General features: G+C 39.0%; 1 protein-coding gene across 1 annotated transcript; it reads left to right on the top strand.

The window, feature by feature from the left end:
• Positions 1 to 4360: 4360 nt before the first annotated feature.
• Prdm6 (PR/SET domain 6) lies at positions 4361 to 109224 on the top strand. Its single transcript, XM_048811842.1, has 7 exons — positions 4361 to 4631; positions 13409 to 13716; positions 70409 to 70536; positions 74074 to 74198; positions 85011 to 85353; positions 94952 to 95128; positions 101812 to 109224. Exons 1-7 carry the CDS (start codon positions 4586 to 4588, stop codon positions 101924 to 101926), a joined length of 1242 nt encoding a protein of 413 aa, XP_048667799.1. The 5' UTR covers positions 4361 to 4585; the 3' UTR covers positions 101927 to 109224.
• The last annotated feature ends 8002 nt before the right edge of the window (positions 109225 to 117226 follow it).

Raw genomic sequence — 117226 nt, 5'->3', positions numbered from 1 at the left:
GTATAAGAGACAGCCCCCATCCCTGCCATCCATTTCCCAGGAAAATAAATCTCTAGGAGGAGGCAGGGAGAGTGGATCTCAGGAAACCCTTCTGAATAAATGTCTATATTAATGAATTATTAACTCAGCCACCCGTGACCTTAAACCTAGAAACAGGAGCACCCAGGGCAGAGAAGAGGGCTGCTGAATCCTTTATTGGAGTCCTGTCAAAGGCAACAACCATTTGTTCCCCTCCCCCATCAGGAAAAATAATTTATATAAAAGGCAAACTTTTTAATTGTATGTCAAACGAAATCAGATAGAGGATCTCCCGGACAGGTCTTCTTGTTTTTCTACCCCCTCCTGCCACTCTTTCCCTGCTCTGTCTTTTGGCTCCATTCTTCCCCTCCCAGCCAAGTGTACAATAGGCTTTCTAAGGATAATTTTCGGGGGGAAAATGCTCGAGAAAATGATGAATTTGGGTAGTTAATTTATCGATCCCGACTCCTCTTCCCACTTGTTTTATTTTAGAGGTCATTAATCAATGAAGAAAAACACCATCGTGTCCCCCGTTTGCATTTAATACACTCACGCTCCTTATTTATTCCTCTGGAACAAATTCCCAGCAAATATTCACCCATCGATTTGGGAGCATGGATTTTTATCAAGGTTTGATCGCTTCCTAAGTGGTCGAAGTGATTTGTTTCCGCCGTCTTGTAAGTAATGAAGAGGAGGGGAGCGAATTTGAGGGGTGCATGTTTCGCGGTCTGCGGACTCAGTTTCTACCCAACCGCCGCCAGACGTGCAGGGGTGACCAGGTGGGCCCAAGGGTCAGCTGCGTGAGGAGGAAACGACCTCGGCAAAGAGCGTAACGCCGCGGGGCTCTCAGTGGTTTTGCTCAAGGCACTGCTCACAGGGGTGAGCTCCCAGTGCCGGGACTGCGCTGACTTCTGCCTCAGCCAGCCCCATGCCAGGGATGTCCAGACTCCCGAAACACTCCCCCGCGACCCCAGACCTTTTCGTTTGTTCCCAAGCCCTCCGAATCCGAATTCTGCCTGCTTCCTTCATTAAAGGTCCCGATGACACTGGAACCTCGGCTTAGGTCGTCTTGCTGGTCTGGTGTGCCTGGGGCCGCTGGCGCTGGGGAGAGCCGGGACAAGCATAGTGATAGGAATTTGACAGGTCAGATACTCCATGTATAGGCATAGTGACAGGGAACCTTCGCTAATTTCTCTGCCTGTCCCCAGGCCCCAAGCAAGTCAAACACTTCCTATGGTACACTCCCTCTGTCATCATTTTGGATGGAGTGGCTAGAGATTTGAGGAGGGTGACCGACCGAAATGCACTTGGCACCCTCAGTGACTCGGATTTGAATCTGCCTCCATCACTCATTAGTGGCGTGACTTCAGGCAACCTACCTGGCCTTTCTGAACCTCCTTGGTCCCCATCTGTAATAGGAGGTAATGACAATGCCAGCCTCGCATGGCTGCCAAACGGACTAAATGCACGTTAAACGCCTATGGCGCTGGCACGTTCAAAGTTCTCAGTAACCGGTCAGCTAATCTTACTACGATGAGAAAATACACCACACCACCACCAACAACTTCCTAGAATGTGGTCATAAGGCCTCCGAAGCAGTTGTAGTAACTAGCATCTCAAAATCCTGAGACTTTTTAGAGGACGAGGGGAAGGATTCTTTGGGACTTTAAGTCCTGCAGTCAAGAGCTTGGAAATAGCCAATTTGGGGAATAAACAAGAAAGGGCCACTGCCTCTGCATTGGGACTTCCATCTTCAGAGCTTCCTGCCTTTCCCACGGAACAGAGAAACGTCCTGGTTTCTCAACAATGAACTGAGAGAATGTGAGAACAAGAGTTTTCTCCTTCCCTGGCCCAGAAGCCACTCTTCAAGCCAATTAATTTAAAGTGGGCCTGGAACTTCATCATCTTCTCCCGAAGGAGTTGTCCAAAGTCTATGAAGACTGCCTGGTTAGCCTGGGGGTCCACAGCATGGTGGCTTTTCCCTTGTGGTGTTTGCCTTAGACTTGGGTGCTATCAATCTATCCAGGGATGACAGATGACCATGTCATAAGGATGCTAGTCAAAACATTTTCGGTCCAACTCTGTTCCAATCAGCATCGAGGTATCCTGTGTGAGACCCGGACAAAGTCTGAACAGCTCATTTCCCAGGCTCGAACAAAATGAGTGGTGGGAAGAGAAAAAGAAACAAGCAGAAATTAGGAAAGAATGGCTATTAATTGTTCAGAGTGACGAGTGCTAAATAAATTTGGTTGTTTGAGTAAAGATAAATGCCATATTTTCTCTTTGAGGTGTGGACTGAACTCTGGCTAAGGGAAAGGGCCTAGGTGGGTCAATTTCATACAGCCCATCGGTGCCCCCTACCACAGCTGCCAGGGGACGCTGGGGAAGTCTAATTCTTGAATGCTAGACCGCCCATCGAAGGGTGATTGGAGTTTAAAGCTCTGGGAGAGGGCACGTGGGAGTAGAGCTGTGCTCCTACCCTGCACCTCCAAGCCAGGTTTTGGGGAGAGAAACCTATCCTTGACCTGGGCAGCTCCCCCAGGAAGCTGAAGGCAAACAGCTTCGCCCTTGTCCAGGAACAGTTGTACCACCAGACTTGGCTCTGGACACTTGGCTCTAGCTACCAGCAAGAAGAGGGGGACAGCCCTCCAGGAAGACAACCCGAGAGCGAGTTGGCTGAGCGCTAGGGTGTGCAGACTCCATTGTAGACGCCTCCCAGCCCTACGGGCAGGCTGGAGTCCCGCCATGACAATCTGCTCTTTAGAGACCCTCGATCCTATGCCTTCCACAACGCCAAGCTGGCTCCTCAGCTGCAGTCTGAGGGTTTCCCTCCAGCGCAACCTACCCGCAACTTTTCTCCCTGGAGGATTTATGTCAGAGGCTGCTTGGCGGGCAAGTCGACTCTGGCACCCAGCGGCACTCCAGGAAAAACCCAGCCGGGATAAAGTGCGAACTCGATCCGGTTTTGGGTCTACTCGCCCGGCGGCGCGCGCTTGTTCCGGAGCGGACACCGAGCGTCTGCAGAGATGCATTCTGGTTTCTGCATTCCCATTGCTTTCAGGATCAAGGCACTGCTCCGGCACCTACAAAACTCATATGGACAGAAAGAGACAACAGGCGAGCTGGAGACGTCACACCAAAAAAAGTGGGGGGTGGGAGGGCAGAGGAGGCATTTGTGCGAGAGAGGCGCACGGGCTGTAAGTGGGTCCAGCCGAGTTAGAACTTCCTTCTTCCCTCTCCCCTCCCCTTCGTTCTGGCCTGCCTCCCGCCTCCTCCCCCACCCCACTTTCCTTCTCTCTCTCTCTCTCTCTCTCTCTCTCTCTCTCTCTCATTCTTCAGCTTCTTCCATTCTAGTATTCTGCCTTAACAAATTTTACTGCTTTGGCCTTCTTAAACTCTGATCTCTGACCTATCAACTGACTTCCAGAACTTTCCTACTCTGGCTTTGAAACTATTTCCAGGCAGTAAGTCAGGGCAATTGTAGGTCTGACCTACTTTGTTTCTTTTCTCCCTGGGATCATGTCTTGCCCTGTTTTCTAGTGTCAGAGACATTTGATTCATATTTTTGCTTTCTTTTTAGTTGTTTAAGGCAGAGGGTAAACATTGTCACTGTTACTCCATAATATGTGGAAATGGAAGTCCTGCAGTTGTCATTTTGCTTTTCCTTCAATTTTAGAGGTAATATGGATAGGTTTTGCTGACATATATGGGGCCTGGTGGCCTTTGCCTCTTAGAAACTAAGTCTTATCTTTCTTGTTATCTTGCTAAGAGGCTTGTGTTGATGACTTAGGAGGTCATATGTTGTTGGGGAACATAGTGTTCGACTGTCTTTTTTTTAGTAGAGGAAGTAATGCCCTAAGCAGAGATGTTACAGATTTTGCCTGATGCATTGCATTAGTTCCTGGAATATGCAACAACTTGGCCACTGATTTTTCTCCCGCTGCTTGTGGTTTTAAGGAGTGTTCTTCAGCTGATTATTTTACCACCTACTCCATTCTTGAGTCATGAACCCATAGGCTTGAATTCTATTCTGAGGACCAAACATGGCAACATGCTGAGTTGGTTAGTTTGTTGCCTGGAAAAATATTAGGCAAAATTGATACTTTGATTAGAGAGAGAAAGAGGCAGATTTCATATGTTCACTTCCAAATATTAGAAAATAATTATTCTGGCTTATTCTAAAGACATGGCTGGAAGTAGATCTGTCATGTGACAGAGAAAGAACCTTTGTCCATAAATAGTAACCTTTGGAGTAGGTGAGCATCTTAAGACCATATGTAAGTAGGGTGACCATTTGTCATGTTTGTGGAGGAGACTCCTGTTTTACACTTATTGNGCCGCGCTGGCGGGTCTCTCGGCTCTGCCGGTGGCTCAGCTGCCGGTGTTCGCGCCTCTAGCCGCCGCCACCGTGGCCACGGAGCCGCTGCCCCCAAAAGACTTGTGCCTAGGCGCTATCTCGGGCTCAGGGCTCACCAAGTGCGGCGGCAGCAGCGGGGATAGCCGGGGCGTCCCGCGCTTCCGCTGCAGCGCCGAGGAGCTGGACTATTACCTGTACGGCCAGCAGCGCATGGAGATCATCCCACTCAACCAGCACACCAGCGACCCCAACAACCGTACGTAGTCGCAACCTTCGCGCTTTCTCTTGTGACGCCAGTTGGAGAGGCGGATCCGAATAGGGTGAAACCGGGTATGGGGTGCTGGTCCAAGATGCGGTCGGGCGCCTCCCAGATCACTGTAGCAAAAGTTTTCTGGCATTGTAGAAGGAAGAAAATGAAATGGGATGATCGGGTGGCACCTTGGTGTTATCTCTTTCCCCTTAATTCATCCCTTGCTTCACAGCCCCAAGTTATTAGGACCAGAGCTGCCTTCGAACCAGGCCATACAGACCCCCGCCCTCCTGTCGGACTGTGCTCTAGGTCGGGCTGGTACTGGTATCGCACTACGGGGAGTGCCCAGGATTGGTCCAGCCTAGCCTTAACCTGGACGAGGGAGGGACTCTCAGCTTTTCTGAGGAACGTGGAAGTAGGCGTTTGTTTTTATCTTTACACCTCATCTCTGGAGTTAACAGCATAAGCTCATTTTCGGGCCTCGGGTTGTCCGGAATCCTTCAGGAGCTGTTGGCTGGCGTGGCCTCACTCGAGTAGAGGTTCTGGATGACAATGGGTCTCTCCTTACAGACAGGCATTATTCATAGGTCTACTGTTTATTTAGAAAAGGAGGAAAAGAAAAATGCCTGATAATTTCCGACTTCAGGAAAGGGTCGTTCCCTGAGAATCCCGCACTCTTTGAGCACCCTTGATCCTGAAACGTTGGTTCATTTACTTATTAAAGTTAAGAGTGACAGTAATTTAAGAAAAGAAGGTTACTGTCTTTACAGAAAATTGTGAATGCCTATCTAAACGCCAAGACTCTTCTTGCTCGGTTTCTATATTTACATTTTCAAATGCTTATGGCAAGTACAGTTCCATTTTGAGGTTTTGAAGCAAAACTCTTAATGAAAATCATGAATATGTAATTGCTTTATATCCATTTCTTCTTAGTAATTTCAGAAGTTATGGTGTATGTATGCCTAAAGCTTTGGGATTAGTGTTATACTTCCAGAGACCTTTGGAAATAACATTAAAGCAGACTAAGAAAATCACACTGAAAGCAAGACAGGTTTTGAAGGATCAGCATGCATTTCAGCTATTTTCTTCATCTGGCTTCTGTATGCGGAAAGTTGATCATAAGTATTTACGTTTATTCTATTTTGAAGAAGTTTCTTCTTGAAGAATATCTATCACTTCACAAACTTCTTAATTTGTTATAAAGGCAAAATAACTTGAGTTACAGCAATTTAAAGGAATCCCAAAGTAGTTGGTTGGATGGGAAAACATTGGATGTTAGCATAGTGATTGGGGTGTATTAATCTTTTCATAATGGTGGGAGATAATTGCTGTGATAACCAGAGATAATAATTACTACCCCCACCCCACCCCATTAACAACAATAAAAGCAGTTGTATTTACTTTTTTCCTTTCTACAATCTGAGGGTAAAGTACTGGTTTAAAATAGGAGTTTTAATCCTAATTTTGTATGCAGTTAAGAAAACTCATGTTTCAAAATTTCAGTTAACATTTTATAAAATTATATTCTTGTAATGGATTTTTAAAAAATATTTATTTCTGAATGAATTTCTTACTTGCGTTGTTTTCAAAGCAGTTCTTTTAAAATGTGGGGAAAATAATAAATGCTTCAGAAAAGGCGTTTCTTACTGCTCTGTGGATTATAGCCATTGTAGGTTGGGCATGCCTCATGAAGCTTGCACAGTTTTCTGAATTTAACAGTGCTGGAAAAGACAACAGCAGCACACCCCAAAGCCCTGACTGTGTGTCAGACTCCCTAAATTGTTTACAAATGCAGTCTTGAGATTTATTATATTTTCACTACAGGAAATGTAGACTAGTCAGAGAAAGAATTAGGATAGATTACTAATTAATATATGGATATTGAACCAGTTTATTGCCTAGGTATCTTTTTTTCTGATTGGAGGAAATGAGTTATGATTTTATTTAAATTATTCCTGTTGTGTTCATCTTCTGGCATCTCCTTTTGAGTCAGTTGGACTGTTTCAATATTTAGAGTGCAGGGCAAGGGGTGGGGGAAGAAGTTAGAATGTCCTCTTAAAGTTATACCCAAAGTTGGTCACTAATTAAAGGGACATTGAGAAAGAAAATAAAAAGCTAAGGTAGCTCTGGGTAATGCTGGAAGACCAGGCCTCCCGTTCTAGGAACTTCTCAAGAGAAACAAGCTTAGGCACTCATGAAAATATGGAATGTGTTTTACAAAGATGAAAAGTGATTGAGCTTAACCTAACTAGGGGCTTAAAACAAATTACAAATGCAAAAACTGAGACACTTTCCCCTCTTGGTTTAGGAAGTTGATGTGCAGATCACTTGAAAGACTGAAAATAAAAGCTTCTCATTCCCCTGTTGTGTGGGTGGGGTGTGGTGAGAGGCAGGGTGGAGGCAGAAGAGAAGCACCTATTAATTTATCATGTGTAGATTGTCTAGTGTTCCTTTTAGTTTCTTGCCATTTCCCTCTAACAGAAATCTGTGAAATGACCACTCAACCTTGCTTCATTTTGTCACTTTGTATTTTAAAGAGTATCCAGTACATTTTCTCTTTTTCTTACTAGGCAAAGAAAGGGGTTTCCTTATTTCTCCCTTCCCTTTAGAAGAATAACTTTTGCCTGGCATCAGCAATATATAATATTCTCTGTAAAAAAAAAAAAAAAAAAGAACCCAGTAACACTTGTTTCACCCTGAAACTTTAGTGTCCATCTATGGCAAATGCCATAGTGAAGGAGCTTGTAGATCTTTCACACAAAAAGATTTTAAAACGGCTCAAACTGCAAGTTAGCCCAAGCGAGCTCCTCCGGTATATTTCTGTTATCTAACTCCGTGCATCAGTTTACTGTGATTGAACATGCTTTCCACTGAAGCTCTGAATGCTCAGCAGCTACTGCTGCTTCTCCTAAAAGTCAAGTGCTGCATCGTGTAGTACGCAGGGGAAGGGGTGGGGGCGAGGCTCTGGGGCTTTTCTTAACGTCTTGTATTACTGCCCCCATTAGCTTCTGAGTTGCTTGAAGCTGTTTCCGTCAGGCTTCCAGCACAGCGGTCGCTTCTTGGGCTCTGGGAATTGGTATGTTGTGTGTGACCTTGTCGCTACTCTTGGAAGGGAGCGAGACGCCGTCACTGGGCTTGCCTGGCGTTTGTACGGAGGACCTTAGGTCGTCTTTCCGCACAGCCCAATTAGTTTTTTAATACGCTTTGGTAAGAATTTCCTTCCTAGTATCAGACAGGGAGGCGGGAAATAAGACACCTTTTGGATTTCTAGACGTAGAGTTGAGCCACCCTTAATCTTTCCTAGTTGGGGGTCTCTATCCACTCCGATTTGCTGGAACCCTCCTGCGCAAGGTATAGAATGAATCAACAGAGCCGGTGTGGGCACCAGTGTAGGAACAGGATTGGAGGCCCCACTGTTGGCAGCGTCACACTTGCCAAAAGTTTGGGGAGAAGGGCTGGGGAGAGAAGGAAATCTGGGGCTAGGACTGGCTTGTCTGGTTGCTAGGGCCCCTGCTATAGGATCTGGGAAAGAAATAAGGAAGGGAGAGTGTTTTCTGACCTTGCACTAATCCGGGTTAGAAAACGCAGAGTCTTCTTTGGGGAGCTTGGAACCCAGTGGTCAGTGGTCCACCAGTAGGCTCTGCGTGCCACCTAGGCACATCCTCTGTGCTCCTCCTGCCGCGTCTCCACAATCAGTGACCAGCTAGCGATTTAGATTTCAGACTCGGTCCCCGGTGGGAGGGAGGCTCAGAGTCGGTGTGTGGGCTTTTATGTTGTTCTATTTTTCTTTTTCTCTTTTCTCTCTTTTTATGTGCTGGCCCAGCCCCATCCTGTAACACACATGATTTAGCTATTTTACATCATTCGTTATCTAGCGCCCTGAAACTGAACATAGAGTCATATATTAGATTGAGGTTAGAAGAGGTGGCGACTGTTTATTTAAGGTGATAAAATGGTCCATCAGCAGTAATCTCCATCGATATGTGCCACCAGGAGATGAAGGATGAGGGGACAAGCCACAATTAATTGCCCTATAGTTTTGTAGGAGAGAGTGAGCCAGCCCAGACCCGCTTCGATCTCCTCTCCCGACTCCTATTCATCATCTCCGCATTGTATATGGCGGCCTCACAGGGGCAGGGGCCGGCGAGGTTTATCTCCGCGTAATATTCTCTCACCCTCACACACAGGCGCTCCCATTTAATTTATTAATACAGTCATCGGAAGACAAATAAAATCCACATTTTTCCCTTCCCCCTTTCTTCCCTCCCCTTTTTGTTTCCCCCACTTGGTCCCAGGGCCAAGGCGGCAGCCAGGCGGGGCAGAGAAAGCCTAGCGCATCTGCAATTCACGGGGGCGGGGAGCTTTAAACTCCAGTAGAGAGGGAGTCCCCGAGAGGATGCTAGGAGAGCAGCCCAGCTGGGACACAACCACAATCGACTCCTCTTTCTGTGGCCTCCCCTTTCCTAACCCTCCTCGGCCTCAGGATTTGCTTCTAGAACTGCTCCGGGGACTTTCGGAGACCCTTGCTCGCTGGAAAAGTGAGCCCAGTGTGTGTCAGGGTGCAGCGGGGCCTTCGGAATGTGGGTGGCAGCGGCCACGCCTGGTGACCCACCTCGTGCAGAAGCGGGACAAGGCCTTCACAACGCAAATTTCGGTGCGAGGCTTGGGCTCCCCATCGCGCCCATCATTTGCACTGCCCCCATTCCATCCAGCCTGTAGTGTGGGAAGGCAGGAAGAACAGTGTGGTCTGACGCGTGGGGGAGCGTGAACCCTGGTCCTAAGGTTCCCAGCTGCCGAGATCAGTCTGCCTTTGGCTGCTAGTTCAGTTAGTCATCCCCACCACTACCTAGGGTGCACGCGTCTCTGCCAGCAGGCGGCACTCCCGGGGTCGCGTCGCCGGGCACAGATCGATGGGCGTTGGCCTCTAGGGTTCAGCTTGACGGGCTGAGGGCTGCAACCTCAGCGGTCAGGGAGGATTTACAGCCCAAGCCTGTACCGCCGCCCAGGCGGGAAAGCAAGCTTTTCATCTCTACTCTTCGGTTTAGCTAACAGAGCGCAGTAAAGTCGGGCAGAAGCATTGGAGAGGCTTTGAGGAAAGGCTTGGCGTGGCGGGCACTCGCCGGCTCTGACTATGCCCAATACGTACCTTTGGGCCTTTCCATACACCAAAAGCCCTGGAGCGTTTTATATTTCACTTTTCCTAGAATGAGAAATGAAAATCCAGAAAAGAAAATCATGGCTTGCTTTGCCCCCTTTACCTTAATATAGATTCATTTAAAATGATAATGATAAAAAGTAAATACACTTGTAAAAAAAATTCACACAATAAGAATATGAAAGGAAGAGTGAAAGTCTGCTCTCCACTTGGACAGGCCTTCTGAAGTCAGTAGGTGAACAAGTCTGCAACCTAATGATGATCCCTTGCCTGAATCAGGGACCCATAGACAGCTCAAGATAGAAAGGGGACTATGATAATTTATACTCCCTAATGCTAAAATCAGGTTTCGAAGACTCTCTTGGAGAATATGAAAATCTCATACATATTGAAATTTTTATGAATAATAATTATGAACTTGTATAAAAACTCCATCTCTGATTTTGAAAGTGGGAATATTTATGTGTCTTCTCCTTATGAATGCAACTGGACTTGTCTTATGTATTGCTTGGACTGAAATGCTGTGTGTAATGTGAATGTGTATGTGTGCATATATATAATGGTGACATATATAATATATTGTGTTGTATGTATATTTATAAGTAGTTTGGGGATTTAACCTTCTCTGTGAAATCTTTTCATGTAGGTGTTTATGGCTGGCTGGCTAGAAAACACCTTACTAAAATATTTGTCAACTTGTGACATATTTGTCAACCCTGGGAAGTAAGTTACTGAGTTTAACTTTGTCAAACTACTCTGGGATTCTAAGAAATAAGAAGTAAAATGTTTTTAGATAGAGAGATCTTTTGTATTAAAAACATTAGCATATAACATAACGTTGGCAACCCAACTTTTCGGGCAGATTATTTTGATAAAACTCAAAGTAGTTTACAAATTAAACTCATGTTGGGTGGGTTAGTTAAAGTGGATTGGATCTGTCTACTTTACAGTGGACTTAATGTACAAGTGGTCTTTAAGGTATTGGGGGAGCCTAGGTTTTTTCAGTACTCTGCAAAATACTGCTATTAAGTTTTTTTGTTTTGTTTTGTTTTTTTCATGAGACTTGAAGAGAGGGCTTTAGAGGACTTCTTGGAGAAAGAACTTAACTTTAGTTTTATTGACATTCATTACAAATATTATTAGAAGTGTGCTTCTTGTCTGTGGTGCATAGTGGCTGGAGTTTATTGCTCCTTATTTTATTACTGATTTAATTGATGCGATTTTGTTTGTGGAGATATTGGAAGTTGATAGAATCTCTGGTAAAGGCCATTAGGAGTATGAATAGTAAATGTTTTTGCTTCTCACCCTTTGCTTCATTGAGTCAACCAGGAAGAAAAAATCGGTTAAGCAACTCTCTGAGGGTGATTTATATTTATTTTCATGGGCACATTGCCTTTGCTTATTGTCACTTGTTTTTTTAACTATTTTTGCTAGGTGCTGAAAGGCCATCTCCAAAGTTAGACACTAACATTCATAATTATGGACATTAGCTATTTACTTTCCTATCCATTATCTTATTTCAGTTTCCCCATATCTAAGAGTGTGGGAAATAGAGATATCTCTGTAACTTAATTATGCCAAAGCAGTTTTGTGGCGTCTCCCCAATAGTTAGTAAAGTGAACTATTTCAGTTCTATTGGTTGATTCACAATTGGTCAACTTGCAATTCTGGTGATGCATTATTTGACTCATCTGCAAAATAAGAATCATGATACTATAGTGGCAGTATGGCTCAAGATATATGCATGGAACATAGTAGGCACTCAGTAAAGGTATTGTCTTTCCTTTTTCCATTCCCACATTGTTAAGTTTTTATTTTGACTATCAAAAGCTTGAGAGGGTGTGTGAAATATGTGTGTTTTGGAGGAGCTGACTTATGGATAAGTGTTTGCCTACTTCTGTCTAGGCCCTTGGTTCGAAAGTGTAGCTTTAACAGTTTTAACATTAGCTTGTCACTTACAAAGAGAAACCTTTGTGTTAAGGGAGGCTCAGACACTTCACCACCTGCAAAAACAGGTGGTTGCTTCTCACCTGAGAGGCATGGTGATGGACTCCAAGAAGTCAAATTCAGAATGTTCCCTCATTCCTTGGGCTATCTGGGGAAGGAGTAGAGGGGGACCACCAGCTGGTTGGCATCCCTTTCACTGAGAAAGGATGCTCACATAGTCAATCCTGGCTGCTGTGAGGTAAATGGTTAGTGGTGGGTTTGCTCATCATAATGGATTGTGATTCCCTGTTCCTGAAAAGTTCCTCACCAATACACATTATTACAAGTTCTTTGAGTGTTTCTGCACAGTGACACACCCAGGGTGATCCATCAGGCCTATCTGTAACAAAGGCCCAGCGCAGGTGCCTCAGGCCCTGAGAGCCGCTGTCCCAGCACCGGCACATCTGATGGTGACTGCATCTCACCATCTCTACGAGTCCAGACTGCGTTGCTTGAGGCTCCCCAGGGAGGGTGGGCCTGGGAGACCAGGTCGCGCCGGCGGGCGCCGAGGCTACCTCCTCTGGGCAGGCCTGCCGCGCCGGGGCGCAGACACCGCGGCTCCGTCAGGCCCATTAATAACCCGGAGGGCACTGCGGTCCGACAGCACGGTCTCTTTTCCTGCTCTCCCCCCCCCTCCCCGGCAGCCTGGCCCCTTTGAGGGACACTGGGTGCTCATGACTAGCCCGCTGTAGGGTGGAGGTCCTCTTGCGCTCAGGGTTGCTCTGGAGAAAGTCGGAGTGGGACAGCTTCAGCAATAGTTTCATTCAGTTTACTGCAAAAGATGATCTCATTTCGCCTTAGGATCAGCCGGAAGAGGTCAGGAGTTGGGCCTTCTCCATTGAACCATTACCCTGATCATTAGATTTGCTCTTAGTTTCGGCTTCTGAGAAGAGCTTTTGCGCAATTACAGACACACCTAACCCCCCAGAACCGTCTCCCAGTCTCCACTCGCCCCTTCCTGGCTGGAATCCCTGAAGTGGGCGATGGCAGGGAAGTCAGAGGCTAGTGTCCAATTTCCCCGCAGCCTCCAGGGGCTGGGACCTGAGCTTCAACCTTGCCCCAGGCGGGCTCTGCCTGCGCAGGTTTTTGAGAAGACGCGATGTCTGTTGCCCACCTGCCTTGGTGATTTTAAAACGTCTCTTCTCAAATTGTAAAAAGAGGAAAGCCAAATCTCAGAAGACCAATGTAGAATCTCTGAAATATCAGATTGGACAAAAGACGGACTTTGGGTGGCGGGTATGATGGTAAACACTTCCTGAAACGCCTGATAGAAGTCTTTGGACCTGGCTTCTCGGGTGACAGAGAGAAGGGAAGAGGCAGAGAAAGAGGGAGAAAGAGAGGTGGAAACCTGGAGGAGAGGCCTTGGGCATTCGGTTCTGTGCGGAGCGCGAAGATGTTATCAGCATCCAGCTCCAAACGTGTTTTGGAGCCCAGGGTCCCAACCAGGCAGATTTGGGTGCTAAGGCGCGGGCCCTTCTCTCCTACTCCTGGTGGCCTCGGCGCCCCCGTGGCGTCACCGGCCCCCCACCCCGCCCCACAGGTGGCCGATCCTGGCGGGGTTAGATGCTACCAGCAAATGATAAGCTGCCTCAGATACCAGGTTAACCCTCTTCCTTCCTTTCCTCTCGCGTGTCTCCTGCAGGTTGCGATATGTGCGCGGACAACCGCAACGGCGAGTGCCCCATGCACGGCCCGCTGCACTCGCTGCGCCGGCTCGTGGGCACCAGCAGCGCCGCGGCCGCCGCACCTCCACCGGAGCTGCCTGAGTGGCTTCGGGACCTGCCAAGGGAGGTGTGCTTGTGCACCAGTACTGTGCCGGGCCTGGCGTATGGCATCTGCGCGGCACAAAGGATACAACAGGGTACCTGGATTGGGCCATTCCAGGGCGTGCTCCTGCCCCCGGAGAAGGTGCAGGCGGGCGCGGTGAGGAACACGCAGCATCTCTGGGAGGTAAGTGGAGTGGCGTCCCACTTCTGAGCACCTCACCACCGATCAGTAACCTGGGCCAGCACAGAGCCTGGTCCTTAGCAGGTGGCAACCTCAGAAGAGCCTCCCTTAAGCTCCAAGAGGATGTTGGAGAACAGATTTCCCTGGTCTGTAGAAAATGCCTGAAGCACCTTGGGTGAGGAGGTTAGCCCAGTAGCATCTGGCAAAATGTCAAATTAGCCCTCAGGGCCTACTGGTTTCTAAAGACAGAGCCACCTTAACCTGCTTCTGTTCCGGCTGGGATGTATTTGACCACTGGTCTGTCTGCAGCTTGAGAAAAAGAAAACAGGCTAAGGAGATGGAGCAGAGACATTGGGCTTTGGGTTGACTTTTATGTCCCATTTAAGCTCTTCCATTGTTTCTGGGCCTAGGGCAGGAAGAAACAAAAGCACAGAGAGGAGATGAGATGAGGTGGGGCTTATTATATAAAGAGGTTTATTTTTCTCTTTGTATTTGCTGAATGAGAGAGACCCAAACACTTTTCACAACGTCCAAAGTGCCCAAGCACTTTGTAAATTATATTGTAAATTTAAAGATTACAATTTTTTCTTCTTTCTGAGAAAGTGAAATTCTGCAATTTTCAATAAAATGGAAAATCGAAATATGGGGAAACTCTGAGCATTTTTTTTTGGTAACCCAATATCTGATGCTATTATTTAAAAATAACTTATCTGAAAAATGTTAAATTAAGATTTCTTCCAGGGTTTCCTGGTTGATTATTGAGGTCCACTCTTGTAGAGATAGACAATTATCATTAGGAAATCCCCAACTGATTCTAGCCACTTTCACTCATGGAAAGTTATTTATGAAATAAAAGATGCTATAAATCATAACCTTAACTAATATGTAAATCTGACTATAGCCAGGTGAAATAATGAAGTAGAAACAGTCAGAAAAGAAAGCTTCTTAATTACCAAGTGGCAAATTGACGTGGGCCTCAGAGTTCCAATAACGGGATATTTCTGCAACACTTAGCTCAGTGGCTTGTCAACATGATCACTTTTACTGTGAGATGCCTCACAGTCACTAAATAAAACTCATGGGACTCAATAATCCACTCAAACGTTTGTTGAGCCCCAATTCATGCCAGTACTATATCAGGTCCTAGAGATACAGTATCCTGGAGATAGTGTTATGAAAAACAAACATGGTGTCCAGAAACCCCACATGACTATTGGGATTGGGGTGTTGAGGCCTGTATTTACAAAGCTCCCTTTGATGGAGGAGGAGCTGAATGTGTGAGCCCAATGTGAGGACGTGGCAGCCTATAGGCTACCTTCCTCACAGTAGTCCCCCAGAGTCTTGCACCCAGCTCCCCCAGGTTCCACTTTACTCCTAAACTGTTGTTGGTAAACATTTATACCCTTTCCATCTTTCAGAAAAGGATTCCTGAGCAAGGGGTAAAAAATGGGCATATGGGGCTTTTCTTAAAAATAAAAAGAGCAGATGGGGCTTTTCTTAAAAGTAAAAAAAGAAACATTTAATTTCTAAAGCAGGGCAGGAGAAAATGGTTTGGTGCGTAGGTCCATGTAGGTAGTTTAGAAGTTAGAGCTTAGACATAGGAAAACTGACAACTGGAACATAATCAAAGCATCTGGTTTTGAATCATTTCCTAATTATTGTTGTTTGTTTGTTTCTGAATACTTAGTTGTAACTTCTAATGTGGGTTAAAGTTTAAAACCATTTTCAAGCACTTTTCAGATTCCAGTGGTGTTATTAGGAACAGTAATATCATGTAATTAGGGGTCTGCCAGTTCTTTTCTTGGGGAGACTGTAAAGTAGTTGTTCTGTGCTACAGATTTGTTCTATCTGAAAATGTTAAACTGACAACTAGTATATTGCCCTCTGACGTCAATTTTTTAGAGTACAGAAGACAAAATTATAAATGTGAATAAAAAGATACCAGTTAAAAAAAATTTTTTTTTCGAGAAGGCTTTAAATGATTGGAATATTGGCAGAGGGCCACTACACATATAGAATAGGATAGTTTATATTAACACAGTGGTGGGACCTTTCTTTGATACTTTTACTTGTACTTAATGAAATTAAACTTCTATTATAGTAAAGAGACTGGGGCATGTAGTCTGCTTTCTTCTTTTTCTTGGGGCTTCTGTAGATATAAAATGAGTCTTACCTGTTGTTTGGGGTGAGTCAGGAGGAATATAGAGTTAGTTCTGTGATATAAGAAGGACTTACTTGGTGTATGCCTAAATGATATAAAAGTCCCTACTCCTAAATTCAAGACATATTAATATATTTATTTTAGTCATTTGTACAATAGTTATAATAATACACATTTGGGGGATTGAAGGAATACTAAGACTTCAGCTATGTACAGTGTTCCTGGGACTTCATAAAAAACACAACTAACCAGGGCCAGGTCATGTAGTGCCAACGTCTATTTGTAAAATACAACTCTTTTAAAAATAAATTTCAGATTTTTATTAACATAATTACTTTTTAAGGTATGAAGTACAAATTTATTTTTAATTTTAAGCATCATAATTTATGAAATGTGACTATTTAGGTACATTTATGACCGAAGATTCTCGTTTTTTAAATTTTATTTTTTCCTTTTAAACCTAAATTCTGATGTGAAAAAATTAATTTCCCAGGGCTTCGCACATGCTAGGCAAGCACTCTACTGCTGAGCTATATCCCCAACCTTTTCTTATTCCTTACTTTGAGAGATAAGTTCTTGCTAAGTTGCTGAGGCTGACCTTGACTTGTGACCCTCCTGTTTCAGCCTCCCAAGTAGCTAGGATTACAAGCTTGTGTTATCATGTCCAATTATTGTGAAAAAATTTTAACCATTTTATTATCTATAGTAGAAAGAACCGATAACTGTAGAAAATATTTGGCAATAATGTTTAATGACTCATATAATAATTATCCATTTAAAAATATATTCTTCCAAATATCTTCCAGAATATCAGATTGACATAAAGCAGATTTTTAAAACATTAAAATTAGTCGAATGGTGACTATTTCATTTTAAAAGTCAACTGTAATCATTTCCGTGCCTCACATTTTTCCAAGTCTTTTGCTGATGAAGAAATGCCTTTATATTTAGAGTTCAATACGCAGGTTCTGATAGAGCTTACCAGGGTTACTTATCTTTATTTCAGTACAATAAATGGATTGCTAATCTTTCCCTGTCATTGTTTCCAAGTAGATGATGGATTTTTGTTTCAGTTTACAGTTCATTGTTTTTAGTATGGTTGTACTTTATTATACACGTGAAGGCTTATTACAGAAACAATCAGACTCACCTTAGTTACTCCCTTTGTTTAATCATTAAAAGCTCTATCCCCTTTGTAGAAAAATGACTTTTTAATATTTAACATATCTCAGACATGAAGAGTTTGATTAGTTTGTAAGCATGCTATCTTTTTTTAGTTAATATTTTCTTTGTGTATAATCTTACTTCTTCAAAATACAATTTTAAGAAAATTAAATATCATTGTATTACTTCAATATGTTTTGAATCTTTTGGTTGTTTGTGGGAAATTTCTAGAGTTTTTCTTTTTATTCTCCTTCTCTTTCCTTTCCTCCTTCCTTTCTTTTTAAAGCAATAATCCAAGGTAATTTTTTTGTAGTTTAAGAAGATTAACAAACTAAAAGCTGTATTAGTTATTTTTGGGCCAATTTACTTTAGAATCAAAATGTTAATGTGCTCTTAAAAATAATAAATTCAGACACTTTAGAACAAAAACATTAGAGAAGGCATTAAACAACTACCTTGGTTATATACATTTATTCCAACAAGACTTTAATGCATGATACATTTCTACTTATGTGGAAGTGTTGGGGAAAAATCTTTATGAATGTTTTTCTAAGAAAATAGAATCTTTCTCAGCAATTAGGGCTTATTGATGAGAGTGAGATAATTTTTTCTAATATGTTTTCTAATAAAGAAGTGAAGAGGCACGTTTTAGTCCAACATTTGTGAAAACATTATCTCAATTATTAATGTGCCCTTTTCCCCTTGAGATAAATTAATCTAGTTGCACATGGTTTTGCCTTTCTGCTTAACATCAGAATTTAATATGACTAGACCTTAGGAATGTACACAGTATATACTTAAAATTCTACTGGAATAAAATATGAAAGTTTAAAATAAAGTTGCAATTTAAGATAGGCTACAATTACTCAGACCTTTCAACTCAAAGTCTGATTTCACAGGAGACTTAAGCAACAATGACAAAATGAATTGTACTTGTTTTCAACCTAAAAAAATTTATTCTGCTAATTGAGATAATGTAGTGACTTGTTAGGATTACAGTCAATGTAGTAGAAAGGGATTGAATTTTACAGGACCTGTCTTCTCTTTGAGTAAATTTGAGTGTGTCATTTTCATTTGTACTATGTGGAAAACTTCACTATTTTTCTTCAGAAAATCAAGGAGGATAACATAATGTGGGCCTTTTTGTGGTTTGATTTTGTGCCATAATATTTTAGATTTAATAAGAGTTTTGCTTGTAAGCAAAAGGTCTATTTTTCATCATTACTATTTAGCTTAGGTCAATATATATTAAGGAAAACCAATATTAAAAATATATTACACATTGCTAAATGTTTATATTTCAAAACCATCATAGGTAATTGGCACTAGAAAGAAATGAATTGATTTCATGTTTTAACTGTGTTATGTGTGTTTTTATAAATGACCCAATTCCATATATACAGTACTGTACCCACTTGTATATATTTAGGTATTGAAAAAATAATTTCAAATTAATCATTTTAAATTAAATTAAATCATTTAAAAATTGTTCCAGTGATAGTATTGTAATGATATACTCCACGTTTTGCTTTATAGACTTTGCCTCATTTTGGCCCAATTCACTGAAACACCAAGGGATAGAATTATGTGGCTGTCACAGTTATATTGAAGTAAAAATTATGTTTCTCAGCAATTTGTCATTTATTATACTGTCAGCTTGGTTTTGAATATGTCAATTTTGTGAAGTTCAAATAATTTCTCCTTAAAAATAAACCATAATAATGTTTTAAATTATGCAGAGTAACAGCTGGTGTATCTCTCTGGCTTTGCCTCATTTGATTTGAAGATGTCTTTTATAGTGTTGCCCATTTGATAGAGTGTGAGCATTTTGTAGTTTTACATAAACTGTAAAACCATCTGCGGCCTCTTGGAATGGTTTCCAGCATTGTGTTAAAAATCAAAACTTAGTACTTAAAGTTGGCTTTGAAAAGGTCCATTTAAAGTCCTGGTCCTTTTGGTTTATGTATCATGCTGTGTAGTGCTACCTTTGGTTTTCTAAGTCCCAAAATGAGTCTGCTTTAGAAAAAAAAAAAACTGTAGCAGCCATTTGGAAATTCCCACATTAGTGAGGTTTCCTCCAAACCTGCATGTGACACCATGGTGCTTTAGTTGCAATAGTTTATAACAACTGGTATGTGCCCTATACATAGGACTATTTTCTCATTGTTTACCATTTGCTTTTTTAAAATTGGTAGCATTTTGTCTCTGTGAAGAATTTCACAGTGTGAAGAAATTCACAAGAATTTCTTGGTTCTTAACTTGAGTATTTTCTTCCATTATGAAATTTTTAAATTTTTCCGTATTGCCTTAAAGTAGGAGGTAGAAAGTAAAATCAGAATCTTGGAGGTTACTGGATAGATGAAAGCTGCCTAACCTGATCACTGTGTGGCATAAGCATTTCTTATGGAAATGCGGTTGTGAGGGCTGGTCCCTGGAAAACTGCCGGGAGTCTTCTTATTTCACTGTGTAAATGAAGGCCATTTTCTAAAATCAAACAAACAAAAGAACCCTCACAAAACTATTTTCAACGTTAATGTTAATTAACTAATTTTTGCAGCACTGGGAATCAAACCCAGGTTCTTGGGAAAGGCAAGTGCCAGACCACTAAGCTATACCTTCAGCCCAAGGCAGTTTTAATTATTTGAGAAAATTTGTTGTGTTACCCCAGAATCACTTATAGTTGTAGTATGATTTTAAGGATTAAACATTGTTTTGATTGAATATAAAAAACGGAATATTATTAACTGAGGAGCGTTGCCCACAAATCAGAGTTCTTTCTTTTTAGGGGTTGGATGTGATACACTGGCAATGTGGGGAAAATGTTTTGCTGTTCTAAAGGCAGTTGTGTATAGAAGGACTATGAACCTGCATTCATTCATATTCTCTCTCTCTCTCTTTCTCCCTCCCTCTTTTATAATCATATATACGCCAAAATTTCATGAGTTCAAATGTTCCTTGTGTATTTACACAAGAAATACAGACTCTGCTATAAGTACTTAGCATAAAAGCAAGAGAAGCCAGAGCAGAATATACTTTTCCTTGTAAGCATTTGCCACCTCGCTGAGATAAGTTACAGAATTCCATTATCCAAATTGTTACATATGTGTGACAGAGGTTGACCTTTAGTCATGTCAATTCTTTTTGTGTAGGCCCCAGGCTCCAGCCTAATGGCTCAAACCCTGATTTACTCACTGTAATAAGGGCAGGAGGTCGAGCAATTGTCAGGCTGCCTGTTCGTACTCTTCTTGGAGCCTGGTTGAAGGCTGTTAACACAAAGCTTTTCAAAGTGAATTTACAACCAGCACCACTGACAGAGGCCAATCAGTGCACCATAAATGTCAGGTTAGTGAGATTGAGCAGTAAGTAAAGTACTGACAGCACACTATTGGCTGGAATCAATTGGCTAAGGTTTAAGTGAGGAGAGCAATCTGCGTGTGGTGGGCTTAGGGCAAGAGCTAAGTGTGCAGCCCAGGTTTCCAGGTGGACTCTGTAGATTTACCTAGTAGTGGGAGCACAAGGATTGGGACATCAAATGTTTGCTTCAGCACATCAGCATCATCCATGTTGATGTGATTCATGATCTGGACATTCAGAGTGGCCGAGCGCGCTGACTCTGAGGCTTGGTTGTAAAAAAATGGCACAGCATTAGACAAAAAGGAAAGGGGAAAATTATTATGATATGAGGCTGTCAGAACTAGGGGAGGCAACCAGTGCATTACAGTTCATTGCAAGGTGACTTGTTCAAATTGCAGAGCTGCAACAGGAATTTCCTCAGAGATTCAGACCAAATATGCCCACTCTCTTGCTCCTTCTGAAACTCAGCAATGTGAAACTCTCATAGAAGTCACTAATGAATGATTATGGGTTGAGGGCCTGAATATCCATGAGATGTGTTTTCTCTACCAGACGGAATGTTTTTATCATTTTGTGTAATGACAGCCTCGACAACAATTCATTTAGCTCTGAAGGCATCAGCATTAAAATGGAGGAATCCATTAAAATGCTGTATGCAAGGATTTATAAATTAGGCAATTTCCTTGATTATTGCAATCATTTACAAAATTGATTGGTCCAGTGTGGTATAGACAGATTTCAGCAATGATCATTGACAACAAGCGCATTCTCTGGTATCTATAGTTACTGGTCACTAAACCAGGTCAGTATTTTCCCCCACCCTACTATTCTTGGACTCAAGGTCAGGCTGACTTCCAAAGAAGCTTACAATTATGAAGTTTTACTTGTCTTCAGAAGAGACCAATATAGGCTTGTGAGAGTAACAGCAGGTTATGTTAAAGGTTATAGCATTGTTTTGGGATTTATTCCTAATTTTGGAGAGGGTATTGATAATACTGATACGCTTCAGATTAGTAGCACAGATTTTGATACGAGGCCAATTTAAAAGGAAATAATTTCTGCAAATTGCAGCTGTAAAATATTTGTTTGACTGAAGATCTAAGAGTCAATAATGTGTTTTATTTGTTGGTCCTTAGAGTTCTAATTATCCAATAGATGTATCGTAGAGTCACTGGATTTTAGGTCAATTAATTCTGGAAGGCATAATAAAGACATTGTTACAAGTGTGAGATGCTCAAAATGCTGCAGATTTTCCTATACAAGAATACACACAACAAGTTCACTGGGTGCTTAATCACTAACCACAAACCACAAAGTTGCCTTTATTCCTGAAATATCAGCGATGGGCGTGCCAAATGTGTCTGCGGGCTCTGGCCAATGAAAGCGAGCCTGGCAGTTTATGCTTAGTGTGGATGGAATAACTGACCTGAGGACATTTGCTTTTAATCTTCATTTTCCCCTTTTGAAACTAATACAAACTGGGGCTTGTAAAATAGTAACACTTTTGAAAATGGTTGACAGTGTCAGGAAGACCAAAAAATGTCCTGATCTTTGTCCTGATTGTGAATAATTGGATGTCAAGGTGGTTCTTTGTTTAAAAAAGGGAAATGTTACATTTCACAAAAACTAGAAGAGGTCAGTGGTACCTTTTGTACTCAGCTATCATTGTCTGATAAGCAGTTCATTTTTGTTTTTAGTTAATTGGAAAATTCACTGCTTTTAAAATTCAGTAAAAATGCAGTATTTCCACTTCAGTACCTTGGTATTCTCTTCTTGTTTTTATTCAAATAATTTTTCCCCACAGCATTTCTGGCTGTTCAGACTTAAAAGCTGTGTGGCTCTCTTGGGTGAACTGTGAATGAGACACTCAGTATTCTGAGTGTTTTCACAATGTTCCTGTATATCTGTTTAATAAACCAAAATCTACAGTATGAGGTTGTGAAATAATGATATGGATTAAGCCTATTTTATCAAAATGAACAGTATTTTTCACTCTTTGTGATCATTTTAAATTAAAGCTGCCTCTGATAATGAAGTGTCTTCTATAGAAACATTCAGTGTAATCTAATTCAGTAGAAACTTCTTAAGTGCTTTTTAATTAGAATCAAATTAAATGTAATCAAGTCATGTTTTCAGTGTCTTGTAAAGCACCAAGAGCTGAATGCTGTTAGCACACCTGGGAATATTAATGTTTATCACAAAAGTAACAGTACTAAATTCTCAGATACCCATGTATACTACAAAAAAAGATAGTTACCTCCTAAATACTGTGAATTTTAGTGTAGAATACAGTGCCTTTGAAACCTTTTGTGTTTGTCCCAAAATAATATTAAAATTCATTTGTGATAATAAAATATATACAAATATTTCCTAGGGAGAGAGTTCTGAAAAATATTATACTACCAAGAAAGCACTTCATTATAATTTATTGCAATATAAATTTTGACACAGATAATACACAAATTGGGAAATCCTGGAAATGGACTTTTGTATTAAAAATAATTAATGCATGCCATAAGAAAAACTATGTAAAAGTATAAACCCATGTTGATGGTTTTCAGAATGGCTTTTTGAATTATGACTAGGTAATATAATCCACATTTATTTCATTGAATCACTGTTTTGGTAAAAGATATCTGTATTATCTCCTTGATACTGCAAAATACATTTTTAAAGCAGCAACCAGAGTACTGCTTTCACACAAATGTTTAAATTGGTTTACCTGTGAAAACATTTTAATTTTGTGTCTAGTCTCATCTTCTCCACTCTACCTTTCCTGGTGGTAAATTTAATTAACAGTCTATAGACTCTACTGATATTATAGAAACACATCTGATATTTTCATGTGCTTAATAGCACATGTCTTTTATAAAGCCTGAAACTTTATCAAGGACTATAAGACTATAATGGTCCTTCATGAATGAAGGGGAAAAATCTCTGTTTTCCTTTCTATATATGAAGATATTAACAATGACAACAACAAAATGATCAAGTCTTTGTGAATTTTTTTTTCACCAGGAAGACGTTAATTTATCTAATTTTCTGTGAGACTGTAGGGAAACTACTTAATTTCTTTTTATCCCTATTTCTCCATATATAAAACAGAGTAAAATTGGGTAGTTATGCAAATCAAAGAGAAAATATTTATGACTTTTATGTAACTTTTCAGAATTTTTCTCCTTTTTTTCAGTTATATTTTAATAGTAAGTTTTGTCTCCAGTGGACTCTGTAAATAGAAATTAAGAACTTTGTATCATTTGTTGGTAAAAGAAAAGATTGTATACAGTAGGCCATATTATACATCTTAGATTTAATTATGTGCTGTAAAATCAGGTTTAAATTGTACTTTAATGCAAATTTATTTAGCACTGTTCTCAAATGAAGAAGGATTATGTACTATAGAGAAACAATACAACATGTGTGGGTTTAAAAATCACTGCATGGCTTTTGCTTTTCATTTTATATATATATATATATATATATATATATATATATATATTAAATTAACACAAAATTATATATATTTATAGCATATCATGTGATGTTTTGATGCATGTATACATTGTGTAATGTTCAAATCAAGGCAAGCATATATTTCTATTCAAACACTTTTCATTTCTTTAAAGTGAAAACATTTAATATTCTTTCTGCTAGATCTTTTAAAATAGACAGTGCATTACCATTGCCTGTTGTTACCCAGCTGTGCAATAAAACACCAGAACTTATTTCTCCTTTTCACCTGTAACTTAGGACCTGTCAACTGAATTCCTCATCCCTCCTTCCAAAGGAAAGTGATGTCATTTTTAAAACTATATTTTTAATGGGAGGCAATAAGAATAATTACAAATGTTAAAACCATAAAGAAAATTTTCTGAATACACAGGATTTCAGTCAGTAAAGTGCTAATTCAAAATCCCCACAAAAAAGAACTGACTTACAATGTGAAATCACAAGGAAACCCTGAAAGATGGAGCCCTCTAGACAGTGGACCTCAAATCAGGAGCAATGCGTTAGGTTGGTTTGACACTGGATGTTGAATTCTGAATAGAAAAACATCTCAATGTTCAGCATGTTGTAACTTATCAATAAATACTAAATGACAACAAATCAACTTAGTGGCACACTTGCCACTGGCTGTAAAAATGTATCGTGCAGCTGTATACCAGTGAATACAGATGTAACAGTTCATCAAACAAATTCTAAACATATGTTAGTGTTTCTTGTGAAAAGCTAGAATTCCAAGTGAAATCTGCAGCCAGAAATAATAGATGAAAAATTAACACATCAAAATAGAAATTTAGACTACATTTAGTATTTTTTCAAACTAAATATGTATTTAGTATGTATTTCATATTAATCACTTCTATTATAATACCTGCAGTTTTACTTTAATGGCAAGCAAAGAAAGAATCAAAATATGTCAACCAATCCAACTTAGACCCTGACCTATAAGTCAGGATGTCTGCAATAGTAACTTGTGTTCCATGGTTTGGTTATCAGCTTTGAATCTAGGAAAGCTGGCCAAACTTTGACAAATCTATTAATTGAGCCATCAGGAAAAATAATCTATACTATGTGTAGGATTTCAAGTGAAAAAACGCTAGAGACTGGTTGTACAACTAGACTATAGACTTGAAAATAGTTACAATGGAAAATTTTATGTTAGATGTGATTAAGATTTTTTAAAAAAAAAAATCTGTATTCTTAGTGACTCTTCTACCTCAGTAGTTCTCAAATCCTAGCATATGCAAGAATCTATAGGACCAGGGAATCTAAACACCATATAATTTGGGGACCTGCCCCAAATGCTTCTGACTCTGTTGTACAGGAGTGGGGCCCAGGAATCTACTTTTTAAAGTGGTTCTGGAACTGCCTTCAAAATCAAAAGGCCAAAATTGACCTTTTGTATTCCTTGTGGTTGTGAACTCTCCTTCCTGCTTCATTCCTGTCTTTGCCACTCTTTTTTGGGGGGTGGAGGGTGGATACTGGGGATTGAATCCAGCCCTTTTTATTTTGAGATAGGGCCTATCTAAGTTGCTTGGGCTCTCGGTTAGTTGCTGAGGCTGACCTTGAACTTGTGATCCTCCTGCCTCAGCCTCCGGAGTTGCTGGGATTATAGGCATGTACCACCATGCCTGGCTGTGACTTTGCCTATCTGGATCTCACCTGGCATTTCTTCTCTTTCATTTCTTTACCTTGTCTAGTCCTGTTTCTGTTAATTTCTACTTGTAACCTTGCTTTCATTTTTGCTACACCTTGGCTATTTCCTTTGCATGTTTCCAATCTTCTCCCTTACCCCTTTATTTCCAACCCCAAATGTAGTAGGTAGATGGTAGGTAGGTAGATACAGAAAGGTTGGTGTGAATATTAAAGAACTAACACAACAGAATGATCTCTCTTGACTTCCATCTTTTCTGTATTTTGGAACTCCACTTGGTTAGAAAGCAGCCAAAATGACAAAAAGCTTTACACTGTGTGAACTGCAGTGTAATCAAGGTGTGATTCAGGAGGAGGTGGCCCAGTAGAAAGCATTTAGTTTTCACAGGGCCTGAGTTCCAGCTCTTACTGGGTCTGAGCTATATGACAATTGCAGGACACCTGAAGTTCCTCAGCTTTTACTAGTGCTGCATCGAGCCACACTGTCCTTTCTGCCTCACCTGCCAGCCCCTTCTGTGCAGTCCTGTATCATATAGAGAGTCCATATGTTCCTTGCATGACATTTTGTGATTTGCAGCATGTAAATTTTCTATATGCCAACTTTCTCTACTAATTTGCTGATCTTTTTCTGTCTTCCTCATTGGCTTCCTGATGCTCCCTGTGGTTGGAGGAAGTCTGAGCCTGCAGCCTGTTCTGATCTTCTCACACCCAGAGAGCTTAGCTGCTCTTGTTTCAGTGGCTCTTTCTAGGAATGGATCTCAGACTCTGTTTCCAGTACCCACCCCTCCTACATGCTCCATCCTCAGATGTCTGTGAGACGTCACTGTCTGAGAGTCCCATCATACGAGTTCACTTATGCCCCCACCACCTTGCATTTCTCCATATACTTATCTCCTAATCTTTAACTTACAGTCTTTTTGACCTATGAGGCCAATAATTCACAGTTAATATAATGGCTTTTTAAGTACTTATATACCTATCAGCTAAAAGCATGCAGAAGGCACTTAATGAATACTTTTTATCCCATAGCAATAATGAGGGTGAACATACTTCAGCTGAAACTGTGGCAGGTGCTCTGCTAAGAGCTTTTCAGGGGCTATCTTAATTTATCCTCAGAATAACCCAATAAGTTAAAGAAAACTATACTCATTTTCCAGATGAAGAAACTTTTTGGGAGAAGGCAGAGAAGTGAAATAACTTGCTCAAGGTTGCATCTAGTAAAGGTAGACCGAGGTGTCGTGGCCTGAAGAGTCCTTGCTCTTAACCAGTCTTCTCTTGTGTGTCCCCTTCCACTGTTTGACCTGAACTCCCATTAAATAATGGGGCCCCAGTCTCTGCCACAGGCTTCTCCATACCACTGACACTGGCTTCTGGACCTGGATGTGAGCTTTCCCTTCTTGATGGACACTGCATTAGTTTCTGAGACACAGCTCATCCAAAACTTTGCAGAGACTCCATAGCTCTGGTCCTGGATATGGTTAGTGCATCCACATGCTGCGTTCCAGGACCATGGGCTCCATAGTTATGATCCTAGAAAGTGCTAAACTTCCCAGTATTCACATAAACACATTTATGCAGAACATACCATGCCATGCATGAGGCGTTGTGCAGGTCACCAAGATAGCAGAGGCCAGGTTGCCTTCAAGGACTATAAAGTAGTAGGACCGTGACTCCAGTTGGAAGCAGTGTGCAAGTGAGTGCATTTGGGGGTGAGAGAAAATTAGGGAGGAGACAGATTTTGAGCTGGAGAACACAGATGGGTAGTAAAGAGAGTCAAGAATTGAGAGGGAAAAAGCTTCTGGGAGGGCTGCTGCACATCCGTAGGGATCCACAAGCCCAGCTCTACTTCCTCTGTTAGCTCTCTCACTTCAACTCATTGAACTGCTTCCTGTTTTACCAATTTCTTGCTGATGTCCACTGCTGTGTTGTGCCTGTGCCGTTTCTTTACAAGAAGGTTCTCCCTTCTTATTCTGGTCCTCTTGGATCATTCTCATTTTTTGAGTTGCATCTCCCAGAAATCCCAGGTCTCCATCATTCTGTCTTCTCTTTCCTTCAGTCATCCCCTTGACAACTTTGAGTTCTGCTTTATCACCTGCTGTTGCACGTAGCCTCTCATTGGTAAGCTCATGTTTGGGATATACTTACACTAAAAATTTGTTGTTTATATTTCAGCTGTGACTAAGTGATCTGCATTTATATTTGCTAAGTCTGACTGTCCATATTTAAGGTGACAATTGAGTAGAGATCTGATGGAAAAAGGAGTGACTCTTGTTATTATCTAGGGAAGTCAGTGTGCTGAAAGCCTGGTAAGTTCAGAGGAGCATGGTGGGAGATAAGGTTGGGGAAGCCAGGGTCAGGTAAATTAGATTGTGCAAAGACTTTGCATTTTATACTGAGTAAAGTAGATTTTTAGTGAACAGTATCACATACTGACATGTTTCAAAAGGACCACTAGATGCTGTATGGAGAGCAGTAGGGGAAGGATGGAATGCTATTAGGAGGATCTCAGAAGACAGTGTGGCTGGAGAAGTAAATTAGGACTTGCAAGTGTATAGCTGTTATTTAAATTCATAGGATTGCTTGAGGTTTGCTGGGGAGGGAGGGTAGGAAGAACTTTGACTAGAGGCTGGCTGAGATGTCTCTAGTTCCATAGACCTCTGTGAGTCAGATCTGCAGGTCAAATGTGGGCTAATGACCATGTAGTTGGGTGTCCTTGTGGATGCTTCATCTCATTCCCTTTCTCTGCCACTGATGGGAAGAGCCCTTACTTTTGCCTCTGTGGTTAACAGCACAGTTAGGCATTACTTTAGTGATTTCACAGTGATGCCTCCACTCCTAAAGTTGCTGGAGCTTGTGGACCTGCAGGACATTATATATTCCCATTGAGGCTATATTGAACCCCTTCCCAAGGAGAGGGAGGTTTAATCTGAATTACCTAAGGTTTCTACCAAAAGTCTCATTTAGTCGCTCTGTTCATTGTGAGATGTACTAGCCACACATGGATGCACACCCTCTCACATACCATTCTCTTGAATTTTTCCCAGCATATCTTGTCATCATTTCATTTTAATTATTTCTTTAAAAAGTCCGAGTTACTTGTAAAAGGGAATGTGGAATAAGCAGAAAAATACTTTAAAAAGGAAAGGAAAAAGAACCACCATTAATTTCCTATAATTTTTTTTAAAGAGAGAGAGAGACAGAGAGAGAGAAAGAGAGAGAGAGAGAGAGAGAGAGAGAGAGAGAGAGAGAATTTTTTAATATTTATTTTTCAGTTTTCGGTGGGCACAACATCTTTATTTTATTTTATGTGGTGCTGAGGATCAAACCCAGCGACCTGCGCATGCCAGGCGAGTGTGTTACCGCTTGAGCCACATCCCCAGCCCTATAACTTTTTTTTGAGTTAGCATCTTTAAGATATAGATGAAAACATGCTGTTTGCTTCTTATACAGTAAGATTTTCCTCATATTGAACATTTTTTATGAGCATAATTTTTATTGTCTATAGGTTCTTTTTTAAAAAGTACTTTTTAGTTGTTGATGGACCTTTTTTATTTTTGGTTTTATTGATTTTATTTTTTTAAATACATGACAGTGGAATGCATTACAGTTCTTATTACACATATAGAGTACAATTTTTCATATCTTTGTATATAGAGTAGGTTCACTCCAATTCATGCCTTTATACATGTACTTTTTTTTTGCATTACAATTCTTATTACACACATATACCACAATTTTTCGTATCTGTTTATATATAAAGTGTGTTGACACCCAATTCGAGTCTTCATACATGAACTTTGGATAATGATGTCCATCACATTCCACTGCCCTTGCTAATCTCAGCCCCCTCCCTTTCTCTCTCACCCCTCTTCCTTATGTGGTGCTGAAAATTGAATCCAGTGCCTCACACATGCCAGGCAAATGCTCTTCCACTGAGCTACAACCCCAGCCTCTAAAGGCTCTTAATATGGCTCTTAATAATTCTTAATAATTGGATTCAATTGTTGAACATTTCTGCTGGTCTTTCACCCTCTCCTGTGTTCCTCTTTACCTTCTGTCTTTACCTTCTTCTTTCTGACCTCTCTTCTCACTTTGAAAATATTACTAATCGTTTGATATCCTGAGTGTGTTGGATCATGCTTGCTAAAATACCTACAGGAGAAAGCACAGAGAGAAACTCCCTTTCTGTTAACAATATCAGGAACAAACACAAACATTTGTCCATCACTTCTTTTTTTTAATTGCTTTTATTTTATTTATTTATTATGTGGTGCTGAGGATCGAACCCAGTACCTTGAACCCAGCACCTTTCACATGCTAGGCAAGCGCTTTACCACTGAGCCACAACCCCAGCCCCTGTCCACCACTTTTTAATTAACAAGAGATTTCACAACCAGCTTGGCTCACTGTTCCAATGCTGTGCCCTCTCATATGTAGGGAGTGCTTTGTCCTACCTGGTGCCTGTGAGATGGGGAAGCTGTGGATGGCAGAGCCTGCCTGCTCATCTCCTCCAAAGACATGGCAGAGCTGGCTCTTTTGACCTGCATGTTCCAGGGGAGCTTTCCATCTGTCCAAACGTTATCCTGGAACGCAACGCCTCCACACAGTGATGAAATCCCTAACAAATGTAGTGACAACACTGAACATAAGGCCTTAATTTTTTTCAAATTGCTTGCATTTACAGTTAATTCAATTTGAATTATAAGTCACCTCCATGTGAATGACTCATGCACTTGTTATTATGAGCTTTGTTTTCTGAAATGTGCAAAACAGAAAGGAGTTGGTTTGCAAACTGTGCATAGCCAAGGTAATATTGAACTGATTTCAAGGTAAGAAAGTTACTTCATATCATTGTACATCTTGTGTTCCAGATCTGGAGTTTTCAAAGAAAACTAAAGTACACAAAAGTACACATTTGAATCACTGTCCCCAGTGGTTATTGGAGGAGATAAATATGCAAATCAAACTCAATTATGTATCACAAGAAAAAAATATTTTTTCCTGTTACAGAACATTTGTTTTAGGCCAGCTGAAAGCCTTTTCCAAGTGCAAATCTTTTGGGACCTAGAAGGGCAGAGAGACTAGGCTTTGTAGGTCTTGATGGAACTGAGGGAAACAGTTTCAACAGCAAATAACTTACACACTGTATAAAAGACTGGAGAGAAACAGTAAGGAAATGTCCAGACAACAACCATATAAATAGATAATTGCTGAAATATTTGGATAATTTTGAGAATAAATGTGGGCTAGATTTTTGGACAGTGAAATCAGCTTTCCATAATAATTCTGTCTCCTAGCCAGTAATTTCCTTGTTCTCCCTAATTTACTTCACTTCTCTGTTGCTGGCAAATTCCTGTGTTCTGTACCACGAATAAACTGGCGCTCCAGCTACCAAGTTCTGTTGTGAGACTCTTGACTTGCTTTCTGTTTTTATGCACACAACTGGTTCTTGCCACCATGCCAGGGAGCTCTGGCATCCTGACAGAACTTTGGGCTTTCTGATGACTTTTTCCAGAGGGTCTCCTGGGCTGCCCAGCAACCTAACAGTTCATTTAAATTTGGACCCAAGTTCAGAGCAAATCTAGAGTTGTGCAATTTTAACAGTTTTAGGACTCTTAGAAGGAGGTTGGGTTTGGGGAAAAGGCAATAAACAAACCCATACCTAGGCTATCTCTGCTAGGGAGCTACAGGCTGAAGTCACAACCATGGTTGGCCTGCCCTGGAAGGCAGTGGGTCATTCGAGGTACCTTTGGTATTGGTCTTTTTTTTTTTTTTCCTGGCCAAAGGAGAGGAACAGCAGTGACTTCTACTTCTGAAAACTGTGTTTAGTGGCCTGGCATAATGGAAAATTTTAAGCTTATGACTTTGGAGGGCAGCAAGTTTGTGTTTGAAAAAATTTAAATGGATGTTTTAGGGACACATTAGAAAGCACTGGATAATGAACAGAAAGTAAGATGGGTTTTGTGTGTATATGTGCATGCTAATGTATGTCTCTTCTCATCATCTTTCCTGTTTAGAGTCACTGATTAATTCTCTCAGATTCATCCTGCTGGTGTAAGGTCTCTAATGGTGGGAGCCCTATTTAATCTTGCTGAAGTTGCCAGAGCAAGGAGTTTCATTCAAAGCAACTATGGAGTGTGTCATATAGGGATGGATGTGAAGTCCTAGAAAGCATTTGCTTTGTATGCATGGGGACTATCATATTAAAAGCTGGACCAGAAATTGTGGAGGTATGTAGAGTGTTCATGGAGACAGTCCCAATTTTAGAGGAGTTTACAGTGTAAAATGGGATGAGCTATTTGTTCAGTTATTCAACATATGTTTGACAAATTTCTATACGCACAAGGCATTGAACGGGGCTGAGGGATAGTGTTGTATTAGAAAGATAGCCTATGCCCAAGGGGAGCTCATAATCTATGAGGAGGAAGACATCAGATACTCAAAAAAAGAAATTTAAATGAGTATCATATCATAAAGCATCTAATTATGAAAATCCAGGGGGATAACTAAGGAGGTGATGGAGGACCAGTTGGGGTGGTGAGTCATCTCAAGCCTCCTCTGAAAGTTAGTTTGCTATCAGGCATTTCAGGATCAGTGAACATGGAATAGTAACCAAGAGGAGAGATGGAATTCAAGATGAGACAACTAGTGGGTGCAAGAGCCCAGAGGAGACATGGTTTTGTTGGAAAGCTTGACTTGGAGGGTGGGTCTCTCTGAATGGGGTGATATTAAGACATAAGGCTGACAAATCAGGAAGCCACATCAGTGAACTTCACGCAAGCTGATTAGAGATTTGATATTTGAGGTAAAAATAAGGAAGGGAACAGGAGGAAGGTGGGTTACAAATGAAAGGGCATGGGTTTGACTCAACAGACCAGGTTTCACCTGGTAAAACTGTAGAAAATGGAAGTTCCACCAACATCCAAGTTCTCAGCTTCATCTGGACTGATAAAGCTAGGGACATCCTTGGAAATGCTATAGATTTTAGCACCAAAGCTTAGTTCCTCTCACACATAAGCTGTTTGTCAGGGTGCACAGTATCTTTAGGGCACTTGAATATTGTAATGTCATGGATTTGGGGTGTCACCAAAAGTAATAGTCTGATTAGCTGGACAGGAATAGAGGGAAACAAGCAGGAGTATAAGGGTCCTCAGAAAGCACATAGGAGCCCTAAAGACAGCAATTTTTTTGTTGGAAGTCTTTTTTTTTTTTTCTTTTCTGATGTGATTGTGGGAGGGTCATGCAGTTACATGGTCTTCTGTTGGAACAGAGAGGAGGATCTTAGGTTTTGTGACAAATTAATGCATCTGACCAATTTCAGGATCTAAATGCCTCTGCCCTTATGCAATTCTTAGGCAAACAGTTCTGAGCTGTGCACAAAGATGAAGGCAACAGACAAACAAAAAACAAAGATGCCAAATGTGGAGGAGCTCAGAGTTGAAAGTTGGAAGGGGATTTTCATATGACATTTCCAGAAAAAGCTGGATGATGTACAGGAGTGACTAGCAGGTAGCTGGTAGCATTGGCTTATTATTTGCCAAGAAACAAATGAGAGAAACGAACCTAACAACTACAGACCAGTTAGAGTACCAAGGAAGCAAAATTTTAAATGAGTAGGGTTTAAAGAAAGGGAAAGAAAACAAGATGAGAGATTTTTAAAAAATAATGAGAATAAAACAGGTGATAAAAGTTAGGACTTGCAGAAAGAACCTGGGTAAAAGGATGGCAGTCTCTGAGAAGGTACAGAAAGAAGTTGAAGGAAGTGAGGGAGGCACTGAGAGCAGCTGGTGCACAGGTGCCTGTCAGGGTGGGGTTTGGTCCTGCCACCTTCTGGCTGCTGAGCCCTGCAGCTTTCTCAGCTCCAACATATGCAGTCTACTGCAGTGACCAGAGGCTTCTGCCCATGATGCCTGGCCCTGCCCCCTCTTGGAATTAGTGGAATGCATCTGTTTGTGGGCTGGAGATTAGAGCCCAGGGCCCAGGACTACTAGGATAGCTGACTTTTTGGGTGGCCTCACAAGACATGCTTCAGACCCTAAGCTGATCCTTCTAAACTTCCTTCTCTGATAATCTATAATTTTCTGTTTTTAGAACTACATTGTCAGCGGTGTCAGAGAGACCCTTCTCAGATGATTCATCCATTTAAAACTAGCAGTAATATCTCTTGTTTGGAAATTAAGCAACAGAAAGGAATTCAAGCAGGCAAACTAAGTGAAGACATTTTAAATTAAAATACATCCATGGTTATATTACCAACTTAAGTCAGTTTTGCTCCTGAACTTTGAACATGGTTTAAAAAAAAATGTATTTTAATTTATATCTCAATTGTTTTTTCACTTGGAAATTTTGAGTTCAAAGAATACTCTTAAAGGTTTTCACCTCACCACATCTCCCACAATGCCCGATATCCATTAGGTATTTTGTACAGTGATTGGTCCATTTTGAATATTTTTCATTTTATTAAGTGTGTTTGTTTATTTATCCTCAATTCACCTTGTTCCAAAGAGATTGAAAGTGGATCTTAGAAAGTTGAAGTTTAGAGATGGATAAATATTTTGAGAAGATGAAAATAGAAAATTTTAAACAGAAACAAATGTGCATAATTTAAAAATATTCTAGATACTGTTTTGATGCTGGAATGTTTTATGTCCAAATAGTGCTGTTTTGACATGGTTACCTGACATCGTCCTCCCCTAGGAATCCCATTGTTTATTTGTAGAATAGAAATAGGGTGACCGTGATGTGATGTTTTGTCCCATCCCTTGGAGTCAGTGTCATGAGTGGACAGACCCGAATCAGACCTGAATCTCAGTCACAGGAGTATAACTAACAGTGCAATGCTGAGTTTCTTTATTAAATTAAGGGGTTTTCCCTTTGTTAAACAAGTGAATAATATTCATTACTGAAAAACAGAAAAAAATTTAAATTCTCATAACCTACCACAACCTGGAGACAAACTCTAAAATTTTAAATGTATTTTTTTTCCTAGAAAATTTTAAATGTGTATGTGTGTGTATTATGCTGAAAAAATTTTTGCCGAAACATGCCCTAGTATAATTAATAGCCTCTGTAATCATTATATTTAATATGTTGTCCATGCAATAAATGAGTCAGAATTTGCTTAACTGTTTCTTTATTGTTAGACATTTAGCATCTATGTTGTTAACAGTTTTTCATGATTTTAATGAACACTTTTTTACACCTGTTACTTAATTTTTGGGAACCATAGTTTTGCCATCTATATATTATAAATCATTTATCTCAATTTTATTGGTAGTAATAAATAATATGATAAATAGTAGGTATTATTAAATATGAACCCACATTTGTTTGTAGGTCCATGCTTATAAATATTGTCACTGATATTTTAAAAATGATAATTATAAAAATGTAAAATTCCTTGATTTATACAAGATTCTGCAAAGTTGCTTTAGAATCCATTTGGTAAGCTGAGAACTGAGTATCTTTTTTTGGGAGGGTGCTGAGGATCAAACCTAAGGCCTCACACAAGCAAAGCATTATACTCTACCACTGAGCTATCTTAGCCCCTGAAAAATGACTATCTTCAAACCACTAGGGCAGTAGTTTCCAAGGTCCCCAAGCCCCTAGGAAGTTTTTGTTTTTTTAAATTCTTCCCTAAGTTTTTATAGAAATTTCAAGTACACTCAAAAGTAGAGAGAAATAGTACAATAAATCCTCATTCCACCAGCATTCATTTAAAATAATTTTGTTTCCTCTTTCTATCCAGCTTTTTCTTTTTTCTTCTTTGTTTTAATTTGTATTTTTTTGTTGGAATATTTTAATGTAAATACTAGTCCCCATAACATTTAGTTATGCTGCCTATTTCTAAAATATATGAATTTATAAAATATCACATATTCACAATACCATCATACTCTCTGGCAATTTGAATAATAATTTCTTAATCTTATTTAATTTCTATGTCCCCTCATTTGCCCCCAAACATCTTTTGATAATTGGTTTATTTGAATAACAGTGAAGACAAAAAGTCTTCACCTTGCATCTTGCTGAAGTACCTCTTGTGTCTCAATCTGTAACAGTTGGGGAATTTTTTGTTTGTTTTTTTAAATAAGAATTCTTGAGTCTCATCTCTCTACTGAATCAGAGTTACTGAGTATGCATTTTATAAAAGCTCTGCTGTGGTTTCTGATAGACAAATAGTTTTGAGAACTCCTGTATAAAAAGACAACTTTGGAATGAATTCTTTAATAAAGAGTAAACTTTTTGAAATATAATTACCTGCAAGTTCCCTAGTTTATTTATATTACAAATTTTAACATTTTAGCTATTAGATTTTGCCAAAGTGGGATTGTTTTTTAGGTGAATGATGATCAAAATGATTTGTAACTTCTTTCTCTTGTTGCTTCTTTTTCCTGGTGGCTGTTCTTGGTAAATGGTGATTTTCTTGCTATATGTGCATGCTCTCATTTCTCAATTGTTGGCACTGTATCTGTAGTTATCTATCTTTTCTTTGCAAAAAAAAAATTGGTTATGGAAGATAATCGTTATAGAAAACTGAAAATATAGAGAGAAATAAGAATAACACTTGCCTATAATGTCTCTATTTAGAGATAATGTGTTTTGCTGTAGTCTAGTCTTTTCTGTGACAATAAACTTTACTAAAAACCAAGTTTAAAAATTTTTTTTAAATGTCTACAGTTCTTTACTACAAGTTTAATGGCTTGTATTCCAGTATTCTAGAATATAGATATGGTCTAACTTTGGATATTTTACTCACTTAAATTTTCCCCTGCTATGGGAATCCTTATCAGAGTTCTTATATGATTTTAAAAAATGCATATCTATTTACTATTTTTTTGGTATAGATTTTTACATTTTTGAGTTAAAATACTTCTATATTTTAAAAGATTTTTATTTGCCTTCAGAAGGGCTGTGTCAGTGTATGCCCGATTTGGGTGAGAGACTTGTTTTCCTGATTCTGGTTCTACCCTGTGCCTTTTTCTATTATATACCATTTTTGTGTACTTCCCTCTTTCCTATTAATGGTTTTCAATAGAATACCCCAATTATGCTTTCAAGGCACATCACAACTGATGATTCAGTATTTATTTGGTCCTTTTTGACTCTTTTGTTTTTGGTACCTGGATTAAACCCAGGGGTGCTTAATAATGAGCCACATCTCCAGCCCTTTTTTATTTTTTATTTAGAGACAGGGTCTTGTTATATTGCTGAGACTGGCTTTGAACTTGGGATCCTCCTGCCTCAGCCTGAGCCTCTGGGATTACAGGTCTGTACCTGGCCCCTTTTAACTCTTGAGTATTAGGAAAATACCCTTTAGAGGCCTGGGGAGCCATCAGTGGTCAGTTCCAAGCCCACAATGTCATTTAGAGGGATTAAGGAAGTTTAGAACCATGTAGCTGGTAATGTCGTTTTTTTTTTTTTTTAAATTTGTTGATCACTTTTAGATACTGCTTTGTCACAGAGATAGTGAAAATGTCCTCGTTTTATAGGTGTCTGCATTTCACTGGAAGATTTTAAAATGAATCCAAAAATAAATAAACTTTGTCAAATACCTTTAGGACTTTGGGGGTCCAAGTTTGCAGAAAAAGGTATTTTACATTCAATTGTATTGTTTTTGTTTGTGTTGCCCTTCTTTCTCCTCCCACATGTATACTGACACTTAAAAAAAAAAAAAGCATAGCATCTCTTTCTCCTCCCATGCAAACTCTGACAGCAAGCACTCTGGTAAGGAAGAGTTGGAACTCAAGTCCCATTTGATACAAAATGTTAGATGTGCCAATTTCCCTATTTGGCTTTTCGCCTGCCTCAATCTAGTCTCTTATGTCACATAGGAGTCCAAGGGCTCTCATTACAGGGTGACTGAAAAAGGAATAATGTAGAGAAGGAAAGAAGAGAACTGAGGTTTGGGTGGGGAAAGGGAGAGCTGGGATATTTGAATCTTTTGAAAGACTGGAGAAATGCATGGTTTGGAATGAATCATGGCCTTTAAACAGAGCTCACCAGAGTGACATGAGTGAGGAAGGGCAGAGAATACAAGATCCCAGCTAAATTTCTATCCAGTCCAGGACACGCCAGCCTTAGAGATTGACCTGCCAGATTGGGTGACTGCTCCTTCTCTGTCAGAGGCAGGTAGGATTACGCATCTCTCTTTGGTGCTGAAGGTGTCCTACAACAGAGCAGCCACACCAGAATTCCTTGTGTTGGTGACTGTTTATGCAGCACAACAGGAAGAGCCAATCTGGTGGTTTTCTAAATAATTATTACAGAGTAGATGGCCAGCAGGATAATTCAGACTCCAATGGAAATGATTTTTATCTTAAATTGTACACTTTAGCCACTCACATTGGTAGAATGAATGTTGCCAAATTTCAGTTTACTTTTGTGCTGTTTAGATACACTTCATATGGTGCTTTGTTTTAAAAGGCCTCAAAGTATTTTTATGGAACAGACACAGGAAGTTTGGTTCTCAAGGACTAGGGAAAAAATGTTATTGCTCCATTGGTAAGTGCATTTGTCCAGATCCACTTTTTAAGACAATAGGCCCGCTTAGAGCTGGCATTAAATAATTCTGGTCTCTTACAGGTACAGTGTCTTAATTCAGAAACTTTGTTGTTTTTGGCAATCACACGCCTTGATTTAGATGGGACAGAGATCAGGGATTAAAATGGTTCTTCCCTGAAGGAAAGTAGACAAGTTTGACAGCAGTGAAAATCAAGACATTGCTGAATCCAGAAAATTTATGGTTAAGACTAGAGAAGTCTGGAAAGTTGGACAACTCTGTCACTTATTAATTTATTGGCCTGTGTAACATGTTTTACTTCAGAGGAGTAATCTGTGACCTCTGAAAGGATATGTCTTCAAGTTTTGTGTTTTTTCTCTATACATAAAATAAATATATTCTATGTACTTTTCTTTAAAAAGTAAAATAAAGGAATACAAAAAAGTTCTATAATGTGGTGTCCAGATCTAAGAAAAAAAAATTATTCATTCTTGATTTACATTTTGTATGCCCCAAAGGTTCGATACCAGAACTTTAGCATTACTGTGTAGAGTGAGTGTGGGTAACTGATAAAAACTTTAAAAAATGAAAAAATCTTGTGTTGTATTTTCCTGAAATTTCTCCCAGTACCATGCTGAATCCATATAATATCTGTGTGTGTGTGTCTGTGTGTGTGTCAGACATACACACACACACACACAGCAAAGACCACAGAGCACAAGGTCCAGGGACTCTTAAGCTGTGGGTGCCTTTTTTACTGCTCACCCAGCTGGGCTCCTAGTACATTTTAAGTCTTGGTGACTCACAGTCTATTTGTTTTGTTGCCTCATTTAAATTGTAGTATCATAAATCACTCCATTTTTTAATCATTTGAGTTAGCAAACACCCCAAAGCATTAAAGTTAAACAATGTTAATGGGGATTTACTTTGGATGCCATTGTTTTAATATGACAAATGGCCGTGCATCAAGCTGCGTAGCACAGTTTATTTATGCAGACATAATTAGGCCTTTGAAATGAAATATACAGTGAACCATTTGCCAGAAATTCAATGTCTACTTGACATGGCCCCTCCTCCAAACTTGCTACTCCTATGTGCTTTGCAGGATCAAGGCAAATTGCAAGCTAGATGAATATTCTGGGTTTGGGAAAATCGTCACTTGGCTTGGAGAAGTTACCTGATATTCTGGATGGAATACTTTCTCCTCCATTTGTTTTGCCTTTTCTAGTAGAAGAAACTTGGAAGTTGGAGAAAAAATATATTTTTGACTTTAGACATCTGAAGAACAGTCAGTTAACCAAAGACGTCTCATTGTACAGAGGGACTTTCATGGTTTGAAAAGCATAGGGCCCCAATATGCTTCACACACACACACACACACACACACACACACACACACTTCTATAGAAACTATAGAATGTCCCTCTTAGAGATCTTGAACAACAGCTCATCTTCAGGATCTTGTCCAAACTACACAGTCTTTGTTTTTGTCCATATGCATTTAGTCTGTTGTGCTCATGTGTGTGGGGAGGACATGAAAAGTAGTAGTTCACTTAAGGACTAAGTTGGCAGAACAGACAGATTCTGGGTACGAGGACCAACCTGCAAGGGACTGTCACAATTTGTGTCTAACTCTCGTTCGTGCAAAAGTAGGCTCAACCTTTCTCATTAATATGAGAAGGTGTTGGATGGCATCAAAGAAGGCAGAGAGAGGGACCTGGGGCTGCCCTCAGGATCCCATGAGCTGTGTGACACTTGTGGCAACTGCTGTATCTCTTTCGCTTGGGATGAAATATCAAAGTTAGTTAGGTGACTGCTTAAAAGTCTGAAACCAGGGAACTGTTGACCCTAATTGGTCATGATTTTTCTGGTGAAATTAGTATAACATCTCTGTAGTAACAGAAGGGCCCTGGCAGTGACTAGTAAGCTGACATTACTTGGGATAATCCCTTTCTCTGGTCTCAGCTAATTAGTTATGGAAATGGTCTCAGGCCAGCCACCATCATCACATTTGTGCCCTCAGAATCAGCCCTGTAATTTTAATATACTACTGGTTTCTTAAATTCCATTTTGACCAATTTTTTTCTTTCTTTTTTTGGTACCAGGGATTGAAACCAGGGTTCCTTAACCACTGAGCTACTGCCCCAGTCGTTTTTTAATTTTTTTTTTTTTATTTTTTAGAGACAGGATCACATCAAGTTGCTTAAGGCCTCACTAAGTTGCTGAGACTGGCTTTAAACTCTTGATCCTCCTGCCTCCACCTCTCAACTGCTGGGATTACAGGTGTGCACTGTGTCCAGCTTGACCAGTTTTTTTTTTCTGCTGAAGCAAGATGTATCTTCCTGGCAACAGATGACACATATTCATACATTTGCTTAAGATATAGGAAATAAGATTAATTTCAAGGAGAATATTCTCAGACAATGACAAGAATTTTCAAAGATTTGTACCTGCCATTACCATTGTTTTCAAGAAAAAAATTCCAGCTAGTCACCTGATCCGTATTATCCTAGGTATTCCCATAACCACAATCACCTTAGTAATTAGTAAGCTTTTGGGGTTTTATATTGATACAAATGGCTCCTTCTTTGGAGGTAAGGAATGGTTGATAAATACTTGTTGATATTCTTTTGGTGCAAATGACTTAGCAGTAAGTTCAGCTGAAAATACTGACTTCAAAGTTTCAACAAAGACCTCTTCTCACTCTTAGCACCTACTTTCTTTTACTCCAATTTGCTGGAAGTGTTGGGGTAAATCTAACAGTTGAGGAGGAAGAAAACAAATCGAAAGTCTGGGAAGAAGTTCTTATGTCCATTCCTTGGAGGTAAGAGATCAGGTTTCAACATCATTAAGAGAAGTTTATAGAAAATCTTAATTGGGATTGAAAAATTTAAGGCACAATTAGTTTGAGACTTAATCCATCTCAAGGCTTAATTTTTAAATCTATGCCTGGAACAATCTATGGAAGAAAATAAAGCAAATAATTTTGATCCTGGAACAAAGCTTTGAGAAAAATGCTGTTTTAAGGGCTTTCTTGTAGGGGAGGGGAAGAAGGAAGGGACTGTTGATATGTCACTATGAAGCCATTTAGGATCCTATTGAATCCAGAACTTGCTATATAGATTGTCATTAGCAAATAACACCCTCTGATTCCAGGTGCAGTAAGAATTTCTGGGTGTTCATAAAAAACAAACAAACAACAACAACAACAAAAACACCTGAAGGTTTACCCTAAACCCATGGAACTAAGGTGCAAGGGAACACCTTACATTGCCAACAAGCCCAGAGTTTAAGGACTCTACATGAAGGTTGTTATATGATTTTTCCCAAGCATTTCTGCCTCTTGGTCCCACACAAAGAATGGACCTTTTGGAGCTGTGTAGAATAATATGAACAGACCTTAGCGATCACATAGGCTGCTTTAAATTCACATTCTATGTCACGTATCTTTGGGCAAGCCACTATTAACTTTCTCAGTTTCATTTTCTTATTTGTAAAATGGGGCATGCCAACCTCACTTAACTTGGATGAGAATTAAATAAAACTAAGTTTCTTGTAGCACACTGCTTATCATATAGTTAGATTTCTGTAAATGTTTGTCTTCCTGTTTATTGCATTTAAAAAAAAAATCTAGAGTATGAAAAGTCTGTTCAACTTAGGATTTAAGCCAGGGAGAATCAGAAAATCCAGTATTTCAAACCTAGGCAGTTCCTATTTATGAAATAAGCAGATGAAGGTTAAGCATCCTTTTCCCTCCCTCGTCTCTTCTTTAATTTTTTCTCTACAGCAGTTAGTCCTGACACACATCTGGAGGAATCAGGAAACCCTCAGGCATAGGGAATAACTGATTTCTTAATACTCACGGCAGCACACATTTGTTTTTTGATTAGACTCAGGTATAAAGGATTTCTCTTTGTGGTAGCTTTACTTAAATTCTGTCATTTTTTTTTTAGAGATTATTATTTTTTTGAATGGAGGGTTTACTAGAAATTGAACCCAGAGATGCTTAAGCACTGAGACACGTTCCCAGCCCCCCAACCATTTTTCCCCTCCTGGGGCTGGTGCTTGAACCCAGGGCCTTTTGCATGTGAGGCAAGCACTCTACCAACTGAGCTACATCCCCAGCCCATCCTTTTTATTTTTTATTTTCAGACAGGATTTCACCAAATTGCTTAGGGCCTTGCTTGTGATCCTCCTGCCTCAGCCTCCTGAGCTGCTGGGATTGCAGGCATGTGCCACTGTCCCTAGTTATTTAGGAATATTTTTTAAATGATAAAGTCCATGTGTTCCATGGAAGTGTTTATGATATTAGGAGATTACAAATTGCACTTAAGCCAAATGATAGCCAATAAACATTTACTAATTATCTCAAGTGATGGTCTGAGAATTTGGTACAGCTGCAATTCTGCATGTATTTTTTGTTGTTAACACAGCATTGTCTGCAACAAAATGCTTTTCATTATGTTAAAAATATTTCTGTTAATATTATCAGAATTTATCATGTACTAGGCATTGTTCTGTGTACTTTGCACGTATTATGTATCTATCTTAGCCTTAAATCATCCTTTTGCAATGATTTGATTATTGCCATTTAAACTACCAAAAAGCCTGAGGCTCTGAGAGCCTGCCTGTATCTATCTATCATGACACCATGATACATTGTATCATTGTATACAACTTTTTTTTTTTTTTGGTACCAGGTATTGAAACTGGGGGCACTTAATCACTGAGCCACATTCCTGGCCTTTTTTTTTTTTTTTTTTTTTTTTTTTTTTTTTACATTTTTAACTTGAAACAGGGTCTTATTAAATTACTGAGGCTGGCTTTGAAATTGTGATCCTCCTGTCTCCGCCTCCCAAGACGCTGGGATTACAGGAGTGTGCCTCCATGTCTGGTTAGGTATGTATTCTTGTTGTTGTTCTAAGCTTTACCACTGAACTACATCCCTAGGCCTTTTTATTTTTTATTTGAAAACAGAGTCTCCCTAAGTTGCTGGCCTTGAACTTGTGATCCTCCTGCCTCAGCCTTCAGAGTCACTTGGATTACAGATGTGTGCCACTATGCCCCACTTCTTTTCATAAATTTTAATATCTGTCTTTCTCTGTAGACTGAACAAGAACAAGTTGAGATCAAAGACTGTGGCTAACTCAAATGTATATCCTCAAGCATGGATAAATATTGGCTGAATGAACAATGAGGATAATAGTTACTTTTTTGGTATTGTGTGTATGTGTCTGGTACCATGGCAGATGTTTGCTTCTAAGATGACTTCAGTTTGCATCTGAGCTCTGTTCCCTACTAGAAGTGTATCCTTGGGTTAGTTGCTTAGCCTTTCCGTGTCTCTAAGACGTAATGGACATAGTAATAGTGTCTTTTCCATAAGGCAATTTGAGGATGACATGAGCTATCATGTATAAAGCACTTAAAATATACCTGGCAATGAGTGAGTAGCCTATAGTGTTAATTATCACTATTATTTCCAACCTGGGAATACCTCATTCTGAATGTTATCCCCTTTTTATAGCAACTGTCTTTTTGATATCATACTTAAAAATGTTTCTGAAGAGAGTTTGGAACTTCTTTTATTAGTGGAGCTGAATTTTTATATTGTGGTCTTTTCCGAGTTAAGAGCAGCCCATCCATTAGCACATGCAGAGTAACATGTGGAGAAATATCTCAGGCCTTCCAAAATGAGAATTTTTGCTGGCTCAAACTTCACATGGTGATGGAATAAACACATTTCTTTGTTTAGATAACAAGTTATGTAGGTTGTTTCTGTGTGTGTGTTTCCTCTTCCTAACTTATCAAAGAGAAGTTTCCCAATCTTGGATTTTTGATAAGTACTTTCTAATGGGTCTCATTGTTTACCTTTTCACAAGAGCAGGTATATTATCCCTGTATCTCTGGTGAAGCACTCTCCAAGTGTGTTGACATTTCAGAAAACTTTGACTGTTTCTAAATGCATCCATGTTTTCTGCTTAGAGGTGGTTGGCTCACATTCAAGGAATATGCCAAAACAAGGTAGTTTGTAAGTATTACCTCTAACATAAAAGAATTGCAGTTGTATACACATGTGTATGTACAGTTCAACATCTTCCAGGACCCTGCCTTTTGATAAGAGTATTATTTTAATTATTAAAAGTTTTTTTCTCTTCCAAATGTATTAGCTTTTTAATTTTTTCCCTATTTTCCAGCATATGGCTATTAGATCTTTTTTTCTAATTTATTTATTAGTTACCCAGAATGGGTGTTTTCATCTTTATTTTGTGTCTTATGCTCTGCAGTAACTCTTTCTTACTCATTCTACTTACTACCTGTTCAACTCAGCTTTAGCTTTGTTCTTTCACCAAATCAAAGGAAGACATCCCTTTACATGTCTTCAATGATACAGAGTATTATATTTTTACAGTTGTTGAAGCTTGGTAAATTTTTACATGCTATCTTTAACAAACATTATCTTGAAGACTGTTTTTAGATAAACAATACATCGTGTCTGTTGAATTCTCCTAGCCCCCATAGTGTACAATATTCCTATAATTATCTTCCTAGTAAGCTTTGTAAGAAGAGAGGACACATTAATATTGATAACACATTTTATGTTTTGGAAAGAAGATACAGTAAGCAAAACCCTATGTAAGAGGGCTGTGAATATGAAGGTGAAAAGGAAATACTTGTTTGCAGAAATAATGCAAGTCATTGTTGATATGATTGCCTTTTCACTTAAAGTATTCTGATTATCATAGGTTATACATTTTGCTAAGCCAAGGAGACAACAGTAGGAATCTCATATAAATTCCTCCTGAGGATATAATCCAGTGGTAGAGGGCTTGCCTAGTATGAGTGAGGCACTGAGTTCCTTCTCCAGCAAAAAAATAAATTAAAAAAGAATCTTTCTATGCAAAATGTGTGTTATCCCTACAACGAAGAGAAAGAGCATTCTTGTCCCTTTGAAACAGAATCAGAGCCAAAGCTTCCATCATAGAAAGTAAAAAACAAAAGTTCTGGTAATTTATTGTACTTTCCTGGAAAAAAAAAGACAAAAGAACAAAACATAACCAAAATATCCTCTTTAAAAAAAATAAAAATAAAAGTCAGAATTAGCATTGCAAATATAATCCAGAACTTCCGAGCTGTCACTTAGGGTGAACCGTTTGATAAATTGGATTTTGATATTTACAAAATCTATTAAAATACAACCAATAGTGTGTTTGTTTATATGTTGACAAGATGATGTACACCCTGAAGGTCAAGGGTGATGTGAACTGTTATGGTGTTCTTGTCAAAGTAACTAAAGCAGCGGGGGTGGGGACATTTTAGGAGTTTTGGTGGAATATTGGGTTCACCACAGTGTGACAACAAATGCAAAGATCATCTAGAAAAAGTTCAATTGATTTGAGACAAAAAAATCTGTGATGTTTATCAATAAAAAAAAGAAAAATAAATAAAGTAAAAAAGAAAAGGAAAAGTCTCCTCTATCCCCTGTAGCATGTTAGAAAATTGGCAGCTCAAATGGAAAAACAAATAGTGAAATTAAACAGAAAAGCACTGATTTAACTTCTTGGGTGGTTTATCAAATGCCACATGAACTTTTCATTCTGTCTTGTCATTTATTAATTACCCTCTTTTAATCAAACCAGTTAAGGATCAGTTTATAAACTTTGGGTTATTTCTATGTAAATAGTTCCAACAAACTCAAAGTCACTTTGTCCTTATACTAAATATCTTTTTCTAATTGTTAGCCAAGTTGTACTTTTTCCCCCAGTAAAAACTCAAAATGTATCTGAAAATGAATGTAGGATTTACTTACTATTCTTCTGGCATGATTTTACTACTGCATTTGGATTCCTTGTTCTCCTCTTCTTAACAATTGTAATAGACTCAGTTATTGGATAGTTTAGCTCAAAAACTAAAAAGAATGTAGATGAACTCAAAGTTGGTTAAGATTTTCAGTAGAGATGTTTATGTTATTGCTTCAAATTAGCATCTAGAAGAAATGGAGTAAAAGTAGCACAAGTTAAATTCAGTGTAAAAAATGAAACTTCCTCTAATGTGAAGGAATATTATAGTCTGTTAACCAGCTATGAATTGATATAAGAACATAGGTTTAGATGTTAGATCCCCTCCATATATTTAGAAAGCATCTAAGTTTTTGTGTTTTAAATTACAGTAGTGGGGCTGGGATTGTAGCTCAGTGGTAGAGCCAGCCCTTGCCTAGCATGTGTGAGGCACTGGGATCAATTCTCAGCACCACATATAAATAAATAAATCAATAAATGTCCACTGACAACTAAAAAATATATTTAAAAAGAATTACATGAACACACACAAAAGCTAATTTATGAGCATATTTAAATGTAATTTTGTTGGTTCATTTTTTACTGTGTGGGGGTAGTGGGGGTCGGGTAGAGGGATTGAACCCAGGGTCTTGTCCACACTAGGAAAGTACTCCAAAACTGAGCCACATCCTTTTTGAAAGGATTTTTAAAAGGAACTGAATTTTTCATGTGTTTGTCAGAAAATGGATTAATTAAATGAAATTAAGCCAGGATGACTATAAACAGAAAATTATTAAGCTCATATCTCCCTACCATTTTCAGCTAGGATTTCTGCTAAACAGTTTGTGGTTTAGCTCATAGGAATTAATACTTTGAGTCCGTTTCAATAAACTGGCTCATCTCAAGTTACTGCTCCACAGGCAGAGATGTGCAGTAGAATGTTACGCAAGACATCAGTGTTTTAAGAAGCTAATTACATTGCAATGTAGGGGCACTTAACCTACAGTGATTGCCTCCACAGGCAATAAGACAACCAGATCTTATCCAAATAACCCATAAAAAGAAGAGAAGTGTTCTTTAAAGAAAACTCACTAATACCTTAAGTAGTTAAAAACTTTTGCTGAAAACAAATAATCTGTATGATTGTCTTGACTTAAAAGATCATGATTACCCCAGAAGTAGCAATTCTTAGATGGCTTACACAGGCTAGAAGCATAGTGAGATAAAATATGTGAAAAGTATTTTGAAAACAGTAGTCTTACATGAGTACCAAATATTGTCACATGAGCATGAATGAAGCTACCTTTGCTTCATTTACAACCGATACTCATTCTCTAAGGTGCAGGTTTAGAAATCAGCAGCTCAGACAGAATGGGTCATGGGAAGTCTTCAAGGCAATGTGGAACTTATGAAATTTGCCACACTGAAAAAGCTAAACTTGTGCCCCCCAAACAAAAGTACAACAAACCAAAACAGAAAGGCATCTCTGGCTGCATGAGTGAATGGAGCAGTTTCTCCAAGGTGGCTCCACTCTATGCACTTGTCCAAGGGCTGCAGCTCAGCTTCCTATTAAGACCTGTGGTTTAGCAAAACTTTAAAGTGGGTCCATTAATGGTTGCCGCAGATGGGAAGTTGGTGAGGCATCATTACACCAACCCCACCCCCTACAACTCCCTCGCCCAGAGCCCCAGGAACTACATCTAAGCCCTAAACTATTACTAAAGCTGATTAATCAACCCTGACTGCTTTGAAATAAAACAAATGATTTAAGAATTAAAATTTCTGTATCCCATTATCAAACTCATTAAGTCATCTAAAACTGCTGAATTTTGGATGAATTTCTAAATTCCTAAGAATCTATTCATACAAATACCCCCCCTACACACATATTTATCCATGATACACAAATATTAAAATAACCAGACCAATCCACTTGGACAGCTGAGTTCAACATAATTATTTTAACATTTCATTCGTTTGTTTTGTTAACTGTCACATTGCCTTGGGATATTTAAAAAAATTATTACTTTTTCACTCTCACTAAAGTAAAGGAAATTAAAGTATTAAAATGACATTTTCAGATGGTCTAAAATCTTTCTTATAGTAAAAATGAAACTCTCTTGTTAGGTCAATTCTTACTATTCTGCTGGATGTGTGAGGGTTTTTCAGAGAGGCCTTTTTGAAGGGAAAGTGAACATATTTCTTGTTAGGGTTTGGGGGAAGATTACATTTCTAGCCCCATTTCACTCTGAAGACAGACATTTATCCTCTGTTGAAAGTCATTCTATTTATGACTTTTAAGACTATGATCATAAGACTACAGTTTGAATGTGTTCTTTGGCATGTTACATGGTGACCCATACACCACTTTATTTTATTTCTGCCTGGCCATTTTAATGCATTTATTGGGTTCATGTTGGCCAAGAATTGCAATGAGATATATGCTGTTATTCGCACAATAGACTAATTTACAGAGCATCAGATACCCAAGAGGCCAGTTAAAGTGTTTCTAATTGTTATTATTTCCTTTTCTTTGGTAGAAAGAATGAAAATATAAAAAGAAAAAAATAAACTAATTAGAAATTGTTTAGGTAGCCAGTCAAAGAGACTATGCATATATTTAGCATGTTTGACTTCATTTTGAAAACTTTTGGCTACAATTTTTCCATTTTTGTTTTGTTTTGTTTGGTACTGGGGATTGAACTCAGAGATCCTTTATCACTGAGTCACATCCCAGTCCTTTTTGTTTGTTTGTTTTTTGTTTTGAGACAGGATCTCACTTAATTGCTCAGGACATCAATAAGTTACTGATGCTGGCCTCAAATTCTGCAATTCTGCCTCAGCCTCCTGAGTTGCTGGGATTACAGACATGAGCCACTATACCCAGCCACAATTTTTCTTAAAAAATTTTTTTAATCCTCTTTCTTTGAGGCCAAAAGCTGGAAATATAATATTGTTCATATCATTTGACTTTTTTCTGCTCTTAGTGCTAGAAAAGGTTTAATGTTGTTGATTTTATTTATGCTGAATTTAGGCAAATTAATACATTGTAGTATATTTCTACTCAGTTTCCTTATCATTTCTTTTTTTTAATTTTTTTTGCTTTTTAGTTGTAGTTGGACACAATATCTTTATTTTATTTTTATGTGGTGCTGAGGATCGAACCCAGGGCCTTGCACGTGCTAGGCAAGCACTCTACCATTGAGCCAAAACTCCAGCCCCTCCATATCATTTTCAAACTGTCATTCACATTCCACAGGATTTTTTTCCCCATGTTTCCCCCTCTCCCCCATCACTGCTCCCTCATGTCTTACAGTTATGCCAGCTATGAGTGCATGGCAGTTTCAGCAGCTGAGAGGCACCCCAAATTTGCAATGTGGTTTGGTGGCAAAAGCCCACCCTCTGCAGGCAAGTTCCTTTCATTCCCAGCTCCATCTTTTCCTAACCTTGTGGTCTTGGCAACATAATCCTCCTCATGTCTGTTTCCTATCTGTGAAAGAGGATAATGGATGGCTCTGAGGATGAAGTGAGATACTATATGGTGCATCCTTGGAATGGTCCCTGGCATGAGAGTAAGGACCATATCTGTGCTTGCTGTCATTTCCCAATATGCCTATTTCTATATCACTCCTACAGTCACAAGTGTGACAGGTTAGGGAATAATAAATAGGAGCACTAAATTGGAAGTCAGAATCCTGAGATCTGGGCCTGATTTTGCTTTGGTTTGCTGTGCAAGGTGACTGTACAAATCATTCTTGGAGTCTTAAGATCATTGAATTGTAGAATTTAGAGACTTTTGAGTTTCCCTGGCACTTTATTTATTGATGAGCAAACCAGGAGATCCATAGAGCTTAATATTATCCACTCTGTAGCACACATAGCTAGGGCAGAGCCGGCCTTGGAAGTCAGTGCAGTGTCCTTGTTCTTAGGCCAGCATTTCTCAAAAAGTGGCACATTGTTGGATTCAAAATAATTTTAGGTGGCATGCAGAAAAACCCTTCAACAGATGAATGGATAAAGAAACTGTGGCATACATACACAATGGAATATTACTCAGCATTAAAAGAGAATAGAATTATGGCATTTGCAGTGGATGGAGTTGGAGAATATCTTGCTAAGCCAAGTAAGCCAATCCCCAAAAAACCAAAGGCTGAATGTTCTCTCTGATAAGTGGCTGCTGATCCACAATGGGGGTTCATGCGGAAAATGGAGGAACTCTGATGGGGCAAAAGGGAGGGAGGGGTGAGGAGGCGGGCATGGGAGCAGGAAAGATGGTGGAATGAGACAGACATCATTACCCTAGGTACATGTATGACTGCACATATGGTGCAACGCTTCATTGTGTACAACCAGAGAAATGAAAAGTTGTGCTGCAATTGTGTACAGTGAGTCAAAATGCATTCTGCTGTCATATATACCTAATTAAAATAATTAATTAAAAAAGAATATATATGGTATACCAAACTCATAACTTTATAAATATTATTGCTTAAGGTGAGGCTGAATACCATGAACAAATTGATTTAAAGTCATTTTAAGAATAATATTAAGTATGTAATGGTCCAGGTAGTATAGAGACAGCAAAAACCATGAATGCAGATATTGAGATGAGGAAAGTCCTGCCTACTCTGGTTTCACTCCCTTTCAGATACCAACCTGGACCACAATAATAAAACAACCCACTGGGTTTCTTTTTTTTTTTTCTCTTTAGAGATAAAATTCTTATTAGAGCTTTATAGTTATACATAGTAGTTGGGTTCATCCTGACAAATTCATATAGTCCATTGGGTTTCTATGATGTACAATTTCTTTTAATTTGTGATTTTGTGCCCTAAGATAAGAAACTTCTTAGGCCTGAGGAGTTTTTCCTGTTCAAATAATTCTTTTTTGAAAAATAAGTATGTGAATGAATATTGGTAAATGATATGACACACTGTTCTGGAATCCTAAAAAGAAAGCAGTAGCCACTGGCAATTGTACCAACTGAAGGAAGTGTGAAACATACTTAGGAGGAAAAGGCAGATATAAAAACAAAATGTCAGGAATGGGTCTGATAGCAGGTTATCTTATCACACTCAATGGGCATTTACCCATCTGCTTTCAGCAAAGATTGTTAAGTGCTTACATTACTTCTTCTCTTTATCTCTGGGTACACACAGGTAATTCCTATTTCACACAGTAGCAATATTTTTTGAAATGTTATAATTTGAACTTATTTTATTTGAGTCCTACTTTTTCCATATTTTAAGGAACACTAGTAAAGATTTTTGTCAAGCAAAAATTACTCCTTTTTCTCTGTTGTAAGCCTGGATTTTTACATATTACATTTTCTTAAAGCAAAACACATAATTAGAGAATGTTCAATATTTGGGCACATTAGGTAACAAGTGTTTGGTTTTGTTGTGTTGTTTGCTGTCTGTTTCTGAAGGCACAGAAGGAAGATATTGGAAATGTCAGCTGCTCTGGTGGAGAGAAATGATGATGGTCCTTCACACCCTTGTTAAACATTATTCTTTCCAAACCCCCTTCAAAGTATTGTCATTGTTTTTAAGAAATGAAAATTTTAATAGTAAATTCACAATTCTTAGATGAATAAGAAAGAAGAAAAGTGTATTATCCCTCAAACTAGATCTAACCTGGATGAAGTGAACTTGAAAGTATAATAGGGAATCTCTTGGATTCTGTGTAAGGAGTATGTCCTTTTTTAGGAAATCCATGAACTGATTTTCATGGGAACATTCAGAAGGGGCACAGCTCATAATTTTAGCAGGTATTTAGTCAAAGTTAGGTCTTGCATCTTTTTGTTTTGTCTTCATAGTTGCGTGTATGTGTGTGTACAAGCACATGTGATTGTGTGAAGTTTGGCATGATAAGCCAGAGAGGATGTGGATGGTGTGGTCCATAGACTCTTCAGCCATTCTTGAACATGTCTTTGGAGAGTGATTTCTTTCCTGATGTATGCTGAGCCAGTCCTTAAGGATACAGGCTTCACCACTGTGTACAGGCTGTGCTGGACCCTGGTGACTTACTTTCTACAGGATCACTGCATTTATGGTTTTGATTTCATTGACCAATCCAGTCATTATCTAAAATATGGGGATTGAGAACTTTGGGTTTATTGCTAAGCTGAGTTGAAACAAGTCAGAGATTCTGGAACAAAGAAGAGGTTGAACTGAATAAGAGAGAAGAGCAAGAGGAATGGGCTGGGCGATGTGGGGGACAACCTGGAAGTGGTAGAATGGTGGCAAAAAAAGAGACGGCAGGGATAACCTCCATTTGATATAGACTAGACCCCCCAACCCATGCTTTCAGCTACCCACAGGCAACTGCGTATAGTACTGAATCCAGTGTACACAATAGAACAAGGTATTTTGAGAGAGACAGAGAGCGAGGGAGAGGGCGTGAGCAAGCAAGAGTGAGCAAGCAAATTCACACATTCACATAGTTTTTATTAGAGGATATTGTTATGACTCTTTTATTATTAGTTAGTGTTTTTAATATCTTACTGTGCCCAATTTATAAATTAAACTTTATATATGTATAAACATATAGAAAATACATGATATATATGTATTATTAAAGCTTTATAGTTTTACATAGTAGTTGGGTTCCAGAGTATGGGATGCAGAGCTCTCCTCAGTTTCAGGCAATGACTGGGGTATTGGAAAATATCTCCAATGGATTAGGGGGGACTACTGGGAATCTTTTTATCATTTATTTATGAAAATTTGCTGATACAATTGTAGCCCTTATTTCCCATGGCAGTGAACCCTGAATTTGATATTTTAAAAAAGAAACTGTGTAACTGGTAGTCATAATTTATATTAATCTATTAAAAAACATTCTAAACACTATTGTAAGCCCATAGACTTCCTAAATAATATCATAATTACTGTGGCTTAGGAAAAAAGTGGGCTAAGTTTTAAGATAGAACAACATCTTGAATCTGAAATTGTCTGTACTTGGCCAAATCAGCTTGCCTGTATTTTCTTCCCTAAAACATTTGGTCTCAATTGTAGTTTTCTTCCTTCACACACACACACACACACACACACAGGTCAGAAAAAGTTCAAAATGACATGATGGAATATATATTTGTTTGGAAAAATGATCTGGTTATTACCATAGCAGCTATATTAAATTTTTAGGGTTATGTGATATAGTTTTATATTAATACCATCTTTGAAATTTATTTACATGATGTAACAGCTGTGATGGTTACATTACATCCTTGAAAGGAAAAATGTACAACTAGTCAAGATTTATGCAGCTTCTCAGCAGGACAAAATTTTTCAATTTAAATGGAAGATTTGTTGAGTTTTAATTATACCATTTAGAATTTGACATGTATCTAGTTTATTGCAGAAGGAATGCAAAGGTGTCTAAGGAATAAAAAATTTTACCTAATTAAAAAATGGCTGGTAAGGCTGTTACTTTTGCTTTTTGATGGAATTGTTGCAAAGTAAAGGTCTGAGCAATGGGTATTATGAATTAAATAGAATCTTTGCATTTGGCCTTACCTCTGCTACATGGAATTTTTATACATATTTACTTTTCCTGAGACTTGAATTTGTAAATGGTTTACTGATCAAGAGAAGGTAAGGTGTTAATTTTTAAATAAGTAATTATAGTTACTCTTGTTTCTAAATTTGTTTATGAGCTTTTTTTAATCAGACGTCCACTTTTAAACTGAACCTCAGATTCTAAGTGAAATAAAATTTTATGTTTAAAAATAAAAAATTTTTAAATGAATTCTGATAGTTATTACAAAAACCAGAGAAAAATATGAATTCTGTGAAGCTTATTACAACTCTACTTCCTTGGATATAAAATTCGAGTAATTATATCCCAAGTTTTAACTTGTTGTGTAAAATAAATATATCAAGTTTTGATAATTATGAGGATGTGTAATATTATTTTCCCCCATTAAATTATTACTATTATTATTATTATTATTATTATTATAAATATTTATTTTTTAGTTGTAGCTTAACACAATACCTTTATTTTATTTATTTTATGTGGTGCTGAGGATCGAAACCAGGACCTTGCACGTGCTAGGCAAGCACTCTACTGCTGAGCCACAACCCCAGCCCTAAATTATTATTTTAACTTAAAAAGAATATGTTTGGGCTGGGGATGTGGCTCAAGCGGTAGCATGCTCGCCTGGCATGTGTGCGGCCCGGGTTTGATTCTCAGCACCACATACAAACAAAGATGTTGTGTCCACTGATAACTAAAAAATAAATAATAAATATTAAAAAATTCTCTCTCTATCTCTCTCTCTCTCTCACACACACACACACACACACACATACACACTCTCTCTCTCTCTCTCTTTAAAAAAAAGAAGAAATATGTGTGGTCCAATAAGATAAATTTGAGATTATTTGGAAATCTAATTTCAAGTATGTATGCACCTCAATGAATGTTTTAGACATCATTTAATATCTTGGCATTTTAAAATTCATTTACATTTATAAATTTTTAAATTCATTTATATTTTTAAATTCATTTAATATGTTGAAATTTTTATTTTTAATTCATTATACAATTATTAGAATTTGTTATGGTCTGTGAAAGTATTTACAATTAGGGGGTCATTGAACTACAGAAAAAATATTTTTTATTTTCTAGGAATTCCCTTTTGTGGTGGTGTGTCATACACAGTTCTTGGCCCTTTATATGCCATATTTCTTTTAATCCTTGCACACCATATATAGTTATTATTTTTTTTCTGCATATAAGAAAATGAGCTTGGAGAAATTAAGTAATTTATCTAATTCACACGATGAAGATTGATTCCTGCTCTGCCCAATCCTACGCAACACACGAAACTCAGGGATCCAAAATCTTGTGTTAGTTTCTTCTGTCCTTATTTTTATCTAGTTTTTCAGCAACATTAAAATAGAAGGAAATTGCTGGGTGTGGTGGTGCGCACCTCCAATCCCAGCGGCTTGGGAGATTGAGGCAGGAGGATTGCGAATTCAAAGCCAGCCTCAGCAAAAGCAAGGTGCTAAGTAACTCAGTGAGACCCTGTCTCTAAATAAAAACAAAATGGGGCTGAGGATATGGCTCATTGGTTGAGTGCCCTTGAGTTCAATCCCGGTACCAAAAAAGAAAATAGAAGGAAATTTATTTGGGAAGGGAAAAATAGTAACCCATCAGTAAAAACCAATAATAATGGTGTTGCTTATTGAGCACTTACTATGTGTTTGGCATACATATGGATTATATCATTTCATCATCACAGAAATCCTTTGAAGTTGATATTAAGATCTTCCTCATTTTACAGATAAGTTAATGGAATGACACAGCTTATAGTTATTGAATCCAAGATTTAGACCCAGGCTGTCTGATCTACTCTACTACCACACCTCCTTTTCTCAGTTTATAGATTACATGTTTGTATAATTTAATTCACTTTCAATAATATGGAATTTTTAATATAATTTTTCAAGGGTTTATTCTTGAGCTAGTTGTACTGTGCAGTTTGGAAGGTATAAATTATATCTAAGTGTATATAACTCTAATAAAAGATTATATCACATATGATTATGTTATCCTATCTCCCCACTATTGGGCATTGAAAATTTTTTATATATTAAAATGACTGCATATGACTTTTATCCTTCTGGGTTCCATCAGTTGAGTACTTACATTTAAGATACCTTTTTAAAAAAGCATTTTTTATTTGTTTTATTTTTTTATGTAGTGCTAAGAATCAAACCCAGTGCCTTGTACATGCTAGGCAAGTGCTCTACCACTGAGCCACAACTCCAGCCCTTAAGATACCTTTTCATGGTCATCAACTTCTTTGGAGTCTTTGAAGATGGGCTGAAGGATCCCCAACATCACCCAATTCAATGTTCATGCTTCACTTTGGAAGACATTGAGAGTTATATTAAGTGACTCAGTAGGTCACAAATTTAGTACTGCTCGAGTCAGAATTAGAGTTTAGGATCACTAATCTGTAACTCATCTAACCAACTAATTTACTGTGAAATATAAGGACACAAGCCATCGGAAGACATACAGTTCTAACTTATTAAAAAATTATAGCTTACAAAGCAATCCATTCTCTTGGGTAGACTAATGTGATCATATGTTTATTTTTAGTTTAAAAAATGGTGGTATCAGAGGGTTTTATCAAATTGAAAGTTTGCTGTATTAATAACCATTGATTCATTAAATCTAGCAATAGGCAGTGTTAAGTATTCATAAAGCTGAAACATTGAGCCCTCCCAGTGTAATCTGGCCTGCTTACATGATTTCTAACCTAAAAATATCTGTCTTATGAAATAAACCAACCAAAAGATTCCACTCTAGTTTGTATCTCTAGTAGTCCTGAAAATGTGGTCAGAGACATCAAAACATAATATGTCAAAATACAATTGCAGTTAAATACACAATGAAGTCCAGTGAAAGGGACATGGAAATCCAGCCTATCTAGCTCTGGAAAGGAGGAGGAGGAGGAGAAGGAGGAGAAAAGAGATCAGATATTTCAGAGACCAAAGAAATATGTCAACTTGTGAAGAAAATCTCCCCAAAATATATAAAACACCCCAAGAATTCCAAATCACCCACAGAAAGCATGGATTTGGCAGTAATTTATAACATGTATGTGTGTGCACAAACCCCCTTTGAAAATCTAATAAGAACCATGAAACTTTCTCCCCAGAAGATTCTCAGATGCACACGCATTCACCATTTTCTTGCAATGTCGAGGTGTTTGCTGACTTGCCTCATGTGGACCACAGTATAAGAGATTCCATTTCATTCCTTCCTTTTAGCCTACTGGAGCTTCCTGTGGAAAGAAGGGAATCCTAAGTTGTGTTAGGAAGCTGGTTCTATAGCAGTATGGTAATTAGGTGGTTGCTTTTCTTTGGGGCTTGACATTAGTCATAACCTCTGCTGACCAAAGGATTGGCAAACCTGTCCTTAGACCTTCAGGTTTACTGAATGTCTTGGTTGGATTCCCAGGGAATCACACCTCATGGACTTGAATGCCTATCCAGAAATACAGGGTTGTCTCTCTGTAAGAAGGCACAGGGCCTCAGTTTTGGTGGCACACTTGCCAGGCCTCTGGCCCAACAGTGTGAAAGGAGCTTTATTAACAAACCTAAAGCAGGCTGTTTAGAGGCCTGGGCCACTTCCATTTTTTAAGGCCCTTGATATATTGAAAAATGAAAAAAAAAATGCCAAAACAGGGTTACAAAAACAGTGGTATACTTTAAATGTTTACCTTTAACAACTTAATGCCTTTAATACCAGAAACAGATAATTGTGCTATTCATAAGTTAATTACAGGATTTATAAAAATGTTAATTTGTGGTTCACTACAGGCAGTGTGGTCCAGGCATAGGACCCAGGTAGAGAATTGCATGGCTCTTCCTTCAGGTCCGTCCGTCTGTCTCTGTGATTGTATGTATAACCTCATTTGGAAATGACACCAAAGGTCTTCATTTGAGGCTCTGTAAAAGAGCAGGGTTGCATGGCCCTACTGCCACTCCCTGGAAAGGAGCTGTAGAAAGCCCTTTTGAAGAACGGGGGTTGCCTTGTTACTGTAATCCCATAGCTTCTCCATGGGCACCCACTCTTCTCTCCACAGGGAGCCTGTTCTGTAGTCCTGGGGCTGCAGCAACACACTCAGCAGCCTTCCTCTGGATCTCTATAAGAACCCTGATGATGGATGGCATCAGCCCTTACTATGGTCTTTGAATTCCTTTAAGAGGTCATTGCCCCCTTTCAAGCTTCACTTAAAGATAAAGCTCCAAATGAGAATATTCCTCTCAGGAGTAGCACCTTGACCTGTGTTCACAGCTAGGTATAAATCACACCCATCAGGATCCTTAAGAGAGGAAGCACTGGGCCCAGAAGAAAGGCAGGGAAGTATGATGGAGGGATGAAAAGAGTCCCTGAAAGAGAAGAAAGGAATGGTAACAGTAAGCCTCATCATGGATGGTTTGGGGATTGGATTGGGAAGAACTGACATTTGGAGACATCAGGTACACACTGGGACTCTGAGCATCATTTGGTCCCTCTGTGAACTGGTTTCCATCCAGATGGTCTCAGCAGAGACTCTTGGGCATTTTTAAAGGACATGTTAACTTTTTTTCTGGTAATAAAATTTATCTTTTAAAAACAACATTGTATCTCTTGAAATTCTCCTAGTTGAATATGCAACTCTGCCTTAGCTGTGTTGGCCCATCCAAAGAGAAGAAGAGCAGCCCTTACTGCTTGGGTAAATCACAAGGCATCCTATCCTTTCATCATACCCACCTGATGTCCACCCATCCATCCAGCTACCTATCCAAATAACAATCTATCCATCTATATATCTATCCATCTAAACAACAAACAAAGCAAAAGACATTTCTTGAACACCTGCACTACAGAGTGCTAAGAGCTCTGTAAATAATTGGTGATACCCTGAAAAAGTAGATGGATTTTGTCTTTGTCCTCATTGAGGTGATTGTTTGGCAGATTTTAATCAAATGATTGTTTAGTGCTGCCTTCACAGTTTAAGTCCTGATGTCCTTGTCTCAAAATTATAAAAGATTACTCTTTCCACATCTACAAACCCTATTCTAAAAAACAAATGTCCAAAAATTAGATGGAAAGTCTATGTATTTTGGTGCCAGAATAAAGGTTTATGGTCTGTTTTATGCATCTCTCTCCCAGTGCATTGCAAATGATTTGAGGGCAGAGAATGATCTTGGGTTTTTAATGCCCTAGAGCAAGTATAACAGCTGGTGCATAGTAGTTGCTTACCAAATGTTTGTTGAAATAATGTTATCTGGCTGGTCAGAGGTCTAATGTGGGACTCGCCATTACTGCCATCACCTTCTATCCTTGGTTCATCACTTCCTGGATTTGGTGGGAAAGAGACTGGTGGCAAACAAATGTATTTGTTTAGTCCTCTTTGCAACTGTACAACTGTTCCTTCAAGAAAAATGGTCCAGAGATGACAAAATCCGTCTCATTCCATTCTCATGTCTCTTCCTGTCCTACCCCAGGACAAACTTGGAATTTCATGAAGTTTTTCCCCTGAGCAAGTTACCTCAGGGTGACAGCAACTTTCGAGGAGTCTCCCTGGGGCCCAGATTCAGGCCAGTTGTGGCTCTCACACTCTCAGTTTCCTGAGTGCCCTACACCTGAGTGTTGGCTTGCTTTCTGCCATTGTCCCAGGTCCAGAACTGGAAGATGAAAATTGGGAATTGAGAGCACATTCAACACAGTCCCGACCTGTTGCAAAAAATGCCTCCCAAATTATTTAGGATCTGAAAATGTTTTCTATCCTCCTCAGATGGTCACTTTCCCCTTAATAAAATGTGTCTAACAATCTTTATTTATTGGTGTCGTTAGGAAAAGAATATCATAGACCTAGAAAAAACACAATAATTTAAAGAGAGACACATTTCAGCAAAGAAATATAGCCGTAGACTATTCTGAAATGAAATAAAACCATAGGAAACCATTACTTCATTGGGACAAACCTTCTGCTTCTTCAGAAAATTCTTACTAAAAAGAGGGGTGAGCTCTAGGGCATGGCATGTGTGTGTCTACACAAATATAGACATAGTCTATGATATTTTAGGGGCATTCTCTTTACAAACACCCCTCTTAGTATTTGTAAGTGTTTAATACTGTTGCTGTCTAATGTAGCAATTTGCACTTAGGCTTTGGTCCAAGCTACTCCTTGAAATCATGTTCTTCAGTATCTATGATTGCCAAGATGTAAAATCAGTAAGTTTTCACCAGGTCTATACAGTGATCTTACTGGAATACATAAACCAAAGGTTTCCAGTGAAGGATTAAAGAGTAGTCCATGGGATGTGTTGCATGAGCCATATGGAGATTTCAAGTGTGCTTGCTGAGTGTGCATGAATGTTGAGGTGTGATTTTATAGTTAAGTGCAGAACTGTTTGGGTGCTATTACAGGTGATGTGTGAATCCCATCAGTTCACACTTGTATTGTGGATTATGTTAACAAAATAATGGTCCCCTTTCCAGTTTGGTAGAAAATTAAGGCTTTATTTTTCCAAGTGGAGGAGGATATGAATTCAGATTTCTCTGTGGTTTATTCTTCAAAATAGCTATCTTTTCACACATAGCATTTTTTGGTTATTTATTTATTTTTTCAAAATCTGCCTTTTACTGGTGGGAGAAACGATGGCAAGTAGCTGTTCATGTTTTCTAGTCTGCCTGAGATCAGTCGCAAGACCGGATTCCCTGATGCCAAGTACTGAGATCTTGTTCACTGATCCTTTTCCATCTCAGCAAAAGTGAAAATGAGAGACAGGATGAAGCAAGGCCAGGGTGGGAGGGAAGCTGGAAGTGGGTGTTTTACGCAGTCATCTCAGGATATGAGAAAAACGTGGTCATAATGAAAGCTGCTCTATGTTTACAATACACACAATTAGTGGCAGCAATTTTTATAAGCCCCTAAATGGCACTTAATAAGTATAAGAAGATAGAGGTTTTCTTGATTACTTGGATCTAAATGTTTACTCAAGCTTTCATGAGAGTTTTTCTTCATTTATGCAGAGCTTTCTCTATTGAATAGCTGTCCATTTTTAAATGTGAATTCAGTGTATACAGATCAAGTGTTTTCAAGATCCAAATTCATTTCATTTGTAAATATATTTAACAGAGGTCGGGATTTGTTGGTTGCTTTGATTAAAACTGCATTTTTCTAAAAACTGGATTTAAGGGCTGGGGACGTAGCTTAGTGGTAGAGTGCTTGACTAGAGGGCCTGGGTTATATCCCCAGCACTGCAAAAACATACCCCAAAAACCCAACTGGATTAAACAGTTTTTAAATGGATGGATTGTGTCAAAGAATTTTACATTTGTGGACTATTTTAATGCTGATACTGAAAAAAAAAGAAGGAAAGAAATTGTTATATGCAAATATTTCCAAGGTTTTTCTTAGCAATGGAGGATTACCAGCATTTTCCTTTTTAGAGTTGCTGTTGTGTGGACACTGGAGATGGTTGTGCACTGTGGATATTATTGTTGCGACGGAGGAGGGAAAAAAGATAGGTTTGCAGCAGAGCTTGTGGATGGCACCAAGCCAGTGCCCTGAAAAATGGCAAACATGTCACAGCTAACAGCTGGACGCAGAAATATTTCTCTTTAATTTGGACGGATAAAATTTTTTTCACAGCAGGACACTCTCAAAAGAGTACAACATCAAAGAGGGCGGGTCTCACCAGTCAGACATCAGCTGGCTCCAGGATGGAGCAAAATGAATGAACTGTCAGGACTTTTCCAGCATAGATGCTTCTGCCAAGTGAAAAGTTAAAGGTTCAGTGGCTTAGTTCAGATCACAGACAAAATCCTGATAATGGAAGCCTGATTCCCCAAAGTCCTCCTCTGATCAACAGACAGAAGATGTCTGAAGAGGACTGAAGATTGACGGATGGCAGGCTTGGTAGCGACGGCCGCCAGCGTCCTCTGAGATAAGTGGGATTCACCAAATGCTCCACGGTTCTCAGGAGCTCCTGAGTCCCTGTGTCGTAATCCTCAGAGTGACCGCCTCTCCTCTGCTAACCTGACACTTAGCAGCAACTGACCCCCAGTGTGACCAAAACACCCATTTCCATCTCTTCACATGGCTGGCTCTCTGATGAAGGCCTCGCCAACACCACCACGGGTGTTTTACAGTTTATTGACACTTTTCAACTGTTTTTCTGATTACCATATTTCAGTCTTGACTTATATGTTAGTATTATCTGCAAACTCAACATAAACCTGTAATGATTTTCTAATATTTCTGGAACTTGATGAATGTGAATTGACAAAGTACAGTATATAGCTTTATATCAGCATTACTGAAAATACAGCAACGGTGTATATAATCATTACTCATTTATTTTATGGGGCATTTATTCCTTGACCTTTGAAGACCGGTTTTAGAATCTTGGGATTTCAGACATTCCAAAATATTCCAAAACCAAGTCAGAGGAAAGGGTTTTCTTATTGGAAACAATGAAATAAGTTAATTCTTATTAATATATTAATCAGGAGAGAGAGTTGATCAAAATGGAAAAAAAATATTATGTATTTGAGAAAAGTTTAAAAACCAAACACAAATAATGTGGACGCACTAGCCAGTATTTGCTTTAATGAAGAAGCTTTTATACTAAATTATGCATCTTTATCCAATGACTTGTGCCTTGCCCATTTTTTTTTTTTTTGATGTTTCTGGCCACTATGGCATATTGCCAAGGCAAGGAGAGTGACTTTACATGGAACTGGAAATTTATGTCTTTATCCATTGCACGGTTACTTGTTGTGTAAATTTTACTAACAGATTAAGTAATTCTCACTAAATTGACATTTGCTCTGAAAATAGGAATTTGTTTGATAAATGACACTATTAATCATTATGAACATTTTTATGACCCTCATTTGGAAAATTTTTGATGCTTTTAAAGAAAAAACTCTACTGTTTCTCCCTGAGAGGACAAATGGGATGTGAGCAGAAAGCAACAAGACGGTGGCCATTACCAACTGTACGGCTGTGGGCAAGTCATTTCACCTTTCTCAGCCCAAGCTTTCCTTTCTGTAAAATGGGACCATACTCTTGGCCTCCCCCTTAGGTCACAGATAAGGATCACATTAGCCTGTGAAAGTATTTTAGAAACTCAAATGCCACAGGAATGTATGACCTGGTGATTAACTGCTGTTCTTCCTTCCCGCCAAGGTGGAGGCAGATGCTGTTTCTCATTTTGAAAGTACAGGTTGAGTTTCCCTTATCCGAAATGCTTGAGTTAATACGTGTTTCAGATTCGGGATTATTTGCATAGGTTTTACTAGGTGAACATTCCTATTCTAAACATCTGAAATCCAGAATGCTCTGAAATCTTTAAGTGTTTTCAGTGGTTTCATAAAAAGTTTCAGAGTGTGGATTTTGGATTGGGGGATTAGGAATGCTCAACCCATGTTACTTTGTGATGTCTCAAGACTTAATTTAGCTCATTTGAAAGTTTAAAAACAAGGAGGCTAGGAGGCCACAGTGGTGTGGTCTTGCTGTTTTCCTCTTCACACAGAAGCTCTGCCAAATCCCTGTGCATCTAAGGATCCAGGCTGAAACCCGCACACAGGTTCTGCTCCTTGTTCAGGTCCATATGGTTGCTCAGACAGCTCCGCTATCCTGAATATGTTGAGGGTCCGCATAGAGATATATGCTTGGGTTTTCTTTTATCAAAATGCCAGCAGTTTAAGTGGTCAAGAATTCCCATATAGGGGATGCTCAATGGCAAGTGTATTGGTCCCTTGAAGCAACAACTAATTAAAGCACTCAATGATAAATACCTGTTAGCTTCCAGTATGTTCCAAGAATATTCTTCAAAGTGTAGTGGGTGCCTGTGTCTTTGGATGACAAGGAACACCATGTTAAACTTTAAATGGATTAAATTTAGGAATGGAAAATGTGGAATTGAAGATTTCCATCTTTACTGTTTTCTAGACAGTATTTACCTTAATACAGCATTTTTGTTTTGTTTTTAAAATAGACTTATCTAGGAGATAAAAATATGAACAACTGGTTTTTTTTTTTTAATTTCCCTCTTTTTCTTTCAACAAGAGTTGATTTCCTGCTGTAAAGTCCTGTGTAAGGTGTGTATGGTTAAAATCTAAAAATGATTAAAATGTGTTTCTACCCTCAATGAGCTTATGGTCCAATAAACTCAGCAGTAATGTATTTGCATATGCCACACAAGTATTGTGGCCAGTGTCTACGAACAGGTTAGTAAATTTTGCCTAGGTTGACATTTTTCATCTAATAATAGTGCTGGCCAAAGGGTAACTAATGTTCTTTTGGTAATTCTTGGTGCCCAGCAGGGCTTTAACTCTCCAACATTACTTGCTTATTTGATTTTATATCAGTTTTTTGAGGTAGGGAGCATATTTAGCATCCATTTATAAAGAGAATATCTCAGCTTTCTGGAAAATTTAGAGAACTTTCCAAAGTCACATCACCACCTCATGATGGAGCCACAGCTCTCACTCACAGGCACTGGAACTGACACTCATATGCACACTCCTTGCCTCTGTACTTTGCCCCCCCACCGTTGTCACCCCTATTAGGATGGCTTCTATTTCGTGTTTTCACCAGTAATACTTAAGTTCTCTAATGACCATACTGCTGAAAGTGAAATCATCTATTTTCCAATAAAAGTATTCTAATTATTAACTTTTCAGAGTCAAAAGTTTGACATACAGAGGAATCTCATAGTAAAACAGTTTTATTCACCGTGGTAAACACTGTACTCTTCATTTGAGTTTCTCAAATTGTGAGTACCCTGAACTATTGAACCCCTAATTTTCTGAATTTTACAGAAAGCTGAGGCTGTATAAAGGCACCATGTGGCGAACAGGAGGAGGAGATCTTAGAAACTATCTTTTAAATCTATTCTTCCCTGGATCCTCTATGTCCTGTGAAAATATTTTAAACAAAAAACAGTTCTGAACTCACAGGTGTAAGCTGGAAAACTCTCAGTGACCATTTCTGAGCACTTTCTGGTAAATTCATTACATGTTTAATCATCATCTTTCTATTTCATAAACTTGAAAGAGGCTGACTTAAAGGAGAATGTAATTTTTTCCTGACCCTCATTGTTATACTTAGAATCAGGTTTTATTGCATTTAGTGGTCATTTCTTCTCTAATTTTGAATAAAATCCAAGATCTTTATGAAGCTGTTGATTATTGTGAGGGTTGAATTCAGTTCACTTCAGCACGGATTACCTTCCTGCCACTTGCTGGGTCCTGCATTAGATGCTTCGGCATAAAATATACTCCTTCACCTCCTCTGGGTGGCAAAAAGTGAAGGAGACTTGAACTCCTTCAGCACAAAACCAATGCTGGTGTCCCTAGCCTTGGCAACGAAACATGCCAGGGTTGGAAACAAGGAGAGGGAGACTGAAATGTCTCCTACTCCCTGAAAAAATTAGCTAACCCTTTTACATATAACCCTTTGGATCTGCATTCTGTCCTTGCTATGACAAAATTCAGGGAACCAGGCGCTGGGAGGAGCAAATTGAGTTACAATTCAGTTTGTTTTTGTTTGAGGCCATTGCATCTTGTTAGGGCATTGAGAGAATTAAAGGATGTGAGGGAAGCCTCCGTGCACTCCAGCTGGGCAGGGAGATGTGGACACATGGGAGGAAGCCTGGGTCTGTTGCCGACTAGTAATTTTACTTTGCCTAAGTCATGAACTGAGAGACCTCATATCCTTATGTATGATCAGGTTGGAACAGCCACTGGGTTCCCTTCCAGATCTGATTTTCCCGGGCTCTAAATTTAGCCGCGGTACTCAGTGTTCTAGCAGAAGAATTGGTGACTGAAATCTTCAAGGAGGCCTCATCTACTGGAGGGAACCCTCTGATTTCCACACAGGCTCCCCTGGATTACCACAGGACCTAGAGATGTCCCAGGAACTATCTCAGAGAGCAACGTTGGTGTTAATTGAGCTAGTGTGGTGCTTCTGCTACCTACTCATTCTTTAACCAAGGAAACTTTCTGGTTTTTATAGTGGAATTACATTTAAATCTTCGAGTGAAAAGGGATCCTTTGCTTTAAAGATTGTTGGAAGTCTGTGCTGGTAAAAATGGGGAGGTGGGAGAGACACTGCTCTCTCCTTCCCTGCAAAACTACAGAACTAAAAGCTTGGTCCCAGGGTCAGGTGAAGGCTCCTTGGCAATGCAGGAGTGACGAACAGTTCTTCCAGGCTCTTGCTTCATACAGTTTTCTGTGACAGTGCTCCCAGCTATAACAGACTGATTTTCAGTGGTAGTTGTCATTCCTTTATAGCTGTGGTTATCAGTGTAAATGCTTAATAAGGTCAAGCAGGTAAGTAAATACACATAGAAAGTGGCATATAAGAACATGGAGCAGCAGGAACTATGGAGAACTGGAAAATCATGTACCCAATCTAACCATGAAGCCCTTGCTTTCTCAGCTCAGTGCATGATGATGAGATTGGGGATTCACCTTTTAATTTTTTAAGAGAAATTAGAAATCTAATTGGGAAAATTTTAAAAAATATTTAAAACACTACAAGAAAAAGAAAGTGTCTATGACTTGAATTTAGCCTGAGAGCCACTCATATGTAAATCTTGCTTTGGAGAAACTGTTTGTTCAGGTCACCAAGGTACACAAATTCTTATCATGTGGAAGGTAGTTTTTTGCTATTAATGTTAAAATAAGCTCAAATCAGTTTCTGGCTTACATTTAATTATTATTGTTATTATTGTTAATGTGAGGGGTTAGCATTCATAAAAAGCTGTGGGCAAGCCACTCACAAGCTATTGTTGAAATATACAATGCCGGTGTATATCTCACTCTTGCTCTTTCATTTAAAGTAGAGTTTTGCTCTGGGAAAATATGATCATGGGAGAGTGTTTTCTGATATACAGTATTGTAATACAACGCCTTTCTAATGGTGGTTTCCAGTCAGTGCCACACGTGGTTTATAAGGAGTGAGCATTTGTGTGATCATTATTTAAACCACGTGTGTGGTGCCTTGATAGCTATTATTGGATTGAAAACTGTTAAAATCCCCCCAGAGGTAAGAATTACCTCTCCCCCTTACTTATCTTTCTACTCCCATTGATACAAGATAAAAGAGAAAGTACAGACCAGAAGCAGTAGTTTAAAATAACAGCAACAGCAATCACAAAGAAATCAGAGGCTGATAATGTAGTGATACATATTACAAATATTTTCCCAGGAGGATAACAAGAGTTTTTAACCTTGGGTAACATAGTGTCTCCATTTTAACAGTGCATACAAAACTAAAGTACAAAGAAATAAAGGGATAGATTTTCTTTTTGCTTATTATTTCTTTGACAAAAAAAAAATCAGAAAAGTACAAAGTACTTTTTTTCCCCAAAAGATTTAAAATAAGCAGGAAAATATAAAAAATCATGTACAGAGTATTTCAATAGCCTTTTCAGTACCTATGTAAAATGTTTAAAAGGTAAGAAATTTTATTCATTCAAGTAGTGAGAACGAAGGTAAGAACATTACATTTAGACGAAGGAAAAGATTCATTATGAAAAAGAAAACAGTTGAATGCAAGTTGTGGGGCATAGCTCAGTGGTAGAGTACATGCTCAGCTTGTGCTAGGTACTGTGTTCTATTCCCAGCACCATATTTATTAAAATATATGCTACTATAAAATATACTATAGTGTTATTTTATATATTTTGAAATTTTAATAAATGATATGATAATGATCCTCACCTTGATTTTTCTCAATCAATATTATCTGTATCAGCTGGATTTTTGTTTGTTTGTTTGTTTTTGTGGTGTTGGGGATTGAACCCAGGAGTTTGTGTATGCTGGATAAGTATTTTACCACCAAGCTAAATCCCCAACTCTCAATTGGGTCTTAATACAAGCAGGTCTAGTGCATTAATTTCGAATGTTTCATACAAATGCTTTTGAATGAATAAGACAACTTATTTATTCTTCTGATGATGAATATTTCTATTATTTCTAACTGTTTGCAATTACAATAATGCTGCTGTGAATGTCCTTGAACTTGCCTCCTTAAGCACATGCATCAGAGTTTCACTGGGGTAATTTTCTAGAAATAAAATTCCTAAATTATAGGATATAAGTGTTATCAAATTTAGATATTGTCAAAATGTTTTCCAGTGTTTGTACCAATTTATACTCTTTTCAGCAATGCTGGTTCAGGCTTTCTAAAAAATATGTCAAATACATACATTCTACGATTCTGAGGATTTTCCATTGCAGACTTTACCCTACCCAGTGTCCTGTATGTTTCTTCTCTTACCTCTGAAGGATCTTTTTTTTTTTTTTTTTTTTTACATTCTTAGGAAAGTGGAGCACATATTTAAATGTTGTTCATGTTCTTTCAGAATAAATGACACAATTTTCAGCAAAAGTTTGCTGCATTCAATTGTTTTCTTTTTCAGAATGAATCTTTTCCTTCATCTAAATGTAATGCTCTTACCTTCGTTCTCACTACTTGAATGAATAAAATTTCTGATTTTTAAAACATTTAACATAGGTCCTGAAAAGACTGTTGAAATACTTTGTACATGATTTTTGATATTTTCCTGCTCATTTTAAATCTTTTGAAAGATAATAAAAACAAAACAACTCTTGGTCTTGGCATTAGTTGATCTCCTTAAATTCCTTTTGTTTTTTGGCACTATCCAAAAGCTGCATCCAGAACGAATGACTTTCTTCAACTCTAGGTATGCAGTTACAAGATTTAAGTAGGTGCCTGGGAATTTTGTTAGTTTCATGAGAAACATTATAATATCAATATTAGCTGAAGCCAGGGAAACAAAACCTCCTGTCAGATTCTGCATCACATGACATTTACCAACAAATAGGCATTTACTTTTTCTTCAAGACAAGAAACAGTTTACATCAGGCAGGCAAAAACTGTGGGTTTCCTTGGGGTCACGATATACTTAGTTAAGGAGATTATTGCTGAAACAGAACTGTAGGAAGAAATACATTTACACTCATTTCAAAATGGGTGAGTGCATTGTTTTCAAGTAAGCTAGTAAGTTAGGCCCCTCGACCTCTGAATGCTAGTAATACTTGCTATTGAGGACATCCACTAGAAGTACTGAAGAGGATGATGTGGTACTTTGAAAATGCTTCATATTACTGTCCACAGGTGGTCCCTTATAGAAGGTTTGTTTTTGGAAGAGAGTGAGACAGGGATGGGGGTGGGGGAAGATGGTCCTCAACATTTTCTATTCCATTAATGGTCAATAATTGGCATTTAGGGAACATTGTTCAATGTTGCATTAGCTGTCAACAGCAGGCTGAGTTGAGATTTTGAATATTAAGTGACTTCCTAAAACACACACACACACACACACACACACCAAAACAACTACAGTGTAATCTAATCTAAGCGTGATGCCTGTCTTTAGGTTGCTCACATAGCAGATGTATCAACCACATAAATGTTTCTGTTCTCTGTCATTATCCACCAAGTTGGAATTTAAAGAAGTCATTAGCTTTACATGTAATATAATCCAGGAAGCTCTTCATTCTTCTCAGGCTAAATTGATTATCAGCTGTGTTCCTTCCAGTGTGTTTACAAAGCCATAACTTCTCAAATGATTGTCTTTATTAGATTAAGTTTGTTTTTTATTTGTGGGGGTTAGTGGAAAGGTTGGGGGCGAAGAAGAATGAGTTTAAGAAAAGCAGAAAAAAATCCAACTCTTTTAAAATGACGGGTGATAGTAAAAAAATGAACAAAAACAAAAAAACAAACAAAAAACTCCCCCCAAAACTGTCATCCCTAAGCTCTGTGGCCCTCCAGAATAGAAGTACTATGCTATATTAATATGAATGACCACTAAGTTTAGGGACTAAATGTAACCAGAAAGTCTCTTTGTGAGACTGACTCTCAGTGTGTATATCTGGAAAAGCAAAGTGTGGAAGACAAAATAGCAAGGGTAAGAGACATAATTTCCCAGGATGCTCTGGGGACACCTCAGTGGCTACTAGATGGTCCCATTGTTGATTTTATTTGAAAACACTCAACTGTACCATGGTCTTCCAGAGCACTGTATCTCTAAGAAACTCTAACTGTACCTTGCTTTCCAGATGCCCTTAAGTCTGGGAATTCATTCTAGAATTGCTGTTGATAGGTAACTGTGTCATCTCTCACTACTGCAGACACCGTGTCCCCTTAGATGCCCTGCATCTGAAGTGTTTTTTAGAAGGGGAGCTGTGGCTACTCCTCTGAGCTCTGAATCTGAGTGCTTGGTTAGCTAGTTGTTTTGCAAAAGACTTTTTGTCCTTGCTTATTGCGTGATTTGAAATGGATTTCATTTTCTTATATGTTATCTTGAGAGAAAAATCTGCTCGAGTTGACCTACGGTAATGATTATGAGAGCATGAAGAAATTTAAAATCCGTAGGAAACAGCTATTTTTTTTTTCATTGCCTTTTTTGAGGGTCTCCCTTTTTTGATGACTCCTCTCCTAATAGTGTCAAGTCTTGACAGCTGAAGTTCCATGTCTACTGTGAGGTGAGGGTCCTTTTATTTCATCAGAACCAGAATCCATTTGAGCAGTTCTTCACAGCTCTTTAACTCTCCAACTGCCTTCTGCGGGGTGTCACCCAGCTTGTTGGACAGACAACGATTGCCTCCCAAATGCCTTTAAACAGTTACATGTTTAAGACTGGGGCCTTTTATGTGGATGTCCAACCATGTCAGCGTGGCCTCTTCTTTCAGCTTGCTTTGTTTATCCGGCAGCTCATTACTTAAGACTAGCCTGTCAAAATAGGTTAAATATTTCTTTGGGAAATATGGCCACATCCTTGAGATACCCCAAATCTGTTTAATACAGAGAAGATTGGCTTGATAAAAGAAATGTGATCGACTTGCTTCACCAAAAAATATTTTCCTGTTATTCCGGTTGTTTTCACAAGCATCAATAAGCACTAGCAAACCTGAGGGCAATAAATTTCTGCAGCTGACACATAAAGACACCAAGGGAAGCAGGGAAAATGATTGCTGATGATTCGTTCTAACTACTTGACCTTCTGACCTCTTCTCTAGATATATGATCAAGATGGGACACTACAGCACTTTATTGATGGTGGGGAACCTAGTAAGTCGAGCTGGATGAGGTATATCCGATGTGCAAGGCACTGCGGAGAACAGAATCTAACAGTAGTTCAGTACAGGTAAAGTATATCTTGATTTACCACTTACAGACCTGAAGCCCTATGGCTTGCATATGTAAATTCAGGCTTGCTGCTAGTGGTTGGAAAAATCCTATAGAACTCTGCACAGATTGACAGAGTTTTTTTTTTTTTTTGGTTAGTTTTCTGAAGCCTCCTTATAAAGAGATTAGTGAGTGAATGGCCTCTTACACTCTATGAACATGCCAAAGTTACTTCCACATTATTACTTGAACTTCCACAAAAGCCTGATTGAGTCCTGCAAAGCCACTGACTTGGGATGGCTCCCCCAGCAGATGGGTACCCACATATCAGTAGGAGTTCAGAAACTCAGTCCCAGACCCCTGGCTTTCAGCTCCTCAGGATAGCTCCCAGGAAGGACAGATTCATTTGCATAAAGGCATGGGAATCTAGGAACTTTCAACCTTCCCAGGATGGTCCTTCTGAAACCTGCTGTCTCTGCAACAATGACTGAGCCAGGGTAACCTCTCCTGCTCCTTCAAAGAGTGCCAGAACATTTGGGTTTGGTCCTTTGATGACTCTCAATATGTTTCCAAAGATGAATTAGTTTCAAAGTGTAGAAGAGCCCCCATCTCCCATGATGGATGTACTGGTACAGCTCAATGAGGGGCAAAGGCAAAGGGGAGCCATCTCCCTTTCCCCACAGGAAGTCACATAAGGAAGCCTCTGGGGAGCTGAGAAGCAAGGTGGATTCTCAGGATGTTAAGCCACCTCAGTGCACCTGCTGAGCAAGCATTTCCACTTACTGCCTGAGAAGCCTGGAGTGGAGACAAGATGGCAAAAACAAATTAAAAAGAAAAAAAAAAACAAACACCACTAAGCCTTTTTTTTTTTTCTCAAAATCCCTCGAAAACATGTGCCACATAAATATATGAGCTCAGTTATAAACAGCCGTGTTCTCTTTAGAATCAGAAGCAACTGTTTAGCTTTATTAGGCACCACAGACACATCAAAGCCAAGGGCCTTGTGCTTGGCAACTTGGAGTCCTGCCTATGGCTATTTATTTTTCTGCCTTTTTTTTTTTTTAAATGAAGTGGGTTTTTTGTTTGTTTGTTTGTTTGTTGTTGTTGTTTTTGTTTTGTTTTTTAACCTTTCTTCGCCTTGTAGCTTAAAAGGCTGCACAAATCTGGCTTGCTCTCTAAAGGTCTCCAGTTCAAAAGGAGAAAATTGGGGCACCATCTGACTCATTGCCTTGGTTTCCTATGCAGTTTTATTTTATTAAATAATGGTTTAAACGAAATAGTGCAAGACGGTATTTGGTTACACTGCTGTCTACAGTCCTAACCCACCTTTATTGTCATGAAGTTTTCCCAAAACTCTGAGCTAGAAAATTAGTCAAGATTGTTCTTGTCTAGCCGTCAAAAGATAGTTTGGCTGGTTCTTGTAATGGGTACCCAGGGAGCTCTTGAGACAAATTCTGAATTTGGGGGGAAAAAAACATGCTTAAGAGGAAGGGGGGGCACGAGTAAGTCATTACCTATCTGTCAATATTAAGTGGATTTTACAACTCCCCTTTCATGACGGCGCTTTAACAACGGGCTCTCTCGGCTGATCTGTTTTTGATTACTTCAGATCTTTATAAAATGAACTACAAAAACACAATTTTAAAAACTGGCATCCATCACCAGTGGCCACGTCCAAAAGTAAGAAAATAGAAAAGTTGGACCCTGAAGAGCCAGTCTAATTTTTATTGTACGTGAATGTCCTCTTCACAAAAAGTCAGCTGGTTTAAATTCATTCTGTTATGATTTGTAATATCTAAATGGAATTTTCTTCAAAGCGCCCTTGATTGATTGACCCTTAGCTGAACGTTTTGTTTTTATTTTGAGGCTGACAATAATGTTTGTTGGCATGTGTTCTGCTTCAACTGCGTTGGGACGCCATGAAGCTATCTTTATGAGTCATCCAACCACAATACTAAATACATGTCAGCAAAGGAAATATTATCTGAAAAGGGAAAAATCCCTTTGATGTGCTTCAACATGCAGAGATTTCTGCGAGTTTTGGAAGCTCTGCCCGCTTGTAAGGAACGGTGTATGCTTACACATTTTTCCCCCCCTTTCGGCCTACTCCATGCCTCAGAAGACCACCCATTGCTCAAAAACAGTCCTGCTCTTTCAGCGGCAAAGTGTGTCATTTGGTTTTAGCACATTCATTTGCCGGGCGCTGTGTTTATATTAAGAGAAGCCAAACCGAGAGATGAAATGTTACAAGGGTGAAGTACAAAGTAGACTCAATTTTTCTCAAGTTAGGAGATGCCAGTGATTTATAGCTCGCTCCAATTTTGATTTTTTTTTCTTTATGTAGCAGTGGAAAGAATTAATAAAATGCACAGCTCTAGAGATGCAGAGGGAGGAAAGGTTGGTGAGGGCCGGACAACTGGCTGGAGTTTTTGTCAGATATTCATAGAATGTTGGGAAAAAACATTCTGCTTAGCTAGCAGTGCCCTCGTGAGACAGAATGGCAGCAAGTAAGGAAAATAACAAGATAAATGAAATTTTTGCAGCTGCAAGTAAAATATTGAGAATCTGCACTTTTTTATTGATCTTTATGATCCTATTGCCAAGAGCCACTTTGTGGTGACAAAATATGTTGACAAGTGCATATCTCACTGCCATGAAAAATGTGGAGAAGGATTCTCCTTATGTCTGCAGTGTTGTACAAGGAACAAATTGCCCTGCTACAGCCAATTCCTCACAGAAAGGCGAAATTTAAGGCCCACCAACCCCAAACACTTTTATCTGGAACTTGAGGCTCATATTTGTAGCCATTCCTCATTGAGAAAACCAGTTGCGATCTCCTCATTTTTTTTTTTTTTAATCTGTAGATTTTTCTTTACGGTATCAAAGCTGAGATAAAAAATGTTTACTTCTTGGTACCTTCACTGTATCATTCCAGAGTGTAATTTTTCAGCCAGTGTAAAGTGCTCCTCTTGTATTTATTGAATTTCCATCCATTTCACATAAGAGAGGTTTTTTTTTCCCCTCTTCTCCTGTATCCAACTTCAGAAAAAAAAAAAAAAGGCAGTGGAGAGGATTTTTATTTCTCTTAGTCCTTATATCACAAAGCTGTTCATTTTTATTACAAATTTGGGAACTCCCAATGCCAGGTTGCCAGAATACACCTACTGCTTTTCCTTCAAATAAGAGAGCAATAGTATTAATTTATATATGAGGTTGAGGCACCACTGTCTTTGCAATTTGCCAAGAGAGAATTTTCTCATTAGCGTGAGATGGAATTTGTTTTAAATGAACTTTGCCTTTCTGCCATCTCCTGGGCCAAATATCTATCTCTTCAAGACCCTCTATGGAGGCACACGGTGGAAATAAACTCTATGCTGTTTATCATACTGAGTTACAGGCTCTGATTGATTGCTGGGGACGATATGGTGGGTGTAGATTTATTACAAACAAACTGTTTAGGTGGAGCTGGGCAGAAAGTTCTCGGGGCAATAAAAATGTGGTGGGGGCACATGAGTCCTACGTATTACTAAGCTGGGTTTTCTTTTGTTTTGAATAGGTCGAATATATTCTACCGAGCCTGTATAGATATCCCTAGGGGCACCGAGCTTCTGGTGTGGTACAATGACAGCTATACGTCTTTCTTTGGGATCCCCTTACAATGCATTGCCCAGGATGAAAACTGTAAGAATTTATTTTAGCTCTGAATTCACATCTTAAAAATACCTAGTTCAAAGCTAACTTTTTAAGAGTGTGTTTTTTTGTTTGTTTAAAAAAAAAAAAAAAAACTTCTGAAACATGGTTCACTGTGATACCTGATGCAAACCTGCAAAACTTGTGTTCATTCTATGGTTTTCTTTATCCTGTATGATGTTTGCTTTTTGGTAGGGCATCTTAACCCATGCCAGCCAGTTTTTCTTTGCCTGTGCACAATTTCAAAGCCTTTGCCAGAGTTTTAAATAATTGCTGACAGCAAAGTAAAGCCAGCTGGTATTCACTAAGTGCCTACTATTATGTGTCTGGTTCTGTGCTTGCCACCTGGGGTTATAAGAGCAGTGCAAGATACAGCTTCTGCTCTGAAAGGATGCAAAGTCTTGTTGGACCCATGCTCTCTGCACAAATGAAATAATGAGAAAACAATACTGTTTAATGAGGAGTAGTACCCCTGAAGTCATTGGCTAGGTGTGCTTCCTTCTAAGTAGTCATTAGAATGATAGTAAAAATCATAGATAGGTGATGGTGGAATTTGTCTTTTTAAATTCTTTGTCCAAAACCATGTTAAGAATATAATTTTCTTTTATTTTTGTTACCATGCCAACCATTATCTTTAAGGGAATAATCTAACATTTAGACATACGTGAACTTGAAGCAACTTTCACTAAGACTTTGTATTTTTGTTTTACAAGTCTATGGAAAACATTTTAATACTGATGTGATTCAGTGAGAAACACTGGTTTCAGTGATGTTGTGTTTTCTTGTCACTAAATTGACTGATCTTTGAACTGATAATTTGAGATTATGCTTCAAAAAAGAACAGAGACAACAGATCTATCTGTTAATGAATAGGAAACTTCATTTTGAAAAAAAGTGTCTTTCTCCTTTTTCCTTCTCCCTGACTCTCTCAGTCACACATGCACACACACTAACTCTAATAAAACATACTCATATTACTACTGGTCAAAATGCTGATGATCAGATATTTCTTTCTCATGTTGTCTTTAATTTCTTTGTAAAAAAAAAAGTAAAGTCCTCAAAAAGCCTATTACTGTCAACTTTCTTTTTCTATTTTACCCTAACCCCAAACCAATCCCAAATCAAAAAAATAAATCTTTGGACATATAGCACATTCCTCTCACCAAATTTCCATTGGAAAGTTTCTTTTCTGCAGTGATACTCCTATTTGAGGGAGTGCCTGTTTTCAAATGAGAAAATCTCGGTATTGGACACGAGTGTGCGGTTGGTGCTAGAGGCAGATATGGACGTGGAGGCCACTGTGCTCTGCTCTCTTTCCCAGAACAGCTCCATGCCTGTCTCCCCTGAAACTAGATCCAGGGCCATGCATGTAACAGCTCCAGTATCAGCCCCTGATCAGCTGACAGGGACTTGTCTGTATGTGGAAGCTTAACATAATCTCACCTCCTAAAGTGTGGAATTTAATCCAAAAGGTTTCTAGAAATCCTGTGAGGCCCCTTATTCCCCCTTTAACACACCTGCTATAGACTCTGAAGACATTGGGCTGTATGTGTATTGCAGAATATTTGGGAGAAACCATATCAAAGCCTCGAGTCCTAAAGTGTATAATTCAGTCTTAACATTCTTTCATCCATTCTTTATTCAGGTATTTATTGAACACTTACCATGAGCCAGTGTTTTATATCTATTATAAATGAAGGAGGGGACAAACAGACAAGAAGTCCTGCCTTAATGGAACTCATATTCTAGCAGAGGGAAGGAATCCAAAAATATGTAAATAAATAGTTGGTCATATGGTGATGTGTAGTAGAGCTAATACAACAGAAAAGGGTAAGTGGAGCCAGGATTTGGGGGTTGCAGGTACTGGGAATGACTGGGGAAGGCCCCAAAGGGAGGTTGCCTTTGGGCAAAGACTTAAGACTTAAAGGCTGCAAGATGAGAGGCGCATCACAGATGTTGGCATGGGCATGGCAGAGTGAGCGAGCAGGAGTAGATAATTCAGGTACAGGGGCATAGGTCTGGTCAGGCCCTGGGGGCCACTGTCAGTACCCTGGCTTTCACTCTGTGTGAGCCAGCCTAGAGCTGGTGTGGAGTTTCCAGCAGGAAAGTGAGATGATCTGACTGAAGTTTTAACAGGATTATTCTGTCTCCTGAGTGGGAGTAGACAGGAGCCGTGAGAGAAAGCAAGGAATCCAGTTAGAGTCTCTTGCAGGAACCCAGGGGAGAGATGACGGTGGTTTGGACCAGCATGGAAGTGGTGGAGGTGGTGAGAAGAAGCTGGATTCTGAACATATTTTGAAAGTAAAGCCAATAGCTTTTTCTGACATGTTAGATGCTGTGAAAAAGAGGAGTTGAGATGACCCTGAGGTTTTGGTCTGAGGAACTGGAAAGGCAGCATGACCGTTTGCTGAATTCTGAGACAGAAAGAGAAACCGTGGAATGACTGTTAGGGATTGCCTTTCCCGTCTTTGACGTGTATCTCTGGAGCAGGAGCCCCACATCCACTTTACCAGGCTGTTACAGGGTGGGGGAGATGGAGGGGTCAGTTGGAGAATTTGGGGGGTTTGTCTGCAGTTCACTGCTACCCGACAACAGGTGTGGCCGAGAGTCTGTGGTCTCCAATTTGGGGCTGTTGAAAATGTGCCATTGAAAATGTATTTTCTGGAAACATCATATTGTTTGTTCTTCAGTTTGTCTGTCTCCTGTGGGCCCATCGTGTGAAGCATTCTTGGGGTTGATGATTAGAATATTGAATAAAGTCTACCAGCGCCTATGTTGTATCATTGAGCCCTTGAAATCCTTGAAAGAAAATTCACAAAGCCATAGCAGTTTGAAGTACTGAGGATAAGGTAGGAAAACTGAGCAGCTCTCGTAGGTTCAGTTCAGAGCCCTAAGTAAGGGTTAAGGGAAGTTTAAAGGGGATTAAGTCATGGATAAAAGGCTCAACAGTGACAATGCCTTTTTCCCCTGAGGGTATTATAGGAATTTTATTTCAGTTCCTGTCTCAAAGTCATATATCTGTCATGTGATTGGCCACCCAAGAAACCTGCAGAAGGCTTCATCAGATAGTGTGGGAGAGATATACGGCTTTAACTCTAAGATGGATTCCCATTCCATATGATTCACTGAGAGACCTGGGAATGCTTTATTATAATCAGGGTTCCTTATTCTGTGCCGAGAAAAATACTCCGTATGATTTAAAAGCACAAATGTGTGAAAGGGCATGGACAGAGAATTTAACAGATAGCCTTCCACAGCCTTGAGTAGTTTAAATCCTCTCAACTGGATTAGCAATTCTAGGACCATTTTTATCCCACAAGCTAGCCCCCAAATAAATTAGTTACCTTAAAAGAAGCTTCTTGAGATCAAAGACCAATTGGTTAAAATGCCCCCAGAGAGCCTCCTTATGTTGCCATGCATACAATAAACAATTAAGACATGCTCACTGGATAAATATGAAGAATTTCTATTGCCATTATTAGAAGAGATTAAAGCTTCAGCCAGATTTTTCCTTGTTCATGAAATTGACACCTCAACTAAGACATTCAAGGACTACATGATTTTACTTAGCAAATAATACTTATTAAGCACTTTCATCTATAAAAATATCATTTTCTTCCTATGGTTCTTTCAACATTGAAAGCACACATTTCCCGTTGAGCGTGTGCAGGGGGCTCAGGCTGGGGTAAGTGCCCCCCCCTTGGTCAGCGGCCTGCAGCAGTCGGGCACGCTGGGCATACTTGCTGTCCGACAAGCCAGTGAAAGCCGCCTGCACTCGGAGAGAAGTCAGGGTTTCACACAGGCATTTGGAAGCAATTCCTATGTTATTTTCTTTTTCAAGAATCACAGTTATACATGTAATAGAGCTCCAAAGAGACAGCCCCTCCATCCACTGTGGGCCTTTCAAAAGAGCCTGAAGGAACGCGGGTGCCGACAGATCGCATCCGCAAGAAGGAACGAAGTTCCCCCAAAGCTTCCAGTGGGGGATTAGCTCCTGCAGAGTGTAAAGACCATGGTGCATTCATATTCATTTCAGAGGAAATTAAAAAAAAATCCTGGGAATAAATGTTAAACAAGTCTTCCTGCTGCTTTTTCTGTCTCGGCATATGAAGCTGAGGTTGCAGAATGTGAAACTCAATGGCAACGGGGGAGTTGCGCTGGGTTAGACCCTGCCTCAGGGAGGCCTGCCTGTTTCTTTTGATTTGAAAGAAGAGAAAGTAAAAAGGGGCACCTCTGCACAGTGCCTCTCATCCCCACCATCCCACCAACAACGGGAAACCAGGCCCAGAGTAAAGAAGGCCCCACTCAAGCATTACCCGTCCTGACCTTTAGTTCAATCCAACAGGACTGTCCAATAGGAATGTTCCTAGGCAAGGGCCCAAGGGAAGCATCGTGATGGTGTGCAAAAACTAAGGCCTGTCCTGAGTTGAGAAGGACAGAAGGTGCATTAAGTACACAACTTTAATATAAGACACCATACAGTTTCTGGGTTAGGTGGCCACAGCATTGAGCCTGAGCTGGAGGGTTTAGGCTGAGTATGAATGGGAAGAGCCAGAGTTCCAAGCCCGTGTACAGAGGGAGGCTGGGATTGGGTTCCTTATATAAGTCCAGGAATGGGAAGGTTCTTCTTCTGTCCCTCAATAGGGATTAGAAAAATGCTGCCCTTAAGCCTAAGGGTCAAGCAACTGTCATCCACCGGTGAAAACAAACTCTGAAAACCAGCTGTAGTTAGCTGTAGAATGGCACAGGGCTTAACTTTACACTATCTGCCAGATATGGAACCCCTGGACCAAGAAACTAATATAAAAGTTGGTCTAGAGCTAGAGAAACCTTGAAGTTTCTAGAAAAAACAATGGAGAAATGGAATGCCTCTGTATTTGCGTGGGACTCCAACAGAAGGCAGCAATCTGCCTTCTGGGAAAGCCACTGTCATGAGAGATCTGACTGTGGGGTGCTGTAGGATGCAATGGCACTGTTTCTCTCCCAGCCTCATTGCAGGAGTGAGGTACACTCACTCCCCCAGTTCATGGTGTGTAGGAAGGTGACCTTTCTCATATGAACTTGTATTCAGGAATTAACGTCAGCATAAGAAAACCACCATCTTCGTACACCCTGCCCAAGCCAGTCAATATTGGTCAGTGTGAGATATAAAAAACTGGTTCCATTTCCTCAAAGCAGGACAGCTTTGAAAGACAGTTCCAGCTCCAGAGTTGTTAAAATCCTCCCTTGGCCCAATCCCACTCACCTCACTCCCCAACAGGTGTTGATGCTGAGAGCACTCTCCCCAGGGAACCTCCTGCACACAGCTCCAGATTTCCATTCCAGAGTCTATTTTGCAGGGAAGCCGACTTAACACAGGTACTCCCAGATTTGCATTTTCAATCCAGACCTCTATACTGAGCCCCAGCGTCCTATCCAGCCATCTCCTTAACATCTCCACTTCCATGTTTCACGTCTCAAACTAAACATAGTACAACAGAACCATGGTATTCACTTCTACTGACTGCCTCTCCCCCAGTTCAACTGTCCCATTCATCCAGTTGCTTTTTCTAGAAACCTGGACACCTCACTATTGCTTGGTCTTCTATCACCAAATCCCATTGATTGTGTATTCTTCATGCTTTTCTTCTCTTTATCTCTACTGCCGCCACCCTGATCTGCATCACTGTCTGCTCTGGCCTGGACCACTGCAGCAGCATCCCTTGTCCCCGCACTTTCCCCCTTTAGTATCACAGCAGCCAGAGTGAAGTTTCATTGATTAGATTATTTTGTTTCAGTTTATCCATTTGTTTTTCTAACAGGGTTGTTCAGTCCCGTAGATCAAAGTCCAGAAAGTACCATGGACATGCAAGTCTCCTTGCAAGAGACAATCGGTGGCCTTGACAGGTTCTTAGCTATTTTTTTTTTCAGAGATAATTTTTGTCCATTCAGACATCTAAGCATATTCTCCCTTTCTTTCTCTGGTTCTCACCCCCTCACACACACATTTTTATATACAAACAGTAACATGCTGTGTACATTGTTCTGAAGCTTACTTTTTTGTTTATCAGCATAGAAAGCATAAATCTGATGTTTTCACATCCTTAGCTCAAAACTAGTTTTCAGCTTGCTATGACTCTTATGCTGAATACTCAGTTCTTTAATATGTTATCCTTTGGGCCTCATGGAATCTCCAGAAAGATTTTGTTTATGACCCACGTAGTGTTACATAAATTAGAATCCAAAGATCTTTAGCATGCCCGCTGTATTCAGTTGGCTGTAGATGTTATTCCTCCTGTTGTGTGAACTGCCTGCGACCACCCCATGTCTTGTTTCCATTCCCTGTTCAACTTGCACAGACATGGGAGATGGGCCCCAGCTGCAGCCCATCTCCTCTTCCCTCTCTGGCCACATTGTTCTTCTTTCAGTTTCAGGGCCCTGGATTTCCTCCCCCTCAGCATGGCTCTGTGGCAAAGCTGCTAGTGTTCTTTCTCTTGTATTGCTTGCTTCCCCTCCTCCCATCTCCCTGACACCTGGGCACTTGTCAGGACTCAGATTCTCTCATACCCTAAGATTAGCCTTCTCTCATATATGATTTCCTGGCACTCCTTTCTTTCTTAGAGCACTTTTCACACTTGTGGTGACTGTATTTTGTCAACTCTAAAATTCATGTGTTTCATGTTTTCATCTTTCTGAAACTGGCAGGTATCTTGCCAATGAATGGTGACTTACAGTTCTAATGGTGTGATTAATGGAATTTTAGATTTGATGAAATTGAGTTTATCTGTTTAATATCTGTCTCTCCCACTAGTGTTTCAGTGCCAGGAGGGCAGGGACTGAGAGCCCTCCTGCCCCCATCTTCCACACCTATGACCATGTAAGACATGTAATAGATGCTCAATGCTCTCCCAATGTCTTTACTGTCCATATTTGATGAGTTCAGGCTTTTCCTTGGCTGTATCCTTCAAGGCTTTGTATTCTCTTTCTTCATCTTTGTCTTTATAGGGTGAAGAGATTTACTAGCTCAGTATCACTGCATGCAGAGGCCTCTTCATCTTTTCATGTTTGTTACCACCTCTGGCCTTTGTCTGTATCGTCTTTCTTGAGTTTGGGAGTTTTCTGGTTGATTCCTGTTCCCTTTCTGATAATTAATAATCTGGTTAATACTTTGGATTTGTCACAACCAGAGAGGTGATATTTAGGAAGGATGATCTGTATCTTCTGAAAAGTTTTGCTTTCTCTCTTTTTTTTTTTTTTTAAAGCAAAACAAAAATCTTTTTAGACTTACAGCATCTTGTGGAAGTGTGCAGAAACTCTATAGGACAGCTTAGGAATCAAATATGGCTGCTTTTCTAAAAATCATTCATTCTTATCATTACTTCTAAAAAATTATATATTTGGTAGGACTGTATTTATTCATAAGTAAAGTGCCATGCTCAAAGAGGAACACAGGGTGCAACTATTGCCACCTGTTGCTGGAAAGCATTTTATACTTGTTATGGGGTGTTCTGGAAAAGAAAATGATAAAATGGAGAATAATTTTACTCCAACCATCCCCATTTTTTATTGTCTAAATGCTATTTACTGTATATCATTAGCTCAGATCCCATAAACCCCAATTATTACACAAACTTTTAAATACATAAATCTTTCTTTATTACCATTTGACACTGTTCATTAAATTTATAAAAATCATTGGCCCACAACTTCTTTTGTTTCTGTATAAATATTATGTGATCTTAGCAATTTAAAAAAATTAACAGATTAGGTTACTTTCTAGAAGCATAAGTGGGTAGCCAGAATCTATCATCTATACTTTTTACTCTTTGAATTACTTTCCCCAAAGGCATTATATTCCTCTTTCCAACAGTGAAGCTTCTAGCCAGTTTTGCCTGCTCTCTGGCATGTTGATGACATCTTTATTCTGCCGTCTTCCCCTGTGCATTCCTTCCTGCTAGTCAGAAATTTCCTGGCCTGCAAAAACTTAGTGTCGCCTGAAGACTTGTGGGTTTCCCTGTGCTTTGCCCCTTCCAGATCACTTATGAAAGGGCTAAACAATATGGGTTCCACCCTGATCTCTGACAATGCTGCTGTTTTTATTTATTTTTTTATTAAAAACAGGCCCAAACATGGCAAAACATTCCTCCTTATCTTTCAGCGCCTATTTTAAAAGTAACAATCTGTGTGCAATAAAAGATTCTTAAAAGTCCAAGAAATGTCCACAGATTCCATATTGATAATAAATTTTTGCCTCAGAGGGTCAAATGATAAATATTTATATTTAAAATATAGGCATATACACAAAAATACATATATAGGAATATTTAGCTGTACATATAACTTTTATGTTCATATTACATATGACTTGATGTATTTGATACACACACACACACAAACACACACACACACATACTTTACTACCTGTAAAACATTCTTTGTATTTTTGAACACAGCTAATAAGCAGATGATACAGATGTGTTCTCAGAAACAAAATTCCCTGGAAGTCAGGAAGCTAAAAACTTCCAGCCTTCATGTATCCCCGCGTGTGTGATTCTGAGCAAATTTAACAGACATTCTTGAGATTCAGTTTTTGTCATTTGTAATGAGAAAGGACAGGATTAGATCAGTGATTCTCTGATTTCATTTGAGAATCACCTGGGGAACTTTTAAAAATGTAGATGCTTAGGCCCTATTGAGAGACTGATTTAAGTTTTTAAAATACTCCTGTGTGAGTCTAATGAGCAGTATCCAGGGTCAAGAACAGCAGATTCTACCTACTCCAGGTTTTTCCAAGTATGCGAGTCTCTTCTTTATTTTTTCTTCCGAAGACGAGATGGGCTGAGCTGAGAACCCTGTAGACAAGGGCTGTTCCTTCTGTTGGATTCATTGAGCACACTTGATTCTGCAGAATGCTCTGAGATAAAGAATTCTGAGGCAGCACACCCACCCCTCTCTGTCCCCACATTCTGCATCTGCCTGCCCCATTAAGCACAGAGCCTCCCGGCCGGCACAGTCCTCCACTGTTCTCTTTTTATGGTTGAGGATATTGAGTCTTCATGATTTAGGAAGCTCAGCCATTGCCTGGGTTGGGCAGGATGAGAACTCCCTGTTGGTGTTTTCTTCCATGAGCCAGTGGCCAATGGAAGAATTTTACATGGTTTTATGACTTGACATCGCCAACCTTTTTGCCAATCATCCTTTAAAAAAATTTTGGTCTCTAATTCTATTCTTTTGACCACCCTATAACCTTTAATCTCTTACCCCTGAAGTGACAAAAAGTACATTATTTGACATGGTAGTTACTTTTAAAAAATAATAATCTATTGTGTAGGTTCTAATCACCTTGGGACCTATGGATTGATCAGTGAATACTTGATAAATAGAAAAGAACAATACATTTAAAGTATATTAGATCCCCTCATCAAAAATATTTCTTATTTCTGGTTCTTCCTCCATTTCCACTGCCACTACCCTACCCATTCCCTTCATTCTAGCCTCCTCTTCTATTATAAGGAGAATGGCTACTATCGCTGTCAGGCTCTGTGATGTGTGCTCTCATTATCACACTTCATCCTCATAAGGAGAGGCTGAAAGATGAGGAACCAGGGCTCCTGGAGCTCCATTGCTATTGAGTGTCAACCATAGGTCAAGCTCTTTAAATGCCATTTATGCACTGTCTCATTTGGTCTTTAAAGTGGCCATTTTACATTCTACCAAGGACTAAATTGTGGATTTTGATGTTCCATACTTACTCACAGTCACAGGCCGTAAATAGCAGAGTTAAAATCTAGGCCATCTTAACCACTAAGCTATGCTGCTATTATTTTTAGGATTATTACTACCACTGTTCTCATTTTAAAGAAGGGCAAATTGGGGCACAGGGTCCTTGAATAACTTGCCTGAGATCACCAGGCTAATAGAAGGCAGAGTCATCGTTTGACCCTCGGTTTTCTGATTCCAAAGCCCAAGCACCTCTGTTGCCTCCCATTCCCTGTATTCGCCTGTCAATCATTGCCTCTCTCAGGCCCTCCTTGAACAGAGTTGGGATTTTTTTTTTCTTGTTATTCATCTGCTCAGAAGCAGCCTATGTCTATTTCTTCTGCCTAAAGTTTATATTTCTTTAATTATTTATTTGGACTTCCAAGGCCCTTTGGGTTCTGTTCACCCCCTCCCTGTTTCTTGCCCCCCCCCAACACTTATTCCCACACTGTCCAGAAATCTGTGTCTGTTAGGTCAGCCTGTCTCGATCACTAGTCCATCAAAATGCTAGACCTCTCCTGTCTTCAAGAGTCTTTCATCTTCTTTCCTTTATCTCTTCAACCAGCTTTTTCTGAATACCTATTCTGGGCTGACATACTTCACCTACTCCAGCCAAATCCACCCTCTCAGTACAGCTCAAGGCACTCCCTCCAGGCAGCCCCGTGCTCAGTTCCTCTTTTTTGCTGCGCCTCCCAGTTAACTGCCAGGAAACAGGGTGCAGGTGGAACCTCCTAATGGAGTCTTAGATGTCTCAAGTCATAAGTGAACTCTGAAAGCAAAGACGGTGTTAAGAACTATTCTGAATATGTGGTAGTTGCTCAACAAACAGGCAATAGATGAGCTATTAATTTGTGAATATAATGTTTCCCCCCTCAATTGTCTGTTACTATGTTGATTTTTTTTTTGGGGGGGGAACCCACAAAATTCTAAATTAAATTTTAAAATGCCAATTTTAACATTTAAATTCTAAAATGTCCATTTATACAACTTTTTCAAGTATGTGTTATTGTGTTTATTTTAAGGGCTAGTAAAACTGACCTTCTAAAACTATTGCTGTTCTCCCAGTAAACGTCCCTTCAACTGTAATGGAAGCCATGTGCCGACAAGACACCCTGCAGCCCTTCAACAAGAGCAGCAAACTCTCCCCCGCCACCCAGCAGCGCTCCGTGGTATTCCCACAGACTCCATGCAGCAGGAACTTCTCCCTCCTGGATAAGTCTGGGCCTATTGAATCAGGATTTAATCAAATCAACGTGAAAAACCAGCGGGTCCTCGCCAGCCCGACTTCCACAAGCCAGCTCCACTCGGAGTTCAGTGACTGGCATCTCTGGAAATGCGGGCAGTGCTTTAAGACTTTCACGCAGCGGATCCTCCTCCAGATGCACGTGTGCACGCAGAACCCGGACAGGTAACCCTGACTCCCACTGCTCATGCTGTGTTTGCTTAGTGAGACCCGCTGCTTGCCTTGCTGCCAGCTACCAGTCACCGCCTCCCGCCACACTTTGGGGGGAAACCCTGTGCTAAGAGGTGCCTGCATTCAGGAAAGTTGGAGAGTAATGTTAGGCCACTGCCTCTCTGGTTTATATGGGCTGAACAGACAGGTTGGTGGCTGCAGAGAGAAATCTGCACTTGCTATCCAAACAGTTCTGTCCAAGTTTAAAAGGGAGCAAAATACAAGGAACATTTATGAATATCATAGGTGGAAAAATGAGGTCAGGATAATTAGAATCCTCTCTGTCTTCCAAAGATAATATAGCTGGCTGCTCTGCGGCTGTCACAGTCGTTTCAGAGTTCACCTTCAGTGTGCTGTGGGTATGAACTTAATTAAGTACTAAGAGGTAATGAATTGGAATTTTTTGCTTAGTACTATTTTTCTTCGGAGCATGCAAACCCATAAATCCTGCAAAGCTGTCAAAAGGAAATACCTGCTCTGCTAGTGATGTGGAGGAAAACAGATGCCACTTATTCAATAAACTAATATCCACACAGAAGAAAAATGTTGACTAGATACCTCAGAGTCAAAGTTGGTTTGAAAGTTTGTCAATAAAGAATTTTATGGCCATGAACTGAGGATGAAATTTAGCTGAACAAGTGAATTAAAATTTCAGGTACTCTGATGAGTGGCACAGTAGATATAATGGAACTATTATTTATGAATCAAAACTGGTTTATTCGACAGTCTTGATAGCTGGGAGTGCAAAAGACAAAAATCAAATTAATTCAATAAGAAAGGATTGCTGGTGTTTTATCTCTCCTTCATGTCATATGAAAACTTGATTAAAACCAAAATATCTAAGTATGGCATTGAAAATGTGCTTTGAATATAAAAGCAGAAAATAATTTTTGGATCTAGGAGTCTTGGAAGCAGGATTTCTGCATTATTTTCTTAACTTTGACACTGATTAACCTTAATTAAGCAATCCACTTAACTCTCTTTGCCTAATAACATATGCTTAGTTCTTCACTCCAGCTCTGCAGGATGCAACAGTGTTCCTGGAAAAATCCAAGTGTTCCTGGGTAAAGATGAAGGTGTGGTGGAAGGGATAGATATATTCTAAAATAATAGTTTCAGGATACATATGCACATTTACAGGTGTATACATTTTTTGTGCCATTCTAGAAACCACTTTCTTGACATTAAGCCTTGCTGTAACTAGTTAATGCTGAAACATGTAATTAGGGCTATGAAGACAACAGTCTTAGTAAAGGTTTCAACAGACTTGTATATCTTAGTGCTTTTGGCTCTAGAGGTAATACAAAAGTTTGAAAATCATTTCCTCATTCAGAAAGAATTATTTTTTTTAAGTTTACCTTTCTTGCAAATAGCTTCAAGATACATCTATTCTAAGTTTTGCAAAGCACTTTCGTGATTTTAATTAAAATACAAAAGATGCATTAAAATCTTCTCATAAACTAGCTTTTCAAATTGAGTTCAAATGTATGGAACTGTAATTTGCAAAGATTTGTTGTAGTCTTAGTAACTGAGTGTACTAGGTAAAATGAAACAATAATTGAAAGTTTCTGGACATTGGAACTGGTATGATTTTGTGGCAAATGTCATAAAAGCAATACAATTATTTTAAGGTTAACAGAAATATACTGAAATAGACTGTTTTGTCTGACCCAGTTATATTTGGAAAATCATGCATGTATTATGATTTAAATCTTCATGAAGCTTGTCATGTAAAATAATGGGTCATAATTTATAACATATACATAAAAGCTATCAGAAAATACCTAAAAATTTAGCTTATATGTATAAGATGATACAAGATATACCTACATGAGAGATTGTTGGGTAAATGCTGATTCTTAGCTAATTTAGAGTTTTTGGGGAAAACCTAGATGGTGTGAGACTCCCATCCTGTGATAGATTGTAATGGGTTTATTCGACTCAGATACCCAAGTTTGCAGTGACCAGCCTTTCAGATTTGGGGGAGTAATGGGTGTTGTCATTGATATTAATGACAAGGAATCAAGTTATTCAGGCAATGGGTTCCCACTTCTCCCTTCCCTGTATTTGTTGGTGAAGACTCCAGAGGTGGATGACATCATTCATGAATAAATTAAAATAAAGAATATAATAACTCTAAACATCAGTACTATGTTTCTTGATAACAATGGGGAAGATAAACGGAATCTGAGTTCATCACAACTGAGTTGATTATAGGAAATAAGAAGAAGTAGAGGGAAATACCCAGGCACTTTGATCTACTAATTTCATTTTAGCTACAAATTTGCTTTTAGACAGTAGGACTAGAATAGCCTTTTTCTATTCCAGACCTAGGATGCTGTCTTGGTACCAGAAAATTTGGAAGTAAGAAATACTCTCCACAATTCTTAACCACATCAATAAATTGCTAAATAGGAGAAATGCACAGAACCACAATGGAACATCAGATTTGTTCATCATAGTTGCTAAATTTGGAAACTTATCTGTTATATGCATGGAAGCTTCCAATTGCTGAATATATATATATATATATATATATATTCAGCAATTGGAAGCTTCCATGCATATAACAGATAAGTTTCCAAATTTAGCAACTATGATGAACAAATCTGATGTTCCATTGTGGTTCTGTGCATTTCTCCTATTTAGCAATTTATTGATGTGGTTAAGAATTGTGGAGAGTATTTCTTACTTCCAAATTTTCTGGTACCAAGACAGCATCCTAGGTCTGGAATAGAAAAAGGCTATTCTAGTCCTACTGTCTAAAAGCAAATTTGTAGCTAAAATGAAATTAGTAGATCAAAGTGCCTGGGTATTTCCCTCTACTTCTTCTTATTTCCTATAATCAACTCAGTTGTGATGAACTCAGATTCCGTTTATCTTCCCCATTGTTATCAAGAAACATAGTACTGATGTTTAGAGTTATTATATTCTTTGTTGGTTGACTCTGAAATTTAACTGAGCTTTAGTCTTTGGAAGTTTGTGCCCATTCATCCATTTGCAGTTGTCCTTCAGGGTCTAGGGGATTGGTTCCAGGAGCCCCTCACCCCATGGCAGACACCCAAATCTGTGCATGCTCAAGTTCTTCATATAAAATGCTATAGAATTTGCATATAACCTATGCACAACCTTATTTATCTACACTTTAAATAATCTCTAGATTGTTATAACGCTTCATACAATGTAAATGTCATGTAAATAATTGTTATTTTGTATTGTTTAGAAATAATGACAAGAAAAAAGTCTACATGTTTAGTACAGGCACATTTTTTTCCCCTAAATGTTTTCGGTCTGCAGTTGGTTGAATCCATGTATGCTGGATCCACATCTATGGATGGAGTGCCAGCTGTCCAGTGAAAAAGTTAAACAATCAGAAATCATTCCCCTTATGTTTGAAAAACTGAATGCTTTTACTTTGATTGGAAAATCTTGTTAGAACCAAAGGCAAGAAAGGGAGACACAGAAGAAAAATCAGAAGGTAAACAGGTTAGAGTTTCAAAATGGTCCAAGTTTGAAACGGGCCCCTGAATCTGAAGTACAAAAGATTTTTTTTTTCACTCAAGAGATTGAATATTTGGCCACAAAACCTCAGACAGTTGAACCTTTATCAAAGACACTTGGTGTGTCTATATTCATAAGCTTTTTCATGTCAGGTATCATCTATACCTTGATTGAAAGGAAATAGATCTGTGAGTACCCAGCAATGTCAGCATTGCCATTTTCTACCACTGATTTATTCACATTGAATGCAGAAAGAACCTGTGGGTGACCTGGTAACACAGGAATCACCCTTAAAGATAAATACATCTGTGGGGGGTCTCAGAGCCATGGAATTGCTATTTCTTGATTTTTCCCCCCTGTTAGTAACAACAATAAAAAAGAAAAAACAAAAAAAATCTCTTCTTTTTCTCAGGCTACTTTTATTTTCCTCTGGACGAATTCAAAGGGTAGAAGCTGTTGGAATCTAGATCAACCAAGATTTTATTTAAAGACTTCATAAACATTCGAGTTTTTGCATAAGTTAATTGTGTAGCCAGGGCAGCTTGATTCACTTTTGCTTGAATCAGGAGTTAGAAATCCCTCTTCTCTTCTGTTTTTCTGCTGCAGAAACTCTCAACAGTCCCATTGGGGCGTTGGGGAGTTGGGGGGTCTTCAGAAAGGGGTAAGCAAAACCTTCATTCACAGTGGACTATTTTCTGATGAAAATGTTCTCTTGTATTTGTCACAGAAAACTGTCTTTATACTGCTTCTTTATTTTGCATCTTTTCTCATTTTCTCTCTCCCTTTTGACTGTTTATGCCAGGGGTGGGGGGTGGAAAGTCTGCCTTCAGCCCCCTGGGTACTCTATCAACTACTCACATTTGTGTTTAAATATCACTGTTTGTAATTGGATGTGATGGTGCCAGAGGGGACATGGCTTTAAAAGGTGCTGTTTGGTGGGAGGAGCCTGGAGACAATCCATCACCATAATAGTTTCTTGGAATGTATCAATGCTCTTGTCTTCCTCTGTTTCTTTCTGCCCCTCCCCCACCCAAGTGTGAAGGTTATCTTTTTCCTGGTTTTCCGTGTTCAGCAAACCCTTTGGTTCTGCACTCTGTCACTTTTCTGAATCTTCTCCTTATAGAGAGCTAAGTTCTCTTCCTACTTCCCCCAGCCAGCAGTGACTTAAGCAGGGTCCCTTTGAAGTCTTGGGAGATTTGCACTTCAGCTGGCTGACTTGGAGCAAGGAGAGAATGTAGCTCCAACTGAATAACTTTTGTCCTGGAGGCTTTCATTCCATAAAAGAAAAATCAAAGAAGGATTAATAATTTTAAACCAAACCACACTTAATTTTGTTAAATGTTTCATCCTTTTCCTATGTGTACACTAAACCAATTACAGACTCAAAAGCAAATGAATTGCACATTTTACTGGCGTAATCTTTGGCAGAGAAGCTGCCAGTGACAGAGAATGCCAGGGGATGTGCAAAATCATCTCGCTGCTTTCTTTCTGCTTAAAAATTTACTAGCATTGATATATGCTAACTAAATCCAACTACACTTTGCTATTCAGTCTTCTTCTTTCTTTTTTTTTTTTTTCATTGAGTATGGAACACTTTCTAGTTTTTTCTTGAAGCTTGATATTTATGTGTCGGAACTAGCCACAGGGGGCTATTTAAGTTAATACAAAATAAATAAAATAATACTTCAGTTATTCAGGTGTACTTGCCACATTTCAAGTCCTTGAATACTTCATGTGGCTAATGGCTCCTGTGCTGGAATAACTTAGACCTAGAACTCTTCATTATTGGACAATATGGCTAGAAGTCTCAAGTTGCAACAAAGCCACAATACACTTGTGGTTGTAAAATGTTATCCCTTTTTGTTTGCTTTGAGAATAGTGCAATGCTGTATGTGCATTGGCAGAATGAGGTGCTTTAGAAAGGAGGTTCCCGAATACCATGATGTGAGATGTTGAAAAGAGTAAACTAGGGCTGGGGGTGTAGCTCAGTGGCAGAGCACTTGCTTAGCACTGGGTTCAATCCTTAGCACCACATAAAAATGAAACAAAATAAAACCATGCTATCCATTTACAACTACAAAAAAAAAAAAAAAAAGGTGAAGCTAAACATAGCACCCATGGATGTCAGTCCTGTGTGCATCTTCTGGGAGGATACATGAAAGAGAGACAGAACTTTGGAGTTAAGATTGATTATATCCAAGTCAGCCTTATCTTTTTACCAGCCTTCAAAAATCATTGGAAATTTGATCACCAGAATAAAAAGCTTAGTAATAGCAACTAATTCTGTGTCAAAGACCTTCCTTTTTTAAGTTGGGAAGTGTGAAGATGGGGTGTGCTAATTTAAATATGCACATATAGTCTTAACTCCTGTGGCCAGTGTCCCAAAAGATCTGAGATTCCCACGTGGTGATATTTTCTAAGCTTTTAAAAGCTTAGTTCTGTCCTGAATGTATTCCTATGCCCTTAGATTAAACCCTAGACACATAATAAATTTTAAAATCACTTTGTGATCATTTTATTTTTCATTAGAGCATTATAGTTATGCATAGTAATTGGGTTCATTTTGAGTAAATCATACATGTATGGAATATGATTTCAATCTTGGATCCCCTCAGCCCCTCCTTCCTCCTCCTCTTCTCCTTCCTCTAATCTACTGATCTTCCTTTCACTCATTTATTCATTTTTGGTTGAAATTTTCAACATATACATAAAGGTGAAATTTCCTGTGTTATATTTATATATGCATATAACATGATTTTATTAAATTTATTCCATTTTTCTTTCCCTTCCTTCCTCCCTCTCTCCCTCCCTCTTGCTCTCCTTCTTCTACTCGATTTATGTTCCCTGTATCTTTATGATATCCCCTCCCACTGCATTCTTTTCCTTATTTTGCTCTAGTTTCCAAATATGAGAGCAAACATTCAACTCTTGAATTTCTGAATCTGGCTTATTTCACTTAGCGTGATGTTCTCTGTTTCCATCCATTTATCAGCAAATGCCATAATTTCATTCTTCTTTATGGCTGAATAAAGCTCCATTGTGTATATATTCCACATTTTCTTGTAGATCATTTTATTTTATTCATTTAAAAAGAAATGCTAGAAATATAGGAAAAGAAAGTTGAAGGGAATATTGTCTACCAAATGTGCAACTTCTGTATTTTCTGAAGGCTAACTTTCTATAAATTTCTAGACTGAAAGAGACATTCTGTTATAGTAGCAAGGGAGATACTTAAATTCTGTATTCTACATGAAATCAGGCACTGCAAAGGTGAATGTGACCAGATGATCTAAAGTCTTATTCAAGGTTCCTAAAAATGAAGGATTATAGCTTTGCTTGTTGAAATTAATTACAATAAGGTTTGGTCCTACATGTTGGTACTAGGCTTTCTTGTTGCTTGAAATTCTCAACTTGTTGCCAGTTCTTTAAACTTTTCTATATTCTAGTGAGCATGTACACACACACACACACACACACACACACACACACACACACACAGAAAGCTCCACATCCATCCAGTGAGTTGACTGGTACCTGCAATGCAAGATGGAGATTGTGTTGATGATGCTGTATCTGGTGATGCCTGTGTAAGGCAGTGTTAGACCAATGCACAGGCCAGGCTTGTTGGTCAGTTACCCAGAAGCAAGAGCAAGGCATGATGGGATGTGAGAGCATCCAGCTCAGTCCATTCCCCTTTCCAGATGGATGAGAAAACAGGTCAGAGAAACTGAGTGACTTGTCCAAGTCCTACAATTGGTTGGAGTTAGAGGCTGAAACAGACTTACCTCTGCTCTCTCTCTTTTTCTAGGCTCTTCTTTTCAGTCAAGCTACATTTCTTTAAGGTTTTAAAAATGATGCTATAAAGGCCACTGGTTCCCTAGCAAATGCCTTTCAGGCTGGTGCTGGGTAAAGGTGATGTTTTAGAATCCTTTCCCTTTTCATTGGTATTACCTTGATATAAGAATTCAACCAGGCCACTCTGTGGTCATTTCTGCTCTTCTGTGTGTAAATCTTTGCCACTGTGACTATTAACATAAAAAGGATGGATTGACTTCTGACTGTGGAAAATAAATCACCCCAACTTTTGACAGCAGAGTTAGAAAAAAAAAAAGAAAAGATTAATTGGTTTTATTTAGTGGCTTATTGTTTATAGTGATAGCTATTAAAAATAGATAACCAGAGGCTAATAAATGTTAATGGTTCCTTCACTATTAGAAAAAATCAATTGTCAGTAGACATAGCATATATTAATATATTATTTTCTTTATAATCTTCAGCAGCATTTAAAAGAATTTATCCCTAAGAGAATTATTTTTTGAGGAATTATTTTAAGGTTAGCATCTACTACCAAGAGCAGATTTGACAGGACATTTTTATCTGCATATAATTTTAATGGCTTTCAAAGCATCATTTTATAATTGTAATAAAATGCATGTGTAATTTGTCAAGATAGATAAAATCCTTACCAAGGACTCTTATATATTTCTTTGAAACTTGTTTGAGAGCAGTTAGATAGATTTCTAAATGTAAGTAATTAAAATTGTATAGTATTGAGTTATTGACCAATCCTGGACTATTAATCAAGCTAAAAAATTCTACAATCAGTGTTCAGTGCGCTGAAGCCAGGTAAAATAATAGTATTTGTGTTCAGTGAGGCAAGTAGCCACAATTAAGCACTTCACTTGACAAATGAGAGGCTACACTTTATTTTGCACTTAATTGAACTGTTGTACATGCTCGGTCACCATTGTCTCCTAGTCCTTCATTTTGGTTTCTGATCATTGGGGTTTATGCATTTGCTAAAGGTAGAGCAATTAAGTCTGCTTTTGCTATTGGCTTTCTAAATGTAGCCAGAAATGTCTGCGCCACAAACCAGGGCTTAGTGAGCTGTTACTATCCCTCATGACAAATTAATTTTCTGAACAAAAATTTTGATAAACAAATTAGAGACCTGTCAAGGAATGATATGAAATAGCTTCAAACAGGGAAAACTCCTCAGGTTTTATATCACTCACCAGATTCTGCTTAAGTAAGCAGAAGAACTTCTGTGGAGAAGACAGAATTTTAATCTATTTTATGAAAACCAAAAATTGATTTACTTCTCATGAGCTGGAAAGAATGTGCTCTGATAATCTTGCTAATTATCAGGTATTTGTCACAACTTCCTTCCATTTGCTTTTGCATCACAGTCATCTTTCTGCAAGCATAGTGACATCCTGTCATTTCTCTGCTGCTATAAATCATTCCTTGTGACCAGATTAAACTGGGGAGCTGAGGTTCAAGAGAAAGACTCAATGGATAAATATTTGGAAGGGGGCTAGGAGGTCGAAGTCAGGATTTCTTTTATAAAGAGACGCATCTGGATGCTGCACATTTGTGTTCACCCGTGCGATACCAGCACTTGTACTATGTCTAGATTCCAAGATAGGTTAGTATTTATTAAAATGCGTGTGCAACTTGCCCACTTGCCCACATGTTTACTTGGCACTTAGAATAAGATCCAAACCCTAGAATGATCTTGGCATCAACTGCTTATGTCCTGCGAGGACAGTTTATTTTCAGTTTTCTGAACTGACGGAGATAATAACAGCCATTTTCCCTATCCTAGAGGGTTACTGTAAAGATGAAACTAGATAATTGATTTGATTTAAAAGCATTTGGAAAAGTTAAGAATGCCAGGGAAGCATGAGAGACATTACAGATTTTTCTCTTGTAACGTTTGGCTTAATGAAGCCTGTGTTTTTAAGGCTTACAAAGATACACTAATATTTGCCTGCAGGGAGATAAAGACAAGAAAGTAGAGGATTTTGAAATGGTATGATTAATACTGGAAGGAAATATTCATTTGGGAATTCATGTGTCTCAACAGCTCTGTGAATTTTGTTCCTGTGGCAACAAGTGAAGTAGTGAGGACCCAGAGGCCAAAACTCTGTGTTCTGTCTTAAAAAAGTATGAAATACCACCAAAATGCTTTGGGTCCTTGTTTCATAATGCTGATTCCTGCTGATCAACATGGAAAATAATGACCAGGCAGTGTCTTTATTTGTTTCAGACCCTATCAATGTGGCCACTGCTCCCAGTCCTTTTCCCAGCCTTCTGAACTGAGGAACCACGTAGTCACTCACTCCAGTGACCGGCCTTTCAAGTGCGGCTACTGTGGCCGTGCCTTTGCCGGAGCCACCACCCTCAACAACCATATCCGAACCCACACTGGAGAAAAACCCTTCAAGTAAGTAATGGCTTGGTCCTCCTCCTCTCAGCCTTTCCTGAGAGCTGGCAGATGCGTTGGCACAACACTGCCCAGCTCAGCAAGAAGAAGGCTATTTGGAAGGTCAATGTCCAGACTGCATAAAATCTCCTTGGACAGTGGCTGGCCTTTGGAAAACAAAGTCGAGAAGCCTCCATATTGGTTCTGGCTCAATTTTGTTACCTTATATTTAAGGTGATCTTTCTGTGTATGTCTTCTCATCAGTAAAATAAGGAGGTTTGAATTAGTAATTTGAATATTTCCAGTTTCTGAGGATCTGTGTGTCTAAACTTTATCCAGGAGCCACATAGCACTCATGGCCATCAGTAAGCCCTATAACCATAAGGGTGGCCCTATATTTAGGATATCTGAGTAATTCTCTCTTGGAGAACATGAACACTTCAGGATTCTGATGAACCATTTTCTCCTCTTTGTCATGTGTTAAGGAATTTGATTCTATTATAGTAGCCAAAAACTGTGACTTAAAGCTCAAAAATATCATGTTGGTGAAAAACTAAACAATAAAAGCAGACCAAGCACAGGGCATGTTGACTTTTTGAAGATTCGAAAATTTTTTGAGGGAACATCAAAAGAGGTAAAACAAAATTCTAAGGGCTTTGGCAAAGTCAGGGTAATTAAATGAGATGATGTGTTCAAAATATAACCCAGTCATCAAAACAGTCGGCATCTGAATCATGCTATAGGACCTATTCCTTCATTCATCCATTCATTCATTTATTCATTCACTCATTCAAATATGTATATTTATTCATTCAACAAATATTTATTGAGCACCTACTTTTGTACTGGGTGTCCAGCTAGGGACAAGAGATACAAAGGTAAATGAGTCTCAACTCCCTCCCACCCTAACGTTGAAGACCTCATGCTCTAAGATGTGCAGCAATAAAATATGTATGTATAATGTTTGAAAGTAGCAAAGAAATGGAATAGCTAATGCTATAGGGAGACGATGCTTCAGATGTATTTTGAAGGATGAGTAGGAGCTTATCAGACATAAAGGGGAGAGAGGTATTTCTGTTAGCTCAAATAGCATGTAGAAAGGCTTGGGAGAGTGAACCTGTACACATAACTGGTTGATGGTCTCAAAGCAATTTTAACTGTCTCTTCAACCCTCTTATATCTCTCTCTACTCATTTGCCATTCTGGCTTCCTCTTTTGAGAAAGAAAATTAAAAGTGCATAGATGTGCAGCCTTATTTGCCTTCTGTAGGACAAGCTCAAGTAAGAGTGGAAACAATCCAGTCCATAGGAGACAGCCCCTTTGCTCACTCTCAACCACATCTTCCTAGAGTCCTGTAACCCATGATTTTCCCGCTGAATCTGCTGTTTGGACATGTTGTTGTGCTCACACTGATAGGCAGAGCTTAGAGTAGCAAGTACTGCAGGTCTGGGTCCTCCCTGCCTCAGTGGTCTTCCAGTGAAAGATGGACCTCAGAAGAGCCTGTCACCTTTGGTCACCTCCCCAAGAATTAAGTGACCTCAATTTGTCATTCTTAACTATTTTTTTATTGATTTAATTGATATTAATAATAAAATAATAATAATCTTGATAATTTTTTTTTTTTTAAAAATATTTATTTATTTATTTATTTTAGTTCTCGGCGGACACAACATCTTTGTTTGTATGTGGTGCTGAGGATCGAACCCGGGCCGCACGCATGCCAGGCGAGCGCGCTACCGCTTGAGCCACATCCCCAGCCCCCTTGATAATTTTTGTCTGTGTACATAGGCCTAGCTTGCTCATGGACTAAGGGCAGGATGGGGCCTAGACTTGGGCTTGAAGTATGGCAACCTGCAGCTCAAAGGGGTACCCTTCTCTAATCACCCTGAGGCACCAAAGGCTCACCCCAGGTGCTGGAGTTCCTTCTCGCTGATGTTTGTGTCCTGCCTGGTGGACTCTGCCATCACCCTGAGGCCTGATGCCCAGGGGCTTCACAGATTCTGGATTCAGTCCCCTCCTGGAGGTGGAAAGTGACAAGGACACATTTCTTGTGCCTTTGAGCAAGAGAGCTTTTCAAAAACAGAGGTGCAGGAGATCCAAGAATCTTTCTGGTCCCTCATATTCGACAGGCAGTCAGACAGACACAGAGCCAGGAATCAGATTGATTTTTATCTTGTTGCTGTGTAAATAGATTTTAGTAATTAATTGAAGAGGTTCCAGGGTCAAAATGGGAAATAGATTTCTATTAATGTTAAGGTGTTACTTATGTGTAACCTTGTTGACTCCACTCAATTTTTTTCTTTAACATCCTGTTTTTGTCATGTTTCCAATAGAGTTGCCATCTTAACTTAATTTTCATTCATTGAATTAATATTTGAAAGGATTTAGCAATTACATCTTTTCCTCTTTCCAACAGTATTGTTTGTGCTAATTTCATCTGGGAAAAAGAAAAAAACAAGGAAACAACCAGGGTTGTTGGATACCATTCGATATACATATTATAGTTCCTTCTGTTCCCATTCTTATCAAGATAGCCACAGGCTATAATTTTTGGGGGGGATTTTACTTTATCAAATATATATTTCCACATAAGAGCTGAGTGTATGCTTATTTGGAAAGTGCAAGGTTTAAACATCTTCTAGGAAATGGAAAGCTAAATCCTTTAGTGTATACAATCAGGTCTTTCAGAATTGAACTATCCCAAGGGAGTTTTGGGAATCTTCCAACTACAGCCCATGGATATCCAACCCGTGGACATTTGTAAATATTATGAAGATATCCTTTTACAAGCTTATAAAACAAACATTCAAAAAAACTTTTGTTGCATACTAGTCAATAAAAAGGGTTTCGTCAGGATGGTTAATTTTACTACTTCAGCTAATGGGTATTGGCTTAAACAATGTTGAAGAAAAGAAGAATCTTATAAAGATACACAACCCTAAACCCTATGCCCGGAGCAGCTTCCAACTAGATGACCCAAATGGCTCAGTCCCCAAATTGTACCACCCACCCTGGACTCAGGGGCCTTTGCCAAGTCTGAGCCTTCCACATCAGAAGAAAGCCCTTTCCAAGTTCTAAATTCTGAGCAGTGAGTTTTGGAAGCAGTTCAAGATCACTGACATCCAAAGAAGGCTGGAGAAGATTTGGCATTAAGAGGTCAGAATTCATTCCAGGCTTCTTACAACCTGCATAGTTGAAATCCCATTGAAAGAATCTATCTCCTGAGTTCGAGGTAGATCACGGGACTACTGACAGCTAACCTAGGCTGTAGACTTAGAATTTCTAACATATAAAAGCACATAGGAAAATGAAAAAAATCAAAGATCATATTGAAGGTCTTGGCTTTCAGTTTGTTCTGTGAGACTGGAACTTGTGGAGAACGAGGAGCAAAAGGAAGACATCATTTCATTTAACAGCAATAGGCAAGCACTTTATTGCAGGAAAGAAGAAAAAGAGGGAGGGAAGTTGGCAGTCTGAAAATTCTTCTTTATAGTGAGGACCCTTTCTTCCTAAACACAGAGTCTCAAGATTTCAGGTGGGCTGGTCTGCTCCACTCTGCTCTGCCTGGGAGGACTCAATTGAGCTGCCTGATGCCTGCCTGGCTTCTGGGCCTGGGAAGCTGCACAAGCAGCCTCGGACTGTCCACAGAGGGGTTCTTCATCCTTGTTAGAAGCAAGTGGAAATATTCTCCACTATATTTTGCCTCAAATAAAACAGTTTGGCTGAGTACAAAGAAAAATCAAAGGAAATTCCAAAGGATGCTTAACAGTTGAACAGGATCTAGACGAAATCCAAGCAAATCAGTAAATATGCATTGAGCACACCACACATATGTGCAATTTGGTCCAATTCAAGAAGTATTTTGTGACATGTTGCAGATGCACAGAAAGCTTCTTGCATGTTTTCTGTGTAACAGAACTTTATATCATCTGTTAAGCTCCCAGTACATATAATCCAATCAACCAGCACATTTGAGTGAAGGAGAATCTCAAATTGAAAAGGAAATCAAGTCTAAGACTCCCATGCCAGCAGGAAGTTGGGTACTTTCTTTTTGCTGAAATACTTGGAAGACTTTCCACTTGTGTGTTCCTTCAAGGCTGCAAAATCAGCACCCATGCCAAGTGAAGGCACAATAAGGAAGACCCTGTGTGCAAGAGCATTTCTCTCCTCCAGGCTTATCCTCTGAGTCTGTCTTTCTTTCTTCCTTATCCTGCTACATTCCATGAAGTCCAGGTTTACAGATGCTGGAACCCCATCCCTTGCATGAGATTGTAACTCAGGGGTAATAAATGCCAACTCACCTATGATATGGCTCTGACTTCCCAGAGGCAAGGTATTTTTATATCTAGCTGTCTTTAATTCCTCAAATATACAAATTATATTATAGTTCTCAATCCACATAGGTATTATTTCTAGTAGTCCACTTTCCTTAAGAAGGGGAAACCACTGAGAAAAGGATCTAAATTCAGGTAGTTTCAACACATCTGCTCGTGTTTTTTTTCATACTTGGTAGAAAGATGGTACTAGAGATGATATTTTAGGAATCATCTTTGCAAGCACACTACAGATCAAAAAAGATTTCCTATTCCAACAAATTGCTCCATGCATGTAAGTCTCTGAGACATTCAGACAAACATTTGAGAAAAGCATAACTCTGCCCTTAATGTCTCCATTGTTGTAAGTATTTAAATGTCACATACACTTTTGCCTTATTTGAAGCACTAAGCTTCCCATTTGTGAAGTCTTCATATTTTTATACACAAGATTAGGGGGGCAGAAGCATAGCCCAGGTAAAGTGTCATTCCTCACAATTGTTCAAACTCTTTTGCTCTCTTTGAAATTGATCCTAGAGCTTCAAAATTTAAAAAAAAAAGGAATATAATAATTTGAAAGTTTGTCAGGTAGTTGAAAGGTAGTATATTTTGACACACTAATCTAGTAACTAATCAGTTTTCTAATAAACAATCAGTGGTTGCTAACATGTCATCAGCACTCCAGGAGCTCTGGAGAGGGGATGAGCTGCCCACGGACGTTAATGAATACACCCAAAATCATTAGGTGATCAATACTTCTGAGTTATTTTCATTGAGCTGATAGGTCTGATACATTAAAGCTGACATTATACATTTGTCAAGATCACAGTGCAGTTTTTAACAGTGGAACAGGCTGCTAAAAATATTCACCGAAAGACAATCAAAGAAACACAACTTCTTCACCCTGACACACTCAGCTGGCACACGAGTCTGGAAAATCCAAGTAAATGCTGAAGCCCCAGCCTCTCAACATTTACAGACATGCCAGAACCCCACACCGGATGGGCATGGTCTATTTCTAAGGAGATTATTTTGTGGCAGGACACTTTCTATGATTTACTAGTGAAGAGGAAAGGGGAATGCAGCCCACATGATGAGACATGTGGCTTCCTCATCTTTGATAGGGCAGAGGGACTTCCTCATGGAGGCTTTTGCCACAGCTCCAATAGCATAGAGACCTAAGAACTGGAGATTGTGATATATAACTATCTGCAGCTCCTCTTGAATATTTTTTCCTTCAGAGGTTTGAGGAGAGGACATTAGTGGGATGACTGAGGTGGCTGCTAGGCCCTGGCAGGGGCTGTGCCAGTGCTCTGGGCAGCCTAGATGTTTAAGGTGGTAATGGGGAAGTTGCTGTGCCCAGCTTGCTGCCACATTTCAGTTGCAAAGGGTGTGTGTACACATAGTCACAATCAGCCAGGAACAATAGCCATAGAAACACTGGAGCCTCCATCAGGTTGTGTGTGTTTGTGTTGTTTTTTATAGATCAAGTAGCCATTGAACTAGTAAGTGAGGCTTGTATGGGAGATGGAAATGCACCCAGGGTCTCCAAATTACAATCTCTTTCTTTCTTTCTTTCTTTTTTTTTTTTTTTTTTGTAAATTAAGGAGAGGAGATATTGTTGAAGTATGAAGCCAGTTTGCTCTTCTTGGACATAGAGGCCTCTAATTGTGGCCCACATGTACACTATTTTTACTGTATTTTCAGTGGGGTTGAATCATTTAAATCACACAAATAACCCTTGAATCCCATTTTTTTCCAAGTCTTCCCACCACCACCATAAACCCTCATTTTGTAAAGTGTCCTAATCCTAAATTTGGGTTAGGCTGTAACACTAAAACTAGCTTTTGCAAAAAAAAAAAAAAAAAAAAAAAAGCAGCCTCCTCACCCAGTACCTCTTAGGCAAACTAATGTATTGCTTCCACTAGTTTCCAAATTCTGAGATGATCGTTCTTTGGCTGTTGTGCTGAGGGGAGTAGAATTCTGGGTTTTAAATTAGCAGCAGGTGAAATTCTATTTGTCATCAATTTCTCTTTGGGGTTACGGAGCAGAAAACTGCAGACAAGCTGCTGCTTTGATGGCTCACTCCTAAAAATCTCTTTTTGTTCTTTATCTATTTGAACTGACAGTGATCAGAGCTGCAGCAGGACAGGGCTCTCTGGAGAAATCACCTTCCCCCTGCCTATTGACAGATCCCTCTGTTCTGCATCAGACGGGCTTTGTCCCATCCCAGGCATCCAGGCCTTGGAAGGAGCCACCAATTAAACCTCTTGAGCCGGTAAAATCTGAAGCCACTTTGGAGTGTCTGTTCTGATTAGGCAGGATGAGAGGAAGCCCATCACCCTGCAGGCCCCGCTCCCTGGTCTCAATTTTCTCTCTTGCCTCCACCAGGTGCGAGAGGTGTGAGAGGAGCTTCACGCAGGCCACCCAGCTGAGCCGACACCAGCGGATGCCCAATGAGTGCAAGCCAATAACGGAGAGCCCAGAATCAATCGAAGTGGATTAACTGATTGACTGGTTGGAATTAAACTGCAAGGAAAGTCATGATTAAATGTCACGGACACTTAAGCAAAACCAAAGATTTCCTCTGAGCAACTTTCAATCAGTCCCAGAAAACCAAAAGCAGTAATAAAATAAGTAAGATGTTAAGAGATATTGATCCTGGCATGGAAGTCAGACCAGGAAAGAGATTATTTATTTATGACTAGGGATGAGACTGATTTCAGTGGACAACTAACCTGGGATGGCTAACATTTCCAGTCCCACCATGTATTTGCTTTGTTTCTAAAAAGCTTTTTTTAAATTGTTATTTAATACCAAAGGGAGGAATCGAAGGGGTTCTTCTGCCCACGGTTGTGACTAAGAATGCACAGGGACTTGGTTCTCGTTGCACCTTTATTCCGTAGCATGTTCAAGACCCATTGTGCAGCCATTCTTCCTGCTGTTTTGGTTTGGCCTGGCCCGATGCTGGCTGCCCCAGCAGGGACCCTGGAAGCAGAAGCGAGACCCTCGCTAAGGCAGCACCATCTGCAGCGCCAGCGCAGCCGTCTCCGTATTCTCATTCTCGTGCACTTTCATGTGGCTCCTTCCATCCAACAGCCTGGTCCTGATGCAGGAAAGCCTGGGACAGGAAGAAAATGGTTTCAGTTTCACAATTCAGAGGAGAAAGTGGGGGACTGACTTTGTCCTGTCAGGATTTCAAAAAACATTTAAAATGTTTGGGGCTTCATAATACAGTACATTGTTCGGAAGCAGCTAGTTGAGAAAATTTTGTTTTCAATAACATTTTAGCTTAAAAAAGAAAATGGAAATAAAGTTCTTTGGTCTGAGGCTGAGTATAAGGTATTAGGCTTCAAGTAATTTTTCTTTTGTTCTTTCTTTGCAATGGATGAATATGTGAACAAACATGGTGCTGCGCTCACGGTCAATAGCCCCAGTTTAGGCACCTTCATCTTCCTTTCTTATACAGGTGAAGCCCAAGAGGCCCCCTTTCCACAGTCCAGAGTATGGCAGGAGCATTTCTGCAAAAATGGGTGAAAATAGGTCAGACAAGGAAACCTTGAGAGGAGGAGCCACCGAGGGGGTTGTGGTTAGACCAGAAAGCAGCTAATTTTATCAACAGGAATTACCTTTCCTCTCTCCAGATAGATTCATCAAAAGGGAAAGGAGTATCACACAATTTCACTGCTCTTTGAGTGCCTGGAAAGTGAGTTGAACTTCAGCTAGCCTTTTGGTGTTTCACCAATGGTGCTCAATAAAATTGGATCACATTCCATGAAACAGTGCCATGTCAGGAAGAAATGATGTCTCCTGCAGCGCTTGGTCCATTAGCTCCCAGCAGCAACTCAGAGGCTGCATCTACCTCCATGGCCAGTTGAGAGAGAGCTGAACAGTTTATTTAGAGTACTTAAAAACACCTTCTGTTTGTATATTTCTTGGTCACCCATTAACAAGGCACAGCCTTTTAAGGAACTCCTTGTCTTTGAACTCTCTCTTGTCTTCCCTCAAAAAAAAAAAAAAAAAAGGAACTCACTACTGAAAGGCAAGAATACTGTGTGGTTCTGTTTAATCTGTCACTGTGTATTTGGTTCTCTGACAATCTTTTTTTTTTTTTCTCTTTTAATTTTTCTTCTCTGTCCCACAGAACCCAACAGCCACATTTAAACCAGGATAAAATAGGGCCTCGTTGACCATGTTTGTAGTTAGAATCATCTCTAGGATTGTGTGCCACGCTAAAAGAAACTTGGCTAATTCTGATCTCTCTTGCCTGATCTTGAACCATTCACCTAGAATTTCCTCCCAGTGCTTGTTGTCTCCCTGTTCTGGAAATAGTAAGCAATCTGTGCTACTATGCAACTATTGCTGACTGAAAGTCTTCTCTTCAGTAGATAGAGACTTTACATTCCCTGCCTAAAGTCATGATGACATTTGCCTGCAATGTCTGTCACTGGGAAGGGTGAATAAATTGTAGCCACATTTACCTGAAACCTGCAAAAAAAAAAAAATGATGGGTCAGCTATGTAGATGAGCTAACTGTTCCATTGTATCAAGGCTGTACCATTTGGCTGAACTTTTTTGAAAATGATAAGAAGGGACTCTGTGTTTCTAAAATCAGCTCATCCATTGCTCCATTTCCTAATCGAACTCAAAGCATTTCACTCAGGTGTCATGGACTGCACCTGCAGGAATGAGACATCGCCTTCCTTGATATCTGGCATGGGAAGAGTTTCCATAGCTATGAGCTCTGCTACTCTAATGGCTTTGCTAGCTGGTCTCAAACTCCCACCAAAAGTGGCAGTAACCTCTACCAAAAGATTCTTCTAGTGTTCTCCATTCAAGTCTATTTTTTCTCCTCTATTATTAAGAAAAAAAATTCTTATGTATTCAACCAAATTTGGTCAGAAAACATTCTCGTAACAAACAAAATTGGATACTGTAATTTTCCACACATTTGGGGACATTCACAGTTTTCACATTTCTGAGCCATTGCCAGCTTCCAGCAGACTGCCCAGGCCATCTGTCCATAACACAGACCTGTACCTGCAAAGTGGCTTGGAGCCCTGGAGCAGGTTCTGACATCATTTGGATCCCAAAAAGTTTTAATCAATATGGATACTGGGAAGCAGATTTCTTCTTGAAACTTCCCAACAACAGAAAGGCTTCAACTGTTTCTATTTAAAACATACACATAATCCCTTGGGACACAGTAAATGGGTGGTAGAAACTACAGTTGTGAAGATTTGCCCATTTTCCTCATTAGCAACTTCCTACCTTATAATGACATAAAGAGAGTAAAAGCTCTGCATCATGAAGTGAACAGGATACCTAAGATGAGGAAGGTGAACTGTCAGAACTGAATCAGGGTTTGGCTTTTTGTTTTTTAACTGGGGATTGAACTCAGGAGCATTTTACCATCGAGCTACATTCCCAGCCCTTTTTATTTTGAGACAGAGTCTCATTAAGTCTCTTAGGATCTCAATAAGTTGCTGAGGCTGGCCTTGAAATTGTGATCCTCCTGCCTCAGCACCCCTTCAGTCATTGGGGTTATGGGTATGTGTTGGGATTATAGGTTGGCTCTTGAAGCAATCTTTCTTTATCCTTTTGATCAATGGAGCAGATTTTTCCCCCTTTTGAATAAGACTTTCCATTCTAGTATAAACTCATTGTTTCAGCTAAGAGTCTAAGCCTAAGGGTAATGCCAGGTAAAAGACATAGTGTGGGGGAAGGAGAGGTGGAGCTACAGACCATCACATTTCTAGAAAAATCTCAGTAACCTAAAGAATATTTAAATACTTTTCCCAAAAAGTATTTTTGTTTTGTTTTGTTTTCCAGATAAGCTTTTCCTGTGGGTTTTGTTTTTATTTTTAAAATTACTTTTTTCAGGGCAGATATGTTTTTATAAAGTTATTGTGTGGGTAATTAAAGCTGCAGGGTTTACTCTTGTAAAATTTACGTAATTTGGTTCAATTAGTAAATTTGTATTGGGTACTCATTCACATGTACCTTGTTGAGAAACTACATCTAACAGAAAAGATTATGATACACTGTGTCTCACAGGTATTACAATTTCTTGGGTCGCACCTTGGAAAAACTTCATTCTTAACCACATATACAAATAGTTATAGACATTTACCAACTCATTAGTTTTTTCATCAATTGATTGGCTCATTGTTTCATTCATTTATTCCACATGTATTTACTGAGCTCTTGATTTGTATCAACACCCCATTGTAGTTGTTCACTGTAAGTAACATTATTTAAGTAATTGTTGGTGAGGAAATAATATTCTCCTAAGTGACCAGCTAATAGCCTGAGTAATTCCCTTGGACTATCGTCTCAGTGTAATTACAGAGATTTCTGCAACAGAGAGAATCTGACAGATTAAAAACTCAGCCATGGACCTGAAAATAGTATGTTTGAAAACCAATTCAGAGGCACAGCTTGGTTGTCTTTGGTTAGCCCACCAGACTATTGGTTCTTAACAATATCAAGAAATCCGACTAGGGCTGAAGTCTTAGGTTTTTACAGTGATTCCAGTGATAAGACAATAAATGGGAACAGGGCTAGAGTTGCTCAGGGAAGAAAATCCACAGATCCTGAATGAGTCTGAGGTATCTCCTTTGTGACAAGCCCATCCAGTGTAGCTCCTGGCCCCAGTGTGTGGCTCTGGTGTTCCTAGAGGTGGGGACTCCCTGGTGTCTGCTTCAGAATGTTCTTCACCTGTACTCAGGTGCTTCTGAGAGCACTGTCTTCATCAGTGGCTTACAGATAGTGGTTGCTTGGTTAAATTTAGTATTTTAATCTCACCATCAAACTCCTTAGACATCTAAATTGGAGGATCTTCCTCTTCACAAGTCCCATCCTCTGAAGCTCTGGGTCTTTGGGGTACACCATTGCCAAACTGATCACTGGTAACTGGTTATTAGAGTTGTTGGAGTAAGAAACTAATATTCAATTGGTTTTCAGAGTAGAAGAAACATTATTACTAGATTTGTTTTGCACCAATTTAAGAAAATAAATACAAGTATCAATTAAGTTGTATAAAATGGAAAACATGTTATGTCTCACAAAGCAGGGCATGTCCAGAGCAATGTGGAACCAGTGGTCACTCTGAGCATCCACCCCAGCATTCAAGAGCAAATTCATTGCTCTCCTCTGAAGGCTACACATGCCTGAAGAAACTAGACCAAAAGAAACAAATGAAATCCTGCATGTGAATTTAATTTTATTTCCACCGTGCTAATTTCTGACGTTAAATCTGGAACAACTCTAAGGGATATGCATCTTTAAGTGATAACAGTAGATTCTAGAAATATCATTCCTTTGTCAGGATCCTTTTGAGGTAGATAACTTTGGAAACTTTGTGAAGTGAATAACTTTGTGAAGTGAATAAGTGTTTGGGTACATATCACCCAGTGTTTGAAATTTTCTCATTGCTAGTATTTATCTGAACTGCCAAAAGATAACAACAGAGCCCTGGGAAAAGCACATGTTTCAGCCCTCCTCCAAATTAAATTCTACAAACCCAAAGTTCAGCTGCCAGGTAGAACTGACAGAGAGAGTCAAATGGAAAAGAATATTGTTGTATTTCTGGAAGCATTGCCACAGATGCTTAGCCTATAATCCAGGGTTGGGTAAACATTTAAAATTCTGTTTCCTCTTTTAAGTAATAATGGCAGATGCTTCATCAAATCAATATGTAAAATGTCAAAAACCAAAAATATATCAGAAAACAGGGTGAAGGCACAAAACTATGCATTGTCTTCCCTGAATACTGAAGATACTACCTTTGTAGTTAGAAAAGAATCTGTTGAGTGACTTTTAATGGAAAAATAAGGAAACTCTGAGTTTATTCGCTCAGATGTTGATGGAGGTGGTGATAATGATCGTAACTTACCTTATGCAATTACTGTCAGGCACTGTTCTAACTGCTTCACATGGATTATCTAACTTAATCCTCAATTATTCTGTAACAAAGGTAACATCATCCTCATTCTCATACATACTTAACCATATGATCTCAAGCAGCATCTTTTCTCCCCCTCCAAAACCATGTAATTTCTAAGAGGGAAAAATGCTTCCTTTTGCAAACCTGCTTTGTGAGAACAAGAACTTTTTGAAATTAACAAAGTATAATTTACTTACAAAATATGTTTGTGAAAATGATGCTAGAATTATCAAACTATGCATCATTGTCGTGGCTGATTCTGTAATCTCCGTTTCTATGTTGCTGGGCAGCAGAATTTCAAACATCTCATAGCTGGCAGGCACTTTTTGTTTTTCTAAATTCGCAACTAAAATTCCACATTAAAAAAAAATAACCCTCTCAAGTGTGTGAAACACATCAGGACAAATGGCAACAGGAGGGAAGGGCAGTTATGTTGGAGAGTGGCCAAAAGAGAAGAAGGCTTGAACACTATCGACAAGTGAAAACACATCCTGAACAGCGCTACGTGAAATCTAGTGTTCTTTCTTTGTTCTGACTGAATGCTAAGTGAGTTACTTTTCAGGCATCAATGGAGTAATTATGCAGTTGTGTCCATTAAGAATATGGGCTTATGTGGTTAGCTTGTTGGTTTAAAGCAGTGAGGGAGAAAGACTGCAGTCATTATAGGTTCTGTTCTTCAAAGGCATAAATATTGTTACATGCATGGAGTACTCAAGGACCTGGTTCAAGTTCCTGGGCATAATCTAGATGTTTATGAAGTTTGTTCCAAAAGTAAGTTTACAATCTTTCTTCACCAACTGGCTGTGTTACCAGGCAATTCTTACTGTGGTATGGAAACCACAGTGTATGCTACCTTCCTCCAGATTCTAACAGGCACATTTGTTAAAAAACAACAACGAATGTGTTTTCTGAGTCAGTTGAACATGGCAGCCTCTTAAGTTGGTATTTCCTGTTTCCTGTCTTATAAAACATCCCTGCTGCTGCCTTTCTTCCCAAAAGCTTGGCACGTTACTCCTGACCAAGAGTAATCTTATGAACTTAACAAATTGAAGATACATTTCCACAGCAGAACTCTTTTGTGTTTAAAAAAAAAAAAAATCCTGCCACAGCAGGTGATTCCCACATGTTTGGGAGAGCAGCAATTCTAGACCAAATGTCCACCAATGCCATCGTGTTGATCCACACTGGAGTGCTGTTTAATGCTAACAAAATCAGCCCCGTAGTCTCACTTTCTCTGAACAATCAAGCACACATTCTCAGATTTATCTCAATTCAGAGTGAGAAAAATAGCAAAAGCAGAAGCAAATTCTTCTTGGAAGTGTCAAGTACTTAATGAAAGTGGCTTCCCCTTGTTCAAAATGCAAAACCCAATGTGGTGGCTAAGGTGTGAAGGAAGACTTTGACTCAAATCAACAAAATTATTTTTAAAACCTAATGTTCCCTAATTAATTTATTAGCTTTTACTAAGGGGAAAGCTTCCAGCTTTTATATGTGCTGATAGAAGTATGTTTAGATGCTATCAGGGCATTGTGTAAGGTTCTTAAATATGATTATTTTAAATTTACCATAAATTGTTCCTCATTGGAAAAGAGACATGTCTTTCTCCAACTTCCCACCAAAATAAAATGACTGGTGAATGCTCAGTTTCAGTTTTCTTTCAGAAGTTTAGAAAGTTTTAATAAAAAGCCAGTTAAGAGAAAGGGGAGAAAGTCACTATGGGTGTCGAGAAGCGTGTGGACAGCTTGCTACAAGGGCTACTGATGAAACAAAAGGGACTATCCAAAGTTAGAGCAATAAAAAATCTGCTCACCTTTCTAAACTTTATTAAACTCACATCTTAAAAAGGAAAAAAAAAACTGCAAAAGACCAATGAGATCATGCATGCTGCCTGTATTCATGTGATAGAATCTACCAGGACTGCGTTGTAGTTAAATGAAAAACAGGCACACATTTAGAGATCATTGACCAAGAAATGTAAATATATTTGATTAATAAAACATTTCTATGATGACTTGTTCTGCCCTTGGATTCTGTCTTTCTAGTCCCATGGTTTGGGTTTTTCTTTTGTGTGTGTGTTGTTGTTTCAGAGCTGGAGATCAAACCAGGGAGATCAAACCTGGGCAAGCACTCTACCATGGAGCTACATGCCCAGCCCCAGGTTGGTCATTTTTTTAAAGGTAAACTGTTTGGTTCTAATGTGCAACTTGCATAGCAGGCAGTCAACAAACTCTGGCCAGGGATGCTTTAGCCGGAAAATAGAACCAACTAGCAGAAAGGTTATTAAAATCCAGCCCTGTGGTTTATTGGACTATAGTTGAGATTACTCTTTTCCTCTCTCAAGTGCTTTGCATACTCATTTGCTTGACCAAGTCAAGTCTACTCCCAGCAAACTCAGGCACAGAGGGCCAGCCACGATCTATGTCAGGGTAGACTTAACATTTGATTCTAGTCCCATAAGCTTTGGGGAAGAGCAGAAATCTCTTGCTCTGAGAGTGGCCTGGGTTTGTGACCCTTCAGAATATATTGGACCAGGGCTCTCAGTCAGAAAGGCCAAGTCAGCAATTTGATTTATCTCTAGTTCTCTTGGAAAATAAAGTTCTACTTGACCTGGGGAAATGTAAGCTTCAAGGATCAGCAAGAAAGACACAGGCTGGAGAAGATTGAAAGAGGGGAGACTGTAAGAGGTAAAGCAGAGTGGACCACTTGGAACATTGTGAGAACTTGGCATCTCCTCCGTGTGAGATGGGAAAAGCTGGTTTTGAGCAGCAAGAGGCAGAACATGTTCTGACTAAAGGTGATCATTCTGGCTGCTTAGTTGAGTGTGGACTGTAGGGGAACATGGGCTGGAGACAGGAGATGGTTAGACGGGTATCTCAGTCAGGAGGGAGATGATGCTATCTTCTGCCAGGGTGGTACTGTAAAGGTGGCAGGATGTGGTAAGATTCTGAGCATATTTTCAAGATTTACAGGATTTGTTGATGGATTGTATTTTTTTAATGGATTGTATTTTGGATGTGAGATTAAGAGAGGAATAAATGACTCTAAGGTTTCTTGGTCCAAGCCACTGGAAAGATGCAGTTTGGGGGTTTGTATATTTATACTTTATTTCTAAGTTTTTTGTCTTTTTCAATAAGTATCAGGACTATTCCAGTATTATAAATGTGAAAATTATCATGTCCAATAGGCACATAGCTGATAAGACTGCTATCCCTTCTCAGAGTGGACATATTTAGTGGCCAGCCCCAACTGAAAACAAAGAGTTAAATTTTATCCGGATTCTTCTGTGGCACTGCATGGATAATCCTTTTCCCAGGAATGACATGCAAATGTTTCTTGAGATGACTACCACAGAAGTGAAGATCTATGTTGTATATAGTAGTTCTCTGCAGCCAAGGGCAGCCGAGTCTCATTCTGGATATTCCTCAAGGAAAGAGAATAGACATGAACTCTTTTCCTTGTGCAGCTTGTTTCTTAGTCAGGCTGAAGGCTCAGTTCAGTCCCCTCTTAAGAGAGGCAGGTTGGTGGAACCAACCAGCGGGGTGGTTGGTAGTTTTCAGTCTTCTGATTTGGGCAGTTCTGATTTGGGCAGTTTTAATGAGACTTCTATCCATAGACAACTAGTATTTGTCATTTATCCATTCATTTATACATCCACTTATGAAATTTACTTAACAAATCATTTTTAAAGTCTAAAAATGTTTACATACAAAAATGAATAGGACATGGTAGGTTCTAAAATATGAAGCATAGAGAAAGATATGCAATCAATTAAAATATATAAGTTGAAAGAAGCTATATTAGAACCAGCACGGGCAGATTTGAGAAAGTAGCCAGTTCACCTGGAGGAGGGAAGAGTTCAGTCAAGTCCAAGTATTTGCTCTCTGATACGTAACTTGAAATGAACTGATGAATGTTTGGATTAAGCAAGCGGCTACCACAAGAAGTCACCATTGTGGGCTCAGTGGGAAAATCTGCCTTCTGCGTTCATGGCTACCAGGGTGCTCTTCCTTAGGGCATTTGTCTTACATTTGAATCAAAAGTTGTTTTTTTTTATTCTGTTATTTTTTAAAAAATTGATCATCACTGTCACCCCATGTGGATAATAGTTTTGCACATGAAAACTAAAGAATGTCCCAAAGGTCAACAGTAGACTGATGGTTCATGGCACTGAGCCAACCTGTGGATATCCTTACATTTTTGAGGTAATGGAATTCTTTGGGAATGTGATGACAAATGGACTGCTCCACAGAAACATTCACAAACACACCAAGCTCCACACTGAATTTCAGGGGGAGGAGCCTGGGGTCCCAAGTTAACACCACTGACTCTGAGATCTTGAGTTTGAAATGGAGCCTTTCAATAGTTGATTATAGCTTCAAAAGATTGAGAAGAGGTGAAAATAACAAGGTCCTAATAGATCATAAAATCAGACATACTTCTTTATTCTCTTACATGAGGGTTCTAAGTAATAAGGAAAGCCAAACAGAGTTCGTGGGTTCACTCTGATAGCAAGAGAGACAAGGGATGGAGGGAGAAGGAACTTCTCTCCCTTTCTCTGACTTGGTAGAAGTCCTAGAGAAACTCAGAAAGAAAGCCAGGCCAGTTCGTTAAGTCAGGTCATTTTGTTGTCATCTAAAGGGTGACTCACAGGCAGAGATTTTCCCCCTTGCTGTCATACCAGATTATCCCCTTTTCTCTTCCTCCAAGTTAAAACAAACAAAAAACTAAGACATTATACATGACATGCACCCAATTATAACTAATTTGGGGGGATCCCAGACACGACCAAAATCAATTATTTGCTGTCTACCAAGTAAAACAGAACATTTAGTCCTCCATTTACCATATAATAAAGTGGGGAGTGGACTTACAGGGCCTTTCTGTCAGTTTTCCTTTCTCTCAGGTAGGCAGTAAATACACACACACACACAAACACACAGAGAGAGAGAGAGAGAGAGAGAGAGAGAGAGAGAGAGAGAAATTATAGGCATGTGCCACTGTATCCAGACTATTTTACTTTTAAAATTTAATTAATTAATCCATTCATTTTGGTGGTATAGGGGATTGAACCCATGGGTGATTTACCACTGAGATACATCCCCATTTCTTTTTATTTTGAGAGAGCGTCTTACTAAATTGCCCAGGCTGGCCTTGAACTTGACATTTGACATTTTAACCTAAGAGTTGAAGGTAAATGTTTTTGTGATTCACTCCAATTGCATGTGGATGTGGAAGGTATTTCTTCCTGTTCTGTTGTGGTATTGTTTATAGTTTTAAAATGTATTCAGTAGTCAGGCACTGTGGCACATGCCTGTAATCTCAGCAGCTCAGGAGGCTGAGGCAGGAAGATTGCAAGTTCAAAGCCAGCCTCAGCAACTTAGGCCCTAAAGCAACTTAGCAAGAACCTGTCTCTAAATTAAAAATAAAATAAAAAGAGCTGTGTTGTGGCTTATTGGTTAAGCACCCTCGGGTTCAATCGCTGATACCTCCCCCAAAATACACTCAATAATATATTATTAGTATCCAACAAATAATAAAATAATAATGATAATAATAATAAATAATATATCCAACAAAGGATAAAAATGGTCACCTACCACAAAAGCTTGATAGTTAGATATTTACATTCCAGTTTGGTCTTATTAAGAAACTATGGCAGGGGAGGGGAGGGGGGATAGTAGAGGATAGTAAAGGTAGCAGAACACGACAGTCACTAGTATGGCAATATGTAAATCAATGGATGTGTAATTGATGTGATTCTGCAATCTGTATATGGGCTAAAAATGGGAGTTCATAACCCACTTGAAGCAAAGTGTGAAAGATGATATATCAAGAACTATGTAATGTTTTGAACAACCAACAATTAAAAAAAAAAAAGAAAGAAACTATGGCTTTAACTTAAAAATCAAGATACCCTTAGTGCTGATTATAGAACAGAGAGTTATAAACTTTTGGCAACCTTAGAGCCCATTGTAAGCAGTTCATATACATACAACTTGTCAATTTTAGGTATATTTTAAAATGTATACCTAGGATTATTCATCTTGGACAATAAATAAATAGCATTATATATCCAGGATAAGAAATTCTGAATCATTAAAAATGTCTGTGACTTTGCATGTCTTTGTAGCTATTTCCTTTTCCATGTGGCTTGGTGGTTCAGGTCATTACAGAGGTGGAATCTATTTCTTTATACCTTGATTAAGGGTTGGCTTTTGACTTGTTTGGCTAATCAAATGTGTTGGAAGTGATGATGTGCTGGCTCAGAGACTAGGTCTCAAGAGGTTCCGTGTGTTTCTGTTCCTTTCTTGAACCTCTCTCATTGCCAAGAGAACCTGCCTGGGATGGTCTACTGGAAAATGAGACACTGGAGCTGGGCCAGCTTGCCTTAGTAGCCCCAGCTGATCATCAGCCAAGCTCTGGGCAGGGTGAGCCCAGGCAAATTCAACAGGGCCACCAAGCTAATCCCCCAATGATTCCAGCTGCATGGGCAATACGAGGATTGTAACATGCCACAAGAATTTTGTGATTCTGTGTTGCAAGGAATAACTGTGGCCATAGATAATCAATACCACAGGCAACAGAGCTCAATGTGGAGAATTAGAGTGCTTGCACTTACCATTCCTTTTTCATACAGTCCAAGAAAAAGGCATTCATGGCTGCGAGTTGATTATATTTACAGTTCTTTTTTTCCTTCAACAATTAATTAAGTTTGGAGGCTTTTTCTTTTCTTTTTTCTTTTTGCTAGCCCTGTTCTATGTGAATGAAGCTGTATATGGATCGACACTTAAGGACAATTATTTTACTCTTTTATTCTTGCTGCACACACATAGCTAAGCATCCCATCAATACTCACGTAAACTCAATTTTCCGATTTATAGCATATCCCACAAAGTAACTATTAACCTCACAAAACAACTATCTCCTATAATATTAGCTCAGTGTCAATACAAACATCCTTACACACTTCTCCCATCTATGCATTATAAATATCCTACATTCGTACACTCTATAGCAATTTTTTTTTCTCACTGCAGCATGCAATATCTATTAGCACACATTTTATTTACTTATTTGACAAATATTTATATGGCAGGATCCGAGTGCCAGGTATGGTCCTAAATGATTTACAGCATGGATTTGCTGCACTCTCTTTGCAGCTCTGAGCTAGATACTGTTCTCCTTATTTTACACATTAGGAAACTGAGGCACAGACAGCTTAGCACCCAAGGTCACCTTGTTAGCAAAAGCAGGGTTGGGATGTGGATTTTGGTACTCTGGCTCTGGAGTCCATGCTGTTAATCACTACACAGGATAGTAATGACTCTTCCACACTTTATGTCATTGTTATTAAGTGACACCCACAGTGCCATTTGGAAAGGGAGCTTCTCTGATGGCTTCTAATACTTTCTTGCCAAATATGATATCAATAAGTAAATATATAGCTGGCTTTAAAAGCTTATTGGCAACACTGTGACTGGTTCTGCTGTAGAGAGTGACAGTTTAATTAATACCTCTGTCCTTTTGGTTTTGCCTATTCCTTAGCCTCATGATTTGTAAACATTTTATTGAAAAGTATCATTTGCACTTGTTCTAGAGAAACTCTGTTGGCTTATAAGAAAAGTTGTTGTACTGTGTTTAAAACTAAAGGAAAATCTTGAATCATTTTGTGACTCTATATGACCAAGTTTCATAACAGATAATGTATTAGAGATAGGGATGATGGATAAATAGTCTTATAAAATCTAATATTTAGATATTATATACTCTGATTCACTTGTCCAAATCTATATATACACATATTTTATATTTGTATGTGAGTTCTGGTGACCACCTACATTTATGGCATTATCCTAAAGTGTATATTTTTATTATTATTATCTTAGTTTTTTTTGCATTTAATGGTACCACATTAGAGTTGGTGTGTATGTGTTAAATTGAGAATAAAATCACACACAATTGAGAGGCAGCAAAGGGTCAGAGTTTATGGATTCAAGCCAGATTACCTGAAGTCAAATGACAAATTCAATACTTACAATTTATACGCTCATGAGCTAGAGACGTAATTTCTCAATGACTCAGTTTTCTCATCTGCAAAATGGGATTAACAATAACAATACCTACTCCATGGACTCATTTTAAAAATTAATTATATTCACTTGAAACAATATCCAGTATGTCATAAGTGATTTGTAAATGTTTTTCATCTAACAAATGAAAATCTTATGTATAACAGAGCCAGGCATGATGGTACACACCTGTAATCCCAGTAGCTCCTGAAGCTGGGGCAGGAGGATTACAAGTTCAAAGCCAGTCTTAGCAATTTAGAGAGGCCCTAAGCAACTTAGCGAGACACTGTGTCAAAATAAAAAATAAAATTGCTAGAGATGTGGCTCAGTGGTTACATGACGCTGGGTTGAATGGCTGGTACCAAAAAAAAAAAAATACACACACACACACACATACGTGTATGTGTGTTTGTGTGTGTGTGTGTATAAAACAAAGATAAAAAATATAAATTTTTACTATTGTAAATAGTAATGTGCAAATATAATGAACTGTTGTTGACTGTTAGCCATGACAATGACTTGATAGTTAGCCACTGACCACCTAGAATTTTAATGATGTATGTGTAACTTAAAACATAATGTTATTGAGGACAAAATGGGATTTTTGTAAAAACCATAACTAACTTTGCCTTGCAAATTTGTAATATGTATGTAAACAAAGTTGTCTCCTGACCTTTCCCTCTGAAACCACAAACTACCAGCAGACCACATGTAGGTCACTCTTGCTATGTAGACAATTACCCCAAATACGTAGTGACTTAAAGCAATCTTTTTATTTTGCTCACAATTTTGAGGATAAGAAACTCAAGAAGAGCTCAGTGGGGCAGCTCATTTGGCCTCTATTAAGCACTTTTAGCCAGAATGTGGATGGGCATGGATCATCTGAGGTCTCCAAAGGCTGGATATCCCAGGTGACCCTCTTGTGCTTGTGTCAGGACCTGATTGTTTCAGCAGTCTTGTAGATTGTGATTGTAACAATATTAATATAATTGTATATATACTCTAGATTATGATTTATAACCTATTTCAATGCATCTGTGTCAATTTCATTGAAATATTCGCAGAATTGAAAGCTTGAGACTTCATGGGTTAAAATGCCTCTTGACTGGGCCTTCCTTTGTTATCAGCAGGGAGGTACCTGATCCATTGAGTCTCAAATATGAGGGATATGAGGGCACCACCCATTTAAAAACAGGCTGATATAACTATTCTAAGAGAAATTGTTCTTAAATGAATCCATATGGAAATAAGCCCAAATCCACAGCTGGAGAAGATCTGTTTTCAGGTTTGAAAATAGTTTGCTTCTAAAAATTGACATTGTCCATGGGACAAGTATATTTGGTATCTCCCATTGCTACTGACTAGAGTCACTTTTGATGAATATTTTTTGGGTCAAATAACAAAAGAAGGCCACTAGGCCCTCAAATGACTCTAAAAGGCTCAATTTGGTATAAAGGTTTCTTGAGTCTCACAGAATAATGTTAGAAGAACCATAAATAGATCTGTTTCATCTTCTTTTAAAATGCCATGTCCCATTGTTAAGAGCATCCTCCTGCATCCTAGTCCTCCTCCCACTTGCAGCTCCTTTTCCCACCTTCCACGGCCCTCCTAGAGTGTGTTGTGTTCATATGCACCCTGAGTCCAAGCTTGGTGGGGCATGTCACTCTTCCATGTGAGTCTTGAACGTGAGCCAGACAATCTGGCCAGGCCCAGATTCCATCCTTCCTCCTGTCCTGCTTCTTATGGGAGGACCCTTAAGGAGTGAGAGTTATCCCAGCTCACTCTTTAG

Source organism: Marmota marmota, unplaced genomic scaffold (assembly GCF_001458135.2).
Source record: "Marmota marmota marmota unplaced genomic scaffold, marMar, whole genome shotgun sequence".
Taxonomy (NCBI): Eukaryota; Metazoa; Chordata; class Mammalia; order Rodentia; family Sciuridae; genus Marmota; species Marmota marmota.
This window is presented reverse-complemented; position numbering and strand designations above follow the sequence as displayed.

Excerpts from the sequence above, each read along its gene's own strand:
- Prdm6 (XM_048811842.1), top strand. The coding sequence starts at position 4,586 with ATGGAGATCATCCCACTCAACCAGCACACCAGCGACCCCAACAACC. Across the intron at positions 74,199-85,010 it reads CATTGCCCAGGATGAAAACT|TAAACGTCCCTTCAACTGTA; the intron begins GTAAGAATTTAT and ends CTGTTCTCCCAG. Across the intron at positions 85,354-94,951 it reads TGCACGCAGAACCCGGACAG|ACCCTATCAATGTGGCCACT; the intron begins GTAACCCTGACT and ends TATTTGTTTCAG.